Here is a 144,179-nt window from a genome sequence, read left to right as displayed (position 1 = left end):
TTGATGACCCTTGGCGGTCAGATGAAAGGTGCCAGGGTTAGATGAGCAAACAGCGGGGCTGGAGGCAGGAGACTGACATGGCAGAAAGAGCAGAGGACTTTTCTAAGAGCAGGAATTCCTCATATTCAATGGCACTGTTTGCAACTTAGTGATGCAAACCTTCTCTGTCCCTCCTGACTTTCAAGGAAAGCCAAGGGCAAGGAGCTAGTTCCAGCTCTCTGGGGGGGTGAAGTGAAGGTACAAAGCCACAGGTTATGAAGTAGAGATGGGAATTCATCAGAAGCAGCAAGTCCAAGTCAGAGACCACAAAGGACCATTTGAGTCTCCAGAAAAGCACGGAATCCCTGGAGACACAACTGGACTCAGAGAAGTCTCGGGACTGGCTTGTGGGTCTTGTCAGCAGGGCAGTCTTACAAAGGAGCCCAGTGAGATGGCATTCCCTGGATAGCAGAGCCTCTAGTAGGGGACACAACATGATTTCTGACACTTTGATGAAAATTTGAAAGTATTTGGCAAAGTTGAAATAATTTTACAAATGAACACTCATATACCTACTACCTAGATTCTACCATTACCATTTCATCATACTTAAAAAAAATTACATATCCATTTGACTATCTAATCCTTCATATAACCCCCAATCCATCTTATTTTTGATGCATTTCAAAGTAAACTTCACTTATCTGTATACTTCCCTTTAAATGCTTCAGGATGTGTATTGAAGTAGATCAGAATATATCACTCCCAAATATGCCACTTTGGAATAAGGATTGTTTTGAGCTGAAGGCAACTGAGAATCAAGAAATGTATGAAGAGTTCTTGTCTCTTGCCTTTTCTGCCTAAAAGCAAGGCACAAATTTCCTTTTCCTAGGGTGACTCTCCCCTACGAGGAGGAAAAGATCAGCATTTATCGCCAGAGATGAAGAGTAGGAACTAAGATAAGTCTGCGTAAACAGACCTTACCAAAATAGCCCTTAATTTCCATTAGTTTCCCCCAACTGTTTCCTAATAATTTCTTATAATCTATCATCCTTCAAACCCAAAACTCTCTTTCTTTTTAAAAAAGGTATATAAGTCCCTGCGTCTAACTGCTTTTTTGAGTTTCACTTATTTTCTTATGTGTAAAATGTTAATACAATGTGTATTTTCCACCCCCAGTTAGTCTGTCTTTTGTCAGTTTAATTTGCTGGCCTCCATCTCAGAACCTAAGAAGGTAGAGGAAAAACGTTTCCTCTCTCACAAATATCATTAACAGGAGTTCAATATAAGGTGAAATTTACATACAACAAATTCATAGTTTTATACACCTGTATAATACATATCCTTATCAATATATGGGAAATTGCATCTCCCAGAATGTCTCTCACACCCTTTCCCTGTCAATCCTCACCCCCATCCTCTAAGAAACAACTGCCTTTCATGTTTTTTCTGACCATAGATTAGTTTTGTCCTTTCCAGAACCTTATGTAAATGGAATGATACAGTACATACTATCTTTTCAAGATTTTATGTATTTATTCATGATTGAGAGAGAGAGAGGCAGAAGCAGAAGGAGAAGCAAGCTCACCACTGAGCAGGGAGCCTGATGTGGGACTCGATCCCAGGACCCTGGGATCATGACCCGAACTGAAGGCAGACGCTTAACCATCTGAGCCACCCAGGTGCCCTCAGTGCATACTATTTTGATAAGACTACTTTTACCCAGGAAAAATTTTGAGATTCATCCATATTGTCACAAAACACAGCATTCTAAGGCAGCTTCTGTCACTAAAACAAGCCCAAACAGTTTTACTTCTACCATACTAAGCATGAACTATGGAATTTAACCTAAAGATATGGATATCACCATAGTCCTTTGTACCCAACAGTATGTTACTGACATTGATAACAGTACTTAGACCCCCAAATATGCTACTTTGTCATAATACTTACTTTAAGCTGAAGGAAACTAAGGAAAAACAGTTAAAGGGATGGTTTTCTAACATCTTCCTTTCTACCTAAAAGCATGGTATACCTTTTCCCCAAGAAACGTGCCTTCCCCACACCAGGTAAAGGAGAACATTCTTTTTTTTTTTTTTTTTTTACTTTTTATTTATTTTTATTTTTTTAAAAGATTTTATTTATTTATTTGACAGAAATCACAAGTAGGCAGAGAGGCAGGCAGAGAGAGTGAGAGGGAAGCAGGCTCCCTACCGAGCAGAGAGCCCGATGTGGAACTCGATCCCAGGACCCTGAGACCATGACCAGAGTCGAAGGCAGCGGCTAAAACCCCTGAGCCACCCAAGTGCCCCAAGGAGAAAATTCTTATCACTGAGAACAAAGTCGAATAGAGGTGAATCTGTACCAAAAAACCTACTAAAATTACAGTACTTTTCATTAGTTTCCCTGTATATTTCCTAATCACTTTCCTACAACTTGACACCCTTACATCAAACCCCTTTTCCCTTTGTTGTGACATATTTGCACAGTTACCATTCTTTGTAAAAAAGGCATGTGAACTCTCTAGCCTACCTATTTTTTTTTTAAATTTTCATTTCTTATATACGGTGGCTTCCATGTTCACGCACAAACCTCATGTCAATGTGATTCATATATTTTCTCCTGTTTCTCTGTCTTTTGTTCCAGTGTTTTGCAGGCCAGCCACAGACCTCAAGAGAAGAGAGGAAAACTCTTTTGCACTCTAGAGTTCTAAGAAATATCTGTGGCCTCCGTAATCTCACTTCCAAAGGTATTTAAAGTACACGAACACCCAAACATCATGTATTCCTTTTGAGGATATTTTATAAATTCCTCAACCATAAACATACTGTGATGCTTCTTTATGTATTTTATTTTTATCATATTTTTATATAATTTCAGAAGTTTATTATCCTCAGTGCTGACTAGAACTTTATAGAAAACCTGCCCCTTCATCTAATATTCTAAAAATGGACATATACTTTGCCCCAAACCTCCCAAGCTATATGAATGGTGTAGACCCATGATCCTCTCTCAACTTGCCTCTTTCAGAATGGACACATTTCAACCCTCCATTCCCTTGATCATTTGATTGCCCCTCTATAGATTTGCTAGAGTTTTATTATGACTTTAGTCAATATGGCAGTTAACAGATATTTATCATGGGACTCCTATGATTACCATGCTATGGAAATGCTGAATAAGACAAATATGGTCCCTTGGGGTGCTTGGGTGGCTCAGTTGGTTAAATGGTTGCCTTTGGCTCAGGTCATGATCTTGGGGTACTGAGATTGAGCCCCGAGTCAGACTCCCTGCTCAGTGGGGAGTCTGCTTCTGCCTCTCCCTCTGCCTCTGTGCTTGACCACTCTATCTTTCTCAAATAAGTAAATAAGAAAATAAAAATCTTTAAAAAATAGACAAATATGGTCTCTGCCTATGTAAATCTTGACTGATTGATTTTTAAGCGGACAAAGTGGTATGGAAGAACATAAAGCAAGGGCGCTAGCTTAGACTCCCTGGGAGGAGGACCAAGCAGGGACGAGGATGATCGTCGTTAGGTAGTCAGTGCAAACACCTGTCAGACTTCAGCAAGTTGTCTCCCACCGCGCGAAACTGGGGAATGAGCACTTGGCTCACGCTTGACCACACGGCATGAAGCACTCTGCTGAGTTTTGGGCTGCCATGATTTTTTGCCACTTGTGGTTTGGTGGGGTCAGAGACTCCTAATTCTCAATAGTGCTCCTGGAACATAGTACGCATACATTATTAAATGATTTTCAATGCTCTGATAGTTACAAAATTTTTTTAAAAAATGCTACTTTCCATATCCACAAGGCTTTAATCTGAATATGAATAAATATGGATGGGCAGTAACTTATGCATATACTGAAAATATATCTTCTTAGAAATCTATTACTTTTTTCTCATTCTAGAAGTCTCATCAAAGACAATGGAATGCAGCAATGAATCTTGGAACACTGAAAAAATTAAAGAAAAAAAACGAAATGTGGATTCACACAGAGAAATGACAAGCTCTTGAAATTGAATAAACGAAAGTAAAGATAAAATATTTTAAAAAAGACAATGGAATGCAGTAGATTTTAAGGGTATGCATTTTATTAAAGATATTAAAGTCTTAACTAAATTTCTTTCAATCCTTTATTTGAAGAAAGAATGTTGTAAAAAAAAAAAATCTTGTGAATCTGCCCTTGGAAAGCCTGTAAATGATTTCCTTCTTTCTTTTTCTTCTGTGTCCTTACATAAAGTAGACAAGTGTTATTCCTATAAGCTATAAATTCTAACAGAAAGCAAATCACATGTACTTATTAACTTTCCTGAATTCTCAACATGACTTGCTAATCCCTTAAAAACAGTTCCCTCTTGATCTGAAGGTAATGGCAGCAATAAAAATACACATTATAGCATCCTTCAGAATTGCTTGTTTTGTCTTCAGCCCCTCCTGAAGTTCCGCCACTGGATTAGGTGATAATGATAACACTCAAACACCATCATGGAGGCAGGGAAAGAATCCTAGGCAAGACATAGATGATATTCAATCGGGATTAAAAATTAGATGGGGGAATCAAGGAGCCAGAAAACAGACAGGGGAGGTTGCTTGTCAATCAGTCTGCAGCAGGGGCAGGTGTGAGCATCCACAGAGTAGGGGTCTTAGCTGGGTAGATGTCTGTGCCAGCGTAAGTGAGTGACAGAACAGCTTCCACTCTGGGGAGTGGGTGTTGTCACTGTCCCCTTTTGAGGGGAGCAGTCCCACTTACTTAAGGAAGGAACACAGAAGACAGAGGTAATAAATGTGTAGTGGAGCTCTGCAATATTTAAGTACAAATTGTGATGTGGTTTTCTTTGCTGAACTATCATATATTGAAATCCAGGAAAGAAAGAACCCAGTTGATGCAGCACCAGTGTCCTAAGTCACCTGAAATGCATGATGCCTGCTGAATTATGAGAGATGTCCAGCATTCTTCATTCAATAAACAAAAGGGCAGTTATTGTCCAAGTTGTTAAACAGAAGGGAGGCAAGAAAGTGAGCAGGAAGACCAGGCAGAAGGCTCCGAAGCATTCTTCAGAAGAGAGGATGATTTTCGGATCTTACAAAGGGAGAACAGCAACATTTGCTCATGAATTAGTTATGGGGTGTGAGGGAAAGAGGAGTCAAGGAAGAGTTTGTTGTTCTAATGCTGGGCAGTAGAAGAAAGGAGATTCTATTTATCAAGATGTGGGTTTGGGGGAGAGGTATTGGGGAAAAGATGGAGAGCTCATGTTGAACATGTTAACTTTGAGAACTCCACTAGACGTCCAAGTAGAGAGTCAAGACAGCATTTGGATATACAAGTCTAAAACCCAAGTGCTGAAGGATTGCTCTGGGGGTTATCCACGTTCAGGTAGTATTTCAAGCTGTGAGACTGGATATGTTACCTAACAAAGTTATTCAGTTTAATATTTGAAATGCCTGTTAAGTTGGTCCAATTGAAATGGAAAGGTATATTATCCATATTGTACCCAAGGAACAATAAAGATAGAATTTTTAATTGTGCTCCTGAGAGAGGTGAGCAGATTTGTAGAAGACGAGCTAGAGCCGGGACATATCTAACCCAAAGACACACAACAATCATCTCATTTATGCTGTACCTCCAAGTATCACAGAGTCCCCAAAACATAGTCAACGCCCACCAATATCTGACAAGTGAATGAATGTATGTATGGATGTATGTATGTAGGGATGGATGGAGGCTTGGTAGAGAGGCAGTCAGGTTTCCCAGAGACAAGGATGGGCTGCCTGGGTCTTCCTCACACTTCTTTACTGTTTTTTTTTTTCTTAGCTATTTACAACCATGTCTTAGGATGTGAACTCCTTGTTTTTCTTATTCATGGTATGAAATAAACCCTACAGTCTCATTTTCTTTCATGATAGGAATCCACGCATGCATGTTCAGAATCACCACGCTGAGAAAGAGAGGGGTGAGGAAGTCAGAGAACCCCTAGAACAGCTCTGGAGAAGCAGCCCTGTAGGGTCTTATTTCTATAGTCCCCTTTTATTCCGCAGTGGTAGTTCTCAGTGAGAAATAGCAATGAGCTGAGGCATGCTGCTAATTTGCCAGATCAACATAACCTCTAGGGAGAGAAACAAAAAAGCATTCCTATTAACTTCAGCTTTTGAATAATTTGAATCTCCTTCTAAGATGTCTTGTCTCTTTTTTGGTTAATTATTGTGGCAAACCTTATTTTCTCTTCAAATCAAGGCTTGGAATGTCCTTAATTCAACTGGCCTGCTACTAAAGTGCAGGTTTCATGGGAATGAACTGGGAGTCTCTCATCTGAGAAGAAATAAAACTTCTTGGGGGCTGTACGTTTGCCACTAATCTCAGAGAAGATGGTGTCATGTTGGCCAGCCCACACCTGTGGACGGGCAGCTGCCGCCTTCCCCCACTTTCCTGCCCTGCTTCCAATTAAGAGGTGAGGATGCTTCTGTGTACAGTCATCACTCATTTCTGCTCCTTCTAAAAACCATCATCTTTCCTGTGCAGGGTGAAGTGAATACTGTTCAGGACACTTTCTGCTTTGTGTTGGGTAGAGCAGATGCTCCGTGGGCTCTGGTCAGGACAGCTCTTGCCTGTTGAACATGCATGCGTACGGAGCTATCTTCTGAGCACCCCACCCAGAGGTGATCATCGAACACAACCATCCCCAAGGTCAGTATCATGGTATATCCTGACTGCAGAAAAAGAGAGGGAGGAGGGATTACACAATTTATCTGCTGATGGGATGCTGGTGGTGGTGCGGGTGTAGACAAGGTTGCCAAGTCCAGAGAGTAAACTCAGAATCACAGCAGGCTGGTCCTTACATGCTGTATAATTGGACATTTGTTTTGTTCTTCAACTGGACTGTCAGCTTCTAGAAGTCATGGGACTTCTGGCACTCATTCTAGGGCTGGGGGAAGCCACTTTCCCTAATGGGGAACCAGGCACTGGCCAGGCATCCTGCCCCTTTGCATTGCCATGTGCATGGACTGTCCTTTCCAAGGGATCTCCTACAGCTTTGCCATCCTTACCTCTCTGGAGAGCGTGTTCCCTGAGAGCATGATGGCAAGTTTCTATCTACCAACCTGCCTCTTCTCCACACTACTCTGCAGAAGGCTGTATGCACCGTGCCCTCTTACTGGATTCACTGGAGGGAGTGAGGAAGTGAGTGATGGTGTGCCCTGAGCAATTTTTTGTTTATACACATTCATATTTCTCCTGTAACATCTCCAGAGGGGAGTAACTGTGTGTTCCTCTTCTCTATCAGCTAGAATAATATCTGGTACACAGTGCTTGCTTAATACTCTTTTTCTTGTATGAACACATTACACAAAAATGCACTTGAAATTTTTTGGTCTGTTCAATGCTGATGATTCTTTTCCTTTTCTTTTTGGTGAGATGATGAAAATCAGCATTCTATTCAAGGATTTCTTTTTCTCAAAAGACTGTGGGAAGAGTGAAATGATCAAAAATGAATTCAAGACCAGAGGTCTTAATTGGGGCACATTTCCTAAACAACAGTAAATAACGCCTTGCCAATAATTTTAATATTTTACCTATTGTTATAAATTGTGGCATTTCTTAATAATTATGCATATATGCAGCTAGGGCTACAAGGAGTACAAAGCTTGGCCTTATAATTACGTATTACTGAGCTATCATGATTAATGAAACGCATGGAAAGAACATCAAGAACAATGCTATTTCATAATAAAGAATAAAGCTGCTTAGCTTTCACTAGAGAACTGCTGAGGAATAATGTGAATAGAATGTTACCAAGAAACTAAGCTTCTAGTTTGAGTCTTATTTTAAAATTCAATACACTACAATAAGCACTCACTATGGGCCTTTTGTGTGCTGGGCTCTGGAGATACAGTCAATAACAGTGTGAATAAAACCCTCAGGGTGCTTAGACCTTACACTTTCCAACATTATTTACAGATCATGGTTACATAAAAGAAAAGAGATAACCGAACATGGATCTTTTGAAACACAACCAGGGCAGAAGTATTTCTATGCAAATAATCAATTTTAATTTCTTTCTGATATGCAGCTTTGTGGGAGCTGGGAGATAATTTTCCAGATGCAAGGATATTTTGAATGTCCTTTACCAACATGAAGAAAGAAAATTAACATTTACTGAGCAACTACTAGCTCCTGAATGTTAGGGATAAGGATCACACAGAGACTTATTTTTTTTTTTAAGATTTTATTTATTTATTTGACAGACAGAGATCACAAGCAGGCAGAGAGGGGGGGAGCAGGCTCCCTGCTGAGCAGAGAGCCCAATGCAGGGCTCCATTCCAGGACCCTGAGATCATGACCTGAGGAGAAGGCAGAGGCTTTAACCCACTTTAACCCACGGAGCCACCCAGAAGCCCCACACAGAGACTTTTAAATAGTCCAGATTCCTTGGCTCTGCCTCCACAGGTGGTCCAGCAAGATGGTCTGGGAACCTAATTATGATGTGGGTGGCCAGAAATATTAGGGAAAGCACTTTGTCCCCCCACAGCCATTAACCGAATTTACTGTGGTCTTGCTGCAAGAGACTAGCTCCTGATTCTCCAGGTGCCCTCAGCATAGTTTCTATTTCACGAACTGCTGCTTCTTCCCCTACTCCTTCAAGGCTCCTTCTATTTCAAAACCTAGTATCCTTATTCCTTCCACTGCCAGCTGTTTGCCTTATGTTAAGTCGGACTGTCAGGAGTGACGGTCGCCTCACAGCTAGCCCAGGCAGCAATGGGATCCCAACCCAGTTGTCCTCACTTGTGGTATCCCCGGGCCCCTTAGGGGTCACAGTTTCAGCTCGTAGCATACTCCCTTGTGCAAAGCTCTCCCACCTTCCCAGTCTCTCAACTAGTGCTAAGAGACTCCATTCAGGCACTAGGGATTACACCCTCCTTTCTCTCTTAGAAGGTGTTTGAAGAGTGACGATCAAAAAGATTTTCAGAGGAATGTGGATCTCTTTAAGATCATAGTATTATAATAGTATAAATGGAATAGCAACGACATTAATGTGAGCATTTACTGAGCACCCCCTGAATCAGGCATTGTGATGTTACCTTGTAACATCTTCTTCTTCCATGACCACGGGAGGTAGCTCAGTCACCATCCCCACGTTACAAGTAATGGCTTTGAGGTTCAGAGACTTTCATTGCTTTGTCCAATGTCAAGGAAGTAGCAACCTGAAGAAAGTGCCTTCGGAAGAGCAGTTTTAGGCACTGGAACACAAGGGGGCTATCTGGAGGCAGAGGAAGCCTTCTAAGGGTCAGCAAAATTGTCATGTCTAACAGCTGACTTGTAAGTTCGACCTTGATTAGTGGTCCAGGAAGTCAGGAAAGCACAAGAGGCAATCAGTATATTATTTAAGGTAGTGCTAGCTGGAATTTAAAAATCAACTCCCATGATACATAATGGCTTACAATAACCTGGGTCTATTTCTTGCTCACACTCTGGTTCTGAGTGGTTCTGGTCACCATCAAGCTTGGCTCCATGCAGCCACTCAGGCACTCAGGCTGAGTGTGGCTCCGCTTCCTTCAACTTACAAAATTGCCCTGATCATCTCTATCCAGTCATGGGAAGAGGGCAGAATGTGGAGCATCACACAAGAGATGTGTGGGGCCAGCCCAGGAAGTGGGTCCCATCACTTCCTTTCTTATCCCATTGGCTGGAACACGGGCACATTGCCCTACCCAATTGTAAAGGAAAACTAGCACATCTTGACTGACTGAATATCCAAAAGGCAGTACAGAACAAGTTATGTGTGAAGCTAGCTGTCTCTGTCCCTGTCCCTCTTTCTACTCCCCAGATATTGTTCATATCTTGTTCTTCTGTAGAACACACCTCTTCTGCTCTCTAATGGAGACAATGTAAGTCCTATCCTGTCGCTGTGTCAGGCTTAAAGTTCAAGTTCTCAGGCTGTATCCAGCCTACTCCAGCAGATCTGAATGTAGTTCCATATGATTTGACAGACTTAAAGATTCTTCCTATCTCTTGTCACCCTTGCCACCCTCACTCCCAATGCTGAAGGAAGGATGAGATAACCACAACAAAAATGTCCCATTTGGAAAAGGGAAAAATCTGATACAGATAGCAGTTGCTGAAATGATGAAATAAATCCTTTCAGGAAGGCATTACAAGGTCCCTCTGTTCCAGCATGGTGCAAATTTCCTTGATGCAAGACCATTTCTCCTCTCTGGTCTAGAAGGAACTGCCTTGTCCCCTGACTTCTGTGATTCTGCCTCTGGGTGGGTTTTTCTTGTTCCCTATTTCACACGTTAACCATGGAAGGGAACTTCAGGGTAACAGACAGTGGAGGGGAGGAAAATAATACTTTTTCTTCTTCTTTTTTATCTTTCAGTGACTGGGGCCCATAAATTAAACACTAACAGGACACAGATTAAGACGAAGAAGGGTCTATTTTGTATGCATGCAGAGGCTTTCATAGAAAAGAAGTATAGACTCAAAGAAGAAGTCAGGCCCAGGGGCTTATATGCCATTTTATCAAAGAGCGATAAAGTCTGGAGAAGTGACAATACAAAGGAAAGGGGTTTGGGTCCTAAGGGATGGTACACTGTGGGAAGATGGAAATGGGTGAAACTAATGGAAAGTGAAGATTATTTTAGGAGAGTTTTCCATCAGATCTAACTCTGGGCCAGCTTTTTGTCTCCAGGGACGGTGGTAGTTGTTCTCTTCCTGGTACGGAAGAGGAGGAGAAACCCCTTCACAAATGGAAATTTATATCCTATGTGAAGCAGACAGAGAAGCGACAGAGATCTTTTTTCTGTAGTCACTGCTTCTTAATTGCCTTGAGCTCAAACAATTCTTATATCACAATGGCATATTTGGAGGCTGCATGTTCTAGTGTCTTTCAAGGGGACTGTGAGCTTCCCTGGCCCACTTTCTGCAAATTGGGAGGCCAAGATTTCTTTAAGGTTCAGAGGGTTTGGGTTTGGGAGTTTTGTTATTTTGTCTATTCTCCTTCTATAATCCGTGTGAGCCCACTTTGTTCGACATATCAGGAGCCCCAGGACATTTTCTAGATATCATTCTCAAGACTGCATTGTTTTGTTTTTTCTTTCTGGGTTCTATACCTCTTTCAATGTCAAGGCAAGGCCACTGAAGCAATCACTTGGGGGCAGGCCACATCCTTGATCTGATACTTGCCACGGGGATGACTCACTTTCTTTATCTAATCTTAATGAATTATTATTGCTCAAAGTATTTCTTGGTCTTTATTCTAAAAGTTTGGAGTCTAGATGTTATCAGCTGTTTTTCACCCTGATGAGACCCTATGTTTATTCACATACGCTCCTCTTTTTCATTTCTGCTTGCAAACTGGTCAGACTTTTCTAAATTGATCTCTTTCTTGCAGCACATTGCTAAATGCAGCAAGAAACAAGCAGCCCACATGAGTCTTCTAGCTCTTTCCCACCACTTTCCACAGGGCCACAGGCTTTATAAGTCCTCAGCCAACTTTGTCAAGTCTTGTTCGGAAACAATTTTACCAAATGTTTTGTCTTGAACCTGCAGGATCTATACTGTTGTAGAGCTCAGGCTGATGGGATTTGGACTGTTTTCACAGGCCTTCTCTAGCTGGTTATAGAAGGAGAAGGAGGAGTGCTTATGGGAGGCCTGTAATGACCAGGCTGGGGTGTGGTGGGCATTGCCATCACCTTGTCTACATGCCTTTGTCTACCCTCCATCCTGTGACCACACACAAATGCCAGGGGCATTGGCAGATGAAGGTTAGCCCAGCGCTCTGTGTCAGGGCCCCTGGAAAATGACTCATGCCCAGTGAATTCCCACTCAATCCACTAACATCTGAATCTGACCACCTTTTACCCTCAGGAGATTGTCCTCCTCCGGTGGTAGAATTTAGGTCAACCTTGGCTGTCCCTAATGGATGCAAACTCAAGCTGTGGCCACAGACATGGGAAGCTGCATGTGGGCTCTGACTTCCCTGACCCTGAGTGCCCTGGCCACATGTGCTCCCCTCTGCACAGCACAGCAGGGACCAGAGCAGCTCCTTCTCACCTGACAGATAAAGACTGAAGTTCGTGTTTTAGTCTCAGAGTAAATTTTGTAAATGCCTGGAGAAGAGAAGAATGTGGCTTTTGGAGAACATCTAATGATGTCTGCTGCAACTAGAAAAAGAAGCTTGTTCTCCCCACCTTTGGATAAACTTCAGGCTATCATATGAGCAACTTTTGATCTCCCTAGAGATTTGGGGTAATGTTTTAGTTTTTGGCTTTGTGGGGTGAGGGCTGGGGAGAGGAGTTTTTTCTCTCCAGAGGCTCCTCACATGTTCACATGTACTTAGTATTCCCCCGTGCTGCCTGCACCCCAAGCTGCGCGGGGGTGGGGTGCTTCATAAACCATCAACCCTCTCCTTTGGGAAAGGAATGATAAATTTGACAAGAATTCTTTAAATCCCAAGTGCTGCCTTTTGGAAACTTCCTGGTCAGTTGGCAGTGTCACTGTCCCAATGACCTCGCTGGGAGCTATGGTGGCATACTGAACTCTTTAACCTCCTAGAACAAACTCCTCCTCCCACCATTGTGTCAAGCCAGCAAGAGATAAATCAAAATGTCAAGGTCTGATCCTCCATGCACATCCCATTAATACCTCCATCATTCTTTTTTTTTTTTTTTTTTTTTTGCTTTTTTTTTTTTTTTTTTTCCAGCATAACAGTATTCATTATTTTTGCACCACACCCCGTGCTCCATGCAATCCGTGCCCTCTATAATACCCACCACCTGGTACCCCAACCTCCCACCCCCCGTCCCTTCAAAACCCTCAGATTGTTTTTCAAAGTCCATAGTCTCTCATGGTTCACCTCCCCTTCCAATTTCCCCCAACTCCCTTCTCCACTCTAAGTCCCCATGTCCTCCATGCTATTTGTTATGCTCCACAAATAAGTGAAACCATATGATAATTGACTCTCTCTGCTTGACTTATTTCACTCAGCATAATCTCTTCCAGTCCCGTCCATGTTGCTACAAAAGTTGGGTATTCATCCTTTCTGATGGAGGCATAATACTCTATCCCCAGGGGTACAGGTCTGTGAATCACCAGGTTTACACACTTCACAGCACTCACCAAAGCACATACCCTCCCCAATGTCCATAATCCCACCCCCTTCTCCCAAACCCCCTCCCCACAGCAACCCTCAGTTTGTTTTGTGAGATTAAAAGTCACTTATGGTTTGTCTCCCTCCCAATCCCATCTTGTTTCATTTATTCTTCTCCTACCCACTTAAGCCCCCATGTTGCATCACCACTTTCTCATATCAGGGAGATCATATGATAGTTGTCTTTCTCTGCTTGACTTATTTCGCTAAGCATGATACGCTCTAGTTCCATCCATGTTGTCGCAAATGGCAAGATTTCATTTCTTTTGATGGCTGCATAGTATTCCATTGTGTATATATACCACATCTTCTTGATCCATTCATCTGTTGATGGACATCTAGGTTCTTTCCATAGTTTGGCTATTGTGGACATTGCTGCTATAAACATTCGGGTGCATGTGCCCCTTTGGATCACTACGTTTGTATCCTTAGGGTAAATACCCAATAGTGCAATTGCTGGGTCATAGGGCAGTTCTATTTTCAACATTTTGAGGAACCTCCATGCTGTTTTCCAGAGTGGCTGCACCAGCTTGCATTCCCACCAACAGTGTAGGAGGGTTCCCCTTTCTCCGCATCCTCGCCAGCATCTGTCATTTCCTGACTTGATGATTTTAGCCATTCTGACTGGTGTGAGGTGATATCTCATTGTGCTTTTGATTTGTATTTCCCTGATGCCGAGTGATATGGAGCACTTTTTCATGTGTCTGTTGGCCATCTGGATGTCTTCTTTGCAGAAATGTCTGTTCATGTCCTCTGCCCATTTCTTGATTGGATTATTTGTTCTTTGGGTGTTGAGTTTGCTAAGTTCTTTATAGATTCTGGACACTAGTCCTTTATCTGATATGTCATTTGCAAATATCTTCTCCCATTCTGTCAGTTGTCTTTTGATTTTGTTAACTGTTTCCTTTGCTGTGCAAAAGCTTTTGATCTTGATGAAATCCCAATAGTTCATTTTTGCCCTTGCTTCCCTTGCCTTTTGCGTTGTTCCTAGGAAGATGTTGCTGCGGTTGAGGTCAAAGAGGTTGCTGCCTGTGTTCTCCTCAAGGATTTTGATGGATTCCTTTCGCACATTGAGGTCCTTCATCCATTTTGAGTCTATTTTTGTGTGTGGTGTAAGGAAATGGTCCAATTTCATTTTTCTGCATGTGGCTGTCCAATTTTCCCAGCACCATTTATTGAAGAGGCTGTCTTTTTGTCATTGGACATTCTTTCCTGCTTTGTCGAAGATTAGTTGACCATAGAGTTGAGGGTCTATTTCTGGGCTCTCTATTCTGTTCCATTGATCTATGTGTCTGTTTTTGTGCCAGTACCATGCTGTCTTGATGACGACAGCTTTGTAATAGAGCTTGAAGTCCGGAATTGTGATGCCACCAACGTTGGCTTTCTTTTTCAATATCCCTTTGGCTATTCGAGGTCTTTTCTGGTTCCATATAAATTTTAGCATTATTTGTTCCATTTCTTTGAAAAAGATGGATGGTACTTTGATAGGAATTGCATTAAATGTGTAGATTGCTTTAGGTAGCATAGACATTTTCACAATATTTATTCTTCCAATCCAGGAGCATGGAACATTTTTCCATTTCTTTGTGTCTTCCTCAATTTCTTTCATGAGTACTTTATAGTTTTCTGAGTATAGATTCTGTGTCTCTTTGGTTAGGTTTATTCCTAGGTATCTTATGGTTTTGGGTGCAATTGTAAATGGGATTGACTCCTTAATTTCTCTTTCTTCTGTGTTGCTGTTGGTGTAGAGAAATGCAACTGATTTCTGTGCATTGATTTTATATCCTGACACTTTACTGAATTCCTGTATAAGTTCTAGCAGTTTTGGAGTGGAGTCTTTGGGGTTTTCCACATATAGTATCATATCATCTGCGAAGAGTGATAATTTGACTTCTTCTTTGCCGATTTGGATGCCTTTAATTTCCTTTTGTTGTCTGATTGCTGAGGCTAGGACCTCTAGTACTATGTTGAATAGCAGTGGTGATAATGGACATCCCTGCCGTGTTCCTGACCTTAGCGGAAAAGCTTTCAGTTTTTCGCCATTGAGAATGATATCTGCAGTGGGTTTTTCATAGATGGCTTTGATGATATTGAGGTATGTGCCCTCTATCCCTACACTTTGAAGAGTTTTGATCAGGAAGGGATGCTGTACTTTGTCAAATGCTTTTTCAGCATCTATTGAGAGTATCATATGGTTCTTGTTCTTTCTTTTATTGATGTGTTGTATCACATTGACTGATTTGCGGATGTTGAACCAACCTTGCAGCCCTGGAATAAATCCCACTTGGTCGTGGTGAATAATCTTTTTAATGTACTGTTGAATCCTATTGGCTAGTATTTTGTTGAGTATTTTCGCATCTGTGTTCATCAAGGATATCGGTCTATAGCTCTCTTTTTTGGTGGGATCCTTGTCTGGTTTTAGGATCAAGGTGATGCTGGCCTCATAAAATGAGTTTGGAAGTTTTCCTTCCATTTCTATTTTTTGGAACAGTTTCAGGAGAATAGGAATTAGTTCTTCTTTAAATGTTTGGTAGAATTCCCCCGGGAAGCCGTCTGGCCCTGGGCTTTTGTTTGTTTGGAGATTTTTAATGACTGTTTCAATCTCCTTACTGGTTATGGGTCTGTTCAGGCTTTCTATTTCTTCCTGGTTCAGTTGTGGTAGTTTATATGTTTCTAGGAATGCATCCATTTCTTCCAGATTGTCAAATTTATTGGCGTAGAGTTGCTCATAGTATGTTCTTATAATAGTTTGTATTTCTTTGGTGTTAGTTGTGATCTCTCCTCTTTCATTCATGATTTTATTTATTTGGGTCCTTTCTCTTTTCTTTTTGATAAGTCGGGCCAGGGGTTTATCAATTTTATTAATTCTTTCAAAGAACCAGCTCCTAGTTTCATTGATTTGTTCTATTGTTTTTTTGGTTTCTATTTCATTGATTTCTGCTCTGATCTTTATGATTTCTCTTCTCCTGCTGGGCTTAGGGTTTCTTTCTTGTTCTTTCTCCAGCTCCTTTAGGTGTAGGGTTAGGTTGTGTACCTGAGACCTTTCTTGTTTCTTGAGAAAGGCTTGTACCGCTATATATTTTCCTCTCAGGACTGCCTTTGTTGTGTCCCACAGATTTTGAACCGTTGTATTTTCATTATCATTTGTTTCCATGATTTTTTTCAATTCTTCTTTAATTTCCCGGTTGACCCATTCATTCTTTAGAAGGATGCTGTTTAGTCTCCATGTATTTGGGTTCTTTCCAAACTTCCTTTTGTGGTTGAGTTCTAGCTTTAGAGCATTGTGGTCTGAAAATATGCAGGGAATGATCCCAATCTTTTGATACCGGTTGAGTCCTGATTTAGGACCGAGGATGTGATCTATTCTGGAGAATGTTCCATGTGCACTAGAGAAGAATGTGTATTCTGTTGCTTTGGGATGAAATATTCTGAATATATCTGTGATGTCCATCTGGTCCAGTGTGTCGTTTAAGGCCTTTATTTCCTTGCTGATCTTTTGCTTGGATGATCTGTCCATTTCAGTGAGGGGAGTGTTAAAGTCCCCTACTATTATTGTATTATTGTTGATGTGTTTCTTTGATTTTGTTATTAATTGGTTTATATAGTTGGCTGCTCCCACGTTGGGGGCATAGATATTTAAAATTGTTAGATCTTCTTGTTGGACAGACCCTTTGAGTATGATATAGTGTCCTTCCTCATCTCTTATTATAGTCTTTGGCTTAAAATCTAATTGATCTGATATAAGGATTGCCACTCCTGCTTTCTTCTGATGTCCATTAGCATGGTAAATTCTTTTCCACCCCCTCACTTTAAATCTGGAGGTGTCTTCGGGCTTAAAATGAGTTTCTTGGAGGCAACATATAGATGGGTTTTGTTTTTTTATCCATTCTGATACCCTGTGTCTTTTGACAGGGGCATTTAGCCCATTCACATTCAGGGTAACTATTGAGAGATATGAATTTAGTGCCATTGTATTGCCTGTAAGTTGACTGTTACTGTATATGGTCTCTGTTCCTTTCTGATCTACCACTTGTAGGCTCTCTCTTTGCTTAGAGGACCCCTTTCAAGATTTCCTGTAGAGCTGGTTTGGTATTTGCAAATTCTTTCAGTTTTTGTTTGTCCTGGAAGCTTTTAATCTCTCCTTCTATTTTCAATGATAGCCTAGCTGGATATAGTATTTTTGGCTGCATGTTTTTCTCGTTTAGTGCTCTGAAAATATCATGCCAGCTCTTTCTGGCCTGCCAGGTCTCTGTGGATAAGTCAGCTGCCAATCTAATATTTTTACCATTGTATGTTACAGACTTCTTTTCCCGGGCTGCTTTCAGGATTTTCTCTTTGTCACTGAGACTTGTAAATTTTACTATTAGGTGACGGGGTGTGGGCCTATTCCTATTGATTTTGAGGGGCGTTCTCTGAACCTCCTGAATTTTGATGCTCGTTGCCTTTGCCATATTGGGGAAATTCTCCCCAATAATTCTCTCCAGTATACCTTCTGCTCCCCTCTCTCTTTCTTCTTCTTCTGGAATCCCAATTATTCTAATGTTGTTTCGTCTTATGGTGTCACTTATCTCTCGAATTCTCCCCTCGTGGTCCAGTAGCTGTTTGTCCCTCTTTTGCTCAGCTTCTTTATTCTCTGTCATTTGGTCTTCTATATCACTAATTCTTTCTTCTGCCTCATTTATCCTAGCAGTGAGAGCCTCCATTTTTGATTGCACTTCATTAATAGCTTTTTTGATTTCAACTTGGTTAGATTTTAGTTCTTTTATTTCTCCAGAAAGGGCTTTTATATCTCTCGAGAGGGTTTCTCTAATATCTTCCATGCCTTTTTCGAGCCCGGCTAGAACCTTGAGAATTGTCATTCTGAACTCTAGATCTGACATATTACCAATGTCTGTATTGATTAGGTCCCTAGCCTTCGGTACTGTCTCTTGTTCTTTTTTTTTTTGTGTTGAATTTTTCCGTCTTGTCATTTTGTCCAGATAAGAGTATATGAAGGGGCAAGTAAAATACTAAAAGGGTGGCAACAACCCCAGGAAAAAATGCTTTAACCAAATTAGAAGAGATCCAGAATCGTGAGGGGGGAGAAAGGGGATAAAAAGAGGTTCAAAAAGGAAGAAAGAAAAAAAAAGAAAAAAGAAAAAAAAAAAAAGAAAAAAGAAAAGAAAAGAATTAAAAAAAAAAGGAAAACACCTAAGAAAAATGTAAAAAAGAAAAAATATATATATTAGATAAACTAGTAAAAAATCGTTAAAAAAAGAAAAAGGTAACAGTTAAAAAAAAAATTTTACCCGAAGGCGAGAAAAAAAAAGAAAAAAAAAAAAAAAAAAAAAAATGAAAAAGAAAAAAATTAAATTAACTGCAAGACTAAAAAAAAATCACAGGGAAAAAGTCATGAGTTCCGTGCTTGGCTTTCTCCTCCTCTGGAATTCTGCTGCTCTCCTTGGTATTGAAACCGCACTCCTTGGTAGGTGAACTTGGTCTCGGCTGGATTTCTTGTTGATCTTCTGGGGGAGGGGCCTGTTGTAGTGATTCTCAAGTGTCTTTGCCCCAGGCGGAATTGCACCGCCCTTATCAGGGGCCGGGGTGAGTAATCCGCTCGGGTTTGCTTTCAGGAGCTTTTGTTCCCTGAGCGCTTTCCGTAGAGTTCCGGAGGACGGGAATACAAATGGCGGCCTCCTGGTCTCCGGCCCGGAGGAGCCGAGAGCCCAGGGCCGCACTCCTCAGTGCGCCCTCAGAGAACAGCGCCTAGTTACTCCCGTCTGCCTGACCTCTGGCCGCGCTCCGAGCTCTCCGAGCCTGCGACCAGTTCAAGGTAACACCGAGCTGTGAGCTTACTGTCGGCTCTGTCTCTGTAGCCGGCTTTCCCGTTCCAATACCCGCAAGCTCTGCGACACTCAGACACCCCTGATCCTTCTGTGACCCTGCGGGACCTGAGGCCACGCTGAACCCGCATGGGCTTCGCCCCGGTTTAGCCTCTGGAGCGATGTCCCTCAGCGGAACAGACTTTTAAAAGTCCTGATTTTGTGCACCGTTGCTCCGCCGCTTGCCGGGAGCCGGCCCCTACCCCCCGGGGTCTATCTTCCCGTCGCTTTGGATTCACTTCTCCGCCGGTCCTACCTTTCAGAAAGTGGTTGTTTTTCTGTTTCCAGAATTGCTGTTCTTCTTCTCTTCGATCTGCCGATGGATTTTCAGGTGTTTGCAATCTTTAGATAAGCTATCTAGCTGATCTCCGGCTAGCTGAAGCAGTCTCAGCCTGCTACTTCTCCGCCATCTTGACTCCTCCCCCAATACCTCCATCATTCTTGATAAGCATTTAATTGAGTACAATAAATGTTTTAGCATGGAATCATGGCAGGCTATGCACTTGGGAGTTCCTGTGAGAGAGCTGGAGAAGAAAAGAACATGGACAAGGTATGGGTTGTGGTCATCAGCCTGGAAAGACTTGAAGTTATTTCTCAGTGACATGCCAGGGCCGCTGCCAAGATCCTAATCTAAGGAGAGAACATCAAATCCCAGCGCAGATTTGAGTAAACCATCTATGCTTCTTTTGGATACGAGAGTTACTTTTCTGTAATAAGAATTTAAATTCTTGCCTAGGTTTTAAAAGCAGAATTGCTCTAATCAAAGAAATGAGGTTGGGAAAATGCATATCTTGGACAAATACATTCATGTTCCATTGGTCTAAGTGAGTCATGTGACTAAAGCCTGTAGTCAATGAGCTGGAAAGGAGGAGCCAGTATTTTGCTTGTGGTTTATGAAGGGTTCCTTGACCCACCTGTGCCAATTATGGGTCAGAGCATATGCCACATTGCTGTTACCTTGCTGATGTTGCCATCTGCAGACAGGGGGAATATGGCGAAGCAAAAGGATTCTGTGTGTAAGCTATCACCGTACTTCCTGCCCATAAAATGAGTTACCTGGTCAGAAGCCTTGTCTTGTGAAGTGGTATTGAGACAGAAACTAAAAGGAGCCCGTGAAAAACTGTGTTTTTAGCTCCTTTTCCTGCTACTATTGTTGCTAGGACCTACACCCCTGCCTTACACACACCTTATAGAACATATAATGTATGCCTTCCTTGAAAAGGTCAAGGAGTTCATGATTTCTTGGGAGTCTTCCAGCACAATAGAAAACATCTAAGGAGTGATCAGGTGGGGTTGCATGAATATTTTCCAAGATCCTCCAACTCATCAAGACCCTTGGCTCCAGGGCATGAGTGATGTACAGAGGACACCGATTACTTGGAAGATGTGTATCAGCGCCAGACCACTGTCCTCAATAAAACCCCCCAAACCCAAGCAAAAACGAGACTCACTCTCCTTTCCTTTCTGAGTCTCTCAGATGCTCTGTCTGTATCTGCACTCACCTTGTATCTTTAATAAACTCCGTTCTTACTTCCTCTCTGCTGGTGTTTGATTTCTATACAGTGAGAAGCCAAAAACCCTCTTGGCTGGTCCTTTAGGATGTCACTCCGGGCCTTCCAACCCAGCCAGCTAGCCTGCATCAGTTAGACAGCAGATGAGGGTTTTAAAATTTCACGGACAGAGACACTGGCAGACGACTGCAGCAGGGAGTGCAAATCTGTATTCCTTGAGGGGAGGATTCCGATGATGGATCCTACATCCCTCCCTTCTCCAGGATGACCAGGGGGCTAGTTGGATACCAAGAAGAAAGAAAAAAGAAAAAAACCATATTGACTTGTATTTTCCCCTTTCATGAAAGAGGAGTCCTGAAAATTTGTTTAGATCACCTTGAAAATAAATCCTCACCACAAAGACTTAGCTTTATTCCTACTTTTGCAATTTAAACACATGAAACCTCTCTGAAAAGGTAGCCATCTTCAATGTCTAGTGTCTGTGTCCTCTTCCATTAATTATTTAGATGTATTAGACTGAAGAGATCGAAATATAATAATAATACCACCACTACCCATTCATATTCACTAGGTGTAAGTCTCTGTGCTAAATAATTTACATGCACTGTCTAAATTAATAACCACAATAATTCAATGAGTAGGTATTGTTATCTCTATTTTACACGTGAGGGAACTGAACTTTGGAGAGAGTAAATAATTTACGCAAGGTCACCTAGCCAGTGAGGGAGGCGGGGACTGAACCTTGCCTTTCTAATCAATAATGTGATTCCAGGTGCTTGACACAAGGCATGGTTGTTGTTGCTGGGGACCTTGCTGGAGAGCGGGGTGTCGTGCTGGCCTGTATGGCTGTGGATATTTGGGGGCTCTAATTTCCATCACACTTGGATCATATAAATGAAGAAACAAAATGCAGGATGTGGATTCTTCCTTTCTCACTACCCACACTATGAAACCTATGCTCTTTGCACTAGAACACACCTAATATAAATATGCATGCATACATATGTGTACATTTATACATATATATACAGATATATATGCATGGGAAGACTATCTGGTTTGAAAATTAAAGCAACTGCTTAGATTCCCTCACCCTTATCTTCTTGTCTTTTTTTTTTTTTTTAAGATTTTATTTATTTGACAGAGATCACAAGTAGGCAGAGAGGCAGGCAGAGAGAGAGAGGAGGAAGCAGGCTCCCTGCTGAGCAGAGAGCCTGATGCAGGGCTCAATCCCAGGACCCCGGGATCATGACCTGAGCCTAAGGCAGAGGCTTTAACCCACTGAGCCACCCAGGTGCCCCATCTTCTTGTCTTTTGCCTACAATCTTGTACAGTTTTTTTCAAACCGGGATCACAGACTCATCAGCCTCCTCAGACGTATCTGTAAGTTTTGTGTTTGCTGTATGTGTATTTTAGGTTGTATGCTTTCATTTCCGTGATAGCCAAGAAATAGGGGTGCTCAATAGAAGGTGGCTGCAAGTTCTCTGCCGTTCTTCCCGTTGAGGGGTGGGGTCTAATTCTCCTGGCCTTGAAGCTGCATTAGTGACTTGCTTGACCAGTAGAATGCAGCCGAATTTTCTGAGGCTTCTAGAGGTCCTCACTTTCCAGCCCTGCCCTCTTGGTGTATTCTCTCTAGGGGCTGTGGGAGGCCTTTGATGAAGCCGGCCAACCCTGAGACTGCTGGGGAGACACACCCATTAAGACCCTTCCCACCATCCTTGCAAAGTGCCTGGTAGGTGAACGAAGTCACCTTGGACCCTTGGAGCAGCCCATCTGCAAGCTGAGTACACAGAGCCAAGAACCTTCAGCCAAGTGCTGCACGAATTTGTGAAGGACAAAATTAGGAGATTGAAAAAAATGGCTGTTGCTTAACTCCCTGGAAGTTAATTTTTAGGCAGCTAAATAGATAACTAGCCCAGTAGTACACATTTATTCCAAATAATCTCAATCTAGATCTACAAACATTTTTGGTAAGCAACAAGATAGCAAATATTTTAGACTTTGAGGGACATAGAGTCTCTGATATAATTATTCAGTTCTGCTATTGTATCATTAAAGCAGCCATAGGGGATATGCAAACGAATGAGCCTGGCTATGTACCAATAAAAGTTTATTTACAAAAACTGACAGCAAGCTGGAGTTAGCTGCAGAACATTGTTTGCTGGTCAAGCACTGTCATATTTCAGTGTTTGCTCTTTCTTCTTCTTTTTTTAAATTCATTTATTTTTTATTTTAATATTCAAAGAGAAAAGAATGCAATTTAATGCATTCAAATTGGCATCATGTAGCATTAAATGAAATGTGGGTTATTGAGACAAGAATGCAATTTGATGCTAGACGATGTAAAAATACACTATATAAATACATTTTACATAGAAGAAAGTGTCAAGAGACTTGGTCTATAGGATAGATGCAGGAATTTTATTTTGTTTATTTAATTTTTTTTTTTAGATGCAGGAATTTTAAAGGAATCTTCCCTATCGCAGTCCATATCCAATTTGTGTGATCCAGCTTTAACAAAACAATATTATGTCACATTAATGCTACTGATAGGGATTTAATTAATTTAATAGCTTATTTCTATTTAACTAAAAAATGTTTTGGTGTATAGTTGTATGAAAGTTACAAACACAGAAATTTGCCTAGTTTTATATTGACACACATCACAGCATTATTATACTAAAAATGATTGAACTGATGGTGGGAATCCAAGGGAATTGTTTTCTTTATGAGTGCTCTGTACCTTCTCCATGTGAAAAATACAAGAAATACTGCCCTTTGACCTCATGTCCCTGGTGTTTGTCATGGTGCAATCATTCACTGACCTGTGTTTGACTGGCACATGGTGCTGCATTTTCAGTGCTAGTATAGCATTGAAACCTTAGGTAGCATCTCTACCTAAGGTTTTTCCAGAACCTTCTTTTGATCCAGAACTTCCTATTTGGTGCCCATTTCCATTGGCTTCCCTAGTTCCAATAAATCTTTATAGTTTCTTTTCTGTCTGGTGTGGTTAGCACTCTGGAGTATAGTTTATCAAATTACATTCTCTAAAATACTCATACCAACTGAATTAACAGCTGCCAAGCCAAGGATATTACAAGGCCTCTGTCTCCCTGGGAGCACACAGCTAGATTACATCCCCAGTGCCTGAAATCAGGCATGGGGCATGGGATTGATTCAGGGTGTGGGGATTGTGGGCAGAAGTAAGACACACCATGCTGAGACCCCTAAAATGTCCTATGACATCCTCCCAGCATTGTGTTCTCTCATCCTGTGGGGCCATGGAGAGAACCTGTGGAGTGCTTCAAAGCCCTCAACAATGGAAGAGCTTCAAGTCAGAGTAGCCTGGGTCTCCTCCACCATGAGGAAGGATGTCAGCCTGCTGGACTTTCACCTAGGCAAAATTCAAATTTGATATTGGGAGTTGCTTCCGTAATAAATAGAACAGTCAGACCTAATTTGCAGGGAAGGCAGGGAGGAAGAGGGAAGGAATGGCTCCTGCTTCTCTCCAAGTAAAGTGTACCTCCATGTTCTTTTTCTTCAATCTTTGGCACCAAGTATTTCCCGTCTCCTAATGATGCCATCAGATAAGCAAACAAACAGGAAGGAAAGGAAGATAGATTATAAACCTAAAGTATCCGTTTTCATTCATTACTCAGCAATTTGTTTTATTGTTCTTCAGGTATGATTGTAGTTATAATTTCGTATTGAATACATAAGAGAGACAAATTTTCTGCAGATAGAAGGCTTTTTTAGTATGTCAGATGAGCATACATATTGATATTTGAAAGTTTCAAAAAAACCTTCAGGTGTGGTAGAATCATTCAGTTAAAGCATGCCCTAAATAGGGACCAAGTCCCTGAACCATGGCTATTTTTGATTTGTGTTTCATTCAGAACTTGGCCATTTTGCAAATTTGGTATGTGGTGATAATAGCATGGAACAGTAATTTAAGGTTGTCCCCCCTATAATTCCTAATCCGTGGCTCTTTCTCCAGCTCAGGAGGTTAAGGCATATTGCCATCATTCCTCAAAGATGGACTATAACTGTAAAATATAGAAAAATGAAGAGTCAGATATTTGGCTTCTGATTTTCTTTAGCCAAGTTGGTTTTAAGACAGAAGATTCAGAAGACCATACCATAGGAGGAGCTAGTTATTATCTGTATCCAGTTGGCTAAAGGTTCTCTAAGGTGTGGGTGACAGAGAAGCTAGAGTAGAACAAAGAAAGGTAGACACTGGTGGCCTAGAACCAGGAGCCATTTCCCTGCTCCTCCAACCCTAGGCTGAGTCCAAGATCAGGGCAGTAAAAGAATCCCAAGGTGGGTTTGAAGATCGCCAAAGAGAGAGAACACATGACTTGCTTGTCCTGGGGAACCGTGGGAGGAAGCAAGATGTAAGGCAACCCCTGCAACCAGGATGGCATAGGATAGCAAATGGACTCTATAAACAATAAGCCAAAGAGACTCCTGGGTGTCCCATCACTTCACAAGACACAGCTGTGATTTGTGAGCCTACCCAAAGTGGGAAAGGAGTAGCCTGTGAGAGGACCAGTTTATCTCCAGAGGCCTTGAGACTGCAAGAAGAGGAGAGGTGGTAGATCTGCTTGGCTGTGGTTGGACGCTAGACCAACCACAACCACGATACACACAGTGATGATGGATGGATGGATGGATGGTGGCTGAGAATCAGACTTGTCCTCCAGGGCTTCATGCCATGAACAGCTGCTCCCTCACACAGTTATGAATTTCACTTCAATGAAACTTTAGATTTATTTTTGAGTATAAATACATTTGAGTATAAATAAAAAGGAAATTTATTTTTCCTTTGTTGAGATATAGTTCACATACCACACACTTCACCTTTTAAAGGGTATAATTTAGTAGTTTTGAGCATATTCACAGGTTCATGTAACCATTACTATTGTCTAATTCTAGAACATTCCATCACCCAAGAAAGAAACCCCATATGCATCTACAGTCACTCTCTACTCTCCCCTTACCCCAATCTCCAGGAAACACTAGTCTACTTTCTGTTTGTATGGATTTGCCTAATTCTGGACATTTCATATGAAAGGAAACATAAAATATTTGTCTTTCTGTGACTAACTTCTTTCACTTGATATAATGTTTTTAGTTTTAAACATTCTCTTGTATGGACATACCACATTTTCTTTATCCATTCATTGATATGGATACTTGAATTTTTTCTACCTTTTGGCTATCATGAATTAGGCTGCTATGGATATTCATGTGTAAATGTTTGTGTGGATATATATGTTTATAACTTTTTGAGCTTTGCATCTATTTTCTATGGCTATTATAACAAAGTACAAAGTATAATGGCTTATAACAAAAATTTATTATCTTATAGTTCTGTAGTTTAGAAGTCTGAAATTCATCTCATTGGACTAAAATCAAGGTGTCAGCAGAGCTTCATTCCCTCTTGGAGGCTCCCTTCCTTGCCCTTCTCAGCTTCAAGAGGTTGCCCACAGTCTTTGGCTCGTGGCTTTCTTTTTTCATCACCAAAGACAGATGCTTGGGGTAGAGATAGCACATTGCCATCTCTTTGGTTCTCCTTATTCATATCTTCTTCCAATTCTTTCATTACTTTTAAGATTACATTTCATTATCCAGAATAATCTCCCTATTTTAAGGTCAGCTAATTAATTCCTATTTGAGATCTTACTATCTTTTGCCATGTGGAAATTCTTTGTTGTTGTTTACTTTTCAAAAAAAATTTAAACTCTATGCCCAAGTGGGGTTTGAACTCACAACCACGAGATCAGGAGTTGCATGTTCTCCTGACTGAGCCAGTCAAGCACCACAATACCATTTGCCATGTAACATAACATATTCACAGGATCCAGAGACTAGGATGGGCTTGCTAAGATGTTTGATCACTGAATCTCTATTTTTTTTGAAGACCTGTCAAACTGTTTTCCTTAGCAGACACACCATTTTACATCCTCACTAGCAAAGTAAGTGTGTTCCAATTTCTCTACACTCTTACCAATACTTGCCATGTCTCGTTTTTGATTATTGACATGCTTGTGTGTGTCAAGTGGTATCACGTGGTTTTGATATTCATTTTCCTAATCACTCATGATGTTGAACATTTTTCATGGGGTTCATGTCCATTTGTACATCTTTTGCATAGAGATATCTCTTCAAATCCTTTTTCCGTTTAATTGGATTTCTATGCTTTTTTATTGGGTAGTTGTAGAAGCTCTTTATATATTCTAGATACTAGACCTTTATCAGATATGTGATTTGGAAATATTTTCTCTCATTTTGTGACTTGTCCTTTCACTTTCTTAATGGTACCCTTTGAAGCACAAAGGTTTTTACTGTGGTGCAGTCCAGTTTATATACCTTCAAATTCATTAATTATTTCTTCTGCTTGTTAAAATCTGCTTTTAGGCCCCTTTAGCAAAATTTTAATTTCAGAGATCATACTTTCCAACTCTAAAATTTCTATTTCATTATTTTTATAATATCTATAACTTTATTGATAGTCTCTGTTATGTGAACCATTGCTCTTACACTTTTAAAAAATTATTTAGACATGGTTATCTTTTGTTCTTTGAACATAATTATAATAGCTGATTTAAAGTTTTTATCTAGTAAATTCAACATCTATCTTCCTCATAGATTTTTTTTTTCCATCTTTGGGCTATATTTTCTTGTTTGTCGTATGTCTCATAATCATTTGTTAAAAACTGGACATTTTGTATTATTTACTATGGCAATTCTGGAAATTGGATTCTCTTCCCTTCTCCATGGTTATTTATTTTTGCTATTTGTTAGGGACCCTCTGGACTAATTATGTAAATTCTGTATTCCTTGTTGTATTCAGTCACTGAGGTCTTTGCTCAGTTTCAGCGTTTAGCTAGTGATTGGAGAGTGATTTTCTTCAATGCCTTGAACCAATAAGTTACCTAGCCTTTGCCAAGGGGTCTATGTGTATACTGAAGCATGTCTTGAAGACTTGAATCTCAGGTTTTTTCTGGGCATACACACATCTCTGCAAATCATGTGCAGACTTGTGCATATGACTTGCTTGTCATATGCAGAGATGTCAAAGGTTTTTCAAAGACTGCTACAGACATCTCATTCCCAGTTTTTTATTATAAGACTTTGGTCAGCCTCTTGTTACCTCTAACTGGTATCACTGCCTCAGATAGCTGCAATGTTAAAGAATGCTGCCGGTTGTTTTTAGCAAACACCCTAGTGATAGGGCTGTTAGCCCCAGATGGCTCTGAATCAGGAAAAGAACTACAATCTCTGAGAAAGGTGTTTTGCAGTGAGTTGTAAGAGAGGCCAAATAGTGTTTGTTTTCTAGGGCTTTTGGGAAGCTCAAAAGCTGTTCTGACCCTCCAGTGGCTGCTAGCATTCTGGTTTTCACACCTATCATAGTTGTGAGGCTGTTGTTCAAGACTCTCTGGGAGCTGGAGAGGAAGGAAAGAGAATATGGCAAGTTAAAAATGCCACAAAGCTCACTGTTCTTATTGAGATTTAGACATTCTTCATGAATGAACACTCTTTGGATTGTGGTCAGCCCTTAGTTATTGTCCTAGTGTCTGAAAAACTTGATTCCAACGATTTCTTCCAGTGTTCTTATTGCTTTCACGGAGGGAGTGGATTTCTGGTAGATCTCACACTGCCATATTAGAAGTGCTCTTCTGTAGTCTAGTATTTAAACACAACCTTGGGGAAAGAATGGGATTAAATCCAAGCTAGGTTAGAAATACCATTTTTCGGGGCACCTGAGCATCTCAGTTGGCTAGAAATATCATTTTTCATAATACCAAGATTTTTTTCCCCTCATATTTTAACATCCTAGAAGTTGAAATGCAGTTTGCCATCACTATTTGCTAGTCAGTAGTTTTAAGAATTTGTTCTTGTCTCCTTGTGAGATTAAAATTGCAGAATGTATCAGTAGTTCAAAAGGAAATCCTGAAGATGATAGTAGAGCACCCTTCATTTTTATTTTTTTTAAGATTTTATTTATTTATTTGACAAAGAGAGCACAAGCAGGGAGAGCAGCAGGCAGAGGGAGAGGGAGAAGCAAACTCCCTGCTAAGCAGGGAGCCTGATGCGGGCTCAATCCCAGGACTCCAATATCATGATCTGAGCAAAAGACAGATGCTTACCTAACCGAGCCACCCAGGTATCCCATTGCTTCTGATGGTGCAGAGAACAGCTGTGGGTCAGAAAATTATAGAATTAGTGACTCTTATTCAAAAAGTGATTCAGAAGAGAGCCTCTGAATATTAATGCTTTAATAATACCTTAAATAAGGGTGCCTGGGTGGCTCAGTCTATTAAGCATCATGCCTTCAGCTCAGGTCCTGATCCCAGGGTCCTGGAATCAAGCCCCATACTGGGTTCTCTGCTTGGTGGGGAGCCTGCTTCTCCCTCTGCCTCTCCCCCTGCTTGTATTCTCCTGCTCTCTCTCTCTCTGTAAAATACATAAAATCTTTAAAAAAAAAAAAAGGAATATCTTAAATAATCTATTTCACTTATCTTTAGCTTTTGTGTATATACAAGCATGATAATGGAACACAAAATTTGTCTAAATAAGCTTAAAAGCCTTTCCAACCAACTTACAAGTTCACAATATTGTTTAGCAGAGCTAGAACATGAGCATAGATACTGCAAATCTTCTAGTAAGCATGTTAAAAAGACAAAAAGGAACAAGTAAAATTAATTTTCATATATTTTTATTTAACCCCAAGTGTCTGAAATATCATTTCAGTATCATTAACATAACACAATGATTGAGATAGTTTATATTCATCTTCTCGCAGTAAGTTTTAGAAATCCGAGGTGTATTTTCTACTTCACATCTCAAATCTCATGAGCCCCATTTCAGCTGTTCAATATCCTTATGTGGCTTGTGGCTGCTGTGTTCGTCAGCACATACTTGAGGTCTCACTACTTTAATTACAGCATTTTTCTCTGTAGTGGTGCCTCTTATACTTAAGGATGTCTTCGATGAGATGAAATATGGTCATTTTTACCTTGAGCTGGGAAGGGGATTCAAGACAGAAATTAAGTTTAGTGATGGAAAAAACAGTTACGTTACATATACCTGTCATGTAGGTTAGACGAGAGCTGTCTGCAACACCACTGTTGGCTTGGGATTCCTAGGCCAGCTGAGGCCACCTCTCAGAGCCCCTCTGGAAAGGCAACTTCGGTATCATGGCTGCGGTTCTTCATTCCTGCTGCCCAATATGGCTGCCAAGGTCCCGGCTGGTCTCACCTTAGAGGCTTTGCACAGGGCTCCCTCAAACAGGCTTCACAAATGTGAAGAGGTGTGGTTCAAAAAGAACCCTCCCCAGTGGCTTCAGGCCAGCATCATTTTTTTTTTTTTAAATTGCCAAGGGGCATGCTGTTGTTCTAATCCCCTTTTTTCTCCCCCCTTGTGAGGATCAGGAAGTCAGCAATGACAGGAAAGTATTTTTCAAAGTCATTGATTTTTCTTTTATTTTACTTTTGTGATCAGCTTCTCAGCTGGCATCTCATTTTTCAGGTTAAGTACTGTTTGTTTCTCCAGTGTGATGCAATTTAGGACAGTAGCTGGGAATAGTGGATGAAATGCCAGTGCTCTATGCCTGCTTTCTCTATATCACGTGAGAGGCACTCTACACCCTGAGTGGGACCCACATAGAGACTGGCTTCTAATAACAAAATAAAAATTGTACTTGACTGACTCATGTAGTTCAGATGCATTTTAGTATTCTGGGGATTTAGAGAACTTGAAAAACCGGGATCCTCTGTTAATCTCCATAACTTTCATAGCATAGTTTCTCAAAATATTCAAATTATAATTGTCCTCCAAAACTTGGAGTATTTGGGTATGGGTTACATGAGTATTCAAGCAGTATATCTAGATACTAAAGGCTGCTTTAAAAAGCCTACCGTAATGGTTCTAAGCATGAGCTTTGAAGTCAGATGAGGATTGCAAGCCAGCCCCTGGCATTTCCTGGCCATGTGATTATAGGTCGATGAGTAAACTTGAGTCCCAGCTTTCTGGGTCTAATAAAATAGCTACCTTAGAAGGTGATTTTGTGAAGCCTAAACGCAACCATCTACCCTAAGGCTTGCCTAAATAGCTCTTGGTAAATTGTGCAGTGGTCTCCCAGATCTCTGGCGGAGATAGTCCAAGACCCCAGTGGATGCCTAGAACCAAAGATAGTACTCAATCCTATATATACTATATTTTTTATACATACCTATGATAAAGCTTAATGTATAAATTAGGCACAGTAGAGATTAATGACAACATAGAACAATTGTAACAATATACAGCAATAAATGTTATATGAATGTGGTCTGAGTATATGATAGTGCTTTACTCACCCTTCCTCTTGTGACGATGTGAGATGATAAGATGCCTATATGATGAGATGAAATTGAGCTGAATGGTGTAGGTGCTGCGACATAGCCTTACACCACTATTGACCTCCTGCTGACAGGTCAGAAGGAGGGTCATCTGGTTCCGGAGGATCATCTGGCGGCTGACCTTGGGTAACTGAACCATGGGTAGCAAAACCAGGGATAAGCCTGGGGGCCACTGTATTTATAATGAAAGGTGGGCAAACCTTTTCTATAAAGGGCCAGATAATTCATGTTTAGGCTTGGCAGGTGGACGATAAGTTCTCTTTATATGTGGCATAGAGCTCCCTTAACCCTTGGAGCCTTCAGCCAAGAGGCCGCTTTGGTTGTGAATGGATGCCTTTGTTATGCAAATCGTTGACGCTCCAGGCACTTAGATTTCCCTCCCTCTCCCTTTACTCCTCCCTGTCCCTCACCCTCATCCACGGCTCCCTGCTCCTCCTTCATCCCTGTGTCAGCTACTTGACAGTCCTTCCTGGTCTTCCCCCTCGGTCCTCCCAGGAGCGACCGGATCCGAGAGGCCACCAGCCAGCCCCCACGGAGGCATCTCTGCGGCAAGGCCAGCCCCTCCGCGGCTGCTCTCTGAGTCTGGGGGGAGCAGCCTTTTAATCAGGATCATTGGAGCCAGGTCTGCGTTTTAATTATCTGGAAGCAGGCAGTCATCTTGTGGGGGCAAGAAAACTGACAGTAACACAGAGGTGGTGGGAGTCTTCTCTGATGCAGCCCAGATGTGGAGCCGTGATTTATGGCTCCCGAATTCCCCAGCTGCTCATATCAGTCCTGACATCAAACACCTGAGTGCCTCCCTTCAACACTTCCTTTGCACTGTGCCCAGAAAGCACAAATGACCGGGAACTTCTTTCGAGCAGCCTAATGAACCGATTTTCCCGCCACAGCCAGCACAAAGATCCCACGGTGGGTGGGACATGGAGGCAGCTTAACATGATTTCTCCAGCCCAAGGCCTTCCTCTGATAACTTAGGCATATTTTCTAAGACCCAAAGCCCTGGCCAGAGGGGGATGGGTCTTCCAAGGCAATCCATTAACCAAAATGCTGGGCTACTAACTCGACATCCGGATGTGGTCGCCTAAAAAACTTCCTGCTTGTTTTTGCCACTGTAGATCTTCATATTTGGCAGTGAGCCCTTGGGTGAAGAAGACAGAGCCTGCCTCTGGTCTCGGCCCAGGCAGTGTCCCTACTCACAGTTCCAGAGCCTGCTGCTGGTACCCCATTTGCCAATTTTCTAACTAGCTTTCGGCTTTTTGCCGGGTTCTTCTAGGTATGCCTCTTTCTTCTGCCCCTCACTTATTTTTATCTGCAACTTTTACAAATGAAAACAGAGAAACGTCTAGACAAATGAAAACATGTTTTTATTTACAAGAAAAAGGCCTGTACACTGTGTATACATAAAAATATACAAAACCAAAATAGAAAATATCAAAGGTGTTAAAATGTATACAAACACTTTTTCAAATGTGACTCCTGGAAAAAGCTCAGGCCTTAATTAATTTGAAGAGTACACATTTCAGTTTAAAAATTATCATACAAAAAAATTCCCAAAGCTGTTAAAAAAGTTCACTGGTTCCCACCGGAAAAATTTCGTTAAGATTTTAGCTAGCGTACAACAGGATGTATGGTATCATAAATGTTAGGTTTTTAGCATTACCAGCGCAGTTAATTTGTTTGAAACCTACCTGGTAAGAATACTGTTTTCCACAGAACCAATATTCAGTTTTCCCCACTATCTTTGTAAAAGCCATGACCTTCTCATCAATGTTCAATGTTCCATTAGGTTTCCGATGAGGTTACGATGTTCGGTAATGGTTCTACCTACATAGTGCCTTTTAAATATTTCTGCCATTAAAAAAATTTTCTGCCATATTTTCAAACATGCCCAGGGTGTGTAGAATATCAGTGTGTGGGAAGACGGCATTTATTTTTTTAATAGAAGTACATATAACACTTGCTTTCTTCTACTAAAAAATTGGCATTTGCACAATTAAAATAAAATTTATTGTAAAGGTTTCAGGAATAAAGTTTGATGAAAAAAGACAATATAAGACCAACCATGTGTGTAGATATGTATATATACAATTATATAACTATATCTACATGCACACTCTCATAACAAAAGTAAGAACTATAGCAATGTCTTTAATTCTTTAAATTCTATCATTCCAAGCTTGTAGAATAATATGCTGGATTATTGTTTCTTACTAAAAGGCTTCATTCACTTAATAAAACAAAAATCAGAACTTACATTTTATCCTTGAATTCCCGGAGCGATACCTTTCGTTTACTGGTTGTGTAAGTAATGCCCAAGTGACAAGAACATGCAGAGTATTTTCACAATGGAAATGTCCAGAATATAAAAAAACAAGTTGGAACTCAGGTACGTTTTACCTAAGCAATTAATTTCTAAACGCAGCTGCCTGAATGGGCTGTTAACAACCGAGTAGAGAGCTCTAAGCTATCAGAAAGTAGGAAGTCGAATCAGACAATGACAGAATACAGAAACAACTTGGCCAGTCATGGATTTCTTGATAACTCCCCCTTCCTCCCTCTGTCTCTTCCTATAGCTAAACAGAAATGGGACCAGGTCACTTTGCCCACCAGCCTCAAACACGTGCTGTGTGTTGATCTCTGAGAGAGGCTGGAGAGAGAACTTTCATCATGTCATTTGTGCCCGGAGAACACCTCCATTGTGTGCCATTACTCACGTGAGACTGATCCCACTTAACGCAGCCAAACAGGACCTAATTAATTCAGTGGCTGCAAGTGCTCCCGCCCGGAAGGGTCAGCCAGCAACATAAGGTATTAATCTGTTCCACCAGAATGAACTGGCTCATAAACACGTAATGGAGCAACCCCGTGGTAGCTTTAAACAGCTACTTTTATTTCCCAGTTTTGTAAATGCTAATGATCATTTCAGCATCGCTTTGTCCAGACGCTATGCCTACAATGACAGATGATTACTGGTGAGTTCAGGATTGATTAAATGTCTGGCTCAGAGACTGAGGGCACAAGACGCTTGAAGGGCTATGACTGAAGCAGGGCTCTCCGAGCTCTGCGTCTAGGCGAAAAGGAAGGCCCCAGTAATTGAAACATGGGCAAAAGTCGCTCACATGGCTTAACTTAATGTATGCCCTTGATGTTGCACGATGCATATATGCAACTTTTAATGGAGCTTCTCTTGGCCTCTGCACAAAGTTCTTGATAAAAGCAGCCCTGTAAGAACTTAGTGGGGAAGGTCAGGTACACAGGGCCAGCACCGGTATTCCCCGTGGACAGTGAGCGTTGGACACCTGTTAAACCCTACCCGCATACCTGGGAGAGGGACTGGGGAAACAAGTCAGTGAAAACCTAGATAAAGGTGAGTTGTCATTCTTGGCCAAAATTCGTTTCTTTGCGATAACAACAACCGTCACAAAAGGGGTTGTGAAATTATTTTGGGACAGCTAATGCTTTCTGGTTGCACCTTAAAGATCATATGGATATCCCTTCCAGAAGCAGTTGGAGCGTCTTGAGAGGGGCAGAGCCTGGAAGAAATGTACTAGGACAGCGTTTATCGTTAACTACTCCACGGAAGAGCTGTGTGTTTACAGCAGTTCAGGAAATGTAGCCTAGAAGGACTTAATCAATGTCTGGCAAAATACTGGCACTTAGGGCCAATTTAGCTAATACTAGACACAGTCGTGTTAACTCTAACTGCATGATATTTTTGGGAAGCTAAACTAAACTTTCAAATAGAAGAATGCCCAGTCACACTATATTAATATGTGTACCACATTTTCTGAATGTTTCGCAGACCCTGATTTCCAAGAGTCTTCAAGGCCATAATAAATTCAAAAATTTTAATTGGATTTCCTTTATGCTCTTCAGTCTTTCTTGTAATGTCAGTGAGACTGAAAGGACCTTTTAAAAGTACATGCGTTACAACAAAATGCTATTTAAAAATCTTTGAAGTGTTTAAGTACTTTCTGGGGCTTTTGAACTTGAATATTTATAGTGACCCCCAATGAATCTTTCTCTAACCAGCCTCTTATATCACCAAAGGGGGCTGTCCTGGGTAATAAGATCTGAAGGAAATCTACCAGGAAGACTATCAAAGGAATTTCAGTGTCATGGACATTTGAAGGCAGAGCTGGGAGGTCTAGGGAGAACCAAGACATGGAAGGACGGCTCACTGTACTCAGAGCAACCTCACAATCTGAACTCCGTACTCACTACACGTGGGGACAAGACTAAGGTCTTTCAGGAAACCAGAGAGAAAAGCGACTTGACCACATTAGCTTACACATAAGCTACTGTGTAGGACAAAATGATTGATGTCTTCTCACAGACCTGGAAAGAAAGCTCTCAAAATGGGCTTCTAGTGGATGCTGTCATAACTGATATTTTTCTATTACTTCTCTAGTTTACTGTTATAATAAGCCATAGGAGAGAGATGCTCATCACCCAACCCGATTTCTGGGGAGTTAGACTCACCAAACAGAAGCTGTCGATTTCTATAAACCATTCTTGCTCAAGAAAGTAGTTTGGAGAGCACTCAGGGAAAAACCAATCCTGGAACAGAAAAAACTTTCCCACTAAACTGTCCTGACATTCATAGACTTGCAAGGGAGAATGTATTTAATTTAAAAAGTCTTACCTCTTGTGCTATGTTTTGGTTACATAGAGAGACAGCATGTTCAATTAATGTATTCCAAAATGTTTCTGTTTCACTACATTATAGCAATGTATCAGTGGTAAAAGTTGAGATTAAAAACAAAATAAAACAGATCTGAATATAGCTAACATATTGGGGTGACAACTTCTTCCCCCAGTACCTTTGCTTCTCAAGCATATACGTATTTTCCTTGTTAAAGAACAATGTTTTCACACAATTTTATTTAATTATATGGCTTGTATGTTGCTGACATAAAATATATCTGTGAAAACAGGGACAGGGTTCTTCAATATCTATTTGCAGGGAGAATTGGTGAACATCTAGTACATCATTGCTGGGGTTCCAGCAGCTGCTATTGGCCTGAAAGAAATCTCCATGAAAGAGACAGGTGTGCATCCCCAGAAGCACAGAGTGAAGGCTCCATATCCCCTCCTTCTGACGGGGTCCTCCCCACGGCGGCAGGGGGTCACAAGTGTCTGTGGGTGTAACAGTGTAAGCGCTGTGAGGAGGACTGGCAGCTGAGGATGTACCATGCAGGAAAGCTGGGAGGATTCTGACCCTGGGCCACCCTGCAGCCGGGTGATTGTGTATTTATTTGTCAAAGTAAGAAAATACTGCGGGAAAAGAAAGCGTCTCCTCTGTAGTGCTATCCCAGGGTTGACTTTTTCCTTGGACTGCTCAAGAGGGGTGTTTTCTGGTTTTAGAAATCTGTCCTAATACACAAAGAGCAAGCTTGGGCAGGCACTGGGAAATAGAGCAGGGGAATGCCACAGCTTGCCAGCAAGCAAGTTTGCCATCTCTCAACACATACGGGGGAATTTTATTGTTAAGATAAATACATCTGAGTGCTGATTCAGATGCTTGTCATAAATGCTAGGATCTTTAATAATGAACAAATGTGTGAGTGACACACTAGGTGCTACAGATACTGTACCCCAACATGGGTGTCTAAACCATTTCATAATATCAAGTACATCACTGAAAACTGTAGCGGAAACCAAGCCTCACAGGGGTGCCCACGGCTTAAGAAAAGGTTAATATTTCTGGAGGTATAATACACATTTGTCATATGTTTGCTTCTTTTTTTTTTTTTTTTTTTTTTCATCTTTCTTGAGCTTCTTTTCCTTTTAAATTCCATTCCTGTATTCAAAGCAGTCATAAATACTCCATGGCTTAGAAAAAGAAGAATTCTTGTGGCCACCGCTAAGTGACAGTCTAAAGGACTGAAGACTACATTGCCTAAAATACATCTTCAAGTATTCTCCTGTAACTCAGAGGACAACAGTAGTACCTTATTGCACATCGATTCTCAAGAGCCCCTCTTCAAGACGGGGGACCAGCGGGGTTGGGCGCGGGGCAACGCACGGCCCGGAGCCCAGGCAGAACCACCTTTCCCTTGCGGTGCAGGTCGCCCTGGGCGCCGGTGTTCAGCCTCTGCACCAGCAGCTTCTCGTAGAGCAGTGGGTGGTAGGCGCCAAGCGTGCACGCCGCGTCATAGTACAGCTCGTGGTAGTGGCACAGCTCCGTCTGCCGGATGGACGGGATGTACTCGTACACGTGCACTTCGCCGCACAGGGACATCATGATGAGGATCCCTGCCGCGGAAAGAAAATCAGAAGCCCTTGAACAACTCGGGGCGGGAGGGAGAATGTGTCGGAGTGCGGTGGTGGGAGTGACTGTGGGATGCCCACTTGGTCTGCACTCGTTTCTTGTCACTTACACATTTGCAGTGTTAGGACTGCCAGCAAGTGGCCTGTCTGTGGCTCATGGGGCACCTCCGGAGATGTGACAGGCGCACATTCTGGCGTCTGGCTGATTATTGTGGGCGGGGCGGCGAGAGAGGAGGAGGAGACGACAACGGCACTGAACTGAACAAGAGTAACAGATTTGCATTCCCCAAGTTAAAGTATCTTGTGCCACGGTCCACACACACAACCTGTCCTTATTTGCAAGAGTAGTTGCCGAAGAAACGGCTAGAAAAAGACTGACTATAAAATAGTTGCTTGATTGTAACTGATTCTAAGATAGTTGTTTGAAAAGAAAGAGATGGAAGTGGAGACGCAGAGTTGAAGATTCCTATTACCAAAATTATTGATCTCCCTGCAACTGTCAGTACTAAAGTCACTTTAATTTCTTTCTTTCTTTTTTAATGTTTCAAATAGAGAGCTATCAAACTTTATCCTCCCTGGGCAAATCTAGTTCTTGATCTAGAAGGGCTAAAAGGCTTTCTTTTTCCCCAGCACCACCACCATCTTTGTTAATATCCTTTAACTATACACACACACACACACACACACACACACACACACACTTATCCCTTTTATGAAAGAGCGATCCTTTCTTATGAAAAAAAACATAGTCACAACGGTTAGTTCCTGTTAAATGGCAACATCTATCTGCAGGGGACAATTGTATTTCTTATTAATCAACCATGACAATCCTCACAATCAGAGAATATCATGCATAAGGGCCACAGGGAGAGGAGAAGAGAAGGGGCGGAATTTTGTCCGGGTCCAGAGGAACTCCTCAAGGAGGTGAGACTGAACCTCCCAGGCTGCCTGGCAGACAAGGGGAGGAAGAGAAGCAGGAGTAAGAGTGCTGGTCCACAGATGACAATGGCATCCTGTTTAGAAGCCTTTAAAGGCTTGAGAGCCAGGGTACAGGATTGTGGCTGAGAATAAAACCGATTCCTAACAGAGAATCAGTTCAAATTCTAAGAAGCAAAAATGTCCTCAAAAGCTCTGTCAAAACAATTAAAAATAGAGCTACTCTATGACCCTGCAACTGCACTACTGGGTATTTACCCCAAACATACTGATGTAGTGAAAAGAAGGGCCAGATGTACCCCAATGTTCATGGCCACAATCGCCAAACTGTGGAAAGAACCAAGATGCCCTTCAACAGACGAATGGATAAGGGAGATCTGGTCCATGTATACAAGGAGCATTATGCCTCTATCAGAAAGGATGAATACCCAACTTTTGCATCAACATAGACAGGACTGGAGGAAACTATGCTGAGTCAGATAAGTCAAAGAGAGAGAGTTAATTATCATAAGGTTTCACTTACTTGTGGAGCATAAGGAATAACATGGAGGACATTGGGAGAAGAAGAGGAGAAGAGAATTTGGGGAAATTGGAGGGGGAGATGAACCATGAGAGACCGTGGACTCTGAGAAACAAACTGAGGGTTTTGGAGGAGTGGGGGTGGGGGGTTGGGTGAGCCTGATGGAGGGTATTATGGAGGGCACGTATGGCATGAAGCACTGGGTGTGGTGCATAAATGATGGATTCTGGAACACTGAAAAGAAATAAAATAAAATGAAGTGAAAACAAAACAAAACAAAACAAAACTTCAAGTTACTGTTCTGTTTCTTTCCTTTTCCTCCCACAATCCATTTCCTCCTCCTCTTCATGGGTTGCCCTATTGCTAGGTTGTGGCCCCTTCCTTGGGATGGCTGCGTGAGTGACAGTGATTCAGGGGGAGCCAAGGAGCAGCACCTCCCGCCTGAAGTCACCGAGGACAGTGGGTATTAGTAGCTGCTGAACATGCAGCACAGGCGACAAAGTCGTCTCTCCCTTCTGATGAGCAATTACTGCTCTAGAAATATTTTTTTCTTCCTCTTTATAAACTGGTCTATTGATTGACATGGTGAATGAGAAAGCCATGTGCCCAGGGAGCATTAAATTCCCCCTTTGATCCTGGTTACTTTACACCTGAAACAAACAAGAACTCTTCTGATGTGTATGTTCTCTCCTGATGAGTGTCACAGGGCCTGTGTCTACAGAGCTGAGGCAGGCATCAGTGTTTTCTGATCAGGAGCTATGGAACAGGGTCTTGTGCTACATCGCCCTCCCCTGGGCATGGCGTGGGGCCCTACCAGCTGTGCAGAAGGAACCACATCAAAGGATCCTAGACATCCCTCACATACCTAGATGCTTTCCATTAGTACAATTAATAAAACCATGTTCCTGCAGTGAAGAAGCTTTGACGGTGTCTTGCACAAAGGCATCTCAAAAACTAGCAACAGAACTGTACCTAGAAACCACAGGGCCCTATTAGCTGTGGTGTGTTGTGGGCCAATGACACAGCATCTTCCCTGAAGTCAAACGTGTATGAGCTGTCACCTTTGCCACTCTGGTCCTTACAGTGGATGGCTTTCAAAAGTTAACATTATACTTAGGAAATGTATTAGCCACATTATTGGTCCGTTTCCTAAAGCAGTTCTCAAACTTTGGCATGATAAAGGATGACTGGGGCAGCTTGCTAAATGCCCATTCCTGGGACCAATCCCCATTTTCAGAGATTTGGATTCCACTGGTTTATGTTGGGGTCCAGGAAACTAGATTTTTAACCAACGTACTTAAGCTATTTGTGGTGAAGGGCCATGGGGGGCGGCAGAGTTTAATCTATGACAGACTATTACTTCTGTAAAATACAGTACAATGACTTACTAGAAAAATTACTACACATTTGGATGCCATGCTATGTCAAGTTGCTACAGAAGTTGTAAATATGTTCAATTTCTATAGTCATCTATTTATAGAACAATGACTAATGTTTCTGGACCAAATCATTCCACTTCCCATACTTTGAGGACCATGCTGGTCTGACACACATATTCTTTGAAAAAGTCTGCTTATAAGGGATTCCCATATTGTGTCCTAAGCAGCTAGACATTCTACATGTTAGATTAAATCTAGAGCTGAGCTGCTATCCACACCCAAGAGAGAAGATCCTTGGGTAGTTTCTCTAGTCCTTGATACTGTCTTAGTCTCAAAAGTCATCTACTAAGGGGCACCTGGGTAGCTCAGCTGGTTAGCGTCTTAACTCTTGATTTTGACTTAGAACATGATTTCAGGATAGTGAGGGCAAGCCCCGCATCAGGCTCCGTGCTAGGCATGAAACCTACTTAAGAGATTATCTATCTCTCCCTCTCCCTCTGCTCCTCCTTGCTCATGCTCTTAAAAAAAAAAAAAAATCTATTAAGATCTTTGAATTTAATTTCTTTTTTCTAGAAGGTTTCCTAGAGAAAAATTTCACTTCTGCTGCTGGTTAATTTTTACATCTTAATCATGCATTTGCTAGATTACAATATGGATTTTGTCAGAAGACTAGGCAAGAAGTTAGTTTCATTGCAAGTAAATAGGTACATTTTAGTGTTCTCGTATATAAACCCCTTGTATTTTAAAAATAACTTCTAGAACTTCAAAAATGCAGGAACTTGGCAGTTAGTTCATGATAGTTTAAAATGGAGACCAATACAGGTTAAGAAAGTGTGGGTTCTTGCCTTGAGTTATCTGCACAATTCCTCTGATCTTTCCTTATCTGAGACAGACTAACAAAAGCAGCTGTCCATCCCATCGTGCACTCATATGAACGTGTGGCTTCCAGTATCCAAGAGCCTAGAGCGCCCTAAAACTTAATGGCAGAATCTGTTCTATCTGTTTAAACCGCAGCCAGTTGTAATGCTGATATCACAATAGATATGGCAACCCCTTCAAAGGGAAGGGAAAAAGTAATTTACAATTTGTTGGGTACATGTGAAAGGTGGACAAGATTGAGGGAACCAAAACTGGAGAATACTTTTCTTATTTCAAACTTCTTTCATACACCATGGTCAATTCATTTGGCATATGCATACTCTGCATTTCAATTTATTAAGTCCATTATTACGCATTGTTTTGAGTTTAGATTCAGACTCTGTCATATAATACATACTGAAAATCACTATTACTAAGTGTGGTCAGATCTACACATCAGTTATCCTATGAGTCAATGGCACTTAGCAACACACAAAATCCTGAAGACAAAATTCTTGTTTTGTGAAAAGGAACGACGGAGACACTGGTGTTTGGAGTTCTGTAACAGCCCTGGCACAGTTCACAGGGTGTGTATCAGGGAACAGGGCGTGTGGGTGTAGACACCACAGGGAGGCAGGGCTGGGATAGGGCTGGGAAAGATCAAAGCCTTCATGTTCTGCTGGTGACCTCTTCAATTAAATCCAACATTTATTAAACTGGGCACAGTGCTAATCAATGGGGATTAAGAGAACGTTTCTTTAAGGAAAGAAAGTAAATTAGAGAACTAACCTTTAAATTTGAAAAGAGGTAGAGAGCCCATGACCTACAATTCTTTGGCTGACTTGAAGAGAGTGTTTTACAGAATACACTGGGAAAGAATATTTGAGTCCTACTACCAGCATTGCTTCTGAAAGTATTGTGAGGTTGAGCCCTATTACCCACAAATGATATAAATACCAACAACACATGGTTCTCAGATATCCTCTGAATTACTATCAGTAGAGTACCATGTTGAGGGTCCCCAACCCAGCCCCAGGTGTGATGATTCACTAGGAGGACCCACAGGACCTAATATTCAGTGATACTCAACTATAATTCATTAAAGCAAAAGGATACAAGGTGAAATCAGCCAAAGTCTAGGGGAAATTAAGGCCAAGTTTCTACTACCAATGCAGTCACACCGGATTTGCTTAATACCCCTAGCAACACATGTGAAATGTCAATCAGGGAGGTTTTTTTGTTTTTTTTTTTAAAGATTTTATTTATTTATTTAACACACAGAGAGAGATCACAAGTAGGCAGAGAGGCAGGCAGAGAGAGGGGGAAGCAAGCTCCCTGCTGAGCAGAGAGCCCAGTGCAGGACTCAGTTATGGGACCCTGAGATCAGGACCTGAGCCAAAGGCAGAGGCTTAAACACACTAAACCTCCCAAGCTCCCCAATCAGGGAAATTTTTGCAAGACTCAGTGCTCAAGGTTTGTACTGGGAACTGGTCGTGGAGGCCATCTCTGCCTGGCACATACCCAAATTCCAGACTTCCAGAATGAAAGCAGGTATTTTGCATAAACCATACTGCTTACATAAACAGTCTGGGCACAGTGAACTATTCTTATCAGTTATGGGATTGAGAACCTTCCCAAATCAAAGATCCCAGATGCCAGCCAAGGGCCAACTTTGTAAGCATGCCTTCCTAAAGATCAGCAATCAAGCCTGCCAGGTTAAATCTTTTCTGCAAAGAGACCATATATGGATAAATTCAAAGTATCATGTTACTTCATAATCAATTCTCCATGTCAGACCAATATGGGGAATTCACATCTGGTTATGCTAAAAATGTTTTTATTCTTTTTTTCATTTCCTCTCTTAGGACTGCTCAGGGTTACCTAAAAATCAAAAAGAATACAAATAATTTAATACTATGCTATTCAGTAAAGAATTTCTAAAAAATCACTTAAACTTTAATGTTAAGTAGACCTCCAAAAAGTAACTGCTTTCATCACTAATAAAATTTTACTGGTTTCACCCAGCATTCAAAAGAGAATTAATACCAATCCTTCTCAAATTCTTCCAAAACACGGAGGAGATGGGAGCACTTCCAAATTTTACGAGGCCAACATTACCCTGATACCAAAACCAGACAAGGATGCTGCAATGAAAGAAAATCACAGGCCCATATCCCTGATGACCATAGGTATAAACATGCTCAACAAAATATCAGCAAACCAAATTCAACAGTGCATTAAAAGGACCATACACTACAATCAAGTGGGATTTGTTACAGGGATGTAAGGATGAATTAGCATCAATAAATCAATCAATGTGAGAGACCACTTTAACAAAATGAAGGAAAAAATGTCATATGATCATCACAGATGTAGGAGAGCATTTGACAAAATTCAACATCCATTTATGGTACAAGTTCTCAACAAAATGGGTATAAAGGAAATGAACCTCAACATAATGAAGGCCATATATGACTAGCCCACAGCTACATCATACCCAATGATGAAAAGCTGAAATTTTCCCTTTGAGATCAGGAACAAGACAAGGATGTCCATGTTTGCCACTTTAATCCAGCATAGTATGAAGTCTTAGAGCAATTAGGCAAGAGAAAGAAATAAAAGGCATTTGGATGGGAAAGGAAGAAATAAAACTCACTATTTGCAGATGACATGATACTAGATATACAAAACTCTGAAGGCTAGACCAAAACCTGTTAGAATTAATAAAAGAATTCAGTAAAGTTGCAGGATATAAAATCAATATACAAAAAATGTGTTTTGTTTCTCTACACTAATAACAAGCTATCAGAAAGAAAAATTAAGATAACAATCCTATTTACAATTACATTATAAACAATAAAATACCTAGGAATAAATTTAACTAAGAAGGTGAAAGATCTGCACACTAAAACTATACTGATGAAAAACTATATTGATGAAAGAAACCAAAGAAGACACAAATAAATGGGAAGACAGTCCATGCTAATGGATTGGAAGAACTAATATTGTTAAAATATCCATACCAAAAGCAATCTATAGATTCAATGCAGTCCCTACCAAATTCCCGATAGCATTTTCCCCCACAGAAACAGAGCAAACAATTCTAAAAATTTGTATGGAGCCACAAAAAACCCCAAATAGCTGAAGCGATTTTGAAAAAGAAGACCAGAGCTGGAGGCAACAGCTTCCCTGATTTCAAACTATGTTACAAAGTTGTAGTAATCAAAACAGTACAGTACTGGCATAAAACCAGACACAATGGAACAGAAAAGGAAGCCCAGAAATAAACCCAAACTTAAATGGTCAATCAAGTTCCAACAACAGAGCCAAGAATATGTGATGGAGGAAGGACAGTCTCTTCAATAAACGGCCCTGGGAAAACTGGACAGCCATGTACCAAAGATGAAATTGGAGTTCCATCTTAGACCGTACCGAAAAATTAACTCAAAATAGATTAAAGACTTAAATGTAAAACCTGAACCCATAAAATTTCTAGAATAAAACACAGGTGTGAGCTCCTTAACACAGATCTTGGCAATGAATTTTTGGATTTGACACCAGAACAAAAACAAGTAGGACACATCAAACTAAAAAACTTATTCAAAGCAAAGGAAACCATCAACAAAATGAAAAGACAACCTACGGAATAGGAGAAAACATTTGTAAATCACATGCCTGATAAGGAATTAATATTCAAAATACATAAAGAACTCATATAACTCAATAGGAAAAAACCCCAACAATCCAATTAAAAAGTGGGCAGAAGACCGAATAGATATTTTTCTAAAGAAAACATACAGATGGCCAAGAGGTACACGAAAGGATGCTCAACATCACTCATCATCAGGGAAATGCAACTTAAAACTATAATGAGATGCAATGTCACACCTGTTAGAATGTCTATCATCAAAAAGGCAAGAAATAACAAGCTTTGGTACGGATTTGGAGAAAAAGAAACCCTTGTGCACTGTTGGTAGGAATGTAAATTGGTGCAGCCCCACTACAGAAAACACTGCAGTGATTCCTCAAAAAATTAAAAATAGAATTACCTTATGATCCAGAAATTAAACTTCTCAGTATTTACCCAAAGAAAAAGAAACCACCTAGAAAAATATGAGCACCCCTGTGTTCACTGCAGAATTATTTACAATAGCCAAGATGTGGAAACAGCCTAAAAGTCCTTGAAGGCATTGCTAACTGAAGAAAGGTAGACCTAGAAGTTATAATGCTACATGAAATAAGTTAGAGAAAGACAAATATCATGTGATCTCATTTATATGTGGAATAAAAAGAGAGAAACAACAACAAGAAACAAAAAACACCCTCACAGATAGAGAGAACAGACTGGTGGATGCCAAAGGTGGTGGGCAGGGGGGGATGGCAGGAGTGGTGGTGGACAAAACAGGTGAAGGGGGCCAAAAGATACAAACTTCCAGTTATGCAATAAATATGTCATGGGATGTAACATACAGCCTCGAGACTATAGTTAATAACACTCTATTACATATTGGAAAGCTATTAAGAACAGAGATCTTAAAAATTCTCATCATAAGAGAAATTTCTGCAAACCAAGCATGGTGACAGGCATTAATCAAATTGACTGTGGTGAACATTTTGCAATAGAAACAAATACCTAATCATCAAGGTCTATACCTGAAACTAATATAATGTTGTATATCAATTAAACCTCAATTAAAAAAATTTCTGCTTTCACTGTGAAGCCAGACTTTTAGATAGGCAGATTAGTATTCAGACACTTCTTAATGTATTTTTCTAAGCCAATCAGATGGGCATGTAGCCAGGTTTTTAAAATCTTTAAATATAATTCAATTAACATTCAGTTTCTTTGGCCAGTTTTTATAAATAAGTCCATACTAGGGATTCATTTAAAGAAAAAAAAAAGGCGCACATTTTTCCAGGCAATTATGACTCAAAAAGCATTCATTTGCCAAATTACATGTCCTTAAGTATTGTATAATGCAATGTAATTATCAAACCCAATTAAAAAGCATTTCAACCAGTCTTAATAAAATGTCACATGATATGACTCAGCATACTAGCAATATATACACTTATTTATTTGCTCCAAAACCAGAATAAAATGTAAACCGCAACCCATGTACAGGGTATCACAAATTCTGAATGAATGAGGTTTTCCCTATAAAACTCTACTTTGCATCTCTAGCTTTGGATTTGATGTGTTTTCAGATCTAGTATAATCATTTATAGCCTTGACTTTAATTGTGATTAAATCTTTTTTTAAAAAGATTTTATTTATTTATTTGACAGAGAGAGATCACAAGTAGGCAGAGAGGCAGACAGAGAGAGAGGAAGGGAAGCAGGTTCCCCGCTGAGAAGAGAGCCTGATGTGGGGCTCGATCCCAGGACCTTGGGATCATGACCTAATCTGAAGGCAGAGGCTTTAACCCACTAAGCCACCCAGGCACCCCTAACTGTGATTAAACTTATCTTGCTTTCCCCTGGCAAAAGATTTAAAGTAACATCCAAAATCATCCAGAATGATAGAATTTTCTCCTTAATGAATTTATCCCTTCAACACATGACACAGAGCTATGGATAGAAATAGCACAATACAAGCAACGGGCAAAATACTGGCTGACCTCAGTTCCAGTTAACATTTGGATGTCAGTCATACATAAGGTAAAGGAGGAATTTCTGAGAATGACCAACACAACACTGCAAAACATATTTCTGAAGGAGTAGTTAGAGTGAAAGGAAACCTGAGTGTATGGAATATGCCAGCCTAATAGAAATCTAGCAGCTCTATCAGGTTCCCCCATAAATTCATCATGAAATAGGAAATCATGAGAATCATACTTAGGATTATTTAAGAGCAAAAGCAACTCTTCAAGGGAGAATTCCAGAAAATATTTGTAACTAAAAGGTGGTTTGGAGACTTAAACTTATTGTAATATAGCAATAGTTAAAGAAGCACTACCTTATTAGATAAAATCATATAATGCAAGGGTAATACTTGAAGACCAAATTTTCCCTGATTTATATTGTATTATATGATGGTAATACACATTCAGGATTCACTATTCATGAGGAAATGCACCTAATCCATAAAATTGTGACATTTTTACAAAATCATAAATATAAATGTTAAGTGACTATTTTGTGCTAAACATCTAAGTGTGGGTGATATATTGGGACATTAGAACCCCCCAAAACAATACAAAATGGAAAAAAAAGCTATGGCTTGCTTTTCAGCCTATTATTCTTGTGCATATTTAAATAACCTGAAATTATAGTGTCTGCATTTATGAATTCCAGAAATATTAGTTATAATGTAATCAGTAGTGGTTGCCTTTTAAGAAGTGGCAAGATGTGTTGGTGGTTTCTGCAAAAAAAAAAAAAAAAAATACTGTCATTTGGTCAGTTATAGATTTAACTAGAGCGTTGCCTCTGTGTGCTGCTGGTTGGGACCCAGGCTACCAGGCTCATCTGCCTGCTGGTCCTGGCTATGAGCCAGGGATGGTGAAGCCGGTGCCTCCTGGCTTGGCTGAATGCCCTATTGCATGTAAGTGACAAACCAATCCTGCCATGCTTGATGACCCCCAGGGGAGTTCACTGACCTTCTCTACAAAAATACCTGTCTTTATGAGAACAAAATGGAAGCCACGGGATTCCAAGTAAATTATTCCTTATCTTCAATCAGGCTAAAATACAGTCAAAATGACTTCAAAGTGCCAAATAACAAGATAAATGTCTAGCATCCAAGTAGGGATGAAAAGAGAGAAATGCTATTCATATGTGCACGAATAGCCCCCCCACCAGTGGGCTGAGGGTAAGGAACCTAATTAGATGAAAAAGTTGTTCCGGAGAAGTCTTTATGGATCATCAAAATTACCTTGATCCATGTTACTTCCTTTTAATTTAAAAAATGCATGTGCAGTCCACCAGGTGCAAGAATCCCTCTACTGCTTCTCTAGAGAAGAGGGTGGTACATGTCGCACATTTCCAGTGTGTTTACTAGTGTGCCTCTTTCTGGGAATTGTAAGGACAAAGACGGCTCCAATCAGAAAGTCAAAGACAAAGCGGTATGTCAACATTTAACCAACATCATCAAAATGTCATACATACCCTTTGCTCAGCACTAATATGCTGGGACTCTAGCTTAAGAAATGATTTAAGGAAAGAAAAGTCACATATTCACATACAGAATAAACCCTAGTATTTTTTGTACATAGAGAGAAGGATGACTCATCAATGTAATTGTTTGAGAATATCAAATACTCTGAAACAACCCAAATACTTAATAACTAAAGAGAGGCATAAGTTAGGATATTCTTATTTGATGTACGGATATGGCCTCTGTAATATCAAAAAGAACAAGCTTATTTGTTTGATTTATGTATCGTAATGAAAGAACAGTGTTTTTTATAGTTGCGAATATGGTCTTATTTGACTGAGCATGAAGTTTTAGATGAGAAGCATCCCAGTAACAGTGACTAGTAAACACTAGCTATTGTGCTAAGCACATGATAATTCACACATGAGAATTCAAACATAAAGGCGCTATTGGGATCTTCATTTTCTCGTTGAAAGAACTGAGGCCTGGAGGTTTGGAGTAACTTGCTCAAGATCACATATTTAGTTGACTGGTAGAACCAAGGTTTGTTTTGGTCTCTGTAGAGCCCAGGGTCTTAACCACAGCATACAGCAAACACATGGAGTGGTATGGGAGGAGGTGGGCACCATAAATCACAACTTCCCATTCATTTGTTCATCCCTTCATTCATTCAGCAAACATTTATTGTGAACCTGTTACGAAGTGTCCCACACTGCTGGAAGCTCATTCATTACAACTTTTTTTTTTTTTTTTAAGATTTATTTATTTATTTGAGAGAGAGAGTGCACACCAGCAGAGGGAGGTGCAGAAGGAGAGGGAGAGAGAGAATCTTAAGCAGACTCCTTGTTGAGTGTGGAGAATGCGGGGCTTGATCCCATGACCCTGAGATCATGACCCAAGCCAAAATCAAGAGTCAGATGTTAATTAACTGAGCCTCCCAGGTGCCCCTCACTGCAACAGTGCAACAGTGTTAAGAAAACAAAACTCTGTGGTCCAGATTTGGAAGACTATTAGACTAAAATACATTTAGATGGCAGTCCTGGAGTATTAGTGGTAGGATTATTTGCTGTTTTAAAAAAAATGTTTAAATATTTAGTTATAATGTTATTTTCCCCCCTGTATAAGGCCTACAAAGGAGACTAAAAGAAAAATCTTATACAGCAAGACAGTGAGTCTCTTCCTTAAAGTTTGTTGAAAGCTTTGGACCAATATCTATGTTGGGGCAAATAATCCCTAAATCTCCTTGGATTTACATATGTTAATAATGAGATTTCTTAAGAATTTAGTTAAGTTTTCGGGGGTGCCTGGGTGGCTCAGTGGGTTAAAGCCTCTGCCTTCGGCTCAGATCATGATCCCGGGTCCTGGGATCAAGTCCCGCATCGGGCTCTCTGCCCAGCAGCGAGCCTGCTTCTCTGTCTCTCTCTGCCTGCCTCTCTGCCTACTTGTGATCTCTGTCTGTCAAATAAATAAATAAAATCTTTAAAAAAAAGAATTTAGTTAAGTTTTCACTGATTTTCACATAATTATCTTGTTAACAAAAGTCAGAATATATTTTCGCAGTTATACTAAAATATTTTGAAAGACAATTACCGCTAATCAATGTCCAACTTTGAGTTAGTTTTCATGTTTAATTACAGTGAATATTTATCTCTTCAGCAGTGACTCTTCAAAACATTTTGTTTGAGAGAGTAGTTTGGTCATAATATCAGATTAATGTTATAAAAAAGGAGAAATCATAGTTTAAAAACATTCATTTAGAAACTTGAGAGGACTAGCTTCAGTGTGTATCATAGATATTAAATCTTTAATAAGTATCTTATTAAGTAAAGCTTATAATGAAAGTATAGTTTAATTTACTTGATCTTAAAATGTATTGACACTGTGTCACTATTATAGAATTTATTCACATATGTTCTCTAATTTAGTTTAATTATAAAGAAAGCATATTAAAATTATTAGCTTTGGTAAGTCCTTCAGGTATGTGAATTAGAAATTTCTGGGGATGACTGGCTGGCTCAGTCATTTGAGTGTCTGCCTCTTGGTTTCAGTTCAGGTCATACTCTCAGGGTCCTGAGATCAAGCCCCACATCGGGCTCCATGCTCAGTGGGGAGACTGTTTGAGATTCTCTCTCTCCCTCTTCCTCTGTCCCTCCTTCCATTTTCACTCTCTCTCTCTCTAAAATAAATAAATCTTTAAAAAACAAACAAACAAAAGAAACTTCTGGGATGTTTTTCCAGCAATAAAATGAGTTTCAGTCAAGACACTCTCAGAGTTTGTTTTCTTCAATGCTAGGTCAATGTGTTACAACTTACTTCTTTGTCTTTAAAATCAGAAAAGGCAGTTCCTGTTATTTGTAGATAAAACAAAAAGAATTTATTTAGGTCCAAGTTCAATATCTGTGCCCTAATCTCATCTTACTAGGACATCTTGCCCATAAGAAAATTTCTCCATAGGAGCTGATAATACACATATCCCACAATCAGGAAAAAGTACAATGTGTACTTGGGTACTGTGATCAAAGACAACACTGATGCAGAAATATTTCCAAGCCTGCTCTAAGGAACATTCAGAGGGGTGCAGTGGACAGAAGCTTCTAGACTCTTCTTCCCATCAACACAGTAGTCTCCCCTTACCCTGCAGGTTCAGCAACTCACAGTCACCTGGAGTCTGGAAGCAGATCCTCTGACATATCATCAGAGGGTCAGTAAGTGGCCTAACAAACACCAAGTCCCAATGGCCACATCATCCCTTCACTTCATCACATGGGCATTTTATCATATCTCACACCATCACAAGAAGAAAGGTGAGTACAGTACAATAACAGAGTTTGGTAGACAGTATTCGCATAACTTTTCTTGTGATAGATTGTTATAACTGTTTTATCAGTTATTGTTCTTCATCTCTTACTGTGCCCAATCTATGAACTCAACTTCCTCATCGGTATGTATGTATAGGTCAAAACACAGTCTAAATAGGGTTTGGCACTATCTGAGGTTTGAGGCATCCACTGGGGGTCTTGGAATGTATCCTCTGCAGATAAGGGGGAGGATATGTATTTATTGCTTCTCTTTTCCCTGCAAGAAGCACACATACCCACCACAGCTCCTATCTACCAGGCAAACCTTCATGAGTTACATGCCATCCAGGAGACGCCTGGCTCAGGGTTAGGGGTTCCTAAGGAAGGTCCAAAAATGATTTCTTGCTTCTAGAATGGGAGATGTTGGCTGAACCATCTGCCTGAATGTTACTGGGGATGGTTTCCTGCAATCAGTGAGAGTTGGGACCTTGCTTATTGGTGCCAAAACTTATACCCAAACAATCAGTATATCTAAAGAATCTGGGTCCCAAGATGATAGAATCAACCAACCAACCAAACAAAAATCCACTTTTAAGAAGACATTTACAGCCAGCTATTAAATATGACATTTTGCGAGTTTTCAAGACACGAAAGACGTCCATCAGTAAAGATAAGAGTAAATTTTTTAGCTACGTCCTCAAAGAAACAAAAAGAATAATGAGTTGGTCACATCCTCTGTTCTCCTACTGAGCCAAATGCTTATCACCTTGATGGCACATCTATCCATACAGGATCTGCGGACTAGACTCCTGAAGTTCCTTCTAACTTCAAGATTCAAAACGCTAGAAGGGTGGTTCTCAAAGCACAGAACGAGGACCAGAAGCATTAGCATCACTTGCAAACGCATTAGAAATGCAAAATCTTGCCACTTCCTTCTCCTCAGAAACTCTAGGGTGGGCCCAGGTGTCTGTGTTTCAGAAAGGTGTGGTAGTGAGCCTTCAGCATGGTGCCTTACCTAGTGTTCACAACTTTGGGTAGCTCGATCCCACAATAATGGCACTGACTGATGGAACAAACAGAAAATAGCACAGTGATAGTGTAGGACACCATAAAAAGTACTGTGGCCTCGTGTTTGCCCTCTCTCGGATTGCTTCCTGTAGGAAAGCTGGCTGCTATGTTGTGAGGACTTCCAAGTACACCTATAGAGGTCCCTGTGGTGAGGAATTGAGGTAACCGGTCATCACTCATTTGTGAGTGAGCCATCTAGAAAACAGATCAGCCAAATTATGTCCAGACAGTGGAATGCAGCCTCATGAACGACAGCACGGTGAGCCATTCTGCTAATGTGCTCCCGTGATACTGACTACAGAAACTGTACAGAGTAATAAAAGCCGATTCCTTCCAAGAGGTGAGTTTTGGGGTAATTTTCTTCGTTGCCTTAGGTAACTAATATACAAACCCTCCAGTGATTCCGATACATGCTGAACTTGAGAACCACTGAACTAAAACATCCATTCATTCTCCAAATAATTATTTCTCATATTTCCTATGTGCTAGGCTAGAGCATGAACATGATGGACAAAACAGACACATTCCAGCCCTCGATGCACCCTGTTCTTTTCCTTTATTGCATAGTTTGGGATTTTATTTTATTTAGGGAACACACACTTACGTGGGTCAGTCACTGCACCCTGAGTTTGTGGTGATCAGGACCTTTGCCTGGTTTCCTTCCCTCTATCCCTGCCTGTGCCTAGCCCTGTGCCTGCTACATGGGAGGTGCCTACATGGGAGGTACCCATCCACTTGGTGGGTGGCCTTTTCTTTTCCATCTTCCCCATCTTCCTCCAGTAGGATGAACTGAGGCCCCAGGAACAGCAACCAATAACAAGACATTTAAGGCATTCAAGGTGTGATCCTGTGGGAAGCGCATGGCCATTGGCTATAAATTTCCATGGAAAGAAATGTCTTGTATGTTCAAAACAGTCAATTTTTAGAGCCCGTCTATATTACACAAGCAGATTCATAAACACAAACAAGGGAAATATATGCAGTGGGTTTAGAAATATAAGTAATTAAATGTGAGACTATTTTCCTGTATGGATGATCACATCAATAAAGTACAGGGACTCATCTTGCTTTACCTCCAGGTGGAGCCCTGTGTTAATGAGGAAAGCAGAATATCAGGAAATTGTTCGTCTCTGAGAAAGGACATCCTACTGACCCCCAAACTTCCGTAGAACCCTCCACTGTGCACCCAGAAACGTCCTGATCTCACTGACTGTCTCTATTATGGTTTCTTCTGTACAGCAAGGGACAGGAGAGGTTAGTGTATGGAAATGCTAAGGTGGTGAGATTAGGAAGTCAATAATTTTTTCAATGTCACTTTAGAACATGAAGGAGTATTTGGAGAATGGTTTTTGTTTGTTTGTTTGTTTTAAATGCAGGCTCTACACCTTGTGTGGAGCCCAGGGCAGGGTTTGAACCCATGACCCTAAGATGGCGACCTGAGCAGAGATCAAGTATCAAGTGCTTAACTGACTGAGCCACTCCGGCGCCCATGGAGAACACTTTTTAGAACAGAAAACAACTCATGGATTTTAAAAAATTCTTGTGGCAGAAAGTTGGAGATGTGAGTAACATCATTTTACCAATACTTAGGAACATCAGAGAATTTATTAAACAGACTCTGGCTCTTAGCATATTTCTGAGCAAGATCAAAGAGGAGGCAGGCCAATGGCAACATCTGCAGGGTCTTCAGAGGGCGAACAGTGCCCTGCTGGGCACATCTCGCCCGGGCTGCCTCTCCTGCCCATTCTTCATGAGGGCTCGCACTAAAATCTGTCTGGGAACGAGAACAGCAATTGAAAGTGATGATGGCTGGCCAGGTCTTCTGAGACACTGGTATCCCCAGTCACCCAGCACAGCTCGCCCAGTGGGAATTTAAGACTTCTGTAATTACCTGGTTGCTCTTTTCTCATTTTTCCAGGATTAGCAGAACTCGCAGTGCTGTCCTGTACAACTCTGTGTGACGATGGAGATGTTCTCCCTCTGCACTACCGAGGCCAGCAGTTGCCAGAACACGGGGCTGTTTAGAACTTGAAAGGAAATCGGGGCTTGAGGAACCAAATCTTCCTTTTTGTTTAATCCTAATTAATTTACATGTAAATAGCCACATGGTGGTGGTGGTTGGCTGCCACTCTGGACAGTACAGTGGTAGAAAATGGGAATCCTCGTAAATCCGTAAATCCATGCACCAACTCACCTCGAGGAAGATTTTTATCATTCTCATTTCCTCTAAGAGCACAGGGAGGCTTGCAGGAGGAAGAGACCCGCCCACGATCAAAAAGGTACTAAATGGCAGAGAACAATTCACACGTCACCTCTCCAGACCCAGTCAGCACTCCTGCAATGCCATCGAAGCGTGTTTCCCCTTCTTCAAGTCAAAGAAGTCTCAAAGGCAAGTGTCAGCCTCTGAAAACTCCAAATTCTCAGTAAAGAGCTATAAAAGGAAGCTATCCATATGTGGCAGGATTCCTTTCAACAAAAACACATGGGAAAAGGTTTCTCTACAGCTATGAGGCTCTAACTTGAATTTTTCGAACTACACATCGTGGTAAGCGTATTTGACAGCCCTCACTGTGCTTGAAAACTTTTGCTCCAAGCAAGAGATAGCCCCATGAATTCATGAGAAGGCAACAATATGAAAAAGATTTTATTAAACTTCTGCCACATCCTATTATGCTGTCTAAGCATGATTCTATCCGACTTAACCTTTGCTGACAAATGAGATTATACTTTCTTTCCTAAATCAACAGAATCCCATGAAATTGCACAAAAGATAAAGTACTTAGCGTTTCAGGACTGATTTGGAAATAGAGTGTCGAAGCCATGATGTTAGAAGGGGGGTTAGCTATGCCTAAGGAGAATAATCTGCAGAGTCATATCGTAAATTCTGTCTTGAATTCTATGTAAAATATTTCACATTATTGTAATAACAGAAACTCACTCCAAAACCCACCTGAAATTCTTGTATCCATAACTAAACCACTGTCATCTCCATAAATCTCTCCTTTATTCACAGGGACCCACTGTGTGGCCCAAGTTAAGATATAGGGTTGGAAATTCGTTAAAATTAGGGTGGAGAACATCACAGTTTTTTGTGGACAAACTAATATCTTTTGGTTCTGTTGCAGCTATCATATTGCCAAAGGGATCAGAGATATTCCTTGATATCACCCTACTTGGGTAAAATCAAAAAGATAATGGGATGATTAGCTGAAACATAGGTAAAGAAATGGGGTTTAAGACCACACATTTTGAGGATCAAAGTCTGGCTGCAAAAAATATATATATAATAAGCCAAGTGTGATAATCCTGTTAGATAAAACAATCCATTTTTAAAATTAGAGCTAGTGCACTCTGGTAGCAAGAGCTGTAGAAGGTCCTAGAATTATTCTCATCAGAGCCTGCACCTACTGTCTTACAGCACATGACACTGTCATACCTTCACAAATTCAGCTCCTTACTCTGGCATCACGTGGACAAAGTGAATGGGTGAGTGGGTCGTGGGTCAGAGATGACTCAGGTGGGGTCTGTGTGTCCTCCCCTTGAATCCCATGGGCCCCTGACTACTCTGACCCACAGAATACAGTGCAAGTGACTCTGTGTATGTCTCTAGGTCTCAGCCCTAAGAAGCTTGCTGGGAGACCCAGGCATCCATTTAAGAGGTCCAAGTACCTTGAGACCACCATGCAAGAGACCACATGTAGGCACAGAGTCAACAGTTCCAGTTGAGCCCACCCTCCCAGCCATCCACACCAAGGGGTTCAACCATGGGAGGGAAGACATCACAGGAAGCAGTTGGATACAACCAAGTGACTCCGTCTGGTGCCGGTGGAACAGAAGAATCACCCAGCCAAGCTCTTCCTGACCCACAAAATCATGACAGAAAATAAAAACAGTTCTCGCTTTACACCTTGAAATTTGGGGGGTACTTTGTTATGCCCAAGAGATAATCAGAACAGAGTATTTCTACTATCTTCAGCTAATCTATACTTCCTCTAAAACCACATTCTAATTGCTCCGATTAAATAATGCAACTGTACATTCACTAAATATTAAGTCTAACCCTGCCAGCCTGATTATCCATTTTTATATACACTTACCAATGAAGCCAGAAGATGGTGGATTGGGCTGAATCTTCTCCTTGGTGTTCTCCTGGATAATGTCCCAAAGCTGCCATATAAATTTTGGATGAAGAATGTAGAATGGCTGATTTGGGTTTCTCTGACGGTGCTGAACATACGGAGTGAACAGGTTGTAATCTGGCTTCTTGTACCACTAAAAAAAAAAATCAACAAAATCAAGTATAGAGCCTCACACTGTGAAAAGGAAACTGGGCAGCACCTGGGGTGGGAGGAAGTGGAAGCTACTTCCAGGCTGAGGGAACAGGATGGGGAGGTGATGACTGTCACTTCCTCAGATGCTGCCTCACTGGACAAGGAAACCAGAACAAAGAGAGATAGGGTTCTAGCTCTGGAGGACGGATGCTTTGTTCTTTAGTGAAATATGGGAAGTGAGGTAGGGCAGGGGTGCCGGACTCTTCTGTAAAGGCTCAGACACTAAACACTTTAGGCATTGTGAGCCACACAGTCTTCTTCAACTAGTCAATTCTTCCATTGTACTGACAAGTCACAGCCGATAGAGCACAAATGGGCATTACTGTGTCCCAATAAAACTTTATTTATAAAGGGCCATATTTGGTTGACCCCTGGGATCCATCAGTGTATTTCAAAAACATGTGTTCCATATCTAATGTGCAGTGAGAAAAGCATGCCAGTTATTTCCTAGGTCTGGGGTGGGACTGGGAAGACTGACAGGTGGGACATCAGGAACTCTTGAATTTTTTTTTAACTTTTTTTAGATTGTATTTATTTATTTGACAGAAAAAGAGAGAATACAAGCAGGCGGAGCAGCAGGCAATGGGGGAGGGAGAAGCAGGCTCCCTATGGAGCAGGGAGCCCAATGCGGAACTCAATCCCAGGACCCTGGGATCATGACCTGAGCCGAAGGTAGACTCTCAACCGACTGAGCCACCCAGGTACCCAGAACTCTTTAGAGTGATGAAAATACTCCATTTCCTAACTGTGGTGATAGATACATGACTATATAAATATGCTAATACTCATAAAAATGTATACTTCTACTGATTATACATACATTATGGTATGAAAAAATGCACAATAATGTTGATTGTTTTTTAAATGTCTTTAGAATGTCTCAGGTGCCATCATGAAATGGGATTTGGAGGTATGTGGGGGAGAGACTTAGATCATAAGGCTCTGAGGACCCCATTATCCCTTCGAATAGACACCTTGGGGAGATAGTAGGTATATATTAAGATCCAAAGTAATATTCCCTGGTTGTATGGGTTCTGTGGCTTCAACAATTTTTGAGAAGGGCTTGGCCCAATCATCTTTAGTAAACGCTGCCCCCAGGCCAAGACACGGCAAGGGGAAGTAAGAGGAGTATGGGTCTCAGTTTCTGTACCCCCCTCCCCCTCCAGAGCACAGACCACACAGAAAGTAGCCCTGTCACCTGGATTTTGGCACTATCATGCTCATGCCATTGGGTTGGACAGCACTGTGCCCTGGGCTTGGTTTCTTCCAAAGGAGGAAGAAATAAGGTCCCATGGTTAGGGCTCTCAGTCTGTCCCAAACAGTAAGAAATTGGTCAGAACTTAAAGCCAGGGAACTTCAGTCTGGAAAGGAAGCTGAAGAGTTCCAACATGAATTTCATGTTTGATTCTTGGTAGACAGTACCTGTGAGAACCAGCTGGAGAGCTTTCTCAAAAAATACCCACTCAGTCTGCAGGCTACATATCTGGAAATGGGGCTCTGACAGATACATCTGGAAAATACTCTCCAGATGATTGTGGTTCATACTCCTAGTTAAGAACCAGTTAGCAATCATGCTAGGTAAATGTCCTGCCTCAGTCTCAAGATGCACAGTGACAGAATATCCCCAGAGGGACCCATTTGACCTTGGACAACTGGTCTGTTGGAAAGTTACCTCTTGGGGGAACCAAGATCTGTTCCCCCACTTACATCTTAAGGAAGGATGCATTCTCTTAGGTCATGGCAGAACGAGTTGAAAGATGCTTTTTTTGGCACAGCTCACAGCATCTTTCATGAAACTAAACTGTCCTACATCTTTCCCAGCCCTCCTTAAAAAACAAGTGCACTGGCTTTTCATCCAAGTTTTGGCCAAAAGTAACTAGCTGCTCATTTAGATGGGCAATGATTTGCCAGAATGCCATGAATGTAACTCGCTTATATTTTGATTCCTAGTAATAATCTTGTTTACACTATACCATGTAAAATTAAAAAAGGTTTAGAGGCAGAAGCCAAAGAGTGGCACACTCCAAAAAAGCCTGTAATAGGTTCCACTTAAAGAATAATAAGCTGCTGGGTCACAAAGTTTAAATTCTCTTGCCAACCACTTTGAATTTACTTCAGAAGATCTTATAACTAGCAAGGTGAAGTAACCCTATCACAATGGAAACAATCTGAGTTTACCTGGCCCAGCCTCTAGGGTAACTAGGAATATCTGGACATTTTGACACTGTAATTTGTAATTTGTTTTTGTTTTTAAATCCTTGAGAGCAAAAGCCCTTTTTTCATTAGATAGACCATGTTCACCAAGTATGCGCTGGGAACTTGGTATCAAAACGGTGTGATACGCATGTATTTAAGTAGCTCCCATGATTGGCTTCTTTCTGTGAAAGTTTAATCCCTGACCTGCTCCCATTATTAATCAGTCAGTGGCACTGTCTGACTGCTAGGATAGGGGCACTTACCCTAATGAAAACACTTACCAGATTAAGATTTGCAGAATAAGGAGCAGGGTCCCAGGCTACCAAAATGACATCTTTATACAATGAGCTGTCAATGAAGTGATGGTTGGGGTTGGTCAGAATCTGCAAATACAAATGAAAGGCATTTCAAAACAAGTGTTTTGTTCTTCAGAATCACATCTTAAAAATAAAATGAAAATTTAAAAAATGAATCAGAGCAAGAAAAGAAGGAAGCTGTTCAGACTTTGTCTTTTCCTCTGCAGGATGGAGAGGTGAGCGTCGCATGTTAATGTGAATAAGACATGTCTTTGGGGAGGGATGCCTGGGTGGCTCAGTGGGTTAAAGCCTCTGCCTTTGGCTCAGGTCATGATCCCAGGGTCCTAGGATCGAGCCCCACATCAAGCTCTCTGCCTGGTGGGGAGCCTGCTTCTTCCTTTCTCTCTGCCTACTTGTGATCTCTGTCAAATAAATAAATAAAATCTTAAAAAAAAAATGTCTGGGGGAAATGAAGGTTAAAAATAAAATCCCCCAGCACCTCTATTTTCACCAGCACTGTACTCATAGCCCGTATCATCGAATCAGCTCCCAAAAGATGCAATGCCCTAGCTAATTCAGCACCTGCAACGTCTTCTCCAGTTATTTTCACAAGTGACTGGGGAGGCAGGTGCCATTTTGGATGATTCGTCTTATGATGGGCCAGCTGGTGGATGGCAGCTGCCATGTGACTTCCTCCCTCTGTGGCCTTATCTGGTCCTGGAGGAGTCCTTTGATCTCACCTACCAATCATCTTTTTTAAACCACAATTTTAGAGGGGAAAAAAAGGATTGGTTGTCATCAGTTTTCAGTTCTCGAGATATACTTTCTTTCTTCACATTTGAAGTTTTCTCAAGCCAGGGTGTATCTTACAGGGGACACATATTTTCCTTCGGTGGGGTACCTAACGCTGAAAAGCTGGGAAGCTGTGATTCAGTGAATGGTGGCTCCTACGATCGATGGCATCTAAGAAGTGAGGAAATATAGCGATTGTTTCTTCCTTTGCTGCAGGCTGCCCGGCTCAGGGTACCACGCAGAAAGCTAATCTTTCCTCCTGCAAGCAACCTGTCATAAATCATCCATCATCTCATGTTCTTTCTCTATAGTTTGAAACTCTGGGAACTGCTGTGGTTTTCAGAATAATTTTGCTTTGAATTTGGAAAACATTCTTATGGAGAACACCAGGAAAAAAAAAAATACTCCCGTTTTTAACAAAACAATTCATTTACTTTTTTAAATTTTTCAAATGACGGACTAAAGTTTGCAAGCCACACTATTGACCCTTGGATTTTGTAACCCTTGGTTTTCTCACCTTTATCGCCAGCCTTTCTCATAGCCGTGATTTCTTTTAAATTTAACTGTCTTTTCCTCCATTCCTAAAATGCAATATGCTAAGTCTATGATTATGTACATACACGTGTGTATGCATATACACATATAGTTTTACATGTATGTTGATCTTTCCTTTTTAAAAAAAAAAATCTTTTCAGTGTTCCAGAATTCATTGTTTATGCACCACACCCAGTGTTCCATGCAATACATGCCCTCCATAATACCCACCACCAGACTCACCCAACCCCCCACCCGCCTCCCCTCCAAAACCCTCAGTTTGTTTCTCGGAGTCCACAGTCTCTCGTGGTTGTCTCTCCCTCCAGTTTCCCCCAACTCACTTCTCCTCTCCATCTCCCCATGTCCTCTGTGTTGTTCCTTATGCTCAACAAATAAGCAAAACCATATGATAAATGACTCTCTCTGCTTGACTTAGTTCACTCAACATAATCTCTTCCAATCTTGATCTTTCCTTTTAACCTTATTTACTCACGTCTTCCTATTCACGTCAGACAGAAGTTCCTATTTATCTGTATTTTTTCTCAATTCTTTTAATTACAAGACCCATAGAAATAAGCAAGACCACGGTCCATGAAAACTGGGTAGTTTCTCTTCACTCACCCAGTAAGATGTACATCCATGAAGACACCCCATCCATCTTACCTGGGAATTAATGATGCGCACGGTGGTTTTATTTCCAACATCTTTCTCGTAGCCGCGTGTAGGAGCAGAGTTGAATCTCAAAACTGCATCATGAGAATCTAACGGTACATAAGTGACAAACTAACTGTATTTTTTGCTGTCAAATCAACGTAATTTAGAAAAAGCATTAAAGCAAAATTTTCAATACCTGAAGCTAACAAGAAACAGCCAATTAAGTTAAGCTACCTATACACATATTTCTCAGTATAGTGTGCTTATAGGATGGGGTCCCAAGCTTGGGGACATATGGAAACATATGAATCCATGACAGGTGGTCCTGTATCATCTATATATGAAGCTATATTTAGATACTCCTTATGTGTTCACATTCTTTAAAGGTAACCTGCTCTATGCAGCTTTTCTCTGAACGATTGTAGAATATTTCAAAAATGGAGTCTGTGGGAGCAGGGAAGGATGCTGCAGACAGGGGCTGCCTGTGTGGTTCTTACTGCTGGGAGCATGGAGGCTTCCCACGGTTCCACTAATGCCGCTGCCTGCACTGAGACCAAGGGCGTCTCTCACAGAGGAAGAGCCACAGCCTTTAATGCAACTTCCATTCCTTAGGGTACCGGTTTGTACTTAAAAAGGAAACCAGCCCTCGGGTGCCTGAGTGGCTCAGTGGGTTAAGTGTCTGCCTCTGAGGCGGGTCATGGTCCTGGGGTCCTGGGATCAAGTCCCATGTCAGGCTCCCTGCATGGGAAGCCTGCTTCTCCTCTCTCTGCCTCTCTCTCTCTCTCTCTCTCTCTCTCTCTCTCTCTCTCTCCATCTCTCCTGAATAAACAAATAAAAATCTTAAAAAAAAAAATCCAAAACCACAGCCCTATATAACACCATATGTTAACTATGCTGGAATTAAAACTGAAAAGTTAGAAACAAAACAAAACAAAACCAGCCATGGCTTCTGTGTTTCACATACTGTTGCTGATGCCCGGAGGACCCAGGTGAGAGCAATCACGCGCATTCTGCATCCCCAGCAATGGTGTGACTTCCTGCCGCAGCCCTGGAGGACCGGAAGCCCCACCAATGGTACTGGCTGCCAGGGTACTTTTCACTCCGTAAGGGCACACCTTGGTTCACCGAGCCTCAAGTACAACATAAATTTATGTCTCTCTCCATTCAACAGGACAGATTTTTTTCAAGTTCCTAGAGGTCCTGGGTGAAAACAAAGCTCCCATCTCCTGCAGGCCGACAGGGACACAAACAGCTAGAGGCAGAGGAGAGTGAGCTCACCCGATTAAGGGATGGGGATGGGGATATGTTCCCTTCCCACAAAGGAGTCTATATGCATGCCTATATCTGGAAATTTCCTGAGCCAGCTACTGTGTTGCCCAGAAACCAGAGTTAATCAGCAATAAGGGAATTTCTATGGGCTATCTTTAGCTTCAAAAATTCCACGCACATTTCAAGTTTAACTTGGTTAGAGCAGCAACAATGCCATGTGTGTGAGAGAAAGAGAGAGAAAGGTAAGATTACATATTTCCGATTTGCCGAAAAACCTTTGGAGGTACCCTGTGTTTACTGCATTTACTGTGACCATACCCCAGGCAAGTCGCTAAAGCAGCCCATTTTCTTCACTTGAGTCCTGCTACTCATCCTGAGCAGTCTCCTTGGGAGAGTCCTTCCTGTTCCCTCAGTAGAGACTCCTTGGGCACACATGTCACCATCAAAACAGTGTTACGTTAGGTATCTTTCTTGAGCTTCTGAGCTCTGAGCTCGAAAGAATTTGTATTCCAGTTTCAAGCACCAGAATTAAATAGAACACAAAGAATGCATAAAGGATTCCTGGCTATGCCATTAAAAAAAATTCTACTGTGTTGGGGCACATGGATGGCTCAGTCAGTTAGGTGTCTGCCTTCAGATCAGGTCATGATCTTGGGTCCTGCGATCGAGTCCCACATCAGGCTCTCTGCTCAGCAAGGAGTCTGCTTCTCCCTCTGCCTGCTGCCCACTCCGGTTGTGCACACTCTCTTTCTCTCTCTGTTAAATAAATAAAATATATTTTTTAAAAAAGTTCTACAGTGTCCTTTTAGGGGAAATGTCCCAGGGGTCAGCAAGCTATGACCAGCCACCTGTTTTAGTAACTAAAGCTGTACCATGACACAGGCACACTCATTTGTTTATCTACTGTCTGTTAATGGCAGAGGTGAGTGGTGACGGTGACCCCATGACTCCCAAAGCCAAAAATATTTACTTCCTGGCTCTTACTAAAAAATAAAAAGAAAACAAAAGAGGTTTGCCAATCTTGATGTTCTAGGTGATCCATTGCTTTGCATAAACGATGTCAAAAAACATGAACACTTCTATTTTCTTTATAAGTACTTGTTTGCACATCTTTTGTAATGAATTGTTTTATTATTTATTTTTATTGAATAGTACTTTGTCACAAAAATTCAAATGATATTTAAGGAAAAATTAGATTTCCCAAACCAGTGGTTCTCACTTTGGGGGTCTTGGAACACTTTCACACTCTTGAAAATTATCAAAAATCCAAATTCCTTTTGTTTATTTGGATTATATTTTTCAGTGTATGCCACCTTAGGAAGTAAAATTAGAAGACATTTATTTATTTATTTTATTATCTATGTATTATTATTTATTTTATTATCTATGTATTATTATTTATTTTATTATCTATGTATTATTATTTATTTTAAAATAAAATATTTTTATGAAAAATAACCATATTTTCAAAAAATAGTGAGAAGACTGGCACTGGTTTAAATGTTTGCAAATCTCTCTAATGCCTGGCTTTTCAAAAGACAGCTGGTTTTTCTTATCTGCTTCTGCATTCTATCTGCTGCAATGTATTGATTTAGTTCAATTATGTCAAGGCTCAGATATATTGTTGAAAATGTAAGGAGTACTTTAAGTCTTTCCAGATTATGGGAAATATCCTTCTTTGATACTTCATCAAAACTTGACAAGTGCTGGTTTCTTAAAAAAACACAAACAAACAAGAAAAACTTCTGTAATACGGAATGTGAAACAATGTAAATGAATGTTCCATGCTCTATTCCACTGAAATCCATCCAAAGACCTCATCTTGCTCTTAAAATGGATTATTCACCCAGGCATGATTTTGTAGCATTGCACAATGATCATTTGGAGCTATGAGTTTGATCGATAATGCAGATTTTCCAAATATTGATGCATTTCATTACAAAGTATCCCCCCAAATCACATCAGTTAAATTACCACACATCTCATCAGTTTTAAGTATGGGAAGCTTCCAAGTTTGAAACCATGTGTCTTACGGTTGATGAGGCTGAAGCCAGGAGAAAGTTTAAAGCTTGTTTTTCAGAAAACTGTTTCCACCTAATCAGCTATTGTGTCTTTTCAGACCCCTCTAACAAGCCCACTGGCTGTCTCTGCAGAAGCCTGGACTCAAGGTCAACTGATACGCCTCCAGCCTGGGAACAAACGAGGTCCCGCATTCCTTACCCAAGATAACAAGGCCAAGACCCCATCCAGTTTAAAATGGTTCTTGGAGCAAACCCACAGCCCCTCCTCCTTGTCTGAAGATAACATCCTGACGTCAGGGGCCGAATGCTGCCTCGTTCTGATGTGAAGTCTCTGCCCCAGTGAACACGGGATGTATGTTACATGTACGTTTGCTCAGTGTACATATTCCATCTTTCTTCATGGGCTGTCATAAGTTTCTCTGCCCTTTTCATCCATATGTATGCAATTTCAACCCCTGTGATTATAAATAACTCTTTCTCTCCCCCTTTGGGGAGGCAGATTTGAGGCTTGTCCTCTTGTGTCCTGGTTTGGCTGCATTAAATAAACCATTCCCTTTCTGCATGCCTGATGTCTCAGGGATCGGCTTTGCGGTGCATCGGGTAGAGGAACTTGGGTTCAGTTCCAAGTTCATGGTTGAAAGCTTGAGGTTTATCACTGGCAAAAAATACTGTCAGCTCTTTTCCTAAAAGTGACAGGCTTACTCAATTCCTTTTTGAGAAATTATCTACCAAATAGGCAGGTCTGAATAAAGTATGCCAATCAGTCATGGGTTTCAAGTAAAAACTGTGTTTCATGACGAAAGTGGCTACTGCTGCTCATGACTTGAACCACACAAGGGCTTCTCTGCTGTGCGCTGGTATGCGGAAGTGTGTTTTCATTTTTTTGCCCACTTTGTCTTAAAAATATATGAGTCAATGATTGATATTTAATAAAACAAACTTTTTTTTTCATTTTTTCCTACTTCATCAAGTACATTTGTAAGTGAAACGGGCACTCTCTTCTTTCCCCACGGAGCATGGCTGTGAAAACCAGCATGACTAGTAAGTAATGTTGGATACAACTGCCTAAAACTACCCTAACCAGGAGTTTTACCTACCTCTGCCTCTACATCACCAGTGAAGGTCCAACAGTTCAGAAGACCCCGGTGCATTATTATAAGAAATAGTTTTCACTCTATGAGTTCCTGAAACGGTCTTGGGGACCCCAAATGAGAACCACACACACTACGTGAACTGCTGATCTGGGGCGACCTTCTCTGAGGGACGAGAGACTCCAGACGTGAGGTGACCTTCAGGAATGAAGATAACCAGGACAACACAAGGACGAGAAGCGTGAGGTCAGCACATCTGAGCCACAGCCCTCCCGCTAAACCATGCCGCCCTTGGACACGGACTTTGTCTAAAGCCAAGGTGAAAAAGCCAAGGCTCCTGAGCTGGGGCCGGGTACTGCAAATTAATGAGGTGGATGCTCCAAATTCCCTGGAGGGCCCCCGAAAGTGTCGCAGCTTTGAAATGCCAGGATTCTGGGATGCCTGGATGGCTCAGTCCTTAGCGTCTGCTTTCAGCTCAGGTCATGATCCCTGGGTCCTGGGATCCAGCTCTGCATCAGGCTCCCTGCTCTGCCGGAAGCCTGCTTCTCCCTCTCTCACTCCCCCTGCTTATGCGCTCTCTCTCGCTATGTCTGTCAAATAAATAATAAAATCTTCAAAAAAAAAAAAAAGAAAAAGAAAAAAATGAAAAGAAATGCCAGGATTCTACCCTGGGGTGTGTTAAGCCTTCCAGGAACAGCACGGAGCACGGAAATGGAAGCTGGCTTTGTTCCTTTGGAAGTGGTGGGAGTGGAATGAGTTAAAAGGTCACTTTTCGGGGAGGAGGCAGGGAGGTAGAGACAGAGGGAGGCTGCTATGGATGGAGATACAACCTCCCCAGAGCTGCCAGCAGGAGCAGGATGGGCGGGGGAAGCAGGTGCGGGTGAGCGGGGCAAGCCCAGAGTGTGTCTATCAGGCAGACATGTTTTGTAAACCTCTGCTGGGCTATGCGTCTCCTTGATAGTGTGCCTGAAAAACTAAGCTGTCCATTCATATTTACGCAGGAGGGAATGGATCAGACAGCAAGCACACGGGGAATAAAGTAAAGCCTCATTGCTGAAGAAGGCATTTCCAGGGTAGAGCCATTTCGTGTTGACCTTGAGAACCAAGCCAGGCTGCAGGCATTCACTGAACAAAGATTTAAAAAAAAAAAAAAAAAAAAAAAAATCAAAACCCTTTAAGGAGCAGCCAGCCCGGAGGTGCAGGAGCACTAAGTCACTGCCCTGCCTTGGGTACTGGGCTCCCTCATGTCCTCCTCCTTTTCTGTGCTCCTCCAGAACACAAAATCTGAACCAGCAAGGGAGCAAAAGCCTTCAGTCTTTAGGGAAGGGCCTGCCAGCGATGACTCATCCCTCTCAAGACTCCACCGCCCGGCCTGTCTCACCTCTCCCTGGGACTGCCACAGTGACTGACTTTCTTTGTGCCCTGTGATCCAGGCTCTGGAACACTCTCTCTCCTATGAAAAGCTGACCCATCACTTCCCTGCTTCAAAGATCACAAGGCCTCTCTCTGCACCAGGAGCACAGGGTCAGAGTTGGGAGTTTCTGGAGAGGGAGAGTGGGGCTTAATGGAGTCCAGGTTCCACCCCCTGTGCCTCTAGGTGCCTCCATAAAGCAGGAATCATTGTATCCTTGGCTTGCAACAGGGAACGGAAGAGCATTTAGAAGAGGACTTTGCAGCAGTAGACACCTAGAAGGGGCACCTTTTATTACAATTATTATGTGAAGTCTAATTTCTGGAGTGCGATGCGTGAGAACATCATGAGCTGCCCGCTTGCCTGCTTATTGGCTTAGGTCCCTCCCCACTCCAGGCCCCTTGTGCTCACTGGAGGTCTCACCAGCCCCGCAGCTCCCCTACCCCGGTGCCCTCTATATACCCCCACCCCCACTCCCAGAACTCCTCACATTGTCTCGCTTGTTACCCTGGCCTTTGTCCTGGATTTCCCTCTTCTGGGCAGTCCTTGATAACCTCTACCTACCGGCCATCAGCCCTCATGGTGGCTCATGGTTCTGTTGTCATTTCTTCCCTGTCAGTTTGCATATCTCTCTGTTCTTCCAGTCATGGGACTGGAACTGCCCATTACATTCAGTCTCCCCCACTAGACTGCCGAGGATTTAAGGTCTAGCTCTGTGCCTTACTCATCTTTGCATCACTATTGCCCAACATAGAATCAGGCCTTGGTGAGTTGGGCATCAATAAATAATCGATGCCTGTTCAATGACTATATGATCTGCGCTCTCATCTTTTAAGATATCAGGATATGTCAAACCCCAACCTCTTAACCACCAAGTACCCCTCTTCTTACAGACCTCTGCAACCTCCCATCCCCCTCCCTCCACACACTTCTCAGAATTTGAGTTTCAAGCACACAGATCCTGATTTCCCATACCAAGGCTACTACTGTTGGACATTTCTCCTCTGTTTGGTCTGCACAAGACTGCTGGTACTCACTACCAAATTATTACTGTTTATATGTACGGCTGAAAAAAAAATCATCTCTCGGTTCCAGGAAAGATTGTTCCATGTTTCCAAAACAGTTCCGTTTGCTTTTCAATAACATATTCAAAGTGGAGGTGTTTACAACTGCTGCATCATTCTCAAAAACAATGAACACGGTAAGACTCAGATTAGCAGAGCAGGGAAACAGGACTGCATCGCCCGCGGAGCAACCAGCAGGGGGAGCGAGAGGGCAGCCGATAAGCAAACCTGAGGCGCAACGGGGTCTCCCTTTCGGAGAACCCCGGGGTGGCCGCGCCCGAGCCGAGGGTCAGCCTGGAGGGGCCTCCTGGCAGGGCTGACGTGGAGCTAGCCTCCGGTACTTTCTTAGCTTCTTCGTCAGTTTTTCAGGACACCATGGCTTTCTGTAAGTTCTCTGATCTTCCCTTAGCCAGTTTCACAAGTTGAAATCTAAGGGCCACGAAATCTAAGGGCCATGATTTTCGCTGACTAGCAGAACACGCCCCAATATCCCAAGTCGCCTGAAGGAATCCATGGCATGAATGTGTTTTTATCAGGAGTACCATTAACAACTCTGTGTTAAGAAGCACGTATATATCAGGGGAGTAGGAAGGAGAAATGTCAGCACCTGGCATGCACAAATGCTGAGACTAAGAGACACACTAGCTTATAAAAAGGAAAGATTTTTGTTGTTGTTTTTAAACATTGAACTATGCTCTGATTATGGATTTTTTTAAATCTTTATTTTAAAGAGAGAGATAGAGCACACGAGTGAGGAAGGGGCAGAGGGAGAGAGAAATAGAATCCTGAAGCCAACTCCCCATTGAGCACAGAGCCAGCGCGGGGCTCAATCTCAGCACCCTAAGATCATGACCTGAGTTGAAATTGAGAACTGACTGCTTAACCGATTAAGCCACCCAGGTGCCCCCGATTAAGCATTCATAAAATGGTAGTATGCAGTTGGATTCAAAGGAACCAAGACAAAACAACAGAATTTCTTAAAATTTCTGAGTTATGTTCTTCATTTCTGAGTGTGTTCTTTGAGTCTATAATTCTAATCACGGAGCTTCATGTAAGTGCAGACAATATAAATTAAATTTGGATGCTAGAAACTGACAAAGATGTAAGTGACATTTCCCGTTCCCCGGAAATGTGTAATTCCTGGTGTCTTTCACGCTCTCTTCCAAATTCTGAAGAGCGTTTCCAAGACTCTGGTCAGGGATATTGATGCCAGAAGAAAGAGCAAGAGAAATCTCCGTGACATGCCACGAGCAATCCAAATATGCAGCGACTGTGCAGAGGTGTTTAAAATAAAGCAAAACCAAACCAGAAGCAAGTTGCCGCCTGCTTTAAAGCATAACACTTAAATTCCTTCTTACATTATTAATAATGGTCCTCGGAAACAGGGAAGAACTTCACCCCAGGGAGCTTTAAACCACTGTTCCTCCCTAATCAATTGCAGACTGCTCCGCTCCAACTCAGGCGGCATGTGGCACGCGGACACTGTTATTATGAGCCAGCTGTAATGTCAGCACAGGGACCCTGGGACCCTAGACCTCAAGCCCGTACTCCTGCCTACTATTTTTTTTTTTTTAACTTTTTAAAAATTTCACATTCAGCTTCATTCCCAAGAACGTCTGAGGGAGGTCTGGGTTGTGAAGCCTGATTACAATGGCATTTCAAATCATTCCTCAGGAACACAGAACACTAACGGACCCAAGAAACAATGGTTATTCCTTTGTAACAAGTGGGCAATGCCCCTTAACTGTCACTTCTAAGTGAGTTATGAGCTATAACTAACACCATCTACAGTTAGAATGTAGCAGACACAGATGTTTTACACTGGGACTTGAGGCCAAGGCTGTGTCTGACTCACAGTTTTCTTCCTTGGCACCTGGTACAGAAGCCTGCATACAGTAGGGACTAAGCACATGTTTCTTAAATGAGCGACTGAGTCTGAAGGATCAAAATGCTCCCTCACTGGCGTGGCAATGGAATGAACCTGGGCGCAGAGGGACGTCTAAGGCTTTACAGCAAAGACTGACGTTTCCCAGGGAAAAGGAATTCTGTTTGCAATGCAACAGAGACACTGCCTCAGTTTCCCACATGCTGGCCTGCTTTATAGGCTTCAGGCTCCAGACTGCAATCTCAGCTCTTAAGTGAGTTTCCAGGCTACTCACTTGACCTACAAATCTCGGACTTGCCAGTCCCTACAACTGCAGGGGCAAGTTGTTAAAAGAAGATAAATCTCTCTTTCTCTCTCTCTCCATCCCATCAGTCTGTTTCTCCGGAGAGGCCGAATAGAGGAACTGTGACCTAGATGTGCTCCTGGGCTCCTGACATAGCTCTGAAGGCAGAGTTCAGAAGTAAAGATGGACGACCCAGGTGTGCTCCTGTGAGTTACCATCTTGGAGAAGGGCCTTGCTAGGTGCGCTGGCCATCACCCAACCATTGGATGTGCGCCAAGCTTTGTGAGGTCCGAACTCCCTGTTCTCATCAGAAGTGCTCTCCCCCGAGCCCACAACACCCATTTAGTCCCGGGGTTAACTAAAATTACCGTCATTTATACTTCTTTTTGGAGGCGACATCTCTAACTGTCGCTGCCCCCGTGGGAGTTCTGCTTTCCTCTCTGGTCCTCTCTCTCTCCTCCCATGATTCTACCATGTATGGGTTCATCAGGCCTACTGTGGGCAATGCTGGGAGCCTGTCCACGCAGAACACAGGGTCTGTAGGAGACGAATTCTGAGCACCTGGAAGGGCCAGGGCACCGGCCTCCTACGCCCCTAACACCCAACTAGTGGAGAAACACTTCTGGTTTAAAATCGCCCCCCAAAAGACCTCTGTTGGCCTCTCCACCAGGCTCATTTTGCCCCAGGGAGGGATGATGCAGAGGGTCAGCCCGAGTGCGCACCGCGGCGGGACCCACCTATCTCCTCGCCCAGGGAGGAGTTGAGGATGGCGCCGGCAGACATGACCACGGCGCAGCTCCGGAGGCCGCGCGGGTGCAGCTGGCTCAGCGGCACGGCGGGGACCAGCTTCTGCCAGCCCAGCGCGGAGAAGGGCGCCTCCTTGCCGTCCAGCGTGCGCACCCGCACCCGACTCCGCAGCGCGCACAGCAGCTCCGCGCGGCTCAGCCCGGCCGCCCGCCGCCCGCGGAAGCGCACGCCGTGCTTGTTGGCGCTGAGGTAGTCCTGCATGGCCTTCTGCAGCCGCGGGTTGAGCATCTTGGACGAGACGTTTCCCTTCCAGAGCCGGTGGAGGAAGGCCCTGGACATGGATGAGTACAGTCTGTCCCCGTCCTCGCCGTCCTCCAGCACCAGGCCCCCGCCAGGTTTCCGCTGCCTCTTCCTTGCCCGCCTTCGTGGCGCCTGGCGGGCTGGTGCAGCCCCCTCCAGCCGGCCTTGGTCCCCGGCGGAGGAGGGGGGTCCCGGCGTGCCCTGAGTGTGGCGGCGCAATCCTGGCTGACCCGCGGCAAAAAAGTAGTCGTCGTCCTCCGGGTAGAAAGCGCTTTGCGATTTTCTCCCGATCTGGGATGAAAAGAACTCTTCGTCATTTTTGAACCCGTCCTGCACCTGGGCCCACTGCGGTAGATCTTCCGGCCCCGCGTGGAAGGGGCCAGGCGGGCGTCGGTTCATTAGCCCCTTGTGTGTACCCAGGCTCTCGGGCAAGGAGGGCTCCTGCACCGCGCCCATGATGGCCCTCTGCTTCCCCTGCATAGGCAGGAGCCTCCTGGTCTCCAGGAAGGAGAAGGAGCTGGGCGCAGGCTCAGCTGGGTTGCTGTCGGTGAAGTAAATGAAAATCACCACGAAGAGGAGGCCCCAGGCGAATATCCCGCAAAGCATTCGTTGTCTCCATTGCTTCAAGTGTGGTTTCATGGCAGGTCTCTGGGGTCAGCACCTTGTGTCTTAAAGCGGTGGGAAGCCAAATGAACCTGAAAAACAGCCAGGTCTACGGTTAGCCACCCGAAGACACCTGCTCCGACGGCAGGGGCGCTGGGGACAATCTGGCCTAAGCAACGTTTCTGTAGGGGAGAGTTAAAAGGAGGCATTAGAAACCAGAATCATCTGAGAATTTTGGCTAAATTCCAGTGTCACATCTCCGTTTCACAGACCGGACCTCTGCAAGACAAGGGGTCTCACTGAGAATCTTGGGAGAGAGGGGAGGAGTGGCTGTATATTGGGAAAACTTCTGGTGGTATAGCCACCTCCCCACCCTGGAGCCGATCGGGGCCAATCCCAACAACCTCTCCCTGCAACTGCCTTTACAGAATTCCATTTGGTAAAGCAAAGCAGCTGAATTAAGAAGTAGAGTCGGCCCTCTCTTCCCTGCTTTATCAGAACACCAAAGGCTCAGTTTCTAAAGACTGACAGCCATATCAGAGTCTTCATAGTCTCCCCCAGGCTCTGGAGGCTTCCTGGAATATACCAGAAGTCCACCTATGGTCCTGAATAAGCAATGCTTCAGAGACTGTGGCCCTGGGCCAATGTTATACCATAGCACCTGTAGACTTCAAAAATGCACCCGGAGAAACGCCCTCCTACTTCATCCCCATCATGAATCTCTGATGGACTAGGAGGGAGGTGCGTTAACATTTCAAATAAAGGAGGAGATGAGGAGAGAGCTTGCTGTTTGTCGATGAGCCTCCAACAGGGAAAGGGTGACAAAGGAGGCGGAGATGAAAAGTATAAGATAAAATGTAAGGCAGAAGGAGCCTCTCCTTCATACAGTACCGCAATCCGTGTGTATTGTGACATTGCTGTGTGGGATAAGACGGTACTAAGAAATGCACTGAGCCTTCAGGAATGTAAGCAAAGCCCCCCAAAGGGAAAAAAACACAAGGCATATGTAATAATACTGGAGCTTACTGGAGCCTAACAATGAACACAGGGCCCAACAGAGGGAGACACTGAGTAATAACGGCTAAAAGAATGACATGAGTGGGGCACCAGGGTATCTCAGTGGGTTAAAGCCCCTGCCTTCGGTTGAGGTCATGATCCCAGGATCCCGGGATTGAGCCCCACATCAGGCTCAGGGAGCTTGCTTCCCCCACCACCCCTGGCCTGCCTCTCTGCCTACTTGTGATTTCTGCCTGCCAAATAAACAAAAGAAAAAAAAAAAAAAAAAGAATAACATGAGTCTGCGTGTGTGTGTGTGTGGGGGGGGGTGCTGTATGTCTGGGTGATGGGGTTGGAAGTAGGAAAAACTTAACTGAATAGTGATGCCCATCCAGGCATGGGAGACCTCGAAGACCTATGTGGATGCCAGAGCCACAGGCTCTGTGAGAAATGGGGAGGAGTGAAGTTTTCTGAGCAAGGGGGTATGCCATGCTGGTTGCATCGGCTTTCAGATTTCTATATAGCAGGTAAGGGGGACAGGGAGGTGTGAAGGGGGGCCATGTGGGGTTCAAGGGGGTCATTAATAGAAATCAGACACTCAAAGTAGAGAGGGAGGAGCTCAGAGGGGGGTCTCCTTCCCTGGCATAGGCTGATGGATGTTACTAAAAATCCAAGGCACGTGAGGTGTGACCAAAATGCAGCGTTTGGGGTTTGTACTCAGATAAGTCCTATCAATGTGAATGATACCTACATATCTGTAGTTACCGTGGAAGCTACACACTGTCTTTGGTGGTTAAATAGATCTGCCAATGTAAGAAAACCACATTTACTTTGTGGCTCTGTAGCCAATTAAATATGGACATAGATTTGTTGACCTTCTCCCATGGAGAGCTGGAGTCTATGGCTCCTGTTCTCACATTCTGGGAGGGGCTTTGTAGCTGCTCTGATCAGTTACCCAGCTCAGGTCCAGCAGCTTCTGCTTCCTGCTTCTTAAGACACCCCTTCAGGAGGAGGCCACGAACAAAGATATCTCTTTGACCTAAGTCCACCATGCTGCCAGGAAACCCAAGCTAGCCATGGGGAAAGGCCACACAAACTCAGCAATGCCCAGACACCCTCAAGCTGTTCCAGTGGTCCAGGCCCCACAAGAGACATGAAGAGTGAAGACACCATGTTGCATGCCCAGGTGCGTTGAGCTTTCAGATGGTCCAGCCCTGGCCAACCTCTGACGGTAACTGCAGGGAAGACCTCAAGTGAGAACCTGGCAGAGCCTGGTCTAGCCACAGAGCCAGAGTGATAGTGATAGATTGTGGTTCTAAGCCACTAGGTTTTGAAGCTATTTGTTACATAAGAACAGCTCACTGGGACAGGCGCTAACAGAAATGTGAAATGAGAAGAGCCCCGAATCTTCCAACACTGGGGCATCCTTGAAATGAGGGTCTAGCCTCTCAGAGACGATTTGAAAAGCAATATTCATTTACATGTATATGTTGTAACTTTTAAAAATGTTTGCTTTACCATATAATCACATAAAGGCAAGGCTGTTGGTTTCATTTATAGTCAAAAGCAAACACACATAGACAGAACATGCATTCGCCAAGCCAGACACGCTGATGCCATGAAATTTACAAAGAAGAAATGAAATTTACAAAGAAGAAATGATGCCAGCCGTTAACCTGTGCCACACCCCACGCTTAGCACTCTTTCTGGACTACCTACCTCACTTGCTCCTAGGAAAGACTGCTCTCTCCATTTTATAAATGCGGAAACAAAAACTCAGAGAGATTGAGTAACTTGCCCAAAGCCTCAAAGACAGCAAGCAGCAGAGACTGCGTACCGACCCATCTGCTTGACTCTAAGACTCATACTTTTAACGTTAAATTCTGACTCCATTCTGAAGTATACTATCTGTAGGGGAAGGATCATTTTTTTTTCCCTCCAAACTGTTACAACCTGATACTTTTATATTTCCATTCCCAAGCATCTGGGCAAAGCCTGATTGCTGTAAGAGATGCTAAATGCTGACCAGCTAGTTCCATACACATCTCATCAGTACCTGGTAATGAACCATGTGCAGATATGCATAGACTCGGGACCACACTTTGAGGAAGAATCCACTAAGTGATCTTTCTAGTCCTATCCCGGAGCACATGCTTCAAACTGTGATGCCCACTCTGTAGATCTAGAGCCTAGTTCCAGGATTCGACATTTCTATTAGAAATTAGAAAACCACCCTCAATGACCATTTTTCTGTCATCGCCCCAACTGAGCACACTGAATACAACTCTGATGCCAACCTCTGAAGTTAGCATGGTGCTCAGGAGTTAAGGACTCAGGCCCAGAAGACTGCCTCTGCTTCAGACGGCAGCCTTAAGGGGGACGCTTATGAGCTCCCTGCTCTTATGAGCATTTGGCTAGCAATCTGGGATGCTCCCAGGTTCCATATCAGCCAGGATGAACTCAGAAATGCCCTACACTAATGACTACTGGGTTTTCAGGAAGGTATACAGGTAGTTTGAGGTCTCGGGGGGGGGGTCCCAAACAGAGAATCTCTGCCCTCTGTCTTCGGTGGCAGGGAACTTCCCCCTCTCCCGAACATCCCTGTGTTCATGAAACACAATCTCCACCCAACCTTGGCATTCAGAGCTTTTCCTGGGGTTCCATTTGCTAGGCATGACTGATTAAATCACTGATTTAACCGTGTGATGAGTTCAGTCCCCAGTCTGGGCCTTTCTGGTGACCATTCTGGGGATCAGTCCCCATCTTGAAGCCAAGCAGAGACCCACCAAGAGTCACCTCATGAACATAACAAAAACACTCATGTCACTCAGGAAATGACCAGAGTTTTAAAAGCTCCTGCCAGGAACCGAGGACAAAGACCAGAGAAATGATTATACCGCAGCAAGGCTGTAGTTGCTAATTTAAAAGGCAGCCTTTTTGCTTCTGGCTAGAAATCCTTATTACTTGGTTGCTCCATACTGAGCAACAGCTCTGGGCGCTTACTTGGTGGATTATTAAAGAATGGGGAGTGGAGGTTCTTTGTGGGGCATTTGCTGGAGGGACTATTTTTAAAATGCAGAGTCAGGAGGGAAGGGGTGTGTACCAGGTTGCTGGGGGTGCGACGATGAAGAGGAAGCCTGGATCCTTGGCGGACGACCTGGAAACCTCTGGCCTTTGGGATCAGAACTGAGGGTTCTGACCTTCCCCCGCAGCCCTCCCCCTCCCAACCGCCAGATGACAGATGACACTTGGCTGTTTCAGAGCAACAGAGTGGAAACATCAGACATACAGACCCCATTATACAGAAATGCCTAGTTCCCAACGGAAGCAGCCGAAGACTTGTTTTTCTGTGGGGAGATGACAGACATGAATGGGAGGGAGTGAGGCAGTCTGGAGAAAAGGAAAGCCTAAAAGGAAAAGCAGGAGAGGAGCTGCAATGGGGCCAGGAGTCTAGGGCAGATTTGGTTCTCTCTGCCCACTTTTTTGGGGAGTAGAAGGGTGGGATCTGCGAAACCCTCTGAGCACTGTGAAAGCAAGAAGGATCCCAAAAGCAATAATGAGGATTTTTCATTAGGTAAGATTTTGTGGCTTTTGATGCACAGTAATAATAGAAAGGAGTGGGATCCCTGTCTCAACTTATGATTAGGCTGAACTTCTAATAATCCAGAAGCCTTCCCCGCAACCTCCGTCGCTGCAAACCTTCTGCTGCCAATTAAGGGAACATTCTCCAAAATGATTAAATGCAAGGCGAGAGCAAATCCTCTGCCAGCAAAATGCTACAGAATCATTTTACGTATCATTGGTCCCGTCATCGGCATCTTTACAAAAACTCAGGTTAGAGAGAGAAATGGAGGATATGGTCAGTGTCAGATCCATTGGTCATTCTTGTCCTTAAAAGAACCAGATAGCCTAATAAGAAGAGATGTTCAGCTAAGAAACAGAAAAAGAAAAAAAAAAACCACATTTTTCCCCCTCTAATGTGGTGTATCTGAAATATTATTATGATCCGGTTTAAGCAAAGTAACGCATGCTCATTGTTCTATTTCATCGTTAGCTGTGTGATATAAATTGCATCAGGGAGACATAAGACATGCATCAGGTGAGTCACCTGTCCCCAGATGCCAATGACAATGTGCTCCCTGATCTCATGTTCATGTATGCTTTGTCGGGGCTAGTTTAAGTGACTGGGGCAGTGGAGTGCTTGCCAGTTTTCCCCTGGGAAGACAACTGGCAAGATTATAACCACAGTCTGTGTGTGTGATGTGGCCTTCTCTTCTCTCCACGGCGATGCTAACACTAGTACCTGGCCGTGCTAAGGTTTGCATTCTAAGCAGATGGATATTTTCTGCCTCCTACTGTTTGTCTATTCCCACTTCTGTCCCATTTTCTGTGGCCTTTCGAGCCACGCCTCTAGGAAACCTATATGGGAACACTAAAGCGATGAACCCTGATGCAATGAAAAAATGACCCACGGCCAGAAATTATTTTGAAATAAATTATTTCAGAATTTATCTTCTGAAATTATTTTGATTGTCCTACTTGCTAAGGAATTTCAGTGCCTCTTAGGTATTAATTCTCAAAGGAATGAGTCACTTTTCTGCATGGATGTCCAAAATAATACAAAAGAGTGTTAACTCTCCTTGAAATTGTTCAGAGAGACATCACATTTTCCAAAAGGTACCATTTATTACAAGTCGTCAGGTGAAATTGCAAAGTGTAAGCCACAGGAGAACCTGACGACAGTGCAGCAAAGGGTTAATACGCCAGTGTCTCATTTTGTTCAAGGGGAAAGAGAAGTTAATTCTGGCCTTTGCCACTTGAACGATGTCCCTCTTATGCCTGGAGGTTCACAGGCTGGCTCCTTGGTTTTCCTGAATGGAGAGTATTTTTTTTAACCCACTTTGATGGATGTGTGTGTTACAGCTGCCATCTGGCCGGGGTTTTCTGTTGGTCTGAGAAACGCTCGTGTCTCTTTTTTGGTGTAGAAGTTGTCTAAAGGATCTTAAATCTAAGTATTTACTTGAACATTGATATAATAAAGAAGATTTAGTCTGTGAGCTATAGTGAGACATTCATGTGTCTTAATAGACTTCAGGAGTCATTTTCTCCCCAGATTCATTTTTCTAAAATTAGCTTTTGTCACACACCCAAGAAAACACTCTTCATCCTTCAGAAGAGGGAGGGGACGTCCCCAGCTGGAATGCCTCTCTATCTCTTCACAGCCCCATCAGCTCCTTTCACAAATAATCCCTTTTCTTTCCTTTTCTCATTTTCTGTGAATGTGAGCTAGTGAGCTAGCGTCCAGTCTGCCGTGCGCAGAACTCCAAGATGCCCCCCTCCCGCCTTAATTCTCTCCGGGATTGGTTTCAGCCCATTCTTAAGCTAATGTCCAGAAGAACAGAAAGAAGGAGGTCAGCCCGGTCAGTAGGGCTGGGTGGTGGAGGGCTGCCCGGCCTTCTAATGGGTCCTGGAGGATCGGTGGCTTCATTGTCCTACAAGAGAGCACTGGGAGCCCCGAGGGCAAGGTGGCCCGGCTCAGGCAACATCTCCTCATGACCGGAACAGGGGTAGCCATCCGCTGTGCGAAGAGGGACACTGTTCCGTGAGGGCTGGCCAACTCACATGAGCTTGCTTGGCCAAGGCCTGAGTTTAAAACACAAGTGGCGTGGCTTCTTGTTGAATGTCAAATTTGGAAGCTTGAATAATCTTGGGAACAGCGGGGGCTAGTTGAGGGTGGGACCATATCACTTTCAGCCTGTGTTCCCAGCAAACAGTGGAGGTGGTTCCATGGAAGGTTCCCGACGAATATTTTAAATAAATGAAATGAATGACTACAATTCATAAAACAAAATAAGTGAGACCGCCTGGAGAGGGCTCCTGGCTGGGCTCAAAGGGAGGGGATGCACGGCTTGCGAGCCTTCCCAGGCCAGCGGGGGTGTGTGTGTGTGGAGGGGGTGCAGCAAATGTAAGCAGTGGTCATATGGTTAGGTTATCTCAAGGAACAGCAGTCAGGAGCAGTTGGGGAGATGGAATGAACCAGCAGCAGCGGTCTCAGATGCCTGCCCCACGCCAGGCACTATACCAAGTGCCCCCTCTGTGCAGTCTCATTGTTAATTCTGCATTCCCAGTGTAATCTTTACCTCAAACTCCCTAGTAAATGTTATTATTCTCCTTCAGTATATGGAGAAACGGAAGCTCTAAGTGGTCCGCTTCATGCACCTTGTTCCAGAACCCCCGTCTTTTTGTACTAACTAGATCACAAAACCAGGGGACGCTGCACCGTGCTTGAAATTTTTTATTTTATTTTATTTTTCAGTGCTCCAGCAGTCAATGCTTATGTACCACACCCAGTGCTTGAGATTTTAATGAGATTCTTTTTCTTTTCGACATAAAGTACTATGCCAAATTTCGGGCTAGCTCCCTACTCTGACTCGGCCGCGTGATCCCCTAACATCCCATCTTCCCTAACATGTTTTTTAACGCTGGAGAAATAGATCTTCCCAGTTAGGCCTTGGAATCCACACCTCCCCAGAATTCACCTGCTGGGCAGTCACCAGAGACAGCTTAGCCTTGGCGGGCCAACTGATTGGATTTTGCCCAGTCAGAATAGGGTGCCAATTCACTAACATTTCCGGTGAGGCCACAGGTGTGAAGGTCCAGGATCTCAAGGAATCTGTCATCTTGGTAGGAAGACCACAATTCTGACTGCTTGGTTCTCTGTCCCAGGACAGGTGGCTGTACAGAGGAGCGATACAGATGAAAGTAATCATGGGTTACTTTAAAGAGGAGGGGGACGAGGGTTGGACACTGAAGCCCACATGAGTATGAAAGGGACTTAGTCATTTCCAACAGTGGCACAACTGGGTTAAGTGTGCCTGGGGTGGGAATTTGCAGGGTGCAAAGTCAGGTAAACAGGAATGGCTCAGGAAGACTATCGTATTCTCTTTCTGGGTGAATCATTTCAGCAACAGAGATTTTTCCTCAAGTAGTAGGGCAGATGGGAAATAGTTTAAAAGGCAAGGATGCACATATGTGAGCCACTCTGGGCAGCTTTTAGCTTTCAGAACTTTCTGGAATGAGGTGGCAGGTGCTGTTGGGGCAGAGGGAGGTGGAAATGATTCCAGACGTCTATTATTGGTCCTACAGAGACAACACAAGCTGCCTACTAGCGAGGGTCTGCTGGCTTCCTGAAACAGCATTCATCTGCTTTGGACACAGTGGCCTGTTTGTTTTACGATAATTAACATTCAAATATTTACACTTTACACCAATAATATGCCAAGGCTCATGATTGAAGCTGTAAATTGGCTTCAGCAGTGTGTTTAATAGTCACAAAGATGAGATATTGCCTACCTGCCACTGAGATTTGAAAGTTCTACCCTGTTCCCACAAACATAAAGTGGGCTTCCAGGTAAAAGTGTAGGTGGTCCGCAGGTGGTTCTTATAGGGGACTTCCGTACGACCCAGCCCGAGAGGGGCCGGAGCTTCAGTGTGGGCTGGCAGGGGACGTGTGTGTGATGGCAAGGGAGAGCCGACACCACTCAGGGGACAAGTCAGCCACCATCTCCGGCTTACCCAGTGTTATAGGGTGATACTGACGACTCTACCCATGAGGAAGGCAGGCAATGTACGGTTGACCTGGAAGCCCTGCAGTCAGAAAGCCTGTTCAGATGCTTTGCCAGCTGTGTTATTCCAGTTCAACCCTTTGAGCCTCAGTTCCTCATCCAATGTGAGTCATCACACTGCTGAGATGCTCACAGCTCTGTGAAATGAATGAGTAAGGCTCTGCGTGCGAAGTGACTGGCCCGGTGCCTGGCCCGAAATGAAAGCCACATAAATATGATTTTTCAATCCCGGCTCTGAGAGTCTGTAAAAGTAAAAAAGTGGTATAACCAGCATGGACTTCACTGTATGAGTATTGGCCTCATGAGTATACACTTGAAACTCACCGGTAGGCAACCCTCTCTTTACATGGTCCCAAATGGACGTGCCCTTGTTTTGATCAACACCAGCACCTGATTCAAGCTAATAAGAACGGAATAAACCCAGTCTCCACAGAGACCTCTCTCTGCTGTCTCAGTCCCATTCAGTTAGGGACCGGATGCCCGAGAATTATCTTCTAATGGTTCATCATGTTACCTTATTTTAATTTCCATTTCTATAATTCAACGAATATTTATAGACCTAATGTCAGGCTGACTATATAACTTATGATACTTGGGCCTTGGGGGAACTGGATGAAGTTCTTGGGGAAAGTAAGATTTAAATTCTTGAACCTCAAAAGCATGGAGTAGATTCAAAGTCCAACATGTCTCTTCAGTCCAGACAATGGGGCTGGCTCTCACAAGAGCCCAGGAAGAAAGAGCGCTTAGAAGAAACCCCCTTTCAGAAAACTTCAAAGGCCCCGCGGGGCACTTGTTTTGCCCATCAGGGGAAATAAAGTGTTTTCTGTGGCAAGAGCCACATCTTAACAAATCACAAAAATAAAAAAGGCTAACTGCTTTAGATCCATCTCCATAGATCAGCACCAGGAGATCTCAAGTGGAAAGCTGGGGGGAAAACACAGAAGCTGCAGAAGCCAACTCATGAGAGATTTTAAAGTGCCCGTACAACCTCAGCTAGCAGCTACCTCTGAGGAAGAAAGACCGAGATTTGGAGGAGTGGGAGGGACAGAGAACACTCGCATCGTTGCTCAAAAATGTCCTTTCTTATAATGAAAAGATCCAAAGTAGTAGGGCAGAATATTAACAAATACTAAATCCGAGTATATAAACTCACTTCTTATGTATTCTCTGTGTTTTTTAAAAAGATTTTATTTATCTGAGAGAGAGCGAGAGCAAGAGAGAGAGAAAGAGAGGGGAGCAAGCGTGCACAGGGATGGGGAGGGGCAGCTGGAGAGAGAGAGGCAGAAAATCTCCCGCAGATTCCACACCCAGTGCAGAGCCCAAAACAGGGCTTGATCTCATGACCCTGAGATCATGACCTGAGCTGCAACCAAGAGTCGGATGCTTAAGCAGCTGAGCCACCCAGGTGCGCCTGTATTCTCTCTCTCTCTCTGAACGGATTTAAACATAGCAATTTTACACGTAATGAATGTTGAAAAATAGACGTTGTTAAAAGACTTGTAAAAATAAGAAAGAGAAATCATTAACTGTGTTTATATTTACATCTCTATTTCCTAATCTCTTTGGCTAATAATTCCTGCTTACTCTCTTCACACAAAATATAAATCTAACATTTAGATTCTACAACTGGATTCCAGCTTGGTTAAGACTCTCATGTGACACCATCATCAATCCAGAAAAGAATAACTTACAGTTAGAGTGATTTATGAAAGCACAGAAAAGCACTGAGATTCTAGCCCTCACTCTTTCCAGGTCTCCACAGAGACAAGTTACTTTACCTTTTGGATTCTCAGCTTCATCATATGAAGCTGAAAATAATCCCAACTTTAACAGGTTGATACAGATTAATATATATTATAATGAGAAAATGCCAACAAAGTCTCAATTGTTGCTACCATTAAGTAGTATCTACCATTAAGTAGTATCTAAAAATAGCTATTCCATGTGGCCCCAGGCTCTGTGTTAAGCACTGATGGGTGCCGTCTTACTGTCTCTGAGTCCTGTGTCGGTTAAGCTGAGGGACATCTCCAGAACAACATCTCTGATCTCTGCTTCCCCTCTTGATTTTCCCACATAGAAGGAGTTCTCAGCCTACTGAGAAATAAGGATCATGGTATGAATCTCTGTAGGCCAAACTGAGTTGGCCTTAAGTCTAGATTTGGTAGTGTTGGGAAGAAAGGTGGGGTATTGATAATCCAAAGTATTCTCCACACCAAGGTCACAAATTACACACGGCTCTCAGTAATGCCCATAATAATTTAACCTTCAATTTGTCTGACATTCGTGATATCTTCTAAGCACGGAACAGTTATAATTTGTATGTCTCAAACCTATGACCTGGGAGCGACGGTGAATCCTGTTATATGGATGAGAGATATGAATCACACTGAAGTTACTTAAAAGTCCCACTGTTAGCATGTGTTGGAGTCAGGACAGTACCCGGTTAAATTGTAGGCCATCCAAATGAGGACATGAGGATAATGGTTGCTCTCCTTACCTGCCAGGGTTGTAGAAAATACTTAAGAAAAATGCGTTAGTAGGAACCTTAAAATTAGATGTCCTACAAATTCATTGTTTTCATGATATAATTATGAATATATAGATTCCATTATTTTTTAAAAAGATTTTATTTATTTATTTTTCAGGGAGAGAGAGGAAGAGAGAGGGAGCGAGCGATCACAGGCAGAGTGGCAGGCAGAGGCAGAGGGAGAAGCAGGTTCCCTGCCGAGCAAGGAGCCCGATGTGGGACTCGATCGGGACGCCGGGATCATGACCTGAGCTGAAGGCAGCCGCTTAACCAACTGAGGCACCCAGGCGTCCCTATAGATTCCATTATTATATCAAAGTTATCTTAGATGATTTTTTTGTCCCATAAAATTGTGTAAATCAAAAAGATGATCCCATTATATATATTAAAAAAAAAAAAATCACCCTGCCAGGGAAAATTGTAGATGGTGACTATTTTTCCAATAGTTTGCTTTGTAAGGCTATTTAGTGGCTTTACTAATGTGGCCTTAACACTGGTGAAATTTGGCTTTAAGAATGGAACTTTTAAGGGACACCTGGGTGGCTCAGTTGGTTGGGCAGCTGCCTTCGGCTCAGGTCATGATCCCAGCGTCCTGGAATCGAGTCCCACATCGGGCTCCTTGCTCGGCAGGGAGCCTGCTTCTCCCTCTGACTCTGCCTGCCATTCTGTCTGCCTGTGCTCGCTTTCTCCCTCTCTCTCTCTGATAAATAAATAAAATCTTTAAAAAAAAAAAAAAAAGAATGGAACTTTTTAAAACGTTATTAAGAGAAAGTGCCAAATTGTTAATACCCAAACACCAAGTTCCTAACGATGGGACGCATTTTCCACCAGAGTAAGAGGATAAGGCAGACTGTCCTCAAAATGCATGAACTTTTATATTAAAACACATACATGGGAGAAGGGGGTGGGATTATGGACACTGGGGAGTGTATGTGCTTTGGTGAGTGCTGTGAAGTGTGTAAACCTGGTGATTCACAGACCTGTACCCCTGGGGATAAAAATATATGTTTATAAAAAATAAAAAATTAAAAAATAAATAAATAAAGGTAGCAATAAAAAAAAAAACACATACATGCACCCATTATGGAGTCAAATACAAAATCAACTTGAAGATTTAATAGAAAACATGAGACTTCAAAGAAATTTCTTGGTGCGGAGCTTTCAACACTGTCCTCTGAACTTCTGAAGCTCGATTGCCTGTTCCCTTAAAGGTAAGATCTGAGCTGCTGGGATGAAATGGGCACGTAAGGGCCCCAGCGCCCTGAAGACTAACCTAGGAAAAGTTCAAATGTTTCCTCTCTAGTATGCTTCTCTAGTTGCATTTTTTTAAGTCTGTAGAAAATTTCCATATTATGAAATGATTTCTGAGGTTTCTAATTCTGAGGTTTGGTTCACCCTTAGAATATGCTCGAAGAGCCAGAACACTGCAGTCACGACCACTAAATCACGGTTCCCCTGCGAACAGCAGCACAGATGCATTCTGTACCTATGAGCCTGCACATGTAGGCGCACAGCCCTGGTCTTCCGTCACTGCACTCATTCATACATTCCACAGATAACTGAGCATCTACTACCTTCTACTGTGTCTACCATGCGGAGCAAATCAAATATTGCCTGACCCCCATCGAGCTTACCGTATGGGAAGGACAAAAGTCAGGTATACCAGTCTTGCACGATGTTGTGCAGTCTTAACTGGATTTTTTTTTTTTTTTTAACCACATTCCCTTTTACCCCACGACCTTCCTCCATTCACCAAGATACAGAGAAGACCTCCCAGGTCTAAAGGAAAACTGTTGCAAAGGAACAAGAGGCGGTGATGTCAATTCTTGCCTTTAAAGTTCAAAAACGTGGGGCACCGGGATGGCTCATTCAGTTAAGCCTGTGACTCTTGATTTCTGCTCAGGCATGGAGCCTGCTTAAGCTTCTCTCTGTCCCTCTGCCCCTCCCCATGCTTTCTCTCTAAAATAAATAATTAATAATAAATAAGTAAATAAATAAAATATAAAGTTCCAAAGCTGTATTTCAACGGGTGGGGAGGGCAGGACAAAAACTGGGAAGAATACTTGCTGACCCAGTTTTTTCTTGCCCAAAGGGAGAATGAAAAGATCTCCTGGCTGATGGAAAAGGAGAGTGGGAACTGAAACAGAGCAACTGGCCACTGGCCAGGGCCCCTGAAGATGGTTCTAATGTCAATGCTAAGAGGAAGAAGACAGCAGAGCTCAAGGTTAGTTTGTAGAAGAGATCTTCCCGCACTCTACCTCCAACCTCAGGCTGTGGAGGTAGCACAGGGATGGCTGTGGGAACCCGAGTTTTCTGCACCCAGAATGGCAGGAAAAAACAACCACTGTGTCCCCCAAAGTAAAGCGAATCCACAGACACAGAGGGGACATGCAGCATGGGCAGGGGGACAAAGGGGGACAACAGAGAGCACCGTCCTGTAATGAACTATAAGGCAGAAGGCCAGGCAGCTAATTCAGTGCCCAGGCCAAAATGCATGAACCTGGATGCTAAGGACTAGATGGCTTCCCTGAGGTCAGGAAGCTAAGTCGTGGAGGGAGGGCCCTAAATTAAGAACCTTTGTTAACGTCAACTTTGGTTAATTTAATTAACTAGAAAAGGTTAGTTAAATTGGCAGTTAGATTTTTCCAACGCTGAGTGGTATAAGGTCTCAAAATACAGCTTAAGTTGAATGGAGATAAGTTGCATTTCTGGAACACTTCTGGATGTGGACTGAGAGTAGACACCTGCTACATAAGCTAGAAGCGTGCTACATTTTCTCCCTCCCGATGCTGCCCACAGTTATATCCATCATGTTGACGTCTCTGAACTGCAAACCCATGCAACCAACTACTTGTGTGACAGCTCCCCTTCAGTTTTCCTAGCAATCTCGGACTTCAAGCCAGACACTCGTTACTCCCTTTTCATCCCTTAGCCTTTCTCCATCCAGTAAATGGCAGGCCTTTACCCAGGGGCTTAAGTCAAAGAATTTGGTGTTATTTTTGCTGCTTCTTTCTACTTAAACCTACACCCAGTTCCAACCACCAGCCCTAACCTGACATAGACAGCCATAACCCTAAAAAATGCCTACACTCGCACAAGCAGTTGCTTTCCCTACTACCCCAAAGTGGTCCAAGCCACCTCTCACCAGCACCAGTGCAACGACCCTGGGACCCGTCTCCCTGCTTCCATCCTGCCTGCTCTTTGTGGATGCTCCAGGAGGCTGAGTGAAACTCTTTGAGGGGGAATTAATTCCCACAGACTCGCTGGGTCCCTGCTGTCAATTTTCTCTTCCCTTTCCCTCATGTACCTGGTGTGTCCCCACTTATCTCGCTACCTCATTTCCTACCACTGGTCCCTCGCCTTCCTCCCTCCCCATGGTCCCTGGGACATCCTGTTCGCTCAGCTCCCACCTGCTGTAGGGCCTGTGTCCAGGCCCTTCCTGCTGCCTGAGACCATCCTCTAGAATCTGACTGTCGCCCTCCTGGCTTTATTAAGGTCTCAGCTCTATTTAGAAGGGCTTTCCCTGCAAAACTCCCTTGACTTCACTCAGCTGCCTTTATCTTCACTTCTGGTACACCTCACTGCTTGATATGTTGTATGTTTAGTGCTTTTCTTCTCCAACAGCCCCTAAGCTCCAGGAGGAGGACCCATCTTTCCTCAGTCCTTAGATAGTGCCTGGCACATAGTCAGGGCTTGGCCATTCCAGGAACGAGATGGGGAAGGAATTGAGGGACTGTAAGACACAAGACTTTGGGGCATAATTTAGGCTGAGGAGACTGGGCAGGTCATGTGGAGGCAGGGACATTTAAGCTGAAAAGAAACAGACAGTGAGAAGTTACGTACTGGGGGGCTGGGCGCCTTTCAAGAGGAGGGACAGGAGCTGGGAGCAATAGAGCAGGTGGGAATTTGCACATCTGTACTGTAATTTGGCTGAGTGCATAAATGTACAATAGATCCTCTTTACAAAGATCAAACCACTTGTTACTTAATCTGCAAACACACCGTGAGATGGAAATGCTGGCTTCTATAAAATATACTATCCAGAACGTGTGAGAAACACTATAATTTTAATGTCTTTATCACACATAATGACATAAATAAAAAGCAGTGGGTTTCAGCCTCCCCATGAGAGCTCCGTAAAAACCTTCTTTCACAGACAGTTTTAGCTGAGACTCAACCACATGCAGTTGGATATGGGTTCTGGAAGCTTACTTGGTGATGGATGGAACTAGGTAGGAAGAAGAGAGAAACATGGAAATAATAATATACCCACATCCACCCAGGCTTGAGGGATCGCACAAAACTTTGGAAAGGCCTCATTAGGACCACTAATGAGGAACCACTGCCAATGCTGGAAACTCAGACCTTCCCTGTAGAGGGGCCAGGTCCCACTCCTGAAATGTCAGGGACAGTAAAGGAAGGAGGGATGGAAGGGCGAATCCAGAGTCATGGTGGAATCGTCAGAACATGACCTTAAAGCGACCAGGATGACACAGGACCGCAGTGCATCAAAGCCGATGAAGGAGGCTATCTGAAGACCGTGTGTCTCTGGGTTGGCACCATGAATCATAAATCATTCTGATGAATTCTAGAGCCCAATATCTATGCTAAACAGTGCCCTGTTATCTAACACCCCCCGGCATCCTCCCCAGCCTCTTTTCCTTCTGGCTCTAATTCTTCTCTGGTCTTCAAAAAGCCCTTTTATCTAATTTGTAAATAAGTCATGGCTAGGTGGCTTCTCACCTGCCCTTGGTGGGGACACACACACACACACACATACACACACAAAATGCATGTGTTAAGCCTTTATTGTATGTTCAGACACTGTGTTATGTGGTGGAGATTAAAAGAACAATGAAACTCAATCTTCTCCTTCGTGATTCTATAATTTAATGGAAATAACTACTAAAGTTGTCTTCAGGGTACCTGTGCTAGCCAAGAGCATTTCACCATTAAAGAGAATTTATGTTTGCTTATTTTATTTCTTAGTCTTATGAAAATATACAAACAGTACTACACTTAGGGTGTCTGTATCTAATTTCCATGCTGAGGAAATGAAAGCTCCGTAACAGGGGGGGGAGAAAAAAAAGAAAGACTGATCCAACACTTATTCACTCAACAAACATCTCTTATAAGGTACACATTCAGACATGAAATTATTAGCGACCGTACCATATATTCCACGAGGCTTAAATAAGATGCTCACACCAGGGTACCACAGCAATAAAACCGTATGGATCTTTATGTTTTCCTTCACTCCACTGTGCATTTGCTCATTTTATCTCTGCTCTTGGCAAGATTTAAATAAAGGCTTTTTTTCCTTTGCTCTACAAATATTTGCAGCAACTATATTCCACTGACTTAACAGCATTAACTATAGTACAAATATACGCGTTTCACATTGCTTTGGAAAAAGGAAAATGTTTATGATCTCTGTCACAGAAACACTGAATTCATCAGTCTAAAATTTATTTAAAATGTCAGATGTGTTCGATAAAAATCTATAGCAGGAATTCATTTCTGAACAGTGTGGAATGATTACTTTGATTTAAAAGGAAACAATATACCCTAAAATAGGTTCTGGGTCTCAGAATGTGAAGTTCACGTCAAGCCATGTGGGCGACGTAGGTCTACATCACATTGTGTGCTATGAAAGCATTTGTGACTTGGATGCTCCTCTCATTTTAGTAAGAATCGCAGTCCCGATTCTATAAGCGAATGAAATATCAGCTCTCTGTAGAAACATCGGAGAGGCATGTGCCAAAGAGTGTAATTTCACCCTGCTTTATGGCGCAGGCTTTAAAAAGAGGCAGGGCATATAAGAAAACCGCATTTCTAGATGGAGACAGGGCAGTCAAGAAAAGTGACTGCACGTTAGAGTAAACAAATAATTGAGCTATTTTAAGCCTAATTAATGCGACACATAAAATGCATTTCTGTTTTCCCCCAACCGCACAATGAGCGACTACAATAATAGAATCATGAGTTCATAGCTCACCATGTCAATGTTATTAGTCTTGGGAAAGCCAAAGAACATGAAATCAGTGGTGACATTTCCTCGCTCCATGCTGGAGACTCGAGTGCTTTCATAAGAACTGGGACATGCCTTACAAAGATGCCAACTTTCTCTTTTCACCAATGAGGAACTCACGGTGTGGTGAAATGAAGTGCATTGTGTTGCCAAGCTAGCTGGAGGCAGACTACTCACAATACATTCCTTGTCATCTAATGATACTGACTAGATCGAATCACGGATTTTACTTCTAGAACATTTTAAAGTTTACAGCCGAACAGAACGCTGCAGAAATCGAGAATGAGGAATCTGGAGAATAAAATAACTACATTGTCAATGTCTGTGGAATTGTTCCAATGGAGTCCAAAATACTCTGGAGAGCACAGGTGGTCCCCCATGAAAGGCACGTTTCTGAGGCGGGCTGCAGAGCGGTTGAGCACAAGGTCACCCCTGGGCCCCCCACGGGCTCTGTGCTCCCGAGGGAGATACACTGGCGAGTCCCACGAAGTCTGGGTCCTCAGTTTGCTGATGGTGGGACCCCGCAGTGCTTGATTAACCTCTGCCATTCTCACTTCTCAAAACTCTATTCCAAGAAGAGCAATCAACTGCTTTGAACACCTCATAGGGTGAATGTGGGGATAGGCAGAGACTGGGTATGAGAGAAACGGGAAGCCAGAAGAGCTGTTATTATCATCACGTCTGTGAGCTTTCTTCCTGGTGGGGACAGCACAGGAACTACAGAACGAATGCTGGGGCAGCCTCGGAGTCTCTAGGGCTGCATGTTACAGGGGAAACTTCCCAGGTTCCACTGCTGACCTGCTGAACCAAAATCAGCCGTCAGGGCTTTGGAGCTGGCATTGTAGATGCATTCCCTGAGGCTACTCGTCCTTGCTCTTGGCAGTGCCAGGGATGCAGTGAGTGGGCATTGGGTGGTGAGTGAGCAGAAGCTGGGGAGACTGGGAAGGGCAGGTTCTGCATTCCAGGGGTGCTGCAGGAGGCAGTCTGGTAGAAATTCTCTGGGTTCCTTGCAGAGACTGGTCTGACCACAATCTCCTAATTCTGTCACACCAAACAAAGCCAACCTACATGACATGTTAGACCCAGGGTCACGCGCACTCATCTACAGGTGTTTGAAGAGCCTCACCTTTTCAGAACCAGCTTTGGCCTTCCTCTCTGACATTCCCTCATTCCCTGCGCTTCCCCAGGATTTTGTACATATCCATTCCTCCCTCAGGTGGAACCTCTTCATGTATCTGTAAAGAACTTCTCAAACTCAACACCCAACAAACAAATAATCAAGTCAAAAAATGGGCAGAAGACATGAACAGATACTTCTCCAAAGAAGACATACAAATGGCTAACTGACTCATGGAAAAAATGTTCATCATCATTAGCCAGGGAAATTCAAATCAAAATTACATTGAGATACCACTTTACACCAGTTAGAATGGACAAAATTAACAAGACAGGAAATAACAAATGTTGGAGAGGGTGTGGAGAAAAGGGAACCCTCTCACACTGTTGGTGGGAATGCAAGGTGGTTCAGTCACTTTGGAAAACAGTGTGGAGGTTCCTCAAAGAGTTAAAAATAGAGCTACCCTGTGACCCAGTAATTGTACCACTGGGTATTTACCCCAAAGATACAGATATAGTGAAAAGAAGGGTCATGTATACCCCAAAGTTCACAGCAGCAATGTCCACAATAGCCAAACTGTGGAAAGAGCAGAGAGAGACGTCAACAGACGGAGGGATAAAGAAGATATGGTCCATATATACACTGGAATACCACTCAGCCATCAGAAAGGATGAATACCCAACTTCTGTATCAACATGGATGGGACTGGAGGAGATCATGCTGAGTAAAATAAGTCAAACAGAGAAAGACAATTATCATATGGTTTCACTTACTTGTAGAACATAAGGAATAGCAAGGAGGACATTAGGAGAAGGAAGGGGAAAATGAAAGGGTGTAAATCAGAGAGGGAGATGAACCATGACGGACTGTGGGCTCTGCGAAAGAAACGGAGGGTTTTAGAGGGGAGAGGGGTGGGGGGATGGGCTGGATCAGTGATGGGTATTAAGGAGTGACGTATTGCAGGGAGCACTGGGTGTTATATGCAAACAATGATCTTGGAATAGTACGTCAAAAACCAATGCTGTATGGTATGGTGACTAACAACATTAAAAAAAAAAAAAAAGAACCTTATCGTGACCAATGGGTGGCACATAGCTGACTTTAACGCTTGATGTGCACACGAATGAACAAAGAAAAAAATATGGATTCATTACAGTTACAAAAATATTACCATATAATTAGCAACACTGTTTCCTTTTACAAAAGGCATTGGAATTTCCATTCTATAGGGAAAAGATAATGAACTGAATTACAGACACCTGCATTCAAATACTTCTCCAATATGTTTCTTCCGTTATTAACCATATCAATGTGGGTTAAGTTATTAAACCCCGGACCAGTTTCAATTGCAAGACTGAGGTAACATCTTATAGCTTAGCTAGCCTTTAGGAGGATTTTAATTGACTTCTATATGAAAATCAATTAATGTACTGCAGGGCATGGGTGATTCAAGAATGATTATCCCTTCCCTTTTTCCTTTTGCACACTTTCTAATTGGTTCTGCAGTGGTCTATAGTTGCCTACAGAGCTCGTAACAAATTTCCGAAAGAAACTTCTATGCCAATTTCATTTCTACTTAGTAATGTGCCAATAAATGTCTAACAGTTGGCTCTTGGGAAAGAGAAATGGTAAGTGGACAGCAGGTTTTCGGCAACTGCCCATTTCCTTGGTGGACATACCTCCGCCGTGGCCAGTTTTAAACTACTAAGGTGACATCAACAAACATAGAGCTGGGAAGAGATGCACAGTAGCTCATCGTGGGCTAGTATAGGCACCATCCAGACACAGCAGATGTAAACAACTTCGAGAGCAGAGGTGATAGGAAATAGAAATAATTAGGAAATGATGAGTGTTGAGAACGGACTATTTTTGTTTTCAACATAGTTTAACAATTGGCTCACAATGGGGTGCCCCGAGGGCTCAGTGGGTTAAAGCCTCTGCCTTCAGCTCCAATTATGATCTCAGGGTCCTGGGATCAAACCCCACATTGGGCTCTCTGCTCAGTGGGGAGCCTGTATCCCTTCCTCTCTCTCCGCTTGCCTCTTTGGCTGCTTGTGATCTCTGCCAAATAAATAAATAAAATCTTTAACAACAACAAAAAAAATTGGCTCACAAAATTCCTGAATATTCAGGAGCCAGCTCTAATGCACTGTATCTTACCTCATCAAGAAAAAGCGGACTCTGGGGGTATTAATTCCAGGGCACTAGGTTTTTCAGATTATAGAAAGGGCGTTATTTAATTAATTTATTTTTAATGATTTATTTATTTATTTATTTGAGAGAGAGCATGCGTGTGCATGCATGGTGGGGGAGGGGCAGCAGGAGAGAGAGAGAGAGAGAGAGAGAGAGAATCTCCAGCAGACAGACTCCCCGCTGAGTGGGGAGCCAGCAATGGGGCTTGATGTTGGGATCTTGAGTTAGAATCAAGTCAGATTCATAACTCACTGGCCCACTCAGGAGCCCCTAGAAGGTTTAATTATGCAAGACCCTTGAAAGAGATGTGGCAAGGGTATGCTTAGAGTTTCAAAGGTGACATATGGCTACAGAACAGTGCACATCTGTATGGGGCTGATATCGTGCCTGGTGCACGAGTTCCGCCAGACAAGCCTGTCGGGAAGGAAAGCTGACAGTGTCCTGTGCACGGCCAGCACCTGGCCAGCATGCTGGTAATAACAAAACGGATTTATTATCACTCTTCTTTCCATCATGTCCTTGTTATACACATTTGCAAGTCTCTGTTTTTACCTTCCGTCTCTTCTGTTTAAGACACCGCACCACAATGTGACAAGTTTTAGTATCCGTGTCGGACATCTGACACTCACTTTACCCAGGACAAAGCGCAGGCATAGAGAAAGGAAGCAAGCTGCCCACAGGGACAGAGGTGTGGGGCTGGAAGCCGTGTTTCATGGTTTTATAAAACCACTTTGATCTTCAAAGCCGTCAAGGCACATTTTATTTTCTTAGGCATCTGTACAGACACTGAATCATTTCAACAGAGATAATAAAATGTATTTGTGACTTATAATATTTTTTCCCGCCTGCTCAATTCTAGAAGTGGTGTTTCATGACTCCAGCTTGCCTCCACACTAGCTTATCTCTCCAACAACAGAACTGTCCTGTTTGAAGATGGGGCGAAGTGGCTTAAGAATGAGCTTTTAGTAAAGGCATACCATGCACCAAGTGTGGTACTTCATAAACATTGAAACATGAATACAACCTATGAGTTGGGTCATATTATTGCTTGATTTTATCATGAGAAACAGGTTCCTTGAGGTGAAAAATCCATTGGATGTCAGCCACCAGGGCCAGGCTCCCAGGCGTGTGACTAGTGCCGTGCAATAGGTTCCCATGTTCTGAAGGACAGGGTCTGCATTCACATTCTCCTGCCACGATCTTAAAGTTCTTCATAATAAATTTGTCTTTTGGGGCACCTGGGTGGCTCAGTGGGTTAAAGCCTCTGCCTTCGGCTCAAGTCATGATCCCAGGGTCCTGGGATCAAGCCCCACATCGGGCTCTCTGCTCAGGGGGGAGCCTGCTTCCTCCTCTCTCTCTGTCTGCCTCTCTGCCTACTTGTGATCTCCTGTCTGTCAGATAAATAAATAAAATCTTAAAAAAATAAATAAATAAATTTGTCTTTTGAGTCTGTGTATTTCAAGTAAAAACTGATGGGAACAGGGGACGATAGGACAACAGGAGCATGTGTGTGAGCAGAGCAGGTAGGTATAAAATGCGTGTGATACGAGTGTCCACCCTGCCTTCCTATGCCACTCACACACAGCATGCGTGATGCCCCGTGAGCCCACAATGCACAGGAGTTTAGCGCGACTCACAGTTAGGACACAGTAAGCGTGTTACCTCTGTGACTAAGTAGGGGAATCAGGCAGCCCCAAGCGGCCATGCTTTGCTAGAGCCAGAACTGGCTTCAGAAGCAAAAATAAGAAACACAGTGGACCAAGGGCCCTATCATGTCCTTTCTTATTTCCTTGGATGAGCCATCTATCTATGCTAAAAATGATGGGTATAGAAAAGCCCTTCCTTCCTTGCTGGAAAGCTGAAGTGGGTAGAATGGATGTGGGTCATGAGGTGAAATGAAAACAGCTCAGGTCGTTCTGAGCTTTGTTTCCATTGTTCCGGTAAGAACGAAACACATAAGCACGTGTCACCAAGGACTGTACCTTATGTGATCTTGGCGATTCTGCACGGGTGCTGAATGCTCTCACGTTGGCATTTAAGACTGGCTTTGTGCAACAGAAAGATGAATGGTAAAATTTGTGCTGATCACTACATTTTAATTTTTCTTTCCTTAGAAGATTAGAAACAGGGGCGCCTGGGTGGCTCAGTGGGTTAAGCCTCTGCCTTTGACTCAGGTCGTGATCTCGGGGTCCTGGAATCGAGCCCCACATCGGGCTGTCTGCTTGCAGGGAGCCTGCTTTCTCCTCTCTCTCTGCCTGCCTCTCTGCCTACTTGTGATGTCTCTCTCTCTGTGTCAAATAAATAAATAAAATCTTAAAAAAAAAAAAGATTAGACACACCATGACAAGTCAAGACAGAGGAAAAAAGGGAAGGAAAGGAAAAAGTGTTTTGTTTTGATCCTGTTAAGGGCATTTGCCGCCCCCACCCCACCCCCCGCAGCCACATTTAAATTTCACATGGAGTCCCTCAGCCAGCTGTGGGGGTCACGTAGTGTGGTAGTGTGTACGATGTGGCAGGTCGGGATCTGAACCTGGGCTGACTCCAGAGCTCTGCGCTTTGACAGCGTCTCAGTCAGCCTCTCATTAAAAGCAACAGGGTTCCCACAGTTTCAGAATATTTTTGTCATTATTCCATTGGTAGCAATGTGGACATCTGACAATTAATTGTTTATTCCCTTTGGCTTTTCTTTTTTTCTTCTTGTTTTCTCTCAATCATTTAGGCTGTATTTTCTCCATTCACTAGGCAAGTATTGTATTCACTCTGAGCCAGGAACACGTAACTGTTATCCAACAGAGTCTCCACAAAGCGTACAATTTTAGAGACGAAGAGGGCGAAGTCATTTCTAAGAACCTTAATAAAAACAAATAAATGAGGAGTTTTATGTAACTTCAAAGTCCTTCTGCTTCTTTTCCCCAGTACTTAACTACCTCCATAACCAGAGGCTGCATTTTATGGCAAGTGCAATCCTTTAGGGGACTGGGCTGGTTAGGAAGGAGGAGGGTCCGAAATGAGCACTTGCTACTGAACAGGCATTCTAGTGCAGAGACAGCATGTTGGGTTGAACACCAAATGTGGATGAGAAGCAGCAGACTAAAATTTTGTGTGCCCGAGTCCCATGGTGAACTCAAAGTCAGGGAATTTCCACCCCAGGATCTTAAACCACCACCACCACCACCACCCCGCCCCCCCGCCAAAACCACTTACTGGATTTAAGTTCCCTCAGCCAAAACCTACTTCAAAGAATAAGGTATTATATTATAGAAGAAGGAAATGCAATAGCAAAACCACCACCGCAACAACAAAAACCCCCAAACCTTTATGAAGGCTCATTAAGCAAGCGCCAAAAAATTTGCTAGACCTGCAGCAAGCCCATGGCCTTTGACTATGGTGTTGTGGTTCTACTAATAACCGCCACAGGTGATGCCTTTGAGTCCAGGAGAGATATGCATACCGTTTGTCAAAAAAGACCCAGATGATTTACTCTCATTTTACAAGGGAAGAAACTTAGGAACAAGAAGCAGAAGAACCCATAGACCTAAACCCAAAATGCAAAACTATAAAATGCCTAAAAGATAACACAGAAAACCGTGACAACCTTGGGGATGGAAAAGACTTGTTAAATACAACACGGAAGGCACCATCTAAGAAAGGAAGAGCTGATAAGCTGAACTTCATTAAAACAAACAGCTATGGCTCCCTGAAAGACAATCGCAAGAGGATGAGAAGACAAGCCACAGACTGCGAGGAAATATTTGCAAAAGTCATACTTGACGAAGGCCTGTGATCAAAATTAGAGAAAGAATTCTTCAAACTCAATGGTAAGGAAGTAAAACACCTGATTAAAAGATAAGTGAACAACCTCAACAGACAACTCATCAAGGAAGATATACAGATGCCAAGTAAGTGTATGCAAAGATGCTCCAAGCCCTCAGTCCTCACGGACACGCAAGTTAAAACCACCGCGAGATACCCATAAACAACCTATCAGAACTGCTGGAACACTGACGTCTCCAAGGGTGAGGAGCAACATGAGCTCTCCTTCATCGCTGGCAGGAATGCAAAAGCTGGACAGCCACCTTGGAAGACAGTTTGTCCGTTTCTTTGAAAACTAAACATACTCTTCCCATGTACTCTGGAAATCATGTCCCTTGGTATTTATTGGAAGGAACTGAAAACTCACGTCCACGCAAAAACCCGCACAGGAATGTTTATAGCAGTTTCCATCACAATTGCCCAAACTCCGGAGCCACCAAGTTGTCCCTCATTGGCTAAATGGGTGAATAATCTATTGGATAATATGGACAGATAAACTGTGGTAACCAGACAAAGTACTGTTATTCAGCACTAAAAAGAAAGGAACTCTCAAGGCATAGAAGGACAAGGAGTAATCTTCAATGCTCTAACTACTAATGAAAGAAGCCAGTCTGAACAGGTTACAAACTGTATGATTCCAATGATATGACATTCTGAAAAAGGCAAAACTATAGAAACAGTAGATCAGTGGTTGTGCGAGTTGGGGGAGGATATTTAAGGCAGAACAAATACTCTGTGTGGTCCTCCAACAGTGGGTTCACAGGAACACACATGTGTCCAAACCCCCAGAAGGTACTACCCCAGGAGTGTTCCCCAATGTGAACCACAGATTTGGGGTGACAGCGTATGTCAGTGTGGGTTGACCAACTGTGGGGACTGCTGGTGGGGAAGGTTGTGCACCTGCAGGGGTAGGGGGGCGGGTGGGGGGATCTCTGTGTTCTATAATCCTAAACTGCTCTGGAGGTCTTAATGTCAAAAATGTAGAAATAAAAGAAAAGAGGAATAATTCCTACAACCCCTCTCACCCACTGTCCCCCCACCCACCCACCCCAGCGCCAGCAAAGTGGAGGTCCTGGAATCTGAGGCTTGGTCAGTTGAGTTCAGGCCCATCTCTCTCCTCAGGCCGCCCTCTACGGTTTACAAAGCACTTTCGCACAGTGCGTAACTCAGCACCATATGGGTTTTGGATTAAATATCCAATCCTGACCTCAGTTACACCGAAAATAAACTTTTCACAGGTCATAAATTTTTAGAACCTGCCATAATAAACGAAATATCTGTGTACAAGTCCCAGAGCAATGATAACTGTCCCGAAAACCTCCAGCCATGGTTCAGTAGCGCTTGCTGTTAATGCGCAAGTCCTGAAATCACGTGCCCCACAAAGAGATGGGAGCCCAGAAGCTGAGGAGAGGTGGGGAGAGAATCCCACAGGCAAAAAAATTATTGATCTATCATCAGTGTGGAGGTGGGGGCTTGAGAGACAATCAGAATAAACCAACGGGTTTCCGTTTTTAAGAAGGAATTTTTCTAACCTCAGAATGTACTTTTCTTCTATAAATTTCGGTCCCCATTTGTGTTCATTATGACCGAAGAGCATGAATTAGGGAGTGCAAAAGAAAAAAAAAATTTTAAATACATTGTTCGTGGAAAGAACGCCATCACACACATTCCGTCCTGGGATTTGTAGTGAGATAAAAAGTGGATTGTGAGTGATCCATTGGTAGAGGGCAACAAGGCTGTGTCTAGCATGACAGAAACTTCGTTTATACACACCTGTCTAGAAGGAATTGGCTAGTCCCTGTGACACAAAGGTAAGTGAGAAAAACCCCCGCATTTAAGAATTTTCGGGGTGGGGATGTGTGTGAAGGTGTGTGGGTGGTAACCAGAAGCCCAGGATGACAGCCACCGCAGGAGACGGAAGCAGCTGAGAAAGTCCCGGGGGAGGGGAGTCGTGCCTCAGGGGACATCGGGGACTGCAAAGGCTCCTCTTTGGCAGGCAGGTGCGACCCCTGAGGGAGGAAGAGTACAATTTGGATCTCTGGAAGTTCCCCTCCTGTACAGAACCTACCCGGGGGAGGGAGTCGTGCCTCAGGGGACATCAGGGACTGCAAAGTCTCCTCTTGGGCAGGCAGGTGCAGCCCCTGAGGGAGGGAGAGTACAGTTTGGATCTCTGGAAGCTCCCCTCCTGTACAGAACCTACGTCTTCTACTCACATATTCCAGGAAATACCAACCCCAGACAACTTTGTTAATTTCCTTCTGCAGACAGAAAACATATTTCGTCTCATTTCTTCACCTTGTCCTCCAGAAACCCCCGAACAGCAGTTGCCCTTTGAACTTCAGGATAACCTTGAAGCCTGCCCAAGAAGGGGGGCTTGGAGGTACCCTTTTCCTGCCTGTTTCCTGGGTTAGGGAGGGGAGAGGCTGAGAGATGACACCGTGCAGAAGCCCCTCCCGCTGCCTCCCTTCTCTGGGCAGGAGTGGGGTCTTCAAAGCTGTCAGTCAGACCCTTTCAGAACACTCAAGAACCCTGGAGAAGGAAGAAAGGATTTGTTTGCTTTTAAGCCCTTCTCATTAACTGATAGCTGAGGCTGCCCTTGGAGTCCAGCCAGGTAGGGGTCCAGCCATGCAAGGATGCAGGGCTGAAGCCCCCTCCCCCAGCTCCGTGGGGGTCCCGGCTCCCCCTCACACCTGTGCCTCACACCTTCCTGAGTAATGGCAGGACCGAACAGAGGGCCCAGCTGTTTGTGAAGGTCCTCATGGGGCTGACCTCTGTGTCCAATCTCGTTCCACGTCACCTGCTGCAGATAATGTGATGCATCCCTGGGGACTGCTAGGGACCCATCCGCAAGATGGCCAGAGGGGAACATGGGGAGAGCCAGGTCTGTGTGGCAGTCACCTGGGGGAGCCCTGTACTCCGCCACTGCTCGGACCAGGAATCCTTCCGATCACTACATAGTCACATCTCCACCTTTCCCTCGGCAGAGAGAGCTGGAGGCCTTAATGAGATCCCCCTGCAGGATGCTAGTCTTCCCTTCCCGGGATGCGGCTTTCAAAAAAAAAAAATTAATTAATTAAAAAATAATAAAGACCATTATTTTGGTGTGCAAATGGAATGTTTAATAGTAATGCCCTAAGAGGGCCTGAAAAGTTGAAATTTTGAATTATTTCAGATCTGCATGAAATGAAAGCATGGTGAATGCAATACTTCTTATTAGATTCATATTATGAAAACTGGCGATTTCTAGAAAGCCAACAAAACTGTGTTTACTTTGAGGCTTTCTGCCAGAGAGTAAACCCTATCAAGGAGTCTAAAGCAGCTAGGGGGGAAAAAAGAAAGAAAGAAAGAAAGAAAAGAAAACCAAACCAATAAATAAGCAAAACACCACCAAACTCAACACTGAAGGCGCAGGCCATGTTCACCGCCTCCCCCAAAAACCTGGGATCCATTTGAAAAGAGTTCCAATATCCAGTGATTATGAGGGTTCAACCAAAGTTGGTGGATTGGTTTTACGGCGGGGGTAGGCCTTCCCGGCTGGCACCAGGAAGTAATAGAGCACAGTAAGAGAATTTTCTAACCACATCCAGTTAGCAAAAACCATGTCCGGGACAACGACATAATTAAAAAGTGCAGGGAAACCCGCTGGCCTAGCAGCCTTATTAAGCTGGCATAACACGACTCATAAGGAAAATTAAAAGGGCTTGGGGGTGTGTAGAGATCTAAGGTTATTAAGGAAAAATGAAATAATTTCCACAGATACTTGAATATATTACTTTAAATAACAGCAATGGCCAGATGCTCTGGGACCTAAACCACACTATCTACCAGGATACAAGTACTTCTTACTTGAACAGCTTCCTTTGCCTGGTGTGTGAACACAGGGACAGATGTGAGTCTGCGCAGATGATGCAGAGATTTACCCACAGCCAAGGGTGGCGATGGGGTCTCCAGAATGAACTGCCACAGTCAGCAGCACCAACAACTGCTAATAGCCAACATACACGAAGTCATTAAAATCCACTTAACTTGACTATGAAAGTGATTTAAAGCTATTTCCATGGGTGAGAAGAAATCCACAGTTAGGTTCTTCTTTCTTTACTCCCAAGTGGTCCCTTGTATCTTAAGCATATGTAAATGGAGCAGGGAAACAGTTTATTCAAATGTCCCAAGCATTTTTTTTTTTAATTCTCTGTGCTTTTGTTATTATGCCTGCAATGTTCTATCTATCACCAAGAACTGCCAAAGGTCCCTAACTTCAACCACTGGTAACATTTAATTTTAATTCTAGTATGGATTTGGAGTCAGGGAAAGAGTCCCTTTAATTAAATGACTCATCCCAGGCATGCCTAGCTCTAACTCAACACTTTGGGAGACTGCAAACTTTAAAACAAAACTCTCTTACTTAGTGGGGAGAGAAATGCCCAGTGCTTTGTACTCAAGAGGACAGGCATCTGGGAAGCTACTGTGAAGATACACTACATTACATAAAACTTTAATGACCTCGGCTGCACACTGACCCTCTGTCCTGGGAAGGCACTCCTCAGCCCTGGGGCTGCCTCCCACAGGGAGAGCTGGCAGAACAAGGTCAGGGCCACGCATGTGACAGACACAGGAAGAACACTGCACAGTGTCTTCCCCAGAATTTCAGCTGAAAGTGTGCATACCTTTCTACTTGCACTAGGCTGGGCTGATCTCAGGATGGGGGGATTGCGTTTATAATTCCTAATGGATAGCTGAGCAGTACCTTTCCAAGTTTTAATACCTATTCGTAGATGATTCATAGGCAGCCAGAAAATAAGGTAGCACAATAACAAAATGCTGCTGAGCCCATTCGCTCCAGACCAACCTTTATTATCACACCAGGTGCTGATAATGTATGTAGTTCTAATTGTTAGAATTTGATACAACATTTATGAATCCTAGACAAAGAGCTTTTATAAAACCTCCCTGGGCAGTTCCTACCCAATTTATTTACTAATCACTTACCAATTATACGTGTCCTGTACTTCTGAATGCTTTGTTAAAAAGGGGAACAAAGATGCCCAACCACATTTGTAACACTTATGAAAAGAAATGTGAATTTCCAGTTTTCTCTGTGAGATTCACAAGAGGCATAAAAATTAGAAGGTTGAATGGTTTAACTCTGATTTCCTAACATTGGAAGTAAATGTTTATTTTTTCCAGAGTGATTAATAGTAACTCTAAAGATCATGCATGTACAGAACAGTCCACCTGGTCCATGGTTCCTTGTCTTCAGAATGTCCTCTTTATAAATGCATGGCTAGAATTGGGGGAGCTATATACATGGGGATTCAGCTTGAAAAAAATAAAAAAGGCAGAAAAGATCCTAGTTTCTCCCCTTCAGTTTTAGAAATCATGTTTACTAAGAGCAGTCAGTAATCCTTTCAAATCTAGTAATACTTATAGCTCCACTCATTCAGCAAACATTGATCATGCACCTACTGGGCTCAGTCCCTTGAGATGTGCTAAGGAACTGGGGTCAGAGCGCCACAGGGCAGCCTGCAAGGACATTACAGTTAAGCAGGGGAGAGAGAAAGGAAAGGTTAATTATAATGTGGGGTAATAAGTACAACAAGGAGAGATGGTGTTGTAGCCCAGGACACCACGCACCATCCATGCATGCGTGTATGCACGTGTGTGACAGAGACAGAGACAGAAAGAAAAAGAAGCAGGTCCATCCTTAGACACAGCCCAAAACGGTCAGAGAGAACTTAGTAGTGGGAAAGCGTAGACCAAAACAGGGGGGCTCAATCCAGAAGCACATGATATTCTAAAAATCCCAGGCTGTGTCCTTTATGCAATGCGGGGGGGAGGCTGGATTAGGGGGTCAGCACTTGAGCATCTAAGGAGAGGAGAGGAGTCACATGATCAAGGTTAGGGTTAGGAAAGAAGACTCTGCCAATATGGACAATGAACGGGGGTTCAGGAGGTGAGCAAGAGGGAATAGAGCCATCTGTCAAATGAATTCCTCTTATAAAATGCTCCTTGAGCTAATCGGGCAGGGCATCCCTCCATTTTTTTTTCTGTGAGGAACACGATAAACGATAGAAGCTTACACCCAAAAAACACTTTGCCTTCCAGAAACAGTCAATGTCAGGAGAGAGACTCTGGACGGTCACATGAAGTACAATCACCAAGTCTCGAGCCACTTAAGTAGCAAATGCCCAAGGGCATGCTGAACAAAAGCTGCATTTTCAGAGGCAGGTAAGAGATCCAGCTTCCTTTTCAGGAGACAGAAACCAAATCACGAGACTCGTTACGCCGTGTGAGCTTGGTGGCCAAAATACCCTGCTCTCTATCCACTGGTTCCATCAGCATCTGGCTTTGGGTTTAAGCCAATTTTTCTGGCTTTGGGAAAATCCTGAATTGATACAATATAATCTGGGGACATTGGATCATTATGAAGCAATCTGCCTGTTAACATTTTTGCTTTTAAATCACATTTCCAATTTTTACTCTTTTCCTTTTTGGTAAACTTTGAGATACCATTCTACCTTTTCTTTATATCCCGTTGAACATTAGTTGCTTGGTGTAGTGAAAACCTCTCCCCAAGTTGGTCAGTGCCCACTGCAAGTACAGACCAGGCAAGGGATAGCCTGGAACTGAGTTTTTAGATTTTTTTTTTTTAAGACTTTATTTATTCATTTGAGAGAGAGAGAGAGAGAACACAGGAGCAGGGTAAAGGGTAGAGGGAGAACAGACTCCCCGCTGAGCAGGGAGCCTGATGCTGGGCTCTATCCTGAGACTCCAGAATCATGACCTGAGCCAAAGGCAGATGCTTAATGATCAAGCCACCTAGGCACCCCTAGATTTTTTAGGTTTTTGCTTGGTTGTTTGTTTGTTTAGTTTATGGATTTTTTTATTATTTCCAAATTGTGATGTAGAATATCTCTATGAAGACAAAAACTCTAAGAAATCTATGTGACTTTAACCGTCCATGTCTTGCTGAATTTTTCTGAGCTAGTTCCTTAAAAAACATCTCTTAAGAAAGTCTAGCTGTATTATGTAAAATATCTCCTAGAACTATCCATTTTTCGGCATCCACTTGCAGTACTGAAGTATGCCAATCCACAAGCTAGGGGGGCCGAGAGTTGCCAAATGAAATTAAATTCAGTTAGTAAAGGAAGTTTCATTTTGAAGGTTTTTTCCCATAGAACTGTCATATGTTTGGTTTTATGTCTAATAAACTGAAATATATTAAAATGTATTTTGAGATTTAGAACATAAGGTTACTAGCCTTTAATACAGTTTAAAATTTATTTCTGATCCTGTCATGCAACAAACGGAAAGGAAGAACTATAGTATCCAACAAATGGCAAAACTAAGCGCTAATGTTATTAACAACTGATTGTTAATAACAAAATGCATTTTATGCAACATGGAAGTTTCAGTGACTGGAACAAATATTAAACTTCTCTAGTTTAAAACACAGCTTGTATTTCATTGCTGGGTAATGCTGCTCTTACCCTAAAAAATATATATACTGAATTGTTAAAATGTTATTTTCTTTAAAATTGAACATAAGCAGGTGACACAAAACTAATCTGTCCTGTGAGAAATCTGGATAGTGTTTACCTTCTGCAAGACAGTGACCAGAAGGAGAATTTGGAAGCTTCAGGATACTGGTAATATTTGATTCTTGAGCTAGCTGGTTCTGTGGGAGTATTCGGTTTATGAAAACTCATCAAACTTTTCGCTTACGATCTGCGCACAGTTGACACTGGCTAAAGATTCAATAATTATTTGTCTTTGCAGCAATTCCGGGGTTAGGAATACAGCGGAAGAACTCAAGACAGGTAAAGTTGTTGCCCAAAAGCCAGAGTAAAACTGAACTTGGAGAAGCGACACTGCCTCCCACATTGCACAGACACCAGAAGCACGTGCCGCACAAGGACACGCTTAGAAAATGAAGAAGATAGGAGAAAGGACCTCTCTGGAGGAATAAGTAAGTGGCGTGGGGTGGGGGGTGGAAATGGCAGGTTTCTGTGTATCTCTTTTCTCCTCCCAGATTCCGTCTGATGCCATCCATTTCTGTTTTCAAGATGAACATGACATGAGCCAGTTCTTACTGATTAGTGTCTTCCAACCCTGGATGTTTTAGCCCAATCTCTGAGGACCTATTTGATTTGCAAGGGAATGGCTAAGTTTGCTTCTCCGTATCCTCTTGAGATCCCAGAAGGAGGTTTAGTGGCATTGTTCTACCTCTATTGTATTTAAGGTTGATGAAATCTGATTTGTGAGCATGAGGGTAGGTGACAAGAATAGTGTCACATGAAAGCAAATGTAGTCCCATGAATTGGGGAAAAAAAAAAAAAAGATACGCTCTGGACTTGTTTTGTTCAATGATGTCACTCCAAGATCCCCAAGTTGAAAAAATGCTTAAGGCATCAGCTTCTCTTAGTAAAACGTGAACATGTATCTCCCATTCTACCAATGCCAGAAATGGAGTCCTTGACCCAGTCACTACTTTTTCTCTCTCTACAAACCATCAAGTCCAAGCGAAGGAAACGGCATTTTGAAGTACACACCTAAGTGAACAGTCCAAGGGACTTCCCCTTATCTCGGAAAAAAAGATTTGCTTAGCAACTACAAAGAACAAACAAGGGGAATGTTTAAATACATAGTTGCAATGATCAATCCTGTTTTCTAGCCACAACATAAGAAAACAAAAGCAAAACAAAACAAAAAAACGCACACTATAAAGCAAACAAACAAAAATGTACATGACCTTTTCCCTATGATTCCATTCTCTGTCTACCTTTCCTCACATGCAGAACTTGAATTTTTTCCCTGAGAGAAAAGACTATGTGTGTTCATAGAAAATACGTATTCTGGAAAGCCAATTAATTAATCTATGGATGTCTTTCAGTTCAGTAAGTAATGGCTCTAAGAAATGGCCTTCCCACCAGGCTGCCACCTTCTAGGTTGAACTTGGTGGAGGGCAACCCTCGCCCTTGGCTGCCAGCTGCCCCAATACACTAAGCATCCAGGGTTCCTGGTAGGCTCTACATTGATACAGCAATTGCCAGACCGAACGTGTGGGCCATAATGCAGGATAATTTTGTATATTATAAACTCCCCTTTCATTTCCAATACAATATCGTGAGTTCAAGATACATCTAGTTTGGGCAACTGAGAGGCAGGGACTCTCTGGGGTCAGTGGAGTTTAGTTTTGCCTGTAAAACCTGTCTATCCTCTATCTGATCATACTCACAAGAGTTCCATGTTCTCCTTGGGTTATACATACCACTAGGAACAACAAGGATTCCCTGTTCCAGGAGTTTTTTGACTACCCCTCATGAAGCACATTTTTTAAATACAATTTAAAGAAATTAATTCTGCTCTTTCTGTGTATGTATTACACAGCGATATGTGGGGCATTTCTGGGGTATGATTATAATACATTAATGATACGTTTTAATTATGTGAAAATTACAGAGTGTAGCCAGTAGAGACATGTTTGGGTTTAAGTCATGGAAGCACTCCCATTATTTTCCAGTCACACTGTAGACGTTTTCTACTATCAAGTCAGTTTCTGAAACTCTCCTGCCTCAAATAGTTAATGAAGCAATCAATCTATTTAATGGCATTCTCTGAGTGTTATTATAAAGTATCAAGGATTTAGTTGGCCAAATTACTTAATTGGTTCAACTCTCTCAGCTACAAATTTTGAACATAGGGCAGAGGACTATAGTTTTTAACTACACTGTGATTCCAAGGAAGAAAACTGCCCTTTGAAAAACGTAAATCAGATACCTACATACTTATTACATACACACTGATACACACATAATAATATAAAGTAATGATGTCGCACTGGTCAGCTTCCCATTATTCATCAATTGTTCCCCCAAAATATCTTGAGCACCAGAGGGTATCAATATTTTTTTTTCCAAATCAAACATTTGAGCTTGCTATTGTCTTAATTATTTTACCTAAAGTTTAAAAAGATCGAAGACATTACAATTCAGGGTAACTTCAACTAGTTACCTGTTCTCTCAGAGGGAGTCTAAGTCACATGCACTGTTAGGCCAACTTCAGGTCCACCTGAAACCCCTAACACAGCTCTACTTCTTTCAGGCCATCGAATAGCTAACTAATGTATAGGGCCCCACATGGGTTCTCCTGGCTGCCCTGCCTGAGAGGCCTCCCTTGGGAGTTAGTGTCAATAGTCAAAAACATTCTGTGGAGTGCCTGGGTGGCTCAGTGGGTTAAGCCTCTGCCTTTAGCTCAGGTTGTTATCCCAGGGCCCTGGGATCCAGCCCCGCATTGGGCTCTCTGCACAGTGGGGAGCCTCCTTCCCCCGCCCCCCTCTGCCTACCTCTCTGCCTGCTTGTGATCTCTTTCTCTCTGTAAAATAAATAAATAAAATCTTTTAAAAAAATTTTAATTAAAAAAAAATTCTGCAAGCCACTAAAGGTACCTTGAAGATGCTGTTGTTGTGTTACAGATACACACACTCACACACATAAATTGTGTTTTCCTATATCTATCCTATTAGTAATAAATCAAAAGTAAAGTTGAAACCCTGCATGTTTTGATAACCTTCGATCAAGCCACTGATAATTTGGAACATGCGATTCTCTCAGAGATATGAATACAGGAAAAAGAATGTTCTTCTCTCCGTCAGAAAGTCAGGACTCTAAGCCACTCACTCTAAGTTATCTGATGGTTGTGAATCCCAACAATTGATGCATAAGTATCTTAATTCAGGTTCTCACTCCTAATTATGACTGGCAAGCCTTGTTAATGCAGGGACGTATTCCTCCTGTATTGGCACGTGTATGTGTATACATGTGCATGCGTGTGTGTGTGTGTGTGTGTTACATGTTCTTTTTAAAGACAGACCTCTTTTCTGTATGGGGGATATAGTTTTCCTAATTTTAAAATATAATTTACACAGCAAGATCCCTCTTCTCATAGTACAACCAAATTCATCCATTCAATCACATGCTTCCCTTTCTATAGCTTAACTGGGTTGACTCTATCACTTAAGAAGCAAATGCAGTATAAGCTATATCTTTTTCTACTGGATTGTGGTCAGAGGCTCAAACACAGGTTTTTAGCACATAGTAACATACTTATCTTTCAGAAAAGTCATCACTACACTTTCGAGGAAGCTACTTCTCAAATTTATCTCTGAATAATGAAAGCTCTCAGATTATCTAAGAGACTTACCCTTTTCCCAATTTAATTGAAAGCTAAGTCATTTTGGAAACCACAATTACCAACACGCAAGAACCTCTCCTTGAAAAATTTATATAATCTGAACATGGAAAACCAATTGTTTTAAATTTAATAATGCATTTCCCTCTCAGGCTCAAATACGAGGAACAGCCTAGAATAGAACTTAATGTGTGAATTATAAACTTCCGAAAACAGCAGTTTCTAATCAAGATATCACAGGATTTTTCTTTACAGAGTATCGTCTCATGCTTTAGCCAATGTACTTCTAAATGTCCCGAGAGACTACTTTCTGAGCTTTGCTCTCTTCACTGACCTGATAACTCAGAGTGTAGGGATAATTTTCTCAAATCTTAGCTTAACATTTTGCTTGGAAATTTCACTTGCTAAGACACCCTTCATACAAGCCCAATTTTCATTCTAATACTGACTGCCCAGATAGTCTCACCTATGGGGACCATTTTTAGGTTGCATTTTGTGCCCCTTTCTGCTTCCAGATTCCGTTGAATCCATAGGCTTTGCTGGATGAGTTCCCCTGCCATCTCCTCCATCCTATACAATCTTCCTCATCCAGCAACCTCGGCCATGGTCTGAGACATGAAATCTCAGGGTCACAGCCCTTCTCAGGCTCCAAGACAATGACCACCAGAGGAGTCATGCCTGCTTCTCCATGGAGTCTGAGCTCAATCTTCACCGCACAGACTTCCGAACACACAAACCCAGGTCCCAAACCCAGCTCTGCCACTCTCCTACTAGGGGACACTTGAGGAAGGTACCTCATCTTTGTAAGGCTCAGTCTGCTCACCTGTAAAATGGGAATAGCCGTACCTCCCGGGGTTGGGGCTAGGTGTACTATGATAAGCTGGGCAGAGCAAGAGGCAGGGTATGGTCCACAGTCAGTCTGGAGCAATCACTGTGATTATCCTTGGAGTTACTATTCTCTCTTGGGGCCACATGGTGTTTGGATGGATGTCCAGCATGTTAACTAAAGGGTGATTCGCCTCTGAGCATGGGAATTCACTGTGAAGGATGCGAGAGTATACAATTCCAACTGCATGGAATCCCAGCAAGAGAAGCCACCTTGGAGAGGATTTAATCTGTCTATGGCTTCATTTCCCAGCCCTGGAAGCCGGTCCAGCTCAGACTTGCTTCCAAGACCTGCTCTGCAGGGACAGTACTCCCTAGGACTCAGGTTTGAGGGCACTGGCCAAGAGATTTCCTTGCTGTTTCTTCGCTCTCTGAGGAAGAACGGCAAAACCAACCCACACACACCCTTGTTAGAACTCATGTCTACTTGGAATTCAGAATTCTTTCCTAGGGAAGACTACAGGGGGCAGCAGAACCCAGAAGGGACAAAGAACAGTTCTGGGCAGAGAAATCCCGAGGAGTGTGGGTGTATTTCTCTGATATCATTTCCATCCAGAAAGCAATTCCTCCCCAAATCAGAAGTGACTCGGCACTCACTGTGGGATGACCCAGAACCTGCCAGTGGCCAAGTGAAGACAGTGGAAAGGCAACTGCTAGTAACCAGCTTTTACACAGCGGCAGCAGGTCTAGGACCTATGCTAGTGCTGGACCAAACCACTGCTGCCTGGAAGACCTTATGACGTCCAGTTCACACCTCACACCCTTGAAATGCATGGCCTCCACTTCGCCCATAGGTGGGGTGGGTTCCAAGCACTGCAACTGTTTCCCACCAATTCAGCGTGGGGGGAGGGGGTTGGACTTGGAATTGCAGATTAGGATGGGATTTGGTAAGGGGCATAACAAATCCATATTTCTCTGATACTTCTGTCTGTGCCTTGTGTACTTAATTATATTTACAGACAAATCTCTCAAAAGTAGGAAGGAGGGCTTTCAGAAAAATGCAGATACATTAAACTGAAAGTCTGACTTTATCCACTAACAGTAGCTGGTCAGCTTCCACAGCACACTCAATCTTGACCTTGACCTCCACCTGTTGAGAACATTGAAAATTGCTATGTAAATGTACACCTGCACTTCCCTGATTCCAAAATTAGCATCTGATTCTATGTAATTATTTCTTTTACACTCAGTGGTGAACTTCATCCCATAGTTCTTTTTGGAAGAGCTTTCAATGCTTAAAATCTTAAACACCTGTCATGAGGGTACTACTTTATGCTTAGACATTTAAGCAAGTCAGATGAAGTACTTTATTTAACTTAATCAGTCAAGATTTAAGATCATATAAGAGAAGATCCAAGAGGGGGAAAAACACATCACAAACGAAGAGAGGGTGAATATTTAAAGACTGTCCCCATTATCGATGTCTAATACATTTTTATTCAGAAGTATTGGGAAAGAGGCATTAAATCGAAAATAAACTGTTTCTCAAAGGGTAAATACTTCCAAGTTTGTGGAAAGGAACTCAGCATTTAATTGATCTCAGCAGCAGACACAGAAAGCTCAGGATGAGTTTATCATTTTAGGAAAGAAGTAAGGAGCCCTTGGCAAACAAACGCTTGGGTACATTCTGGACCTATAGCATACCACTGCAGTTAGTATAAGCAATAGGTCAGAGACATACTTGAATCATCTCGGAAAGAGGAGAACCTTGGGAAAAAAGCTCTGGAAGCAAGCACCTCCAGGGCTTTCTCAGCATCCCCTTCATTATTTAACCTGTATCTCACTGGCTGACCACAAATCCACCCTTAGCCCCAACTTAAGTCTTCACCCCCAGAGTAAATAAACCCTTCCTTTTCTTCTTAACTCTCCTCACCAGAAAGTGAGCGTAGTGGATTGATTGCCCTTCTCTGCCCAATAAGTCCATATATATATATATATATATATATATATATATATATAATTTGAAGATTTATTTATTTATTTTAGAGGCTGAGAAAGAGCACGAGTGGGTAGAGGAGCAGACGGAGAGCGACAGGCAGACTCCTTGGTGAGTGCAGCTCCATCCCAGGACCCTGAGATCATGACCAGAGCCAAAGTCAAGCACACACTTAACCCACTGTGCGACCCAGGTGCCCCCATTCACTTATTTTAAACATTAAATTATCTCAGCCTTGAACCCTCCAGTCTGCACATCCTCATTTCATTATCTTTACTTCCTAGATAGATTGCACCACCTAAGAAACCCATCAAATGCTGGCCTTTGCTCTGACCACTCTCCAACATTCTCTAGTGTCTGTCTAAACTGTGGGGCTCAGAATTCCACCAAGAGCCGAGGCTCACCTCACAATTTTGCCAAGAGAATTCACTTAAAATTCCAGAAGGTCCAACTGCACCAAGCCAAAAGGTAAAATGCTAAATTTACATCAAGCACAATAAAAACTGGATCAAGATTCCAACATGTCTGAGTGCCCCTGCTTTTAACGTAACTGTAAAATTTAAGGCAATTCACCCATTATTTTAGGTTGTTCTCTGTTTTGATCATAATACTCATACACCAATGTCAACAGTTTTTCTCAAGCTTTAGTAGAAAATGCAAGCCTTGGAGTGCTGCAAAAACTCTGGCTGCCAGTTTTAGAAAAATAATGGGAGAAGGAAAGTGGGTAAAAATAAGTTCAAGGCCACACATCATTTTTTTTCTTTGAAAGGAAGTGTTAGCCCTAAGTTTGCAACAATACAATCACATACACAGCACTTCAATTTTTGAAATTCTTCATTGGTCACAATTATCTCAAAATGGCAAATATATTGAGCAAAATTCCAAAAAAAAAAAAAAGTAATTATCGAGTAACATGCATGAGGCTTTTTAAATATGCCCAAAGCGCTTAAGACAAAATCTGTTGCAAGTGCTGCAACAATACCCTCACTCAAGCAGTCAGTTCCCGGTGCAGAGGATCAGCAAGCCCTTGCACTGTTAGAACGCAAAAGGCACAGAAAACAAAGATTTCAACCAAATATGGTTTGCTTTTCATCAAATTTTCAGCATGACCCTGTAAAAATAAGTTCACAAAAAACCAGCCAAGCATAACTTTTCTCCCCAAGTGCTTCTCGGATTATAAAACAGCTTTGAAAGTTCAGCCTGACAAAACAAATATGGTACTAGGAGGAGAGACCTGGAAGGCAACCACAAAAAGTCTCATTTAAATTCCTGGAAAGCAGGGCTTCTCCAAACACAGCTATTCAGCTCTCTTTGGAAGGCATCACTTGCTGCGAGCCACAAGTTTAACTTCGCTCGGTTCCCCGGCACCGTCAAATCTTAAAGAAATGGGTGTTAACGTTGCTTACCCAAAAGAATGCATCAAGTATCTTCTATATACACGTAGAAAAGTACAACTTAAAAGCAAGAGTTTTCCCCGTACAAGTGCCTAGAATGAACACCCGGGTATTTGGGATTCTAAGGAACCCCTTCTCTCCCTACATATAGCTACAGTAAACTAGAGATCGATAGAACACACTTCAAGCTTTAGGAAGTGCAGTTTTACATGGGGGTGGGGAGGAGGAAGGCAATTAAAAATCTCGATTCCTTCCCAGAGCCAAATTAAAAAAAAATAAAAGATCGCCGTTTTATTGACTGAACCGCAGGAGCACAGCTGTGTCCGCCCGTCCCCAAAGCTCAAGCCCTCCTGTTCGCTCACCCTCTCAAAGAATGTCTTGCTTCTCCCCCAAAACATTCAACCTCCCCCTCTCAAGGTCTGTCTGGCTCCAGGTCGCCTAGCCTAACTCCCTACAGGGCAGCGCACAGTCTGCAGCGACTCCGAGACAGACGTATTTCTACCGCCCGATCCCAAGCTCTCCTGGACCAACCTTCTCCGGACGCCGCGCCTCTCAGCGTCCGACCCCGCGGTGCTTGGCGCTCCCCGGCCGCGCGGCGCTAGAGTCGAAGACGCGCGTGTCACATTTTATTCCCCGGCAGCCGCTCGGGCGCGCGCGCCACGCGCTCCCATACTCCCTCGGCCGCCCGCGGTAGCCGGGAGCCGGGAGCCCGGGCCGGGGGCGCCCGACGCACGCCGCGGAACTTGGGGTCTGCGGACGCCGAGCGCGCGGCTAAGATCCTCCTGCTGTGGCCTCCCCGCCTCCGCGGAGCAGCCTCCCCGCGCCACCTCGGGGGCCCCGAACGACCGCGCCCGCGTCCCGGGAGGCCTGTGGGATCACCTCCACGGGGCCAGAGCCGCTCCGCGCCGGGCGGCAGCTGCAGGCGCGGCGTGTGGCTCGGTCTCAGGGCCGGCGCGGCGCTGCGCTCAGCCCCGCGCCGCGCGCCTCATTGTTCCCGGCAGCGCGGCGGCGGCGGCGGCGGCGGCAGCGGCAGCGGCGCGGGCGGCGGGAGGGACCGCGGCCCGGAGCCCAGGGGCTAGGCGGTGGCTCCCGGCCCCCGAGCTGAGCTAGCGCCGCGCCCCGCCCCCGGGCTCCGCGCGTCCCCTCCGCCCGCCTCGGGTCCCCCTCCCATTGCCGGCGCCTCTGTCCTCCCCCTTCCCGGCCTGGGCTCACCTAGCGGCCGGGCGTCGGGCGCTGGGAAGTTGCACAGTCCGCTCCCCGCGCCCCCGGCCCGCCAGTCGGGGTGCACGGCGGGGCGCTCCCCGACTGCGCGCGGAACCCTGTCTCTGGCAGAGAGCGACTGCAGACTTGGGCTGCGTGGGGCTGCGCGGGCGGCGCGGTTGCCTAAAAAGGCATGCCTCTTCCCGGCCGCCGCCTGCAGCCAGCCCCAGTTCCTACCAGGGTTACCTGCACCGGCACCGCGCTGGGCGTTCGGCGGGCACGCAGGTCCCGCGGACGGCAGGGATGCGAAATGTGAACAGGCTGTGAGTGGCGGGCAGGGGATTCCGGGCGCCTGGCCCCGCGGAAGTGAGTCTTTGTGTTCCCCGCTTGAACACACCCTCCCGCCGCGCCGCTGGCCGGGCTACCTGCGCTGGAGGCAGCGCCTGCGAGCCAGCCGGGTGGGGCGCAGGGGAGCGCAGCATCCTCCTCGGCCCGCTGGCTCCCTTTGTTCCTCCCGCGCCGCCGCCTGGACCTCGCTCCCCGGAGCTTCTCCGGGGCGCCCTAGGGTGGGTTGGACTTGAAGACCAGCCACCTTCCACTTGCGAAGGGCCGCCCACCAAGAGTCCGGGGAAGGAATTCCGTAGAGGCTCCCACCTACCCGCCCCTCCCTACCGCCGGCCCGTATCCCGGAAGGATGGGAAAGTTCTCGGGACGGTGGCGCCCGAGGCTGCCCTCTGCGCGCGTGGAGAATCCGCCGCGGGAGCGGGCGGCGACTTGGGCCCGGCAGCTGGAGCTGGTGGGTGGGGCCGCCGGGAGCCGCAGATCGAGTGTCCCTTTGCTCGCGTGCGGAATGTCCATATGTCACCGCGGCCCTTTCGCCCTTCTCGGGCGGCCTCAGCTGGTCCCAAGACCCAAGACCGCGCCGCCCTTTGTTTGCTGATAAACACGCTCCTTTGAACTTCAACGTGTCTTTCCGAGTGCGTGGGGTGGCGCTGGGTCCCCGCTCCCCTACCCCGTCCCCCCGGGGGTCCTCTCCCTGACTGAGAGCGGTACAGGTGTGGGGGAGCTCCCAAGTAGAACTAGCTTGAGGTGGGTGATAGTAGTACCACATAGTGCCCATCCATCCCAGGGGGACAAGTTACCCGCTGTCCTCTCAATTTTGGGTCCCTTAAGGGGCTAGTATCATTTTGAAGACACAAAGCCTCCACTAAATATACCATTTTAAAAATTTGTATAACGTTCAATTACCTAATTAAGGCTTTTTAAGAATAAAACGATTGCCTAGATACCCAATTCATTCAGTACTATGGACTGCCTACTGTGTGCTGGGGACTCCGGGTTCAGCAGCAGACAGGTAAAGGTGAATAAAATCTCTTTCCTACCCTCAAAAGGTTTGCACAAATTTAAAACATCACGGAAGTCCAACTAAAACTGACTGGGCAATATGCATTGTACTCAATCAAAAGTATGGGTTAAAAAAGCGTACTCAGTATTTCCCCAGTTTTGCTAATGGTTTCTGACACCTAGAATTGTCCAGAACTGCATGAAGGGATAATGTGTCACGGGATTTAACAGCAATGACCACTGTATTCCACTACTGCGAAATATTATAGTGAGGCTAAAAGTAAGTTTAAAGAAGTGTGTGGGGGGGGGCAGGATAGAGTCCAGTGGCCTTGCAGGAGGGGAGGAGAAGGGGAGGAAGTAATGCAAGGGTGCAAGGGGAAAAGTAACCCCCTTATCAGCTGAAAGGCCACTGTGGACCTTGGTTTTTCTCTTCTGTGTAGGGTTTGTAATAGTACCAACCTTCAAGGTTCCGTTTAAGAAGTAGAGATCTCGAGTTAAAAGTGTCTCCCTTAGTGCCTGAAATCTGATGCTTAATAAATTATAGTAATTAATAAATAATGGTGTTAAAGCACTTCAATGGTGAAGGAAAAAAACAATTTGTATACACTTGTTTTGTATTTGTATTTTATATACTTCTTGTTTCTTTGCATGAAAGATCTAAAGTTGACACGTTGGCTACATTAAAGAAATCTTAATGAGAAGTTAAATAAGAGTGGCCAAATAACAATTAACTCGATGCTTGTAGAAAAATTACCACCTGAAGGCAAATATGCAAATCACTGTTGTAAAATTTTAAGTGGATGGAGTTTATTATTTATGATTGGAGATAGTGAATGAAGTGGTACCTGAGTGGCTTAATCTATTGCTTCCTGAAGAAATCAGAAATCTAGTTGATGTACATAAAGCTATCAATTGATGCTTATTTCTTTCAAAGTGTAATGGTAAATAAGATATTTTGACATCCTTTAGTTTAATTGCTTAGAGGAACATCAAATAGAAGCAGATTATTAATGTCTTTTATGAATCTATGAATTTGTAAGACATTCCTGGGCTGTCCTGGCACATTATATCCCTTTCCTTAAACAAAACAAAGCACAACAACCAAAGCAAACAAACAAATAAATAAATAAAAATAAATTTACTTCTCCAAATAAGAAAATTCCTGCATCAGAAACCTGCTTGCTCTTATCCATTTGCTCATACCATCTTCAATTTTCTTCTCAGTTTTTAAACTCATGGCTCCCCCACTGACCCATCCACTGTTGATCCATGATGGGCTGTTTCATAGGAAACACTCCTGTGAGGAGTCATTATTGGTTAGCAGTCAAATCAGGAGGCTCAGTGAATCTCCCAGTTGAGAAGTATTTGAGTTTGGGGGGTAACTAAAAAGTAAATATTTCCTAAAGGTACCATTGCTGAATCTGGGGCATTTGTTTCGCTTAAGTACTGTTTATAGAAAATATTTCTTCCTGTTTATTTTGCCATTCAGCTGTGACAATAAACCCACATATTCTTTTACAAGTGGGGAAACAGAGGCTAACTTTTTTTTTTTTTTTTAAGGACTGTTTTCTCTAAAAATTTTCTCTTCTGGTTTTGACTTACCTGTGATGCCGTTCTGTAAAATGCATTGAGCCCCTCAGGGAGGAACGTCACCTATAGATGTGTTCTTCATATTTAATCAGTGAAACAAATCTGTATGTAGTCAGCTAAAAATGAATCTCAGGTACTAATTTGTTTAGAGCCCATTATACAATGCTAAGATCAGGAAGAAACATTTGTTTTCTACCCAACCTATTGATTTCTATTTATTTATTTACTTACTTATTTTATTTTTTTTCTAATTTTAAAAATTAACATATATTACTAGCACTAGGGGCACAGGTCTGTGAGTTTTCAGGCCTACACACTTCATAGCACTCACCACAGCACACACCCTTCCCAATATCCACAAGCCAACCACCCTCTCCCCACCCCCTTTCACCCGGCAACCCCCAGCTTGTTCTGTCAGATCAAGAGTATCCTATGGCCAGTCTCCCTCCTGATCTTATTTTGTTTCATTTTTTCCTTCCCTACCCCCAAATATCCTACTTTGCCTCTCCAAATTCCTCATATCAGGGAAATGAAATGATAATTGTCTTTCTCTGATTGACTTATTTTGCTCAGGATAATACTTTCTAGTTCCATCCAGGTCATTGCAAATGGCAAGATTTCATCTCTTTTAATGGCTGCATAGTATTCCATTGTATATAAATACCTCATCTTCTTTATCCATTCAACTGTTGATGGACATCTAGGTTCTTTCCATAGTTTGGCTGTTGTGGACATTGCTGCTATAAACATTTGGGTGCACATACCCCTTCAGGGTAAAGATACATTTGTATCTTTAGGGTAAATACCCAGTAGTGCAATTGCTGGGTTATAGGGTAAATCTATTTTCAACGTTTTGAGGAACTTCCTGCTGTTTCCCAGAGCAGTTGCACCAGCTTGCATTCCCACCAACAGTGTAGGAGGGTTCCCCTTTCTCCACATCCTTGCCAACATCTGTCATTTCCTGACTTGTTAATTTTAGCCACTCTGACTGGTGTGAGGTGGTATCTCATTGTGGTTTTGATTTGTATTTCCCTGATGCTGAGTGATATGGAGCACTTTTCATGTGTCTGTTGGTCATCTAGATGTCTTCTTTGCAGAAATGTGTGTTCATGCCCTCTGCCCATTTCTTGATTGGATTATTAGTTCTTTGGGTGTTGTGTTTGATACATTCTTTCTAGATTTTGGTTACTAGCCCTTCATCTGATCTGTCATTTGCGATTATTTTATCCCATTCTGTCAGTGCTTTTGGTTCTGTTTCCTTTGCTGTGCAAAAGTTTTTCATCTTGGTGAAGTCCTAATAGTTTATTTTTGCCCTTGCTTCCCTTGCCTTTGGCGATGTTTCTAGGAAGAAGTTGCTCCAACTGAGTCAAAGAGGTTGCTGCCTGTGTTCTCCTCAAGGATTTTGATGGATTCCTTTCTCACATTGAGGACTTTCAACCATTTTGAGGATATTTTTGTGTGTGGTGTAAGGAAATGGTCCAGTTTCATTTTTCGGCATGTGGCTGTCCTATTTTCCCAACACCATTTGTTGAAGAGACTGTCTTTTTTCCACTGGATATTTTTTCCTGCTTTGTCGAAGATTAGGTGACCATGGGGTTGAGGGTCCATTTCTGGGTTGTCTAGACCCAGAAGTTATCTAGTTGTCTAGACCCTGGGTCTCTTCTGTTCTATTGATCTGTATGTCTGTTTTTGTGCCAGTACCATACAGTCTTGATGATGACAGCTTTGTAATAGAGCTTGAAGTTTGGAATTGTGATGCCATGAACTTTAGTTTTCTTTTTCACCGCTCCTCTAGCTATTAGGGGTCTTTTCTGGTTCCATAGAAATTTTAAGATTATTTGTTCAATTTCTTTGAAAAAAAGTTGATGGTATTTTGAAAGGAATTGCATTAAATGTGTAGATTGCTCTAGATATCATAGACATTTTCACATATTTGTTCTTCCAATCCATGAGCATGGAATGTTTTTTCCATTTCTTTGTGTCATCCTCGATTTCTTTCATGAGTACTCTATAGTTTTCTGAGAACATATTCTTTGGCTCTTTGGTTAGATTTATTCATAGGTATCTTATGGTTTGGGTGCAATTTTAAGTGGGATTGACCCCTTAATTTCTTTCTTCTGTCTTGTTGTTGGTGTAAAGAAATGCAACTGATTTCTGTGCATTGATTTTATACCCTGACATTTTACTAAATTCCTGTACGAGTTCTGGCAGATTTGGAGTGGAGTCTTTTGGGTTTTACACATGAAGTATCCTATCATATGCAAAGAGTGAGAGTTTGACTTCTTCTTTGCTGATATGGATTCCTTTAATTTCTTTTTGTTGTCTGATTGCTGAGGCTAGGACTTCTGGTACCAGGACTTCTGGTACTATTGAATAGCAGTGGTGATAATGGACATCCCTGTCATGTTTCTGACCTTAGTGGAAAAGTTCTGTTTTTCTGCATTGAGAATGATATTTGCTGTGGGTTTTTCACAGATGGCTTTGATGATATTTGGGTGTGTATTCTCTATCCCTATACCGTGAAGAGTTTTGATCAAGAAAAAATGCTGTACTTTGTCAAATGCTTTTCAGCATCTATTGAGAGTATCATATGGTTCTTGTTTTTTCTTTTATTAATGTATTGTATCACATTGATTTTTGGCTGTTGAACCAACCTAGCAGCCCTGGAATAAATCCCAGTTTGTCATGGTGAATAATCATTTTAATGTACTGTTGAATCGTATAGACTAGTATTTTGGTGAGAATTTTCATGTCTCATCAAGGATATTGGTTGTAATTCTCTTTTTTGAAGTGGTCTTTGGTTTTGGGATCAAGGTAATGCTGGCCTCATAAAAATGAGTTTGGAAGTTTTCCTCTCATTTCTACTTTTTTAAAATTTTTGAAATAAACATATAATGTGTTTTTATCCCCCATGGTACAGGTCTGTGACTCGCCAGGTTTACACATTTCACAGTACTCATCATAGCAATACCCTCCCCAATGTCCATATCCCCACCACCCTATCCTGTCCCCACTCCCCCAGCACCCCTCAGTCTGTTTTTTTGAGATTGAGTCTTTTATAGTTTGTCTCTGTCCCAATCCCATCTTCTTTCATTTTTTATTTTCCTACCCCCCCAAACCCCCCATGTTGCATCTCCACTTCCTCATATCAGGGAGATCATATGATAGTTGTCGTTCCCCGACTGACTCACTCGCTAAGCATAATACCCTCTAGTTCCATCCACGTCATCACAAATGGCAAGCTTTGATTTCTTTTGATGGCTGCATAGTATTCCATTATATATATATACCACCTCTTCTTTATCCATTCATCTGTTGATGGACATCTAGGTTCTTTCTACAGTTTGGCTATTGTGGACATTGCTGCCATAAACATTTGGGTGCACGTGCCCCGTTGGAGCACCACGATTATATAGGATATATACCCAGCAGTGCAATCACTGGGACATAGGGTAGCTCTATTTTCAGTTTTTTGAGGAACCTCCACACTGTTTTCCAGAGTGGCTGCACCAGCTTGCATTCCCACCAACAGTGTAGGAGGGTTCCCCTTTCTCCGCATCCTTGCCAGCATCTGTCATTTCTTGACTTGTTAATTTTAGCCATTCTGACTGGTGTGAGGTGATATCTCATTGTGGTTTTGATTTGTATTTCCCTGATGCTGAGTGATATGGAGCACTTTTTCATGTGTCTGTTGGCCATCTGGATGTCTCCTTTGCAGAAATGTCTGTTCATGTCCTCTGCCCATTTCTTGATTGGATTATTTGTTCTTTGGGTGTTGAGTTTGCTAAGTTCTTTATAGATTCTGGACACTAGTCCTTTATCTGATATGTCGTTTGCAAATATCTTCTCCCATTCTGTCAGTTGTCTTTTGATTTTGTTAACGGTTTCCTTTGCTGTGCAAAAGCTTTTGATCTTGATGAAATCCCAATAGTTCATTTTTGCCCTTGCTTCCCTTGTCTTTGGTGTTGTTCCTAGGAAGATGTTGCTGCAGCTGAGGTCGAAGAGGTTGCTGCCTGTGTTCTCCTCAAGGATTTTGATGGATTCCTTTCTCACATTGAGGTCCTTCATCCATTTTGAGTCTATTTTTGTGTGTGGTGTAAGGAAATGGTCCAATTTCATTTTTCTGCATGTGGCTGTCCAATTTTCCCAGCACCATTTATTGAAGAGGCTGTCTTTTTTCCATTGGACATTCTTTCCTGCTTTGTTGAAGATTAGTTGACTGTAGAGTTGAGGGTCTATTTCTGGGCTCTCTATTCTGTTCCATTGATCTATGTGTCTGTTTTTGTGCCAGTACCATGCTGTCTTGATGATGACAGCTTTGTAATAGAGCTTGAAGTCCGGAATTGTGATGCCACCAATGTTGGCTTTCTTTTTCAATATCCCTTTGGCTATTCGAGGTCTTTTCTGGTTCCATATAAATTTTAGAATTATTTGTTCCATTTCTTTGAAAAAGATGGATGGTACTTTGATAGGAATTGCATTAAATGTGTAGATTGCTTTAGGTAGCATAGACATTTTCACAATATTTATTCTTCCAATCCAGGAGCATGGAACATTTTTCCATTTCTTTGTGTCTTCCTCAATTTCTTTCATGAGTACTTTATAGTTTTCTGAGTATAGATTCTGTGCCTCTTTGTTTAGGTTTATTCCTAGGTATCTTATGGTTTTGGGTGCAATTGTATCTTCTCCCATTCTGTCAGTTGTCTTTTGGTTTTGTTAACTGTTTCTTAGCTGTGCAAAAGCTTTTGATCTTGATGAAATCCCAATAGTTCATTTTTGCCCATGACAAACTGGGATTGATTCCAGGGCTGCTAGGTTGGTTCAACAGCCAAAAATCAATCAATGTGATACAATACATTAATAAAAGAAAAAACAAGAACCATATGATACTCTCCATAGATGGTGAAATAGCATTTGACAAAGTACAGCATTTTTTCTTGATCAAAACTTTTCGTGGTATAGGGATAGAGAATACACACCCCAATATCATCAAAGCCATCTATGAAAAACCCACAGCAAATATCATTGCCAATGCAAAAAAACATTTGCCTTTGGCAATGTTCCTAGAAAGAAGTTGCTGTGGCTGAGGTCGAAGATGTTGCTGCCTGTGTTCTCCTCAAGGATTTTGATGGATTCCTTTCTCACATTCAGGTTCTTTATCCATTTTGAGCCTATTTTCGTGTGGTGTAAGGAAATGGTCCAATTTCATTTTTCTGCATGTTGCTGTCCAATTTTCCCAGCACCATTTGTTGAAGAGGCTGTCTTTTTTCCACTGGACATTATTTTTTGCTTTGTCAAAGATTAGTTGACCATAGAGTTGAGAGTCTATTTCTGGGCTCTTTATTCTGTTCCATTGATCTATGTGTCTGTTTTTGTGCCAGTACCGTACAGTCTTGATGATGACAGCTTTGTAATAGAGCTTGAAGTCTGGAATTGTGATGCCACCAACTTTGGTTTTCTTTTTCACCATTCCTCTGGCTATTAGGGGTCTTTTCTGGTTCCATAGAAATTTTAAGATTATTTGTTCAAAATTTCTTTGAAAAAAAGTTGATGGTATTTTGAAAGGAATTGCATTAAATGTGTAGATTGCTCTAGATATCATAGACATTTTCACATATTTGTTCTTCCAATCCATGAGCATGGAATGTTTTTCCATTTCTTTGTGTCATCCTCAATTTCTTTCATGAGTACTCTACAGTTTTCTGAGAACATATTCTTTGGCTCTTTGGTTAGATTTATTCATAGGTATCTTATGGTTTGGGTGCAATTTTAAATGATATTGACTCTTTAATTTCTCTTTCTTCTGTCTTGTTGTTGGTGTAAAGAAATGCAACTGATTTCTGTGCATTGACTTTATATCTTGACACTTTACTGAATTCCTCTACAAGTTCTAGCAGTTTTGGAGTGGAGTCTTTTGGGTTTTCCACATATAGTATCATATCATCTGTGAGAGTGAGAGTTTGACTTCATTGTTGCTGATTTGAATGCCTTTAGTTTCTTTTTGTTGTCTGATTGCTGAGGCTAGGACTTCTGGTACTATGTTGAATAGCAGTGGTGATAATGGACATCCCTGCCGTGTTCTTGATCTTAGTGGAAAAGCTTTCAGTTTTTCTGCATTGAGAATGATATTTGCTATGGGATTTTCATAGATGGCTTTGATGATATTGAGGTATGTGCCCTCTATCCCTACACTTTGAAGAGTTTTAATCAGGAAGGGATGCTGTACTTTGTCAAATGCTTTTTCAGCATCTATTGAGAGTATTGTATGGTTCTTATTCTTTCTTTTATTAATGTATTGTATCACATTGATTGATTTGTGGCTGTTGAACCAAACTTGCAGCCCTGGAATAAATCCTACTTTGTTGTGGTGAATAATCCTTTTAAAGTACTGTTGGATCCTATTGTCTAGTATTTTGGTGAGAATTTTCACATCTGTGTTCATCAAGGATATTGGTCCATAATTCTCTTTTTTGGTGGGATCCTTGTCTGGTTTTGGGATCAAGGTGATGCTGGTCTCATAAAATGAGTTTGAAAGTTTTCCTTTCATTTCTATTTTTTGAAACAGTTTCAGGAGAATAGGAATTAATTCTTCTTTAAATGTTTGGTAGAATTCCCCTGGGAAGCTGTCTGGCCCCAGGCTTTTGTTTGTTTGGAGATTTTTGATGACTGTTTCAATCTCCTTACTGGTTATGGGTCTGTTCAGGTTTTCTATTTCTTCCTGGTTCAGTTGTGATAGTTTATATGTTTCTAGAAAGGTAGCCATTTCTTCCAGTTTGTCGAATTTGTTCGCGTAGTGTTGCTCATACTATGTTCTTATAATTGTATTTCTTTGATGTTGGTTGTGATCTCTCCTCTTTCATTCATGCTTTTATTTATTTGGGTCCTTTCTATTTTCTTTTTGATAAGTCTGCCAAGGGCCTATCAATCTTATTAATTCTTTCGAAGAACCATGTCCTAGTTTTGTTGATTTGTTCTATTGTTTTTTTAGTTTCTATTTCATTGATTTCTGCTCTGATCTTTATGATTTCTCTTCTCCTGATGGGTTTAGGCTTTCTTTGTTGTTCTTTCTCTAGCTCCTTTAGGTGTAGGGTTAGGTTGTGTACTTGAGACCTTTCTTGTTTCTTGAGAAAGGCTTGTACTGCTATATATTTTCCTCTCAGGACTGCCTTTGTTGTGTCCCACAGATTTTGAACCATTGTGTTTTCATTATCATTTGTTTCCATGAATTTTTTCAATTCTTCTCTAATTTCCTGGTTGACCCATTCATTCTTTAAAAGGAAGCTGTTTAGTCTCCATGTATTTGGGTTCTTTCCACATTTCCTCTTGTGACTGAGTTCCAGCTTCAGAGCATTGTGGTCTGAAAATATGCAAGGAATGATCCCAATCTTTTGATACCAGTTGAGATCTGATTTAGGACCCAGGATGTGGTCTATTCTGGAGAATGTTCCATGTGCACTAGAGAAGAATGTGTATTCTGTTGCCTTGGGATGGAATGTTCTGAATATATTTGTGATGTCCATCTGGTCCAGTGCATCATTCAAGGCCTTTATTTCCCTGTTGATCTTTTGCTTGGATGATCTGTCCATTTCAGTGAGTAAGTCCCCTACTATTATTGTATTATTGTCAATGTGTTTCTTTGATTTTGTTATTAATTGGTTTATATAGTTGGCAGCTCCCATGTTGGGGCATAGATATTTAAAATTGTAAGGTCTTCTTGTTGGACAGACCGTTTGAGTATGATATAGTGTCCTTCCTCATCTCTTACAGTAGTCTTTGGCTTAAAATCTAATTGATCTGATATAAGGATTGCCACCCCTGCTTTCTTCTGATGTCCATTAGCATGGTACATTGTTTTCAACCCCCTCACTTTAAATCTGGGGGTGTCCTCGGGTCTAAAATGAGTTTCTTGTAGGCAACATATTGATGGGTTTTGTTTTTTTACCCAATCTGATACCTCCGTGACTTTTGATTGGGGCATTTAGCCCATTAACATTCAGGGTAACTATTGAGAGATATGCATTTAGTGCCATTGTATTGCCTGTAAGGTGATTGTTACTGTATATTGTCTCTGTTCCTTTCTGATCTACTATTTTTAGGGTCCATCTTTCCTTAGAGAACCCCTTTCAATATTTCCTGTAGAGCTGGTTTGGTGTTTGCAAATTCTTTCAGTTTTTGTTTGTCCTGGAAGCTTTTTATCTATCCTTCTATTTTTAATGATAGCCTAGCTGGACATAGTTTTCTTGGCTGCATGTTTTTCTTGTTTAGTACTCTGAATATATCATGCCAGTTCTTTCTGGCCTGCCAGGTCTCTGTGGATAAGTCTGTTGCCAGTCTAATGTTTTTACCCTTGTATGTTACAGACTTCTTTTTCTGGGCTGCTTTCAGGATTTTCTCTTTGTTGCTAAGACTTGTAAATTTTACTATCAAGTGACGGGGTGTGGACCTATTTTTATTGATTTTGAAGTGTTCTTTGCATCTCCTGGATTTTGTTGTTTGTTCCCTTTGCCATATTAGGGAAGTTCTCTATAATAATTCTCTCCAATATACCTTCTGCTCCCCTCTCTCTTTCTTCTTCTTCTGGATTCCCAATTATTCTAATATTGTGTCGTCTTATGGTATCACTTATCTCTCAAATTCTCTCCTTGTGGTCCAGTATTTGTTTGTCTTTCTTTTCTCAGCTCCTTTATTCTCTGTCATTTGGTCTTCTATGTCACTAATTCTTTCTTCTGTCTCATTTTTCTGAGCAGTAAGAGCTTCCATTTAAAAAAAAATTATTTTATTTATTTATTTGACAGAGAGAGAAAGAGATCACAAGTAGGCAGAGAGGCAGGCAGAGGAGGGGGAAGCAGGCTCCCTGCCGAGCAGAGAGCCTGACACAGGGCTCAATCCCAGGACCCTGAGATCACGACCCGGCCAAAGGCAGAGGCTTAACCCACTGAGCCACCCAGGCGCCCCAAGAGCTTCCATTTTTGATTGCACCTTATTAATAGCTTTTTTAATTTCAATTTGGTTAGATTTTAGTTCCTTTATTTCTCCAGAAAGGGCTTTTATCTCTCTCATGAGGATTTCTCTAATATCTTCCATGCCTTTTTTGAGCCCGGCTAGAACCTTGAGAATCATCATTCTGAACTCTAGATCTGTCATATTACCACTGCCTGTATTGATTAAGTCCCTAGCCTTCTCTATTGCTTCTTGTTCTTCTTTCTGTGGTGAGTTTTTCCGCCTTGTGATTTTGTCCAGATAAGAATACATAAAGGAACAAATACAATGTTAAAAGGGTGGCAAAGACCCCAGGGAAATGGGCTTTAACCAAATCAGAAGAGATCCCCAAATCGTGGGAGGGAGAAAGGGGATAAACAAGAAAAAGAAAAAAAGAAGAAGAAAAAACAAGAAAAGAAAACAAATAAGGAAAAAAACATTTTAAAAAGAAAATATATGTATATACAAAAAATATAGTTAGATTCAATGGAGAATAAAATATGACTATAATAATGAAGGTTCAAAAAAGATTATCATTATTATTATTATTATTATTATTTTGGGGGGTAAGGTATTGTTAAGATAAACTAGTTAAAAAAGAAAAAAAGTTAAAAGAGGAAAAGGTAAAAGTTAAAAAAAATTAGCAGAAGCAAAAACAAAAAAGGTATATTAACTGCAAGACTAAAGAATCTTGGGGAGAAAGTCATGAATTCCATGCTTTGTGCTCCCCTCCTCTGGAATTCTTCTATTCTCCTTGATCAGTGAGCTTGGTCTTGACTGGATGTTCTTGCTTATCTTCTGGGGGAAGGGCCTGTTGCAGTGATTCTCTATTGTCTTTGCAGACCAGAATTACCCCCCCCCCAGGGGGCCAGCTAAGTAATCTGCTCAGGTTCCTCTCGGGAGGTTTTGCTCCCTGAATGCTTTCTATAGAGCTCTGGAGGATGGGAATGATAATGGCATCCTCCCAGCCTCTAGCCAAAGGAGCCGAGAGCTCAGGGCCCCATTCCTCAGTGTGCCCTCAGAGAAAGGGAGTCAATCACTCCCCTCTTCCTGGTCTCCAGCCGCACTCCGAGCTCACCTAGCCTGTGACCAAGCATTCCTATCTCTGGTAGACTGTCCTGTTTGGAGTCTCCAAACCCAGCAGATTCCTGACTCCAGAGAAGTAAGGTGAGTCTCCCTGGATCTGACAGTTGTGGGCTCCCTTCTTAAAGCAGTGGCCCCACTGTGCCTTGGGACCCCCCCTTAAGGTAACCTCAAGCTGAGAGCTCACTCCTTGGCTCCGACTCTTTAGTTGGCTTCCCTGCTCCGATACTTGAGAGCTCTGCTACACTCAGATACCCCTGATCCTTCTGTGACCCCGCGGGACCTGTGAGGACACTGTCCCCATGAGGGCTCCACCTGCACTTATCTTCTGGAGCGATGTCCCTCAGAGGAGCAGACTTCTAAAAGTTCAGATTTTGTGTTCTACTGCTCCACCAGTTGCTGGAAGCTGGCCCCTCCCCTCGCAGTCTATCTTCCCATCACTTAGTATTCACTTCTCTGTATGCCCCACCTTTCAGAAACTGGTGATTTTCTGTTTCTAGAATTGCTGCTCTGCTTCTCTTTGATCTCCTATTGGGTTTGTAGGTGTTTGGAATGGTTTGATAACTAGCTGCACTCCTGTGACCTGATGTCATCTCAGTCTGCTACTCCTCTGCCATCTTGACTCCTCCTCCTAGATTTCTTTATAAATTTAATTAATTTACTCTTTAGAAATGTTAATAAAGAAACAGACCAGTATGAAGTAGAAACAACCTGGGGTATTTGGATGCGTATAGAGGTCAGAATCCTGGATATACAGGAGTACCCCTCTGTCCCCCTCCCAAAACTTTCCTTCAATATTTACAGGTAGAGAGAAAACCAAATCTTTGAGAGGCTAAGAAAGGTGTCTTTTCAGCATCAGATAGAGAAGGGAGGATACAAATCAATTGGTTTCCCTTAGGCTTGCCCCATCCACAGTGCCCTCTACTTCCAGTCTATCCTTGGGCTCCAGGCAAGGTGACTGGGTTGGCCTCAGGGCTGGGTTAAGGGGTTGCGACCTTACCTCTCATAGCCAATCTGTACCTTTCAGAGCTGGATGAAAAATGTCAGGGTGGCAAAGTTTTCTTTCCCTAAAATTTTCTTGCTATCTAAAGGACAGGACTGGAAACCAGGCCTTGACTTCCAAGCTTGTCATCTTAGTGAAGTTGGTTGAGATTTCTGTACCTCAACTACCTCACGAAAAAGACTGATTAACCCATTTCACAGTTACCCACAAGACTCGGAGCTCATGTTGCAAGTTTATGTAAAGGATTTCCTGTCAATCATCTCATTGGATTCTCCACAACTCTGAATGGAAGGTATGGAGGTGCCCAGAGAAGTGGCCATCACTTCTTGATTCTGTGATGATAAGTCACTAAAATTTTAGGGTCTACCTTCTTTGGAAGTATTAACTCATGCAATCCTTATGGCAAGGGATTTAAAACCTTTTTTCATTTTTAACCTTATATTTTGAAACAATTTCAGACTTACAGGAAAATTGGCTAAATAATACCTTCCCCCGACCATTCCCCACATATGGGCACTTTACTGTGTTTGTGTTATTGTTCTCTCACCTTCTATTTGTTTTTTCTGAACTGCTGGAGAGTACATTGCGTACATCATGGCTCTTTTGCACCCAAACTCTCCCTTTTATTTTCCTAAGAACAGGGATATTCTCTTACATAACCAGAGCTATCATAATTGGGATAATAAAATTTGTAATACTGTTTTCTAATCTCAGATTTTATCCACATTTTGCTCATTGTCTGTTAATATCTTTTATAACAGGTGGAGGGGTTTAGGACAGGCCCACCCCCACAAGAATGTACAACTTTGGCATGTGGATTATTTTGAGCTGAAGACAGTGGAGATCCTATGGGCTCCAGAGAAACTTTTGCCCCTCCCTTAACTACAGAGAAGAATCTAAATTAGAGGCTGTTACCAGAAACAGGATTATTAGCAAAGATAAATTTTATGTGAGTGACCCATCTGTATGACAGAGCAAACATCTAATTACCAAACATATGCCCTTCTTATTGTCCTGTGAAGTATGTTCCTTTTCTCTGACATCCCAGACCCCTGTCCCCCTCTACTTAATTCAGAATGACATATATCTCTCATTTTGCTGTACTCTCTTTGGAATTTCTATGTTTATGTTGATTCCCCATACATAGGTCTATTACATTTGATTTTCTTCTGTTAATCTGTCTCTCATTGATTTTATTTTTTGTCCTGCTAGAAGGACCTTGAAAGGGACAGGAAATTCTTACTCCCTGTGAAGGGGGCAAGGTATTCCTCCTCCTTCACACAGGGTGTTAGTGAATGATAATGATAATAATAATAATAATGCCCAGAATCCAATCTAGGATTATCTATTATACTTAGTTATTATGTCTCTTTGGTCTCTTTAATATGGAACATTTCCTTAGAGTTTCTTTAATCTTAACATTTTGCAGAGTTCAGTCTATTTATTTCCTCAGATACCCTCAGTATAGGATTGTCTATTGTTTCCTCACAATTAAATTCAGATTAGATTCAGGTATGCTTTTTTTTTTTTTTTTTTTTTTTTCCTTTTGGCCAGGAATACCAGAGTGTTATGTCTCTCTCAGAGCATCATTATGAAGTTATACATTCTGTGCCTTTGTTCCAATAGTGGTGGGCTTAAATTTCATTACTTGGTTAAGGTGGTGTCTACCACCTTCTCCAGTGAAGATACCTTCCTTCCTTTATTACAAAGTGATTTGTGTGAAAATACTATGAGGCCATGTATGTATTCTGACGTGTGATGATGGTGCCATTTTTTCTTTACTCTTAGTGATGGGCATGTTGCCACAGGAAGAGCTTTTCCTTTTATCTATTTATTGATTTTATAACAAGCTTTTGATGTGGATATTTTGTCCCCTTCTTTCTAAAGAAGAGGAAATGACAGATCACAGAGGGGAAGCAGACTGATGTCACACATCTAGTAATTGTCACTCACCCAAGATAGCATTTCTGGATCTTCTTCTTCATCTGTAAAATTAAAACAATAAAGCATGTTATGGGGCTGGTCAGAAAATTAAATGAGATGGTGACCTCAAAATGTCTATCCCAATTGAACATATAGTAATTGTTTGATAAACAATAACTATCATTAAAATGATGGGAGTATCCCCATTTTGTAGATAAGAAAATCTGGTTATAGAGGGTAAGGAAATGTGTAAATACTTGTTACCAAAGAATATTCTGACATGAATCCAGTCCTTCAGCCACTATTTTTTGAGAGCTAGCTATCCATCAGGCTCCATTCTAGGAGCTATGGCTAAAGATGTCAATGACACAACAGGTGCCTGCTCTCACTACATTGTACTTTTTACCAGGTGAGACTAAACATATAAGCCAACAATAGCCAGATTGTATATGACAATGAAACTCTGACTCAATCAGCAGCAACCAAACCAGTTAGTGAAACCCTTTGTACAATCCATCCCAAACAGTCAGGGTGTAATAGCTTGACAGCTTCTTCAAATTTTGTCCCCATTTACAATTCACTACCATATGTAGAAAGCTAGGTATGCTCCCTTAACCAATCACATGGGATGTCCCATGTCTAGTTACCTCATGGTTTCAGCTGAATTATGTCCCCCCAAAATTCATATATTGAAACCCTAACACCCCATACCTCAGCATATGACTGTATTTGGAGATAGAGCCTTTCAGGGGGTGATTAGATTAAAATGAAGTCATTAGGGCAGGTCCTAATCCAGTCTGACTGATGTCCTCCAAGAAGAGGTTAGGACACACAGAGAGACACCACGGTGCTGGGATACCTTCTCACAGAGAAAAGACCATATGACAACACAGTCATAAGTCAGCCACCTGCAGGCCAGACAGACAGGCCTCAAAAGAATCACTGCTACCAACACCTTCATCTGGGACTTTCAGCCTCCAGAACTGTGAGAAAATTAATTAATTTCTGTTGTTTAAACCACCCACACTGTGGGATCTTGTTATGGTGGCCCTAGCAGGAAAACACGCCACCTGCATCTTCTCCACGCCAACCATCTCTCTCAGGGCACACCTGAAACCATCCCTTTGTTCCTTCATAAAGCTTTCGCCCTTCCTCTGTCTGCTTTGGAGTCTCTGCCAAATGCATATGATGGTGGTTGACTTTCTTACTAGAGCCAGCTCTGAATAAATAGCATTTGTGGGCTCACATTTGAGTGGTCTTCATTTATTTCCACAGAAGGAGAGAGAAGACCCATCAGCCAGTGGCCAGAAGGATACCTCATTCTTTTCCCTGTCCTTGGCAGGATATGGAGGTAACAAAAAACTTCCTTTTTAAACATAGTGATACAGGAACAAAATGCCCATATGTGATGTTTCTTTGATTACCTGTTCAAAGCCTTCTCTTCTAACAAACTAGCAATATAATTAATTAAAACCTACCTCAACTACTGGGTAATCTTCCTATTGATTAGCCTTGCAATTTGTTACACATCTCTCTCAAAACATGAATCATTTTAAGGTGAGGCAGCCTGTCCTGGCATACAATTACAACAGAGGTGAAAACACTACTCCATTCCAGAGCCTAAATCCTACTGCAATTTACATTTTTTTCAGTCAATGCTAGAAATGGTACAAAATAGCTTCAGCTATAGAAACTAATGGATAATAATGGCACTAATTTAAGAGGCATCAGAAGCTTGAATACAAAGTAGAAACTTTGGACCAAATTTTTCTTTTAAAAAACCTACCTGTTAGTTTTTCAAAAGAAGTGCTAAGTCGTCTGAGATTTCTCTTGTTTGGTTCAAGTTATTCTCTCTAACATATTTCTCATCTAACACAGTTTAAAAATCAATGTGTGCTTCCCAAAGGAATTCTCACATGACCAGGACTGATTGTCAGTTATGTATTAAATAGCACAATTTTAGATAGTCCTACATTTCTCAATTCCAAAATCAACAAAAGTAAAAAGAATCACCAAAGCAAACTGTGTCCTCTTTCTTGCAGGAAATAATTTTTATGAGGACTTTTGACTGACTTGGCTAAGGGGAACCAATTACCAATTATCCAATGACATGTAAAAATATTGGAGGGACACAATCAAACTCCTTTGCTCTATTCATTCAGTTGAAACTTATTGTGGCAGCATTTCTTTTTTTAAAGATTTTGTTTATTTATTTATTTGAGAGAGAGAAAGAAAGTGAAAGAGAACATGAGAGGGGAGAAGGTCAGAGGGAGAAGCAGACTCCCCATGGAGCTGGATGCTGGACTCCATCCTGAGACCTGAGCTAAAGGCAGTTGCCAAACTAACTGAGCCACCCAGGTGCCCCCTGTTGCTGCGCTGTTGATGAGATACAATGAATAATTTATTCTTCTGAAAAGGTTAGCTCTTTGAAATCTTAACTTCTTTCTCCCTCCCTTCCCCCCCTTCCTTCGTTCCTTCCTGCCTCTTTCTTTCTTTCTTTCTTCCTTCCTTCCTTTCTTTCTTTCTTTCTTTCTTTCTTTCTTTCTTTCTTTCTTTCCTTCCTTCCTTCCTTCCTTCCTTCCTTCCTTCCTTCCTTCCGTCTTCCTTTTCATGGGTCCTGAAAGATGTTCCTATCTATGGACTCACCAAGATATGCTAAAAGTAAAAAATACACATTCATAATTCTACGTTTTTTGGGGGGGATGTATAATTTAAGAACACTCTTGAAGGAAGAGTTCCAAGACTTCACCAGGGGTTGTCCTGGGGCCAGCTGGGTTGCCTTCTACAGTCCTCTTCCTGAATGAGGGAGCAGCCTACTCTAAGTGTGGCCCAAGGTCTGGGGGTCTCAAGACCCTCTCAGAAAGGGCTCTTGAAGTCAAAACTATTTTCCTAGTAATACTAAATATTATTGTCCCTTCTCATTCTCATTCCATCATGAGTGTGCCATGGAGTTTTCTAGAGGCTGTAAGACATAGTATATTGCAGCAGACTGCAGAAGCAGCTCTGAGAATTCAGTCAGACATGAAAGCAGTTTGCAAAAGTGTGAGGCATGTGGTTCTTCTCCTCCTCCTCCTCCTCCTCCCCCTCCTCCTCCCCCTCCCCCTCCTCCTCCCCCTCCCCCTCCCCCTCCCCCTCCCCCTCCCCCTCCTCCTCCTCCTCCTCCTCCTCCTTCTTCTTCTTCTTCTTTTCTTTGGGTAAATACTTAAGAAGCAAATGCTGGGTAGTAGGGTAGTTCTATATTTTCACTTTCTGAGGAAGCTCCAAACTGCCTTCCACAGTCGCTGCCCCAGTTCGCATTCCCACCAACAGTGCACAAGGGTTCCTTGTCAATGCTAGAAATGGTACAAAATAGCTTCAGCTATAGAAACTAATGGATAATAATGGCACTAATTTAAGAGGCATCAGAAGCTTGAATACAAAGTAGAAACTTTGGACCAAATTTTCCTTGTCAATGCTTGTTTCTTGGGTTTTTTATTTTAGTTATATTACTATTACTTTTCAATACATTCAATATTAAAAAATTTCTGTTTCAACTTTGGTAAATATACAATAGATATAATCCATGGAAAAAAAAGGTCTTTGGGGCCCTCCATCATTGTGAAGAGTGGAAATAAGTCCTGAAATGTAGGAGTCGAGAACTTCTAAGCTAGGGCACTGAAACATATTTGACCATGAAAAGGCTCTGACATATGGTGAGGCCCAGGCTGGTCTACATTGGGCTGGTCCTTCAGGGCTTGTATGACCCATTTTTCCAGCTACATCCATCTTCCTAACACAAGACGTCTCCCTGGCTCCCTCCCTGTGGGGTCTTCTGGCCCCTGGGCCTTTGCTTGGTCACTTCCTAACCTATACATCTCAGTTTCCATCTCATTTTCTAGGGAAAAACTTATTCATAAAATACATAGTACTTTAATTCTGTTGCACATAACAAAACTATAAGCACATTCAAATATGACAAATATTTATCCAATGTCTTCCAATATCCAATGGCAATATCCAATACCAGGGCCTGGTCTAGGTGCTGAAACAAATCAGTGAAAGGCATAAAAAGGAGTCCCAGGACTTGGGGAGCTTATGTTCCGGTGCAGAATGGTAGGAGACATGCCATAAGCAAATAAATAGATAAATTTATATAGTATGTCAGGTAATAGGAGCTCTAGAGAAAAATAAAACAGGGAAGGAACATAGAGGATCCTGGGAGTGTGAGGGTTGCTATTTTTAAAAGGCTGATCAGGAAAAGCCTCACAGAGAAAGAGAAAGAGCAAACCCATCTGAAGAAGGTCCCAGAAGGGTTAGAAGAGGGAATAGCAAGTACTATAATAATAGATGTTATTCATTTACTAAATATTATAAGGGAGTATCCAGTTTTAAAGCACAGTTAATCTAATTTCTGTGCAGTCCTTTCCCCCTGTTTGAATAAATAAGAGCAAGATGTCATCTGTTGTGTTCAGTGCTCTCTGCAAATACCTAATAGGTGTATGCTGAATCAACAGTCCTAACCCTGTCTCTTCCTCACTATCTTCCATCCTTCAGCCCCCCGCCACTGCTCACCATGGTTCCCCCCAGCACTTGTTCCTGAAATCACCGCTATTTCGGGAATCTTTGTAGATCCTTCTCTCAGTCCTTGCTATTTAACATTGACAGAAAAGTGAAACAGTGATGGAGACCAGCAGCAGTGTTCAAGATACCTGGCACGTGGACTAAACCTGAGCTTTAATTCATCCTCTCACCTAATAGTGGGCAAAAGAATTCCAAACTCAATCTGAATATAGCTTGGTGACCTGAGCTAGGAAACTGGAAGTTACACAACACACATACACATTTATCCCTAATAAATAGTTAACTTCTCTAACTCTTGAATTTGCATCACCTCTTAAAGTGTTCCTTTCCTTTTCTGTTGCTTTGGGTCGGATTCTCATGTTCTTGGGCTGAAAGAGGTTTACAGTCTTGTCTTTCCACCTCCAATTTCTCCTCTGTTCAATCCATCCTTCATAGTCACCATATTGTGTTCATATATATATATATTTATTAAGTATAAATATATCTATTAATTTATAATATATTTATAATTTATGTTAACTATATGATATATTAATTTATTTGTATCATGAATTTTATATAATTTTATAACTTTAGATATATATACATACAAAATATATTTTTCATAGATATATATTTGAAGATTTATTTATTTATTTAAATGAGAGAGAGAGAGAGAGAGAGCAGACAGTGGCGGTGGGGGGTGGGATGGCAGAGACAGAGGGAGAGAGAGTCTCAAGTAGACTCCCTGCTAAGCACAGAACCTGATGTAGACAACCATGAGATCTTGACCTGAGCGGAAACCAAGAGTCAGATGCTTGACCAACTGAGCTACCCAGGCTCCCCTATATGTATGTATAATATATATATGAGGGGCGCCTGGGTGACTCAGCCTGTTGGGCATCCAACCCTTGATTTTGGCTCAGGTCATGACCTCAGGGTTGTGAGATGAAGTCTTGTATGGTCTCCCTCTCCCTCTGTCCCTGCCCCTCCTCTCCCACTCTCACACTCTCTTTCTTTCATATATATGTATATGAAATCATCTACCTCTATGCGTAGCTATAGCTACATATCACTTAAACATATCTATATACAGATCTGCCAATTGGCCCTCTTTAAATCTTCTTTGACTCTCTAATACCTTGAGAATAAACAGCTAAAGAATTTTGAAGTGGCGTTCACAGTCTTCTTCTGCTAGTTCAAATTTCATTTTCCAGCCTCATTTTCTACCATTTCTCACAAGTATGCCATTTTTAAAAAATATTTTGTTTATTTATTTGATATATAGAGAGAAATAGAGAGGGAATACAGGAAGGGGAAACGGAAGAGGGAGAAGCAAGCTTCCCGTGGAGCAGGGAACCTGATACAGGACTCGATCCCAGTTTGCTGGGATCATGACCTGAGCCAAAGGCAGACTTTTAATGACTGAGCCACCCAAGCGCCCCAAGTATGCCATTTTTATACATACTGGAAAATAACCAAGTTGGATATTCCTGAAAAAAAAAAAAATCCCATTTCACTGTGTCTTTAGTCTTTCTTTAATTAGACACGTGGTTCTCAAAATGTGAGCAGAATTGCTCAGGATGCCACAGCAAACTCACTGAGATGTTGCAGGGTATTTTAGAGTTTCAGGGGAAGCACAGTAATACTTGATACCTGTAGGATGATGCAATTTGGCAGTCTGGACATGAGATTGTGCTACATTGTTATTGCTATATCACATCTCTTTGAAATAGTGTTTCCAGCACTTCTTGTGACTAAAAGGTAAGTACCATGTATAAACTAAGGTGGAACTAGAAGCCAAAGCAGCAGCATTCAGTCTGATTCTAAGTTTGAGAAGTTGTGTCGTGCTCAACAGGAACACCCATTATTAAATAATTTTGGATATTTCAGAATGAAGTACAATTTTTTTGTTTTTTCCTTCAATTTATATGATTTGCTTTTGAAATAGCTATTGTTGTTATCTGTGGTTCCAGAATGTCTGTAAACAGTGAATTTGCAAATACTGGATCACTGTTCCAAGAAGAAATACAGGGTTGGTTGCCCCTGATCACAACATTTTCATCAACTGACCAGTTCATGACCTTGTTTACTAGTGTTTTTGTTTAAAGGAATCTTATTTAATATACATTGTTGAGTCCTTAACATTGAACTCACGTCTGGCAACATTATAACACATGCCCAAGGAAGTTTATCTAACACAGTTGTCTTTTCTCCACAAGATACCTCAGAACCTTCCTGTGTTTAGGAACTTTAGTGCTATGCTTGGGGTGTTTTAAACATCAATATTAGCAGCAAAAAAAAAAAAAAAAAAAAAAAAAAAAAAAAAAAAAAAAAAAACCACAGAACTGTGAGAAATATGGTACTTAATAGGCCATGATAAGGACACCTGTTTACAGTATGAGAGTTGAAACAAGAAGGCAGAATGCCACCTTGTTTGACTGAAACAGGGAACATATTATCCAAATTTTGACTCAAAATTTTCACTGCTCTGTGTAGGTCTGCAAATGACCATGACAGTGCCATGAGTATCGATTTGGGGGTGACAAATACATTTGAGCAAGTAGATGAATTTGCAAATATGGAAGCCACAAATAATGAGGATTGACTAAGATGTCAGACTATACAAACTTTGAAAGTTGTTTGTACCTGATTAATGAATACATGAATCAAAACAGATAGACTTTTCTTTTGGCCTACAGGCATCTTGAAAATTTTTTGAGAGGCCCCTGGGTGGGTCAGTCGGTGAGCTGCTAGCTCTTGGTTTCTGCTCAGGTCTTGATTCCAGGGTTCTGGTATGGAGACCCATGTTGTGCTCTGCACTTACCATGGTCTGCTTGTTCCTCTCCCTCCCACTCTGTTCCTCTCTCTGCACAGGTGCCCTCTCTCTCAAATAAATGAAATCTTAAAAAAAGAAAGAAAGAAAGAAAGAAAAAGTCTGAGACACCGTGGGCACTGTAAACTAAGAAATTTTGAGAACATTGGTTTTTTAGTTTTCTTTTCCCCTTCTCAGGTTATTGTCCTTTGGTCTTCTTTTTTATCCCAACTTGGTGCTCCCTTCTTATCTGACTCTTCCCTGCCTTCAGTTAGCACCAGGCCCTTTCTCTTTTGGCTCTGATATCACAGGTGGTAAGGGGTGTCGTGATGCCACTTTCCACAGTACAAAGGATCCATCTCTGTCATGAGACCGCTAACTCTGATATCTGGGAAAATATTTCATTCCTTGTCTTTTTCCCCGCCTCAGGCTATGAAGTCCTGGTTTTGCCAATAGTAACAAACAGAATTTTGCCAGATCTTTTTCTAGTTCTCCATTGCTAGACACTGTGAATTTTCTCACTGTCTTTCCCATTTTATTTTCAGTTTCCCTAGGTTTGAAGGAATGAAGGAAGGATCTCATTTATGCTCAAAAATGAATATTTTCTGTGTTTCAGCCCTTGCTGAGCACTAGCTCTCTCAAGCAGCCAGTGCCAAGGAAGCCCCATGGTAGCACCTTCCCTTATCTTAGGGACATCATCCTTCTTCTCCCCAAATGATGCCACTGTCTTTGGAACAAGACAGCATATTGGCCTCCCTATAATCTTGGGATAGGACATTTCTGTTTTAAAAAAGTTTTATCTGAGATATTATTAAGAGAATGAAAGAGAAATTCATAAAATGGGAGAAGACACTTGCAACATTTACAAATAAGCAAGAAATAGATAGGCATGTGCAGAAAATTAAAAAAGAGAATTGAACAGGTGCTTCATAAAACGAAATATACAAATGGCCAATAATCTGAAAACAAGTTCAACTTTCACAGTAATCAGAGAAATGTTTCTTAAATCTGTAATTATTCTCTACCCCAGAATAACTAACATTAGTAAAAGACTGACAATACCAACAAAAAAAAGAATTTGTGTGGCAGTATCATTTCTTTCTTTTTTTTTTTTTTTAAGATTTTATTTATTTATTTGACGGACAGAGATCACAAGTAGGCAGAGAGGCAGGCAGAGAATGAGGAGGAAGCAGGCTCCCTGCTGAGCAGAGAGCCCGATGCCGGACTCGATCCCAGGAACCTGAGATCATGATCTGAGTCAAAGGCAGAGGCTTTAACCCACTGAGCCACCCAGGTGCTCTGGCAGTATCATTTCTATTTCCCCAATCTAGAAGCATTCCAAAGACCTTCAACCATAAAACACACATAAATTATGGTCTATTCACTATGGAGTATTATATAGTAATGAAATTGAACAAACTGTAGCTGCATGCAACAATATGGAAAAGTCTCACAAACACAGTGTTGAATAAATGGTTCAGAAACAAAGGAATACATGGTATTTGGGATCCAGTTTTTCTACATCCTTTCCAGCATTTAGGATTGTCACCATTTTTTAATTTTTAATTTTAGTTGCTCTAATACACATATGGGGATATCACACTTTGGTCTTAATTTGCGGTTTCTGGATGGTTAAATGAATTTTTTTTTTTAACGATTTTATTTATTTATTTGACGGAGAGAGATCACAAGTAGGCAGAGAGGCAGGCAGAGAGAGAGAGAGGAAGAGAGAGGGAAGCAGGCTCCCTGCCGAGCAGAGAGCCCAATGTGGGACTCAATCCCAGGACCCTGAGATCATGACCTGAGCCAAATGCAGCGGCTTAACCCACTAAGCCACCCAGGTGCCCGATGGTTAAATGATCTTGAATACGCCTTTGTGTGTTTCTTTGCCATCCATCTTTCTCCTCACATCTTTATGCATTTTCTAACCAGATTGTTCTGTTTTCAGTGTTGATTTTTGAGAGTCCTTTGCATAATCTAGACGAGTCCTTTGTCATGCATGTGATGCTAATATTACCTTGTCTCTCTGTCATCTTAACAGGGTCCTTTGCCAAGCAAATTTTGAAATTTTGATTTACTTAAATTTATCATTTTTCTCTTTGGTGGATCATGTTGTTAGTGTCACATATTAGAACTTTTCACTGACCCCTAGGTCCTGAAGATTTTTACCCACATTTCTTCTGAAAGTTTAATAATCCTATGGTTTATGCTTAAATCTATTTTAATTTTTGTATAAAGCATGAGGTGGGCCCAAGTTCATGTTTTTGCCCATATTTACCCAGTTACTCCAGAACATTTGTTGAAAAAATACCCCCTTCTCCTATCAAATTGTTTTCATGTCTTTGTGAAATATTAGTTGGTCATAATTGTATAGGGCTATTTCTGGACTATCAAATCAGAATCATTGACCTATGTGTTTTTATCAACTCTAATACCACATGATTTTGATTACTGTATTGTATAATAACTCTCGAACTTGGGTTGAGTAATTCTTCCAACTTAATTTTTCATTTTCAGAATAATTTTAATTAATCTAGTTACTTTACCCTCCCATGTAAATTTTAGAATACTCTTACTCATCTCTTAAAGATTCTTTCTGGGGGTGCCTGGGTGGCTCAGTGGGTTAAGCCACTGCATTTGGCTCAGGTCATGATCTCAGGGTCCTGGGATCGAGTCCCAGAGAGCATCGGGCTCTCTGCTCAGCAGGGAGCCTGCTTCCTCCTCTCTCTCTCTCTGCCTGCCTCTCTGCCTACTTGTAATCTCTGTCTGTCAAATAAAATAAATAAAATCTTTAAAAAAAAAAGATTCTTTCTGAAATTTTGATGGGAATTTTGTTAAAACTGGTCACCAGTTTGGGAGGAATTGACTTCTTTAGTATGTTGAGACTTCTGTAAGTCTATGAATCTGGTATGTCCCTCCATTTATTTATATCTTCTTTTCATTTCTTTATTCAACATTTTGTAGTTTTCAATACAAGTGTTGTTATTCCTCAGAAATTCATTTTTAAAATATCAGTTTCCATGTGTTTGTTGTCAATATATAGATATATAACAGATTTTTGGATGTTGCTCTTTTCTATGTTAGTGTATATCTTTCACTCTTGCCACAGCTTTAGCTGCATGTCATGAATTTTGGTATTTTGTAGATTCATTTTCATTCAGTTCAGCATATTTTTTATTTCCCTTGAGATTTCCTCTTGACTAATGGATTATTTGGAAAACAGTTTTTTAGTTTCTATGTTTTGATAATATCTCTGTTACCTTCTTCTTATTGATTTCTGGTTTGATCCCATTGTAATCAGAGAACCTGGTCTTCATGATCTTAATTCTTTTAGGTTTGTTGTGGTTGGTTTTATATTCCAGGATATGGTATACCTTGGTATATGTTCCTTGGCTGTTTGAAAATAATGTTTTGCTATTGTCAGGTAAAGTGTTTTAAAATATCAACTAGATTCTATTGGTTGATGAAGTAGTTGACTTCTTCAATGTCCTTATTGACTTTCTCAGCTGTTCTGTCAGTTGGAGAGAGAGGTGTTGAAGTTACCAACTGTAACTGTGGATTTCTCTGTTTCTCCTTTCTTTTACCTCACACACATTTTGTAGCTCTGTTGTTTGGTTCACACACATTTAGGATTGTTATGTCTTCTTGATGGATTAAACTTGTTTTCATTATGTGATATTCCTCTCAGTTTCTGATAATTTTCTTTGCTCTGAAAGCTATCTCATCTGATATTAATAGAGCCAACTTTCCTGTCTTTTGATTAATATTTGCATATATAATATTTATTTATACTATTATATATAATATAATATATATTTTATATTATGTATTATTATATTAAGTATATAATATTTCATCCATTTACTTTCAAACAATGTATGCCATCCTATTTGAAATGAGTTTCTTGAAGAAAGCATATTCTTGGGTAATGTTTTAATCCACTCAGCCAATCTCTGACTTTCAAAAGTCATTTACATTTAATGAAATGATTACATGTTAAAATTTAAGTCTGACATTTTATATTTTGTTTTTGACTGATTATCTCTGTTTTTCACTTCTGGTTCTCTTTTACTTTCTGTGAGCTATCAACACTTTTTTATAATTCTATTTTCATTTGAGTATAGTGTTTTTGAGTTTATCTCATTTATAACTTATTTAGTAGTTGCTATAGATGTTATATAACAGGTACATACTTATCAAATTCTACTGGTATCAGTATTTTATTAGTATAAGTGAAGTGTAGAAACTACTTCCTTTTACATCTATATATTTCCCCATTTATAATTGTCTTAAATATTTCCTTTACACCTATTGCAAACCACACTAGGGAGGATTATAATTTTTGCTTCCCCTATCAAACATGGTTTAGAAACCTCAAGAAGAGAAAGAAATCCTATTGTAGTTAACCTAATTTTTGCTTTTACTGGGTTTTTTTTTTTTTTTTTTTTTTTGGTCTGTCCTGATGTTCAAGATTCTGTTTCTTTGTTTGCTTGTTTGTTTAAATATTTTTCTTTCCATTTGGAGAACTTCTGTTAGCATTTTTTTTTCAGCATAAATATGCTGGTGACAAATTTTCTTAACATTCATTTTTGTGCGAAAGTCTGGATGTCCCCTTCATTCCTGAAGAATAGTTTCACTAGATACAGAATTATAGACTCACAGTTCCTTTTTAAAAAGCATTTGAAAAATTGTTGTGCCATGTCCTTTTGACCTCCGTGGTTCTGATCAGAAATTCTGTCATCTGAAAAAAAAAAAAGAAAATAAATTCTGTCATTTGAATTGTTTGCCCCTGTTGATAATATGTCATTTCTCTCTGAGTGCTTTTAAGAATTTTTTCCCCGTTTTTAGTTTTCAAAATTTGCCTGTGTATCTTAAGATAAATTTTTTTGGTTTTTATGCTGTTTGAAGATTGCTCACTTCTTGAATTGTAGTTTTGTACTTTTGCCAAATTTAGCAAGTTTTTCGTCATTATTTCTTTGAATATTTTTCCATCCCCATCTCTTTTCTGATCTCTTTCTGGGATTTTAATGACATAAAAGTTTGATCTTTTGTTATAATTCCACATGTTCCTGGGCCTCTATTCAATCTCCTTCTTCTTCGGTGTATATTTTCCTCTGTGTTGCAGATTTGGTAATCTTTTTTGTTTTATCTTAAGTTCACTTATTCTTTCTTCTTTCCTCTTCATTTTAATATTGAGCCCATCACTCAGCTTTTCATTTTGACTATTGTAGTTTTTAGTTCTAAACTTCTTATTTGATTCTTCTTATATCCTCTATATATTTTCCAAGATTTTCTATGTTTTAACTTTGTTTCAGGTTTTCATATTTGATCATTGAAGCATTTTTATGATGGCTGCTTTAAACACTTGTCAGATAATTAGACCATCTATGTCATCCTACTGTTGGCATCTATTGATTTTCTTTTCTCATTTAGTTTAAGATATTCCTAATGTTTTATATGACAAGTGATTTTTTTTCTTGAAACCCAGATATTTTAGATATTATAGGAGTCAAGATCTTATTTAACTCTTGCATTTTGGAAGGGTTCTTCTGACACTACTCCAGTGGGGGAAAGGGAATGCCACCTTGTTTCTTTTAGGTTGGGGTAAAAGTCTTATTTCTCCCCTTGACCTCTGTGGGGACAGGTGGGACTCCTTGGTATTTCTGGGTTGGAAATAAGCCTCTGCTGATACCACCTTGGCAGCCTGGTGTACTTTCTTTTCTTACATATTAATAATGATAGATCTAAAATTATTATCTGTCAATAATCAAATCACAAGCCAGGAAGGAAACTATGTATTTAGATCTGATAACTGTGCAGGTTGGTTCATTTTGAGAGGGTAAGATAGCACTCCTGTCAGGAAAGACCTTTGTGAATGTAAAGCCAGCAGTCATTTAGGCAGAGGAAAGTTCTGGTTATAGCTAACTGCTAGTTGTTTTAGTTTGGTTTTCCCAGAAGCAGACCTTGAGACAAATGCAAGTTTGTTTGAAGGTGCTCCAAGGAAACATCTGTAGGAGGAGGAGTGGGGGAGGGGAGAAAAAAAGGACTGTAAGTGGAGGCAGCCAATAAAGAGTGCCTTGTGAAGCAAATAACCAGCGTGGGCACTCTGAGCTCAGTCCTGCTGGGGTGCTGTGGGCACCAGCATAATACACACAGCTCAGGGTGTGAGGGAGCTGGGATTGTATCCATCAGCTCCTGTCAGTCTCTGCTCAAGGGCTGTCTGGAGTGTGGGAGGGGGTGGGAGGGGGCGTTCATTTTTTGATGTTGGCCAAGAGGCCTCCAGCTGTCACAGAAAGTCCCCAGCACAGAGATTAAACGATGGCGCTTGGAAGTCATCCTGGTGCACTAGTGTGACAAGGCTTGATGGAGAATGGCAGAGCACCAGCAGTATCAGCAACACTAACTAAGCTGTTAACTACAAGTTATCTGTAATTCTCAACTAGCACATTTTGGTACTTGGATGAAAAAAAAAAGGGGGATCCCTTAGCTGGAGACTTCTCTCCTAACTCTTTCTTTATAGGTTGCAGGAATGCTATTCAGGAGGGGACCTTATTCTCCTTGTGTCTTGTTTCGCCATCTTCACTGTTTTTTAAAAGAACTTCCCCTATTTCAGCCTTCTTGAAAAAGCAGTCATCAGTGTTCTCTACTGACCCTGAATCTCACCTCTCTAAGATAGTTTCGGGCAAATCCAGGATGAGAGGTTAGCAATTGAGTGTGGTATCATTCCAGCTTGAGTTACACTCTTACCAGGGAAATGAATGAGCTTCTAATGGGCAATTCTGTCACCTGAGCCTCCAAGAGAGCCTGCCTCTGGTAGAGTTGGAGGGCGATGCCGGCTGCCCTTTTCTCAGCCTTGATAAGACACAATAGCAACTGTACTTGGCTTACCGCTTGCAGGTGTTCTGGAACCAGTTCGCCTCTGGCTTCAGCTTAAGGATAAGGAGCACCCCTCTGAAGGTTTGATTTGGAAGGGAGCCATGTGAACGAACACATTAATTCTAGGCCTGGTGTTCCAATGCAGATGCCTGGGAAGAAGAGGTCTGCCATTTCCTGAGCCACTGAATGCTTTTGGGGGAAAATAATTTAGTGCTTTGATTCTTCATCAGTCAGGAAATCAGAAATAATATTGAACTGTCTCAGTGGGGCATTGTAAGAATCAATTGAAAATATAATTGTTTAGTTTTCCCTATAATCACATAGGATGCTTTCCTTGCTGGGACCCTAAGATGCTTTATAAGAAGGAAGTGTCACTTCTGCTCTTTGGCTCTTTGAACCTTGGAGAGATGAAAAAATATGAAGAAACTAATTTAAATGAATGGAGGAGATCATATCCTTTATTTCCTGAAGGATGATAGCAATTTTATCCTTTCCTCATGTTTTTATCTAGGCTCAAAATGTAAGAATATGGAATCAAACAATGAAAACCCTCTTAAATGCCTTAAATGTACCTGTCAAAATACTCACATGGTTAGAAGCATCCCACCCCACATAAGAAATATGAAATGTATTTGAAGATAAAGATTCCCTTTTGAATGATAGTTCTCTGTCACTTCTAGTGGCAGTTAAAAATGACTTTGCTTTGACTTAGGAAATAGGATTCAAAGCCAGTCTGTGAAATCAGGCCAGGACTTTCCCCAAATTTGGCTTAGCTTGAAAGAAAATGTTTTTGGACAAACCCCAAAGCATTTTGTTTAACATTCTTTTAATGTCAGACCATGAATTAACATGAACAAGAAATTGGTTTTAGGTGTATACCTCCTATAGTCAAAGTTTTGAATGAGTCAGCAAACTGTATTCTCTATTTAGCATTTGTATTAGTTTCTTAGGTCTGCTGTAACAAATTACCATAAATGTGATGGGTTACAACGACAACAACAAAAAAATGTATTCTTTCACAGTTTTGGAGACCAAAAGCCAAGAATTGAGGTCTTGGTAGGGTTGTCTCTCCGCTGAAGGTTCTAGGGGGAAACCTTCCTCACCGCTCCCAGCTTCTGGGAGCTCTAGGCCTTCCTTAATTTGTGGCTGCGTCGCCTCACTCTTTGCCTCCACCTTCCCATGGCCCGATTTCCTGTTTTTCTCTTCTGAGACACTGAAGACAGTTCTCAGTTAGAGATTCTAGTGGAAGTGGTGGTTACTAGAGAAAGAGTGAGAGAATGTTTCCTTAACTGATCTAAAACCAAACTTTCAAAATCGATCTTCTCCACATTTCCACATATTTCCTTGGTATGTCTAGACAGCCTGACACGTAATTCCTTTTTATGACTGTAGACACTCCAGGCCACCTGGGGTTGCTACCACTTCGTGCTCAAATGGACTAACTCTGACGCCATGCGCGCAAACAAACTTTTGATGATTGGGCTTCCCATGCAGTTTTCCCACTGGGAGAGAATTCAACAGCGGCCCTGAAATAATTTTATGATCTGCTTGGCTGTAAATGTAAGAGCTGGCCTTCTGTTTGCATGCTTTTCTGTCTTGTGAGCTTTCCAAGGGAGAACCAACATCCCCAGTTCTGGTCAAATTTCACGAGTCATGCTTCTCACTTCCATTTACGATTTTTGAGGATTAATTTAATTTGAGTCCTTCCTGTTCTATCAAAGATGGCTGAGACTTTAGAGTCAGACTGTATATACACAGCCACTCTGGGTCAACTCCTGTACCCACTAACAGTGATGGCAGGGGGAGTTTTGTGTG

General features: G+C 42.2%; 1 protein-coding gene across 6 annotated transcripts; it reads right to left on the bottom strand.

The window, feature by feature from the left end:
* Positions 1-32,293: 32,293 nt before the first annotated feature.
* Positions 32,294-112,982, bottom strand: ST6GAL2 (ST6 beta-galactoside alpha-2,6-sialyltransferase 2). Of its 6 annotated transcripts, none has more exons than XM_032351665.1 (6): positions 112,638-112,982; positions 70,396-71,400; positions 60,644-60,741; positions 58,640-58,741; positions 55,929-56,103; positions 32,294-37,161 (listed from the first exon to the last, which is right to left on the bottom strand). In XM_032351665.1, exons 2-6 carry the CDS (start codon positions 71,342-71,344, stop codon positions 36,890-36,892), a joined length of 1,596 nt encoding a protein of 531 aa, XP_032207556.1. In that variant the 5' UTR covers positions 71,345-71,400; positions 112,638-112,982; the 3' UTR covers positions 32,294-36,889. The 6 variants fall into 6 exon arrangements, with proteins under 6 accessions (XP_032207556.1, XP_032207555.1, XP_032207553.1 ...); XM_032351664.1 differs by lacking the exon at positions 112,638-112,982 and adding an exon at positions 112,459-112,603; XM_032351662.1 differs by lacking the exon at positions 112,638-112,982 and adding an exon at positions 112,225-112,308.
* Positions 112,983-144,179: the final 31,197 nt, after the last annotated feature.

This window comes from Mustela erminea, chromosome 7, assembly GCF_009829155.1.
Source record: "Mustela erminea isolate mMusErm1 chromosome 7, mMusErm1.Pri, whole genome shotgun sequence".
Classification (NCBI taxonomy): Eukaryota; Metazoa; Chordata; class Mammalia; order Carnivora; family Mustelidae; genus Mustela; species Mustela erminea.
The sequence above is the reverse complement of the archived record's forward strand: the minus strand, read 5'-3'. Positions and strand labels throughout refer to the sequence as shown.

Excerpts from the sequence above, each read along its gene's own strand:
- ST6GAL2 (XM_032351665.1), bottom strand. The coding sequence starts at position 71,344 with ATGAAACCACACTTGAAGCAATGGAGACAACGAATGCTTTGCGGGATA. Across the intron at positions 56,104-58,639 it reads ATTCTGCAAATCTTAATCTG|TGGTACAAGAAGCCAGATTA; the intron begins GTAAGTGTTTTC and ends TTTTTTTTTTAG. Across the intron at positions 37,162-55,928 it reads ACCATCTTCTGGCTTCATTG|GGATCCTCATCATGATGTCC; the intron begins GTAAGTGTATAT and ends TTTCCGCGGCAG.